The sequence below is a fragment of the Adiantum capillus-veneris genome, chromosome 26 (assembly GCF_014529385.1).
Source record: "Adiantum capillus-veneris isolate H3 chromosome 26, ASM1452938v2, whole genome shotgun sequence".
NCBI classification, from domain to species: domain Eukaryota; kingdom Viridiplantae; phylum Streptophyta; class Polypodiopsida; order Polypodiales; family Pteridaceae; genus Adiantum; species Adiantum capillus-veneris.
In genome coordinates, this window is record NC_140956.1 from 78,706,209 (window position 1) to 78,850,387 (window position 144,179).

At 43.3% G+C, this 144,179-nt stretch overlaps 3 protein-coding genes across 3 annotated transcripts; 1 reads left to right on the top strand and 2 right to left on the bottom strand.

The window, feature by feature from the left end:
- The first annotated feature begins 27,384 nt into the window (after positions 1 to 27,384).
- Positions 27,385 to 93,056, top strand: NPQ1 (non-photochemical quenching 1). Its single transcript, XM_086502301.1, has 5 exons — positions 27,385 to 27,540; positions 27,683 to 27,962; positions 51,473 to 51,569; positions 91,775 to 92,166; positions 92,459 to 93,056. Exons 1-5 carry the CDS (start codon positions 27,525 to 27,527, stop codon positions 92,958 to 92,960), a joined length of 1,287 nt encoding a protein of 428 aa, XP_086358427.1. The 5' UTR covers positions 27,385 to 27,524; the 3' UTR covers positions 92,961 to 93,056.
- A 4,065-nt stretch (positions 93,057 to 97,121) lies between these two features.
- Positions 97,122 to 102,601, bottom strand: LOC147423706 (uncharacterized). Its single transcript, XM_086500924.1, has 2 exons — positions 101,568 to 102,601; positions 97,122 to 101,473 (listed from the first exon to the last, which is right to left on the bottom strand). The coding sequence occupies exon 2, from the start codon at positions 98,274 to 98,276 to the stop codon at positions 97,122 to 97,124; it is 1,155 nt and encodes a 384-aa protein (XP_086357050.1). The 5' UTR covers positions 98,277 to 101,473; positions 101,568 to 102,601.
- Positions 102,602 to 102,741: 140 nt separating this feature from the next.
- On the bottom strand, positions 102,742 to 104,102 carry PSAO (photosystem I subunit O). The gene is made up of 4 exons (XM_086500925.1): positions 103,913 to 104,102; positions 103,758 to 103,833; positions 103,132 to 103,311; positions 102,742 to 102,988 (listed from the first exon to the last, which is right to left on the bottom strand). Exons 1-4 carry the CDS (start codon positions 104,022 to 104,024, stop codon positions 102,898 to 102,900), a joined length of 459 nt encoding a protein of 152 aa, XP_086357051.1. The 5' UTR covers positions 104,025 to 104,102; the 3' UTR covers positions 102,742 to 102,897.
- Between the last annotated feature and the right edge of the window lie 40,077 nt (positions 104,103 to 144,179).

Genomic DNA, 144,179 nt, shown 5'->3' on the forward strand with positions numbered 1-144,179 from the left:
TAACTCTATTTAAAAACACACTCTCTCTATTTGTGAAATGCTATTCATAGTAATAAGTACGTTTGGATGGGTTAATTGAGGGATGTGGGAGATTGTAGCTTGACCTGAGTCTCGTCTCCTTCTTCTTCTCCTCTACTCACATTCTCTCATCTTCTCTATGTCTTTTGCATGCATAACACTCCGATTTAGGAGGTTGCACATATTCACATGTGACCCAAACATCGTGTCCTTTGATCTTCTTCTACTCTCCTCACATTCTCTCATTTTCTCTATGTCTTGCGCATGTGTAGCACTCCAGTTTAGGAGGTGCATAGGTATGCACTCATTGAGTTCAAGAATTACAAACACAAGGAAGCAATCTAAAACTTCTACTTCTTCTCTGAACACCACAACAACAATGAGTTATCACTTTGTTGTAAATTGAGCTCTTGTGAGTCTTTGATGAGTTTGTTTGTTTTTATCTTTAATTCCCAAAGATACGCAAAGTGGATTGTAGTCAAAGATGTAGGATCTACCCCAAAGGTTGAGTCTAGCCTCCCATGGATGTTAATATGACTTTCTTTATTTCTTAATTTCTTTTTTTCTCGCACTCTCTTTGGAAAGACTCTACTATGGAACGACCGTCATAAAATTATGATGTGTGGTCTTTTGCTCTTGTATATAATACTTTGTATATGCTTGCAAAGATGCCACACTTTATTTGTAGCAAACTCATAAGTGTCTTCTCATGCCACATGGCGACAATGATATGATGCCATGCTAGCAATGTAGCACATCTGAACACTCTGTTTGCAGCTTTTTTTTTTGTTTACACATCCTTTTAGCATAATTCTCAACATGGATGCTTTTAAATATTACAATACATTTTTGTGATTTTAAATAAGCCATTTTGGCAACAAAGACCATATAAAAGTATATCAATACTACCACTTGACGTTAATGGGTAAGTAAATGCTTAAAATGCATATCAGTTGTTGTAGGTGGAAGTGTCATCATGGTTGATAGTGCCTTCAAAAACAAGGATTTTATAATTTCTTTAAAAGGGGCGGTCCTCAATTCTAGGGAATATAGGCCAAGCATCTTCAAAAGGATGAAGAAGAATAACATAAATGCACAATGACATTGAGTAGTGAAGTAACAAAAAAAGTGAATCCTCATTAATCTATTGAGTGGCTTTAAAGGGACCATAATGCCTAAGTGCTAGCTAGACTACTAGATTGGTATGTGCTTTCTAAATATCTCATTTTAATGTGTAAAATGAAAAAAACATTTCCCTTTAAATACAACCTCTTCTCTTTTTGTGGCCCGCTTGACTTAAAACAATTCTGTACTATAAATTTTTTGTTTTCTCATTTGGGTATGTTGCTGGGCAATTTATTATGCATTTGGTGCTTCATTACAAAGGAGTGGGCAACAAGTATCCCCATAGAAAATGTGAAATTGAGGTTTTCCTTGGATGAATGAGGACTTCTATGGAAATTGAAGCAAATGAACACATCCTAAGTTCTTTCTCTTTCATAAGTATAAGTCCTTAAAATATCTTTTCATAACCTGGTTGATATTGAATAAGTGCATATAAACTTTAAGTCATTAATGTGCAAGTAATATGTTGATTAAGAAAATTGATTATGAAGGTAATGGCAAATGCTTATTTATTAAGTTTTAACCAAACATTCTAAGCCCCATTGAATAACGTGTCAAAATTTTTATGCCATTTATTGCAATTAACCATTTTCTATCATACTTTTGTATATGACTTCATTCGGTTTCCACTCTATTTGCCAAAGGGAAATCCAACAACATCATCCAAGGTCTTCTTACACACAATTATTTTCACCTTGCACCATCTCTCTCTCTCTCTCTCTCTCTCTCTCTCTCTCTCTCACACACACACACACACACACACACACACACACATAGAGTCAAGATGTGGATGCTTCCTTGCTACACACACAAACACACACAATTGGTCACTTTACTTAGTTGTGATTGCTTCATAAGGCTACAATCTACTAGTTGACACACTATTGCTATTTGCTAAACCTAGATTGTGAATTAGAAAAAACTTTTCTCCTTCCTTTTATAGAAAAGAGGGGGATTTCGTTGTTGTATATGATTGCTATTACTCCCCCTCATGTGATATTTTTTCTTTGGAAATATCTAGTTGTATGCACTGTGTATGTCTCTTGATATCTGCATACTCTAGACCTTTTTGGACATGAGGTAACTCTAATGTAACTTTTTGGACATGGGGTAACTCTAGTGTAGCTTTGTTACCATTGGCAAGTGTTCTTTGTTTGCCTTGAGATAGTGGGATCCTTCTCCTACCCTCCCCCCCCCCCCCCCCCCCCCCCCAAACCCGCAGGGGTTTCTTCTTGTAGAAGCACCTACTAGAGGACTCTCAAGCTTGGTGTACCTTTGGGATCCTTTCCCTTCAGGGTTGCTAAATGCTAGTCTATAGTTTTTGATATTTTTTCTCTCACAATAGGTGGATTTTTGTAGACCCTGTGCACTCTTTCTTTCCCCTTCTGGGTCGACATCGTGCTTCTAACGTACATCTCCCTACACACATCATTATCACTTCCGCCCCTTCTTACTTTGCTTTGTTGTCTCCCGCTCCCTCTAAAGCGTAGGTTGGCTCTCCATCCATAGGTCTGCTCTTCATGATGCCTTCAATGTGTCTCTGCATCCTTACTTATATTGAGCAAGCCACCATTTATTTTCTTGTGCTTTTAATAGTAATTTTTGCAGGGCTATACCTACCTTTGTATTATAGGGCCTTAAATTGGCAGTTCCGTAGCTATGGTACCTCAATATCCTTAGACTTTTGCTTTAGAAGTGGAGGCCAGCTTGCATTGACTCTTTCTACTATTTAGCCGAGGGTTACCCAACCCTCACTTATACTTGGTTCCTTCTTCCCCACTACCTTGGATCCATGTCCTCATTTAGTTTGACTGGTTGGTTGATTCTAGTATCTGACACAGAATAGCCGATTTGTTAAGTTTCAAATTTCTAAAAATCTTTTTTTTTTGTTGTGTTAGATTATAGTTTTTCACTAAACTTTGTATTTGTGCTAATCTTTTTACTTGTGAGAGCAGGGAGTCTGTGTAAGCTTCAATTCCTTGACTAGCTTATAGTTTAGGAAGTTATGAGCTGCACCATCATCCACTAAAAAACGAACACATTGTCCGTTAATAGTGCCATGCATGCAAATCAAATCATGGGGACCAAAGGTGGGTTGCCACATTGAAGCAGACACACAACACTTGCGCTTTTCTTTCATATGAAGAACCTCTACAACACAATAGTTAGGAGATGAATCTAATGTGAGGTGTTGCACCATGTGCATGGCATTTTCTTTGCCTTGCAAAAGAGGACAATCCTTCTTGTTATGTTGGTCCGAAAGACATCTGAAACACAAATTGTGTTTCTTTGCACGCTTAAAATCAGCAGTGCTAAGAGACCCACGTGGAGTATCTCGTGATTGCTTAGGCTTCTTAGCCTCTTGTGGGCGTAGAGAGGTAGATTTTCTCTTATTCCTCTTGGAACATGTGGGAGATCTACCTCACCATTGGCTCTTAGGCCACATTGCTCTTAGCAAAATTATTCTTAGAGTAGGGAACGTTTCCCTTCCTCTCTTGGTCATCATCATATCTTTGGGCATGACTGATGGCTTCTTCCAAAGTTTTTGGGCCTTGACACATGAAAACGATAGTCTTTGTCAAGACCCCTATTAAACCCCGTTACTCTTTTGGAATTCATCTAGACCTTCTAGTTTTAATATGATTTTTTGATACTTCGAAAGGTACTGTGTGAGAGAGAGGCCAGACATGCTAACAATTCTTATCTTCTTCATTGGAGTCCAAAAACTCTTTGGAGAAAGAAACTTGAAACACAGCCCAAGACGGAGGACGAGCATCTATTGGAAATGTCATCCATCACTTATAGGCCTTGCCTTTAACAGATAGACTTGTTTCCACAGTCGTCTTTATATCCGAGGTGTGTCTCAACCTATGAATATCACTCCATTTGTGTAAGAACGTATTGACCACATCCTTGTTGCGATCACACTCTTCCCCGTGAAACTCAGGAATGGTGGCATTCTTAAGCAATTCATTGCTACCTTCTGCATCTTCTGAAGCACTTGTCTCTTGGACTCCTTGAGTCATGCGAATTTGATTTCCTTGAACGGTGCCACTTGTGGCTCCTTGAGCCGTCTGTGAATTCATAAATTTCACAAGTAGCTCAGTAAGATTTGTAACATTTGCAATGAATGCAGAGAGGTTGTGTTAAAGTTCGTTTTGGCAATTTTCCAAAGTCTTGAAAGCAGCCATATCTACAAGGCCATGATCTCCTAGATCATCATCATGATGCATATTAGTGTGAGCAGCACTTGTGGTGCCCTGATTTTGATCTACGTGCTCAAAATCAAAAGTGTGCGTAGGTGGGATATCCTCACTGGCCGTGGTAAACACACACTAATGTAAAGAGAGAGAAAAAAACGTCAACTTGTACCTTGTAAAGCTTGAAGTCTTTGTGTTTTTTATGCTCGATGATTTATGTTGCATATGTGAACCTCGCCTTGCAAAAATTGTAGCACTTCATGTGTTGTTCGTCGTAAGAACACCTTTGTTGATTTTTCATAAAAATGCGTCGTTTTTGTGAATACTTTTGTTCACTTTGAAGCTACCTCCTTGAGGAAAAAAGAACTTTTGGAGGAAAACTTGCCTTCCTCCAAGAAGTGAAAAGGAAGGGTGAAACTACTTCCTTGAAGTTTCAAGCTTTCCCTTTCCTTTTAGCTTTCTTGTCACCACAAGTATGCTATCTTTCCTTGTTATACACAATAAGGCTCAATAGCTTGATGGTAAAGTGTTGGCCTCTTACCTTCATGGGGTGGGTTCAACCCTCCTTCATGCAACAGTTAAGCGGGCCTTCCTATGCGTGCAGTCAATGGAGCCTTCGGAGCCTCGGTGCCGTAGAGTTTTCCTTGGTCGCCCGTTGTGCAGGGCGTTGGTGGGGCGGTTGTGGCCGGCTATCGCTGTCTGTCTTCTTTCGTGCGCTACGCACAAAAAGATGTACCTGTCTTCTTTTTGCTGCACAGTGGAGATGTTTTTGTCTGCGGATCGTGGGAGAGAAGCAGCGTGTCGCATGCACATGCAACACGCTTTTCCCCTTTCCCAAGAATAGCTCGGATACCAGTGAAAGGACGGTGGTGATGCGTGTGCTAGTCTCCACCCAACCGTGCTATCTTATAGCCTCCCCCTAGAGTACACACCGTTCGACCGTGCCGATGGCCTTGCCCGTAGGACCCATGTCCTTATAGCTCTAAATGACTTGCTAGATTTTCAAGTATTCTACACTTGTTGGGTCACTGCTTGATTTTTTTCATTTATTTTTTCTAGGAGTAGCTGCCTTTGACTGAACTTATGAAATGTGCATGTCTTCTTTTTGCTACATAGCGGAGACGTCGCTGTCTGCAGATTGTGGGGAGAGAAGCATCACGTTGCATGCACATGCAACCCGCTTTTTTCCTTTCCCAAGAATAGCTCAGATACCAGTAAAAGGGCGATGGTGATGCGTGTGCTAGTCTCCACCCATCCGTGCTATCTTATAACCTCCCCCTAGCGTACACACTATCTGGTCGTGCCGATGGCCTGGCCCGTAGGACCCATGTCGTCATTTACAGCTCTAAATGAGTTGCTAGATTTTCAAGTAATCTACACTTTTTGGGTTGCTTTAATCTAATCTCACCGCTTGATTTTGTTGCTTTTATTTTTTCTCGGATTAGCTGCCTTTGACTGGGCTTGAAGTAATATTGTAGACACTTGCTAGCTTCTATCCTAAGCACTCTCATTTTTATAAAAAATTGAATGCCAAGGGCTTATAATTATGGGTTGCCTCTTTTTTCCAACAACTGAGTATGTAGCAATGACAGAGGCAAGCAAAGAAATTTTGAGTCTTCAGAGATTCTTAGAAGAGCTTGGATTCAAACAAGACAATTGTGTCTTGTACAGTGATAGCCAAAGCCCTTTCCATCTTGGGAAGAGCTCAGCCTTTCATTCAAGGACAAAGCACATTGAGGTGAAATATCACTTCATATGCACACTTTTGGAAGAGGGACAACCAAAGCTAAGAAAGATGCATACAAGTGAAAATCATGCAGACATGTTTACAAAGGTGGTCAACAAAGAGAAGTTGAACTTTTGCTCATCTTTGATCGGCATTCAAGGATAAGAATCGAGGATGGAAAGCAGTCAACAGGTTTGGTGTAGAGACCAGTCTCCAAGTAGGAGATTGTTAAGTATGGAGCGTGATTTACCCCTTGTAAATTTTTATATAAAAAACGCACATTTGTAAGGTCCCCATTATGAGGAGAAGCCATCGTGTGCGACGAAAAATCAATCACCGAAAACCTAAATTTTCACTCTGGAATATTCCTTTTTGTTGGAATATTATGGCCAGTCGATAGCCGAAATGTTGTCGAAAAACGTCCAATCGGTTGGCTGGTTGGTCGATGGCCGGTAGTCAATGGGGCTGGTGGCCCATTTGAAAGGTGGACTTGTCTTCTCAAGGACGGCCACACATGGGCGGATTTGAGGTCCAATCTGGACTTGTCAACACAAGGGTGGCTACACACGGCTGTATTTCATGAGAGAGGACAACCCTTTTGGCCTATAAAGGAGGCCTCTTCTACACACAAAAACGGATTACGAAGCATTGTGGTGCATTGTGAAGTTGATGTGAGGTGGTGAGAGTGAAGCAATGTGGGAGCTCTAAAAGGGTATAATCCCTTTGTGACTTACTTCGTGTTGGAAGTACTAAAAAGCCATTGAGTGGCTACTTTCCCGTGGACATAGCCCACATTGGGTGAACCACGTATATTGTGCGTGCTCTCTCTCTCTCTCTCTCTCTACTCTTTGATCTCTTGTGTGTGAAAATTTGTCTCTCTCCATTAAGTAAGATACTCAAATACCTATTTAGTTACATCCTATTTCCTAACAATTGGTATCAAAGAAAGGTTTGCTCGTAGCTAAAGTATCTCAAGGAAAGAATTCCTTGAAATTGAGTGGGAGTAATGGCAGAGGAAGGAAGCTTTAAGATCGAGATGTTCAACGGCAAGAACTACCAACATTGGAAGATGCAGATTGAAGACTATCTCTACTAGAAGGACCTTTATTTGCCACTAGACGGTCTTGCAAAACTACCAACGGCAAGAACTACCAACATTGGAAGATGCAGATTGAAGACTATCTCTACTAGAAGGACCTTTATTTTCCACTAGACGGTCTTGCAAAGAAGCCCGCAATGATGGCAGATGAAGCATGGACTATCCTTGACTGAAAGGCACTCCGAACAATCCGATTAAGCTTGGCATCAATGGTGGCCTTCAATGTTTTGGAGATGAAGACCACAAAGGATTGGATGAAGTCACTTGACGGCCTATACAAGAAACCATCGGCATCCAATAAGGTATTTCTCATGAAGTGCTTGTTCAATCTAAAGATGGCTCAATTGCAGAACACTTAAATGACTTTAACACCAACATAAGTCAACTTCAATCGGTGAAAATCAATTTTGATGACGAAGTGCGAGCTCTTCTTATACTATCATCTCTACCAAATAGTTGGGACAGCCTTGTGATGGCTGTAAGTAATTGTATCTCTGGCACAAATACTCTTAAGTTTGATGATGTTGTGGGTGTTCTCCTAAGCAAGGAAATGCAAAGGAGAAGCACTGAAGAATCATCAAGTGATGCACTATCAATGGAAACAAGAGGAAGGCCTAAGGAGAGGTTCAAAAACCAAAAGGGTCGTGATCGCTCAAGGCGGAGCAAGTCACACACAAAGTCAGTTCTTGAATGTTGGAACTGTCGGCAAGAAGGGCCACGTCAAGAAGGATTAATGTTGGTCCAAGAAGAAGAAAGAGTCGGAGTCTCAAGACAACAAGCCAACATTGGAGGCCAATGTGGCAGGTAAAGTAGAGCAAGATGCTCTAAATTCTCTCATTAGACAATGTGTTTAATTCTTGGATAGTAGATTTCGGGGCTTCATTCCATGCGACACCGCACAAGCAGCATTTCCAAGATTACACTAAAGGTAATTATAGGTATGTATACTTGGGAGATGATGAAGCTTGTGAAATTGTTGGCAAAGATACAGTTTGTGCCAAAACTGCTAACAAAAATGAATGGAAGCTTAAAGATGTTAGACATGTTTCTTCTCTTCGCAAAAATTTGATTTCTACAGGACAATTGTTTGACAAAGGTCACAACATTGCATTCAAAAACAAACGGTGGAAGATCTCAAAGCGATCTTTTGTGGTTTCCAAGGGAGAAAAGGTCGGTACACTTTACTTGTGTACTATCAGCACACAATCTTCAACTTGTGCAATAGCTACAGAAGTCGACAGTGCGATGTGGCACTATCGGCTTGGACATATGAGTGCCAAAGGAATGCAAATACTTCAATCAAAGAAGCTTCTACCAGGTTTGAAAGAAGTGGACTTAGAGTTATGTGAAGATTGTGTTTATGGTAAACAAAGAGGGTAAAATTCCTAAAACCAGGAAATGAAAGACAAAAAAATATTGAATTGGTTCATTCTCATATTTGAGATCCTGCAAGTGCACCATCCCTTGGTGGCTCATTGTACTATATAACATTCATAAACGATGCAATTAGAAAAACATGGTTTTATGTCATGAAGAATATGAGAATGAAGTAGATACCAAGGTTAAATGCCTCAGATCTAACAATGGAGGCGAATATTGCAGCAAACCTTTTGAAAGCTTTTGTGCTAGCAATGGCATTAGGACGCAAAGGAAAACCCCAAGGATACCTCAACAAAATGGAAATTTTGAAAGGATAAACAGAATAATCATGGAGCGAGCAACGAAGCATGCAGCTACATGCAGGCTTATCGCTTGAGCTTTGGGTGGAAGTAGTAAGTACGTTTGTGTATATTTGATCAACCGCTCACCCTCAACGACAATGGATAGGGGAGTTTCAAAGGAGGCATGGATATGTAAACTGGTGAACTATTCATTTCTCAAAGTATTTGGGTGCGAGGCTTTTATGCACATAGATAGAAGCCTAAGATATAAGCTAGATGCAAAGTCCAAAACATGCTTCTTCATTGGCTATAGAGAAGGTGACTTTGGTTATCGCTTATGGAATCCTGAAGATGGTAAAATCTTTAGAAGTAGGGATGTAATTTTCAATGAGCAGAATATGTACAAAGATTACTTGGAAAGAAAACAAACAAAAGAAACAAGTGATGAGTACATCACAACCAAATATGGGAGTTGGTTGAGTTGCCTAAAGGTAAGTGGACACTTCAGAACGAATGGTTGTACAAGCTGAAGGAAGAAGAAGGTGGGAAGAAAAGGTACAACTCTAGGCTTGTGGTAAACGGGTTTTCTCAAAAGAAAGATATTGATTTCAATGAAATATTTTCTCCTATTGTAAAAATGAACTCAATTAGGCTTGTCTTAAGCCTTGTGGGGCTACTCATGATTCAAATCTTGAGCAAATGGATGTAAATACGACATTCCCACGGTGGCTTAGAGGAGGAAACATGCTTCAACCAAAGGGGTATGAAGTAAAAGGTAAGGAGAAAATGGTTTGCAGATTAAAGAAAAGCTTGTATGATTTAAAGCAAACATCAAGATAATGGTACTTGAAGTTCAATTGATGGATGTTGGATCATGGATTCACAAGATGCAACTCAAATCACTGCATCTACACAAAGAATTTGGGAGATGAGAAACTCATCATCCTAATGTTGTATGTTGATGACATGTTGATTGCAAGTGCTAACATGCAGGACATCAAAGACCTAAAAGAGGAGTTATCTAAATCTTTTTCAATGAAAGATTTAGGTGCTGCAAAGAGGATACTTGGTATGAAGATATCAAGGGACAGGACGAAGAAGATTATAAATCTATCTCAAGAGGATTACATCAAGAAGGTACTAGAAAGGTTTGCAATGCAAAATGCAATAATGGTTTCTACACCTTTGGCTGGCCACTTTAAACTAACCAAGGATATGTGTCCAAAGACACAAGAGGAGATAGCCTATATGTCTAAAGTTTCATATGTTGCAGCGGTAGGTTCTCTTATGTATGCTATGGCTTGGATAAGGCCAGACATTGCACATGCAGTGGGAGCAGTGGGAGTTCTCTTATGTATGTTATGGTCTGGATAAGGCCAGACATTGCACATGCAGTGGAGTTGTAAGTAGATTCATGGACAACCCAGGTAAAGAGAACTGGCAAGCTGTGAAGTGGATACTTAGGTATTTGAAAGGGACAACAACAAATGCTTTGTTTTTTGGAGGATCTGATATTTTTCTTCAAGGGTATGCTGATGCAGATATGGCAAGTGACAAAGATACTCGAAGGAGAACTACTGGCTATGTCTTCATGGGTGGAGGCACAACGGTAAGCTGGGCTTCAAAGTTGCAGAAAGTGGTCTCACTTTCTACCACGGAAGCAGAGTATGTAGCAATGACAGAGGCAAGCAAAGAAATTCTATGGCTTCACAGATTCTTAGAAGATCTTGGATTCAAACAAGACAATTATGTCTTGTACAATGATAGCCAAAGGGCTATCCATCTTGCGAAGAACTCGGCCTTTCATTCAAGGACAAAGCACATTGAGGTGAGATATCACTTCATATGCACACTTTTGGAAAAGGGACAGCTAAAGCTAGGAAAGATGCTCACAAGTGAAAATCCTGCCGACATGTTTACAAAGGTGGTCAACAAGGAGAAGTTGATTCTGCTCATCTTCAATTGGCATTCAAGAATAAGAATCCAGAATGGAAAGTAGTCACAGGTTTGGTATAGGGATCAGTCTCCAAGTGGGATATTGTTAAGTAGGAGCGTGATTTACCCCTTGTAATGTTCTGTATTAAAAATGCACATTTGTAAGGCCCCCCTTATGAGTAGAAGCCATCGTGCTTGAAGAAAAATCACTCGCCGAAAACCAAGATTTTCATACCGAAATATTCCTTTTCACCGAAATATTATGGCCGGACGGTGACCAAAAAGTGGTCGGCAAACGGTCGGTCGGTTGGCCGGTGGCCAGTAGTTAATGGCTGATGGCCGGTGGTCGATTTCAAAGGCGGACTTGTCTTCGCAAGGGTGGCCACACACGGGCGGATTGGAGGGTCCAATTTGGACTTGTCAACACAAGGGCGGCTAGACACAGCTACCTCTCATGAGAGAGGGCATCCCTTTTGGCCTATAAAAGGAGACCTCTTCTACACACAAAAACGGATTGTGAAGCATTGTGGTGCATTGTGAAGTTGATGTGAGGTGGTGAGGGTGAAGTAAGGCGGGAGCTCCAAAAGGGTATAATCCCTTCGTAACTTACTTCTTGTTTGAAGTACTAAAGCCATTGAGTGGCTGCTTTCCCGTGGACGTAGCCCACATTGGGTGAACCACGTATATCATGTGCTCTCTCTCTCTCTCTCTCTCTCTCTCTCTCTACTCTCTACTCTATAATCTCTCATGTGTGAAAATTGTATCTCTCCATTAAGTAAGCTACTCAAATACCTATTTAGCTACATCCTATTTCCTAACACTTTTAAGCTGGATTGATCCTTTTCTCTGTCTGATTCGTGTCTCTACTTTTTGACTAAGTAAACTATAACTTTCAAAAGCTTTACTGTTTTGTTTGGCTGAGTATGCTCTAATTTTGAGCTCATACTAATTAGAAAAATTGGCTAAACAGGGGTTTATTCAGGGTGTAGTTATCGCCTTGGAATAGGGTTGCTTTACTAAAGTTTTAGTTGTTGCTTCACTTACTATGATTTGTCAAATGTCTCTGATAGGATATGTTGCTACATTACAAAATAGGTCTATCTAAATTATGCTAGATCCATACAATATGGATCTAGTTGCAAACATGGCTTCTAAAATTTCTTTGAAAATTTATATACAGGTTGTGGATGACTTTTGGATGGTTAGACTAATTTGAACTCTTTGATAAAGCAAAAGGTTACCTTAAAGTGACTCCTTCAAAATCATGTGGATTCTACTCTAAGCATGTAGTTTTGGCTTAGAAAGTACAAGAAAATGGGAATAACTTGAGATTTTTATATACTTTTTAAGTACAATTTAGGACAGTATCAAGTCTAATAATTTTTGAGAATGACATGGATAACAACTGATAGGTTCTTTTACAATTGCCATATTTGTAGCCAAGCAAATTTGTTGTCTTGTTTGATGTCTATATGGATGCAAGTGAGAATTATATCTTAGGTTCAACGTTGTTGCAATCCCGACCTTGGACATGGATGTATTTCATCCTCATTTACCGATTTATTCCTGATGTTTAGAATTACTGTGATGTTATTTCATTTTTATTTTTCTACAAAAATGAGTCGAATGCAGAATCGTTTTTGTGCAAATGACCTTCCTAATGTCTAAAGCCAACCGTCTTTTGAATAAAATGCTTTTTTGTGTATGAGAAATATTTGAATACAACAACACACATAGAAACACCTAGATGTAGACATATGGAGATGGTGCAAATTTTGCACACACAGAATAAGTTGGAGAAGGAGAGAGGATAATCACACAACAATTGGCCTAAATCTAGCCCTAAGGTACTTGACACACTGTATATTTTCAGTATTTGATATTTGTTTTACATCTAATACAAGTGCCAAAAATTGAAGACAACTTTCATAGCTATGGTTGAGTGTGTTTGGCTCGGATTGCTTTTCAGTAACTTGGGTTATGGATTGCACTCAGTCATTACCATCCTTATTTGTAGTCAGAGTGCTTTGGCAATTGCAGGGACCCAACCAGTATTCCATGCTCGCATAATGCACATGGAGGTGCATTATGAGATTGTCTATAGAAGAGCTTTGGCTGACTATGTGCCTATGCAAAACAACCTTGCTGATATTTTTTGCAAGGCTTTGCCTCATGAGAAGTTTGAAGCTTTTTGCAAAGCTTTGGACTTACTCCTCTTTTCGGATTGGTCACATAGGTTATAGAACTTCCCTATACATGAGCTCATGTGCACCACATCACTCCTAGGGAGGATTTGCTACCATATTATGATAGTGATGTGTGTGAACACATGTAGAATCACAGGGCCAGTTTTAGGAACTTTTTTTCCCCTTTGGCTTCTATATACACCTATCACTCTAGGGAAAATCTTATCTTTGAATAGGTACATTCAGTAATACTACTTCTTGTGTTGTGTGCTCTTGAGATTCTCCTTCATCTTCTCCGTCTTCATGTGCATTCTCACAATTGTATTTTCAACACTCAATACTTAAAATATTTCACCTGTTCAGAGGCATTGGAAACTTGATTTGAATGTTTCACTTGATACGGGTTGGTATTTGCATGTTGTGAATTGTTGTGGTTGTTGTTGTGCTGAGGAGATGAGAGGAATTATCAATTTTTATGTATTGAACAATATATGGCTTTGGTTCTTATTCTTGTTAAAGTTAGAAGAAAAGGTAGGCTTGTTGCGCTTGACCTCCAATTTTCTTCTCAACATCCAGGCATGCTAAACCATAAATGAATTCACACTTCAATTTTCTCCAGTTGAAATGTTTCATGGCTTGTAATCGAATCAAACAATTCCAAAATCTATCAACATGAGCTTGTACACCTTCATTTTTTACCCTATCGCACTGAGTCCCATTGCTTGTGTGCCTTTGATTTATACTATGCACAAAGCAATTGTGGCAAATATAGGTTTTGAAATGCAGACCAAGTTATGGATGTTCACCATGTTGCTTGATAGTAGTACTACTGATAAGATGATTGGATGCTCATTTGACTTTATTACGCCTATAAAATTGTTCATCATGAAAAATAATCATCTCACTAACATGTAAACATTGTGCTTGCATCTTTGGTACCATCAACATCCTTGAAATTGAATGCTTTAGTGCTAAGTTTACTCTTTTTGGGCATTGCTGTAATTTCAATGGTGTAGAATGCAATAATTTTATCTTCCAATTCAATGCATCCGATGCGCTCGTATGAAAGTCTTTGTTACAAATTTACCAAGTGCTTAGATCGTGGGTGCTTGTAGTAAGTGCACCTTGAGTGTGTATAAAAATTAATAAAATATGTAGGCAAGCATAGTCTTATAGAACAACAAAAGCTGTAACATTTAATGCACTAATAACTTGTGTGTAGCGGAAATTGATAACATAGTGAGCATTTCATTAAGAACAAGTTCCTTATGAGCATAGAGAGAGTACTTAATTGAGAAAGCAACACAACAATTTACACCTAGCTAATTTGGCATTGACAATACTTGAAAAGAGAGAGAAAAAGAACAATTGACAACAGTTGAAAACCGGATTTACATGGAGCCGGTCTCCCCCCATAAAGGCTTTGTATTATAGCTTCTCCCATCAAAGGAGACTTTTGTACAATACAATCTTTGTGTTCCTTGATAAAACTAGTTGCTGTAATGAAGATGGAAGCTTCATACACCAAATTATGCTTGAAAAACACACCTAGTGTCCCTAGCCTCACTCCCAAGACCTCACACACCTTAAAAAATGGAGCTAGTAGGGAATGAGGATAGATTGAGAAGAAGAAGAGGTATCTTACGAGAAAGAAGTATTCTCCTCACATAATTACTCTAATAGCATAGCTTAGCTTAGTAATTAGCATGGGAGAGGAGATGAGCATGCCATTGAAGCTTGGCTCTTGGTTGGATTTGCATTCCATAGCAAAGAGTTGTTGGTGTAGGCCTCTACTTCTCAATGCTTGGAGAAGGAGATGGAGTTATTCTTGCACACATAAGTTGTGTGTGTGTGTGTGTGTGTGTGTGTAGCAATGAGTTAGAGTAAAAAACAACCTTCTCTCTCATCTTGGTCGACCCCTCTTGCTAATTGCTCATGCTGGCATCCCATTGGCCCCTGTAAAGCTTAGCCAATCATAAATTGGAAGCATAATTGCTAACCTTGTGACATGTGTCCCCCTTTTCACTTTTGTGAGAGCTTTAGGTATTTAAATAATTCAATTAAACTCTCATTGGACCTCTTAGTCTTTTGGCCAATAGGAATTGTGCAAGCCATTGGGCTGTTGAATGCTCATTGGACCCCTTGGTAGACTGTCCTCTAGGGAGCTTGATTTCTATTGGTTCTTTTATCAAGAATTTTTAAATTGATTAGACTAAATTTACTCTAGCCTAATTCTCATCGGTCCACCTCTATGGCCATCCGATAGGATTTGAGGGAAGGTTGGGGGCAACTGGCCTAGGAGCTTGACATGTGTCCAATATTCTCTTTGTGTAAAGGGGAACCCTTGGAGTGTGTCTGTGTTTCTCTCTCATGCCCTACAAAATGGGCTCGCCCCCCCCTCCTTCCTAGGCATGTGGGAAGACACTTTTAGTCTTCTCATGACCATCCAATTCCCCTATGCTTTTGCCATTGATAAAAGGTTTAATTTTTGCAACCTTAGCCTATGGAAGTCCTGATGGAGCTAAACCTTAGGTCTTTTAAGCCCCATTGCAGCACGTTGCTCTTTTGCATGTTGTTCGCCTTTGGATCCCCATTTTCCCTCCTTTGGATCCCTAACAAAGACCGGTCTGGCCGGGTCTGGCAGCCTTACCAATATTCTAGCTTTTACTCCCCTGGTACTTCTCCATATTAAATGATCAGTTTAACATGAGAAAATAATTTGGGAGTAGTATATATTAGTTTTTATGACAAAAGCACTCAGTTGTGGTGTAGTAAATATGTCGTCAAAAGCACTCAATCATGGTGTAGTAAATATGTCGTCAAATTTTTTAAGGAAAAAGTGATAATTGAAAAACTCAAAAATAGCCATGTGAAAAATCTTGGAACGTATATGTTTTCACGCTTTCAACTGGTACCAAAGTTTAAGTTTATCTACAGTTATGCAATTGCTCATAAAATCCACCAAAAATAAGGTGTATTGTGACAAAAACCTTTGCTTTTTAGAAAGCCGATTGTGGCTTCAAAAATTCCTGCGTTCTTTTGCAAATGCCTTTTATTTATGGAGAGGGACCATAGTACCTTTTTGCTAACTTAGTATGGCACTTTTGGTGCCCCATAGGATTCTTGCCCGTTGTGTGCCTTAATCGAGCCTTGGGAAACTTAAGCAAGACCCAATCATTTTATTTAAAGGTTAGGGCTCTACTGCGCTTATCAGCAACAGCCTTTTGCCTTTGCTAAGAGATGGATATAGCATCCTTAATCTTTTGGAAAGATTCTTGTAGGTCTCGGCTATATTCATCTACAAGAAAGATCTTCCCATGTACCTTGAGTAGCAAGGGACTTTTTGATCTTCCCTCTATCATTTCAAAAGGTGCTTTCCCGTGGAAGTATGTATAGTGTTATTGTAAGCATGCTCCACTAAGGGTAAGTACTTTTCCCATTCGGACTTTTGATCTACTTCTATGACATAAGCTTTTAGTAGATCAAGAATGGTTAGGTTAGCTTTTTCACTTTGTCCATCCGCTTGGGGATGATAGACCAAAGAGAAGTTTAGCCTTGTACCTAAATTCTCAAAGAGACCCTTCTAGAAATTACTGGTCATTCTAGGATCTCTATCCGACACTATGGACATTGGCAAGCCGTGGTGCTTGAAGATTTGTGATATAAAGAGAGGGTTTCCATTTGATGGGTTCTGATAGTATTTTTGACAGGTATGAAATGTGCTTGTTTGCTAAACCTGTCTACTATCGTCCATATTCCTGTGTTCCTATGGATAGACTTGGGCAATCCAAAGATAAAATCCATGGATATGCTCTCCCATGGTGAATTAGGGATTGGCAAAGGTTGAAGCAATCCAGGTTGCATTCCTCTATCAAACTTTGTCTTTTGGCATACCACACATTTTGAAACATACTCTTAATGTATAATTGCTTTCATGGCAGGCCAATAGAAATATGTTTCTATCCCTTTTACGGTAGACTGAACCCCTCTATGCCACGCATAAGGAGGAGAATGAGATACATACATTACTTTCTCATGTAGTGAGTTAGTAACACATAGTCTATTGCCATAGAGAAGATAACCATCTTGTAGGGTGTTAACCCTCACGGCACACGGACACCCTATGATCTATAAACGTTGTATTATTTAGAGTCAGGTACCGGGCTTGTCGGACCAATAGGAACAGGGTAAGGGTGATCGCCGATGACAGGCGCACTCTAACTGGAATATTCAAGGAGTTAGTTGGCTAAGAATGGGCGCCCAAGTTTGAATGGGGTGAGCTCATATAAAAGCCAACTAAACCTAATTTTTACTCATTCTCTCATTTGTGCAATAGAAGAGCGCTCTTGCTCCATCTCCATCTCCATCTTCTTCTTCTTCACCTCCTTGTGTGTGTGTGTGTGTGTGTGTGTGAGAGAGAGAGAGAGAGAGAGGGAGAGTGTGTGTGCGATCGAGCATTACGAAGGCACGATGGCGGCGAAGCGGTTGAGCGCGGCACGACTACAGCTTCTTCTTCATCGCGGCGAGGAATCCACCACGAAGGCGAGCGTAGAGCGGTGAGTGACACACCCTTTGCTTTCTTGAGCTTCCTAGTTTAGGCTTGTTGTGTGCTTGGAGCCATTTGTGGCTCGCACACGGTGTATCGGCAAATCCCTTGCTTCGATAGTGTGGCAAGGAGCGCACATTTTTGGCGCCGCTGCCGGGGAAATGCCCTACACTAAGCTCGGTTAAACACTTTACGCTTTCTTGTGGTGCAATTTCTATCATAGGAAAGGCAGGGAATGAGTGTGTGTAGTTGTGTGGAGATTTCTGTTTTTTGCGTTTTCTGGTTTGCACTGCAGCATTTCTTGCGTTTTTTGCATTTTCTGGTTCTGTCAAGTTTCAATTTCTGCATTTTCTGTGTTAAATTTTCAGCATTTTCAATTTCTGCAATTTCTTTTAAAAAATCCGAAAAATAAAAAACGTGAGTTATAAAAACGGACGGGTTGGTTTGTATAAAAGTTAGATCGGGATCATTTGCCCAGGCCCAGGCCCAGGCCCAGGCCCAGGCCTCAGTCCTCAGTCTTATGATGTATACTAGACTCACTCTTATATATATACCCTACTCCCTCAAGAGAGAATGAGAGCATGTGGGGCAAGTCCTCCACTCTCCTCCCTTCTCTTCCCACTTGCACCCTTAGACTTTCTAGTTTGGGCTTAGTTCCCTATTGGAAATTGACAGTTTTAGGGATTCCGAGGGCATAGAGTGACCAAACGGAGGGCTGTAAAGCACGGCACGACCCTCTGACCGAGACGCTCGTTTTGAGCTATCATACGCTCTATTCTATAGCCGGGTCAAAAAAAAAGGACCAAAAAGTCAAATTAAGGACACACCCCCAAAGAGTGTCCATATGGATATCCTACCTGGGATGACTGAGTCGGACAATGTGGATTGGGTCCACCTAGAAACAACCATAGACACTTGGGGAAATAGGGGGACAACCTGGGTAACACCTGAGGGGGATGAAATGCATGTACCCTTAAATATGCTACAAGCAATGCATATCGCTTCCGACAAGACTCATCCTAATGTAACGAAGAAAACATACAAGTGGGTCCCTAAAGCTTCTTTAGTGACCATAGCTAGTGCTAAAAAATAGAAGCCTTGTAAGAAACGTACCACTCGCTCCAAGAAAAGTAAGAAAATGTTGCGATGGATCCCTAAACGACTATTGGAAGCCCAAGGCTACTATCAAGGAAATGATCAAATCTGGGTGCCAAAACGTAGATTGTGCTCTTACCTATCACCTGACCCAAGTGAGCCCAATCCCGTAGCTCCAAAACGAATCAATGATCGTGGAAAGAAAAAAATCACAGAATGCTACACACCCGCTCCCGAGCTAGTTTGGGTACCAAAGAAAGAACGATTTGTTCCACCTGGCTCAGGAAGGGGGGAGTCCCATGAAGCTTCTAGCTCCTCATGTAATACATCCATAGAGGTAAAAGCTTCTACACAGCCTCCATCTATAGTAGTGGACCTCCATGAAGCTACAAAAGAATCCACACCTCCCAGTGTTCAAGAATCACCTGATGAACCACTTCAAGTTCGATCCTGGGAGAGTACCTTACCACCCTTGCAGCTTGACGAGGCACCTAGGGTAATAGAAAACTACTGGCAAAAATCCTCACCTATTACCAACTGGAACAATTGGTTTCAAAGGGTGACAAGCTCATTTCAAACGGTATGATCTACCCAAGGAAGGGGGGAGTGTTTGTGGACATCCATTATTCACTTGCTTCCCTCTTAACCTTTCTCCCTGACCTCTATATCTCCCAATCTTAGGGAATGTACATATAAAGCTTTATACTCACAAAAAAAAAAAAGAGCAAGAGCAATTAGCAAACGAGTATGCACCTTAAAAGTCAAAACATTGACTCAGACCTACACATGTCACATCTGGTACAGTGAAACAGAAACCTATGTCATGAAACACCTTTGATCCTCATCACTTGAGTGATGGAGGGTAGGTAAGATTAGTATGATAGGAGTGTTTCTGTTTTAGAGTTGAGTGATTAGCAAAGTTCTCTTTTTCCACTAATGTGCCTCCTGGAGGTATTCCTTTTGTTTCCTAGTGTGTATAGGAGCGTGTTGCTATTGATAGGATTTGGACCTTCATGGAACCTTTCTCTCGTTCACACTTCAAATCAAGCGCGACCATCAACACAAACAGGTGTTTCTTGTCCATTAGCATTGCCCTTATCTTTTTGCATCCATGTTTGTCTGCTTTAATTGTGATTGGTAGGATAATATTCAGCGCATTTGCTTAGTATCAAACATTTAATTCAATGTAATGTTTTGTCATAATCACTTGTCTAGGTTTAAAAATCAAGCAGTCCGACTAAGCTAGTTTGACCAAGCTGGGTGTTAGAGATCTTCTCTTAATACCATGGGGAATGCCTTCCTAATAAGCAATGGTTACTTAGGTTCTTAATCCGATTTAGGCAGCATTGTGTGAAACGTACTAGGGCTTTCTAGTGGGCTTAACCCTATCGACCTTTAGCTTAAGTATTATAAAGGGAGTTTACTAATGTGATGAGCCTGGGGAGGGTAACAGTGTTATATGACCCCCCAAAGTTACAAAATTAAAATGCTGAAAATGAACAAACAAAAAATCAAAGTGCCACAATGTAAAATTTTAAGCTGGAAGAGAAATCCCTGCTTAAATTGGTACTTCACTCACATGTATCGCCTATGGTACTAGAGCCCTAGAGGTTCCCAGTGTGGGCGCTTTTCCTTGAAAAGCAAAAAACCCAAGGCATACAAAATAAGCGCACACATCAAAATTGAATCAATGTGAAAAGACTTTGGGGGTCAAAGAAAAAGTAATCAGTCAGGCGATGATTTCATGAGAAATTCCTTTTATGGTAGCTTAACTACAAGGTTTTCTAGATATAGCCTCTAGTCAGCCCTCGAACATGAATACTTGGCTCTCGCGATTAAACAACTTAATTGACCACTGAAAATTAAGAAGCTTACCCATGGTATTAATATTCGATCTCTAGTGCCTTTCGACCGTCAAATTAGCGACCCCAGACTTGTTTAATTTTTTACCTTCACATCTGTTTATGCATTTGATTACATTGCAATTTAATGTTCATTGCTAACAAATTGTTTGAAATTCTTTTACCAATCAATTTGTCTACCTAAAACTGCATATGCTTTTTAAGAGAATGCCATTACTGTGCCAATGTTGTTTGATTTTGCAGTGACTGAAGAAGGCTAAGGACATTCATCTCAAATGCTTTTCCACCTCGACGAACCAGCTTCAACTCAATAGCTTCCGAGGACGGAATCTACATCAGGAAGGGGGGCATGTTAACCCTCACGGCACACGGACACCCTATGATCTATAAACGTTGTATTATTTAGAGTCAGGTACCGGGCTTGTCGGACCAATAGGAAGAGGGTAAGGGTGATCGCCGATGACAGGCGCACTCTAACTGGAATATTCAAGGAGTTAGTTGGCTAAGAATGGGCGCCCAAGTGTGAATGGGGTGAGCTCATATAAAAGCCAACTAAACCTAATTTTTACTCATTCTCTCATTTGTGCAATAGAAGAGTGCTCTTGCTCCATCTCCATCTCCATCTTCTTCTTCTTCACCTCCTTGTGTGTGTGTGTGTGTGTGTGTGTGTGTGTGTGTGTGTGTGTGAGAGAGAGAGAGAGAGAGAGAGAGAGGGAGAGTGTGTGTGCGATCGAGCATTACGAAGTCACGACGGCGGCGAAGCGGTTGAGCGCGGCACGACTGCAGCTTCTTCTTCATCGCGGCGAGGAATCCACCACGTAGGCGAGCGTAGAGCGGTGAGTGACACACCCTTTGCTTTCTTGAGCTTGCTAGTTTAGGCTTGTTGTGTGCTTGGAGCCATTTGTGGCTCGCACACGGTGTATCGGCAAGTCCCTTGCTTCGACAGTGCGGCAAGGAGCGCACATAGGGTAAATGGTTCTTCCTTCTTCCCTAGTGCAAGGGCTGAAATCACATCTCTAAAATCGGGATCAATAGCGTACTCATCTATCATAGAAGATAGATCATTGTGAGTTGCTATGAAAACTGCATTCACTCTCGGTCGTCTTGAAAGTGCATTGGCTACTTGATTATGCTTGCCAACAATGTGAGCAATATGAAAATGAAATTGCGAAAGGAAATTTGCCCACCTCATTTGTTTGTCGAAGAGCTTGGTCTGCGTCATGAAGTACTTAAGGCTTTGGTGATCCGTCCGTAGAATGAAAGGAGTCTCCAATAAATAGTGCTTCGTGTCTAGAGCATGTAGAACTGCTAAGAGTTCCTTCTCATATATGCCTAGAGCTTGCTCAATAGGGTCGAGCCTTTGCCTTTCATAGGCTATGGCATGCCCTTCTTGGAGAAAAACAGCTCCAAGGCAATCACCACAAGTGTTGCATTGGACCTCAAATGGCTTTGAGAGATCCGGTAGTGTAAGCACAAGTTGAGAGATAAGCTTTTCTTTAAGCTTTTTGAAAGCATCCTTCTCCTTGGTGAACCATATATACCTAACGTTTTTCTTTGTTAGGTCATGTAATGGTCCCGCGATTTGTGAGAACTTTCCTATGAAGCGTCTATAGTATGCACACATACCTATAAAGCTTCTTAGTTCATGTAGATTCCTTGGATTAGGCCATCCTTCTATTACCTCTAGCTTTGATGGATCCGTTTGGATGCCATCTTGAGAGATAATGTGACCTAAATATTGAATCTCTTGTAAGAAAAACTCACTTCTATTTCGATTAATATAAAGTTTATTCTCTTGTAAAACTTGAAATATTACCTGGAGGTGTTGCTTGTGTTCGTCTAGTGAATTATAGTAGATGATTATATCATCAAAGAACACTCCAGTAAAGGTTCGGTGAGGCTTGAATAGCTTCTCCATCAAGTAGTTAAATGTGGCGGGTGCATTGGTCAAGCCAAAAGGCATGACAATGTACGTGTAAAGACCAAACGTAGTGCGAAATGCGGTCTTTACAATGTCTTGATCAACTATCCTTATTTGATGGTAGCCACTTTTTAGGTCAATCCTTCTGAAGTAGGTCGACCCTTGTAGCTATCAAATAGGCCTTCTACCAGTGGAATTGGAAACCTATCTTTGATAGTGATCCTATTTAGTGCTCTATAGTTGACACACATATGATATGTGCTGTCTTTCTTTTGCACTAATAACATTGAACAAAATGGAGATGAGCTAGGCCTAACCATGCCCTTATCAACTAACAGTTATGCAATTTCTCATGAAATCCACCAAAATTAAGGTGTATTGTGACAAAAAACTTTGCTTTTTAGAAAGCCGATTGTGGCTTCAAATTTCCTGCGTTCTTTTGCAAATGGGTTTAATTTATGGAGAGGTTGCCAAAGCTGAATGTTTTTAGGATTTGAAAGCCTTTGTTGGAGAGACCGGGGTGGAGATCAATCCTTAATAGGGTAGAAGGATATTTTAAAATCCCAACTTTAGGTCAAAAGTATAACTTCAATGAAAATGTGAAAATATAAAGTAGCTCTGGACGAGCAAAGAAGGGATGGCAGCTTCTTGTAGTTTTGCTTGTGTTGGCCTTTAGAAAGACCTCTTGGTTGGAGCAATAGAATGATAATTGGTCCTCAGACCAAATGACCCCTTTTGGTGGAATTGGAAGCAAATTTAAAGAGGTCAATAGCTCAACTATGCGTGTGTAAGAACTCTTTCCCACACATGCTCGATCAACTCTTGAATTTTCCTTTTACAAGATCTTGATCTTTTGTAAATTCCATATTCTTCCCTCTTGCAATAGCTATAGGTATTCCTACAAAAGCTCAAAGTCTTTGAGATTTTTCAGCAAGTGTTTCCCAAGATTCTCAAAATACAAGCTTTTGCAAATCGATTAAATTTTTGTGCGTAGGTAATTATAATCAAACTAATGGATTCAAAAAGATTAAAAGCTATTCCTAATTCAAAGACTCTTGTCAACAAAAAGAAAAACGATGAGTTGGTTTATAGCACATAACAACAGGCCATGACAAAGCACATAGATTTGCAACAATACTAGCTCGAAAGGACGGATACAACATTGAGAGAGAGAGAGAGAGAGAGAGAGAGAGAGAGAGAGAGAGAGAGAGAGAGAGCAAAGAAAATGCTAAAGGAAACATGAGAGAGAAAAAAAACACCTATTTATATGGGCAGAAAAGGTCTTTTGACTTTCCACCTTCATCTGCCTTTTCATTTCCCGAACTCACCCTTCACTTATGCACTTAATATGTTTTAAAAGAATTTTTATTTTTCTAAGATTGGGGAGGCCTAATCAAACTAATTTGATTTGATTGCTTGCAATTGATGTGAGAGAATGTCTTTCTGCAACTCCTTGATAAATTTGAATAATTATCCATCGCTTAATCACAAAGCCAATTATTGTAAAATCCAATGACTCTTCTCGAATTTGAAGCTTTGAGAAGAGTGATTTTTTCTTGGTCAAATTCAAGCGAATCAATGCCAAACCACCATGTGAAATCTTTGATCCCTGGGGGATTCACTCTATATTTAAAATGGGACGCCACCTGAGCGGACAACGTTGATAAAACCCTTTTATACAACTCATATTAGGGAATATGACCCCCCTTTCTACGCTTATATGATAACGAATACAGAAAGCTATCATACCCCTATCTTACATATAAAATTTAGGTCTCACATGATTTAACTGAGTAAAACTAGTCAAAGAGCATGTAGCATAGTGATCGGAAACGTACAAAGGAACCACTTCTATTGATACCTAAATGTAACCTCAATGTGTGTTAGTTTGACTTTCAAACTATGTGCCCATTCAGCCTGCACTCTAGCTACTCATCCAGTTTGAACCCATCTAAATTACTCAAAAAACATGGTTATAAAGTTGTGTTAGGTATCTGTGTAAATTTGCATCTATACAAGATCTTTATGTCTTTCATCCCTCAACAAATGAACTATAATTGATACAAAGTAGTGTTAGTTCTAAATTACTCAAAAAACATGGTTATAAAGTTGTGTTAGATTCTCTGTGTAAATTTGCATCTATACAAGATCTTTATGGCTTTCATCCCTCAACAAATGAACTATAATTGATACAAAGTAGTGTTAGTTCTTGCATGTATCTTTGTAGCTATTGACTCACAAGTTTGAGGGAAGACTCTTTTGGGAAGCCATGATTTTGAAACACAAAAACTTCCTCTCATTCCCCCCCCCATAAATATGATACGCCCTCCCTTATATTTAAGCTTGAGAGATAAATTATGTGGGGCCTTCCCCTAACTTATACACTTATGTAACTTGTAAAAAACCCCCCTCCCCTCTGAAATTACGTGGTGCGGTAAGTTTTCCATGGTGAATCCCCCAGGCTTTGATCCCACTGTTTGCGTAAGTGGCCATGGAAGATAGGAATCTTCTTCAAGCTCTTCTTACATACAATTCCTTTACCTCTCTCTCTCTCTCTCTCTCTCTCTCTCTCAAAAACACTTACACAATCAAGATTAAGGCACTTACGTGTTACACACATACACACAAACATAGATGTAGACATAAAACTCTAGGAATGTGTAAGAGATAAAGATGTGGAGATGAAGTGCACGGTACAAGCCTCTTTGCACTTGGTATTTGATTCTATGAAAAAGTAAGCTTGTGCCAATTTTAGACCCCTCTTTACAAACTTGTCATTCTCATCTGTATAAGAATGGCCTAGTCCTAACCCCCGAAGTGCACAGTATAAGCCTCTTTGCACTTGAGTATTTGATTTTATTACAAAGTAAGCTTGTGCCAATTTTAGGCCCCTCTTGACAAACGTGTCATTCTCAACCACATATTTACAAGAGATGCTTCACATGAAGATTATTTCTAAACTACTTTATTCAAAGCTAAGTTATGTACAACTAAATTATTTGGCGGTGGCCTCCAATCTACAACTCAATCATCCACATGTTAGTAAAACCACTAAACAATAACAAAGTGTAATAAGTCTAGCTATCCCCCTCTTCATGATGATGCTAAACCACACCATTGCAGTGGTTTTCTAAGCCTCCCAAGTCAATTACTGTAGATGACAAACAAAATCATAACATTTTTCTCTTACTACATATAATCATGATATGATTTGGACAATGATTGATCGTTTCAATAAACAAACAAATTTTATTCCATGTAATAAAACTCTCACTACACATCAAGCTATACTCTTGTATCTGACAACTATTTTTCCACACCATGGTTTATCAAAAGCTACAAATTTTGATCAAGATTCGAAGTTTTGTAGTGCATTTTGGACCACTCATTTTGGACCACTCATTTTGAAAATCTTTTCACATCATCTTTTTGTCCTAAGTATAATGGACAAAATTGGTTTGATTTCATTCCATTTATGCTAATGTTCGTGCTGCCATAAAACACGCATACGAAGAATACACTAAACATGCAAACAAACACTGTAGGAATCATAATGTCAAGGAAGAAAATTAGTTATCTCGAGAATTGAAAAGGGTAGGATTCAAAGTGTTGATACTCTCTCTTTTGTTAAAATTCTTCATGGCTTTTATAGACCATTTTGCATTTTATAAGTCATCAAGAATGCTTCATTTGGACTTGAGTTGCCTTCACTAGCACATACACCATACATTTCACACTAGTTTATTGAGACCATTTAAAGAACCCTTGCCATTGTGTGATCAACCACCATTGCTTGTTGACTTAAAAGAAAGACTTGTTCCTTACACCATAGTAGATAATGAGGGCCACCACTGCTCACATTAGCATAGTATATAATAAGTATCTTTTAATATTCAAAAGTACCCTCGAGAAAATGCCCCTTGGATGCCTATTTTTTGATCTTCTCTCCACTTCTCATCATTTAGTGGCTAGTTGATTTCTCTTATGAGCAACTGAGGTGATATCCTTGACGGGAGGGATGTTATGATTTTGTCCGCCTTCTGGATGCTTAGAAAATCATCATGATGGTGATTTTCAAGCTTTCCAAATCTAAACTCAAACTTACACACACACAATCAATCAACCATGACAATATACTAAGATAACAATTATTAGAAAGACGTTGACCAAATAAATAGCTTAAACACATAGGATCGAGAAAGAAGAAGATTGTGTACAAGAATGGCCTAAGCATAGTCCCCAAAGTGCACGGCACAAGTCTCTTTGCACTTGGGTATTTGGTTTTATTAAAAAGTAAACTTGTGTCAATTTTAAGCTCCTTATTACAAGCATGACATTCCCATCCACAAATTTACAAGAGGTGCTTTCCAAGAGCATTATTTCTAAATTAACTTATTCAAAGCTAAGATATTTCCAAACTAAATTATTGGGTGGCATGTGACTTGCAAGCCTAGACAAACATGAATGTGGTCTCATGATCGCTTGGACATTTTAGAACATGTTACGCGTGGGAGTTGTCCATGTGTGGATTGGGGCTCAGTGTAGTTGGAGTTGAATCTTTGAGGTCATGAGGGCTCCCCCCATAGTGGAGGGTCCTTAACGAGGTCCTTTCCAATGGAACGCACAACCCAAAGTTCTTGCATCAGCAAATCACAGAGTGAGCTACCATCAACAACAACAATGAAAGATCTAGCTCAGTTTAGCTTTAGCGAGCGAGTAGTAGTTGATTAAAAGGCAATCAATCGTCTAGGGTGGGTGGTTGGAGGACCCCCTAGCGAAGTTGCTGTAGAGAAATCCGGCGTGAAACGTTATAGCTGTGGAGAAACCTGGCATGAAATATTGCAGTGTGAGGGAGAGTATCGAGCTGCTTCAAAGGGTCCTGTGAAGGCACCCTTAGTGGGTCCTTTGGGGGCGCGGGCGCCGTCTAAAAAGATTTGGTTGGCATTAGGCTAGGTGGCATGTTTTCCCGCCCAACAAAGATGGATCGACGGCAAGAACACGTGCCACTTCGGACTCAAAAAGTGCGATGACACATCAGTGGAGAGGAGAAGGTGTGCACGTGGACCTCATCTATGGAAAGCTCTCGAACCTTTACAACCATGTCCTGCTAGGCTAATGCTATTGCACTCAGTTGCCATCCTGGTAGAACAATGGCGACTCTCTCGGGTGAATCTTTCTCTCTCTCTCTCACACACACACACACACACACACAACGGAATGCACCCACAATGAATTCGAAAGAAAGTGGAAGAGAGAGAGAGAGAGAGAGAGAGAGAGAGAGAGAGAGAGAGAGCTTGTCTTGCTGCAGGCAGCTCAACCTTAGAGGTGCGAGGTGGTTGTTTCTATCAACATCATCAACATGGGAAGTACAGTGCCGGAGGCACAAAGACAAGACCACTGCATTGCATTAGACCCCTGAGAGCGACAGTGTCCTATGAATCAACCGGGTCATCGTCGTCAAGATGGGCTGATTCTGCTCTTCCGTCACTAGTGGCAGGTGCTGTGCTTGGACTTCAGTTGTGGATTGCACCCCCGATCCAAGCTGTGGACGCCCTCAAAACTTGCACTTGCCTTCTCAAAGAATGCAGGTGTTGCTTTGTATTTTTTATTTCTTTTCAGTGTAGTTCAGGCTCCATGGTTAAGGATGTCATGTTTAGATTAATAAGCTGTGTGCGTGTAACTCTGTGTGTGTGTGTGTGTGTGTACATATAAATAAATAAATATAGTAAGTAAATAAATAAATGAATATTATCCATATATCCATATATTGTGTTTATGTAATTAAAAAAAAAAGATTGTATGAACATCTTGTAGAGGCGTAAGAAAATGGCCTATAAGACAAGGTCTTATATAGAAGTCAATAAATTGCAAAGTATCCAAATCTGCGTGTGTGTGTGTGTGTGTGTGTGTGTGTGTGTGTGTGTGCACGCACGCACGCGTGCTGGGTAGCCGATGTATTGGAAGGTTGCTTGGGTTAACATGATAGATGCAAAAAAAAAAAAGCTTCATCCAGATTCTAGTGGAAATGTTTGGTTGTAATGTAAGATACATTGGGAGGCCTCTGTAATAAGGACCCATTGAATCACCTCTAGATTGGTAATTTCCTGCCACTCCTGAAGATGTCTTTGTAATATGCCCTTTTGTCTTGGTTTATGGAGCAGTCAGTCATATAGACTTTGGCGTGCCTGCTGGGCAGAGTAGTAGTAGAGACTTGTCGGCTCACTGACGGACCCCCAAGAGTTCAAATCTTTACCCTCATAGGGACAAACATTCCTGATATTATTGATTTTATCTTCCTTTGCTCGATACACACACACACAGGATCTCAGTCACAGGGCGTCCTGGACAGTGTAATCGTTGCCACGAGATGGTGCACCTAACCACAGCATGTCCTATACAGTCTCGCCACAGACAGCACCAGTAGAGATCCTATCATCTCTACAGCAGCAGTAACACAGGCTGACCAGCGTGGTCCTTACCGTCACGAGAGACAGACCCTAGGCCTAGAGTCGTACATAGTGAGGTGGAGCTCCTACTAGACAAGGAGTGGCAGCCAATTGGCAGCACGCATTCGTTCCCGAGAGCCCTCCCCACAGCCCTCATAGGTGGATCGTAGCCATCCCGAGAGCTGTCTCAAGTTTTAGCTACACAACCTGCACCTTCACCTCTTCAATCCATTCCTTCACCTCCTAGCTCACCTCCACATGTTTGCCAAGGTATCCTCTTAGGCACATACAGAGCAGCTGTTACTAGACGATCAGGCATATTCTTATCAGGCACGTGCTTTTTTGATTGCTCCTTAGGTTTTGGTTCTGCCTTCTCTAGTCTCCCCCTTGAATGGGCTGAAAAAAATGCTGACAGAGGCATAGCCATACTTTCACCTCCTCCTCCAGTCGATTCTCCTCCATCCAGTGTTCTTCGTCCTATCCCCCCTGGATGGACAGTTTCTTGGGACATTGCCCCCCCCCGTCTTGGGGTATTGATAGAGCAGAGAGCAGTTAGAACAGTCAAGGACCTTTGCAGATTAGAGTGTATCTATCACACAGGCCTTAGGGAGCCACATCTCTAGGTAGCTAGATTCTTCTCATGCTGTCTTGCTTTGTCCTCTTCACAGGAGAGAAGCAATGTTTGTATCTTTCATACAGGCCTGAGGGAGCCACGCCTCTAGGTAGCTAAATTCTTCCCATGCTGTCTTGCTTTGTCCTCTTCATAGGAGAGAAGCAATGTTTGTACATCACCCCACACTATCACACATGACATAGTGGCTGTTAGACTCCAAGGCTGCTGAAATTCACACCGAGCAATTTCCTGCCTGCGCTGGAGCTGTGGAGTGGATTGATGTAGACAATTGCTATTGTGTTCCAACGATTCTGAAACTCTGGACCTCGTTACACCGCAAGCTTAGTATTGCTACTGCCATTTAACGCTTTGCACATAGGATAAATACCAATCTCCCGTTAGAGCATGACAGAGAGAGACATATATGTTTAGAGATATAGATAATTTGAAAAGACTAAGAGAGTCAGATTAGCTAATGAGAGAAGATTGAAAGAGTGACACGCTGGTGACCCAAAACGGCCAGGCCCCTTCATAGGAATTATTTATTCCTCTAGAAATTTACAACTGTATAGGCCGAAAATTCAGCATGGAATCATCGTGCATTTTGCTTCATGCAATCACTTCGGCAACACCTCCTTCGATGCCTTCCTTCCTCATCATAAGCTTGCATGAGAGAGAGAGAGAGAGAGAGAGAGAGAGAGAGAGAGAGTAGGAGAGAGTAGGACTTACGGGAGAGAGAAGTAACATGTAGAGCTTAATGGAAAGGAGAAGCAGTAGGTAGAGGGTAATGGTGTAAAGGCTTCTTGGAGTGACGTTGGGCTGAACGCTGGGGCTTCTGCTTCTTGCTATCGCTAGGAATCTGCAAGATAAAAAACGCTGGCTTATCTGGTCCAAAAACTCTAGGTGTTGCAGTCTCTTGCAAAACGCTAGGCCTTTGTGGAGTTCTGCTAAGAAGTTGCCTGTTGAGCAAGGTGCTTCTGCTGCCTCTTCTGCCAGAAAGTGCTAGCTTTGGTGTCCTTATATATTTCATTAGCAAAATTGCCCTACCTACTTTCCAACAAAAGTCACTTAAAAATAATAAGTAAAAAATGTCAAAAAATAGGGAAAGTAGGTCTATGCACTGTAAAAATGCTACTGATTGTTTTTGATTGGAGTTTGATGGTCATGCTGTGTGCAATCGGAGGATATGCATCTATTTTAAGTGTCTGGACATGCACGGTCTACGAACAGACTCACAAAAGTGCCATATCACTTCCTATTCTAGACTGACTTGATTGAACTGAAGCCTCGTCATGCTGTAGCTTGTCCACGGACACATAGGGTTGGATGTATCACGTGACAAACACATTCCATTTTGACGATCATGGTGGTGAGCTCAAGCTCTTGATAGGAGCTCATCTTTCAATTGAAATTTGGAGTTATCTGAACATTCACAATGCCACCTAGACGATCAGGAAGAGCGAGGAGACCTACCACATTATTCGTGGAGGAACAAGACCATATTAGCATAGTGGCTGAAAAAAGCAGTAACAAGACCATCAAGACCATTTTGACCAAGATTGTGCAAAAGGAATTTCATAACTGGAATGAGAAGCTTGAGACGACGCTGTGGGCTTATAAAACAGCTCACAAGATCACGACCGGGATGACTCCATTTCAAATGGTATATGGTACAAAGGCAATAGTGTCGATGGAGTTCGTTGTTTCCAGCCTCAGGATGGCCATTGAACATGACATGGATTTTAACTCAACACTGAAGAATAGGCTGGATAGGTTGCTTAAGCTGGATGAGATTTGAAACTGGCCCATAGGGCAGTAGACTTTAGCTTTCACCCGAATCCTTACTTGATAAACTTTACTTTAACTTTACGACACAGAGAAACTTCACGAGTAAACCTGTGACTAGAATTAACACTTCAAACAAAGCATGACTTGGGAGCTAGAGTGCTTCCAAGTAGACAACGACACCCTGTAGGCCCCAAAGATTGACGCCCCTTTGGTATACCTTTATTCTTATTAAATTTGGGAGAAAACCTGCAAATTCCTACGAGCTGTCCCGCTTTAACCGGGCTGAAAATGACCTACTCTAGCATGATTTCGGCAGCATAACCGCAGTAGGAGGCTTCATAGACAAAATCCCCATGCAAAAGGTGACTTTCTTGGCGCATTCGAGCTCTTTCCCAAACCTGTCGAGAATCTGCAGCACGCTGAATTCTCTGTTTACTGTCGTGAAAATGCACCAGAACACCTTTACGGTGATCCTCTAGCTTCGCGGAAGCTCTCGGGGTTATTAGGGATCAATTAGGGTCAAAACCTAAACTTGCAAAATACACGACAGACTGTACTTTACTGTTTCGGGCTCCGTTTTGCATGCCGGTTGCATCTGTAGCAAGCCCTCGAGCTCCCGCACCTATAGGGCTACTTGCCCTTTGAATCGGACGAGACTCCTCGCGTGAAAATCTCTCCGAGTTCACCTGTACTTGCGGGGGATTGACAATTAGCTAATCCAGTACCAAGAGGCTTTTGCCTTGGCAATCACGCATGAACCCACACAACTGTACATCCATATGAAAAGCCCTCGAGCGGGCATCACGTTTTTGTATTCAAAGGGGGGGAGGTGTGCACGAGAGCGGAATCATCGTGCTACATAAGACAAGGGAGAAGGCAAGCTTTCCATTAAAGCTATGATCACCTGTACCCACTACTCACACACACAATAGGCTCTGAATGAAGAAAATCAGCCTCTTCTCTCAATTTGGGCACCCCCTCTTCATGGTAGACTGGCAAATCGATCTGGTGCCTCTAAGTGTCCACTTTTGCCTCTTTTGAGTTAATTTTCCTAGTACCCACCAACTTGTAAGTGTCGCGTGGGGCCTAAATGACTTTGAACTGAGCCTAGACACCCTTTTACTGCTTGGATTTTAGTGCGGATTGGCCCGACCATCTTGTGGCGACTTGCCCTTCACTGTTGTGGGTGAAACTCAGCCGTCGGCCGTTTCACACTGGCCGTACAATGTTTGGCCATTCGTGATCTCAAAAAGAGGGTCCCAAAAATTAAAGGAAACAAACCAACAACGAAGGTTAGTGGTTGCCACAGCCTCTTGACAAGATTAGACAGAGGGCAAGACTGGAACAGGAAGTGGTTCAACAGGGAAGGAAGTATTGGCATGACAACAAGCTGAAGGTGAGGGAGTTTAAGAAAGGGGACTTGGTCTTGCTATAGTTAGGCTGACAGAAACCTAATCTAAAAATAACATGGTTAGGATCGTATGAGATAAATTGAGCATCCTCAAATGGCACTACTACTGCTTGGGGTCGATAATGGGGCCAAGATTAAGTTATATTGCTCTAGATCTGATGAACCTCCAACACCAGAAGAATAGGACAAGCAAGAGTCTCGAGTCTGAAGATCAGCCATTGGATCTGTTATTATCAGACCAGAAGTAGTTGGGACATATGAAGGGCAAGATGCTGGTGATGACATGAAGAATACCAGACATTAGAATCAGATTGGGGAGAATCTGAAGACATTTGAACCTTAAAGCGGTTACTGACAACGGTGCATTACAAAACAAATATTTTCAAGTATCCGGCCACTAATCATTAGGGGCAGGGACCAATGCATGGGGGACACATCATTCGTGGTGGGATTAACTTCAAGGCAGGAAAGGAGTGGAGCATTCACGGCTGGAATTAGGATTACGATGAGGAGAGTATGTGACCCTGCATTCATTCCTTCGACTCTTGCGCACATGGAGCCTTCACCTGCAGAGCTTCCTCCTGCATCCCCTTCACCTTCTCCATCTGCTGTCGCATCACCTTTTGCCTTCCCCAGCTGTTGCTGCGCATCCTGATACGCCTACTTACTGGTGGTTTGCATCATTGTCTTCATCAAGCTAATTCTCATTTTCGACATAGAGTTTGTCATAGAGCTCTGCCATGGGTAAATGAGGACAAGTGCTCTCTCAAGCCACGAAGGCCAGCATCGATGAGAAGGCAAGAGAACTTGAAGAGTTGCTCCAAGCAGTAGAAGAACAATATCTTGTGCTTCATCATAACATCAATAAGTATGTATTTCCGTAGAATGAGAGAGCTTTATTGAAGATATGGGGCATGGATGTGTGTTATGTCCCGCTCTTAGGAGAGGGGATCTAGCCCAGACACCGTCGGAATGGGCGTCCAGTGTTCGTGTGGACGTAGTGTGAACACGGCCAGTGTGGCCGGCCATTATTATAAAAGGGAGGCCAAGGCCTCATTTGCAGTTATGGACCCCCACTCGTAGAGTGTCAGTGGTTAGCCTGCGAGGCTCGGAGTGCGCGAGGTCACCTCGAGGAGGTGAGGCCGGGTGGTATGGGACGCTCGGTCTTACAGGTGCACACCTACGTCCTCGGACGCTGGCCTCAACACGGGGGAGCTGTCGGATGGTGGCTATGGTCGGGTGGTTCGTCTGACGCATGTCTGTAGGCGGTCCGTGTAGTCGGGAGATCCACTCCCTGCTTTTGTTTCATGGTATTGGAGCCGGCTTGGCTGCACGAAGGACCGTGTGAACACCTAGTTTAAGTCGGATAATCTTTATTTCATGAAATTTTTGATGAATTGGTTATTTAATTAATTGTTTTTCTTCTCATTAGCGTGGGTGCAGGTGGAATTTAATGTGTTTTTTGGCCGTGTTTTGATAAAAATCAGCAACTTGAATGGTGGGATCATTGATTTTCGATGAAAAGTCAGAGGACTGAACATCTTGCCTATCAAATTTTCAGAATATTTATGAAATTCATCATACTCTGTCTCTTATGTTTTTCTGTATGCAATAGCAACAGGAGAGAGAGAGAGAGAGGGAGAGAGAGAGTAACTCTCAACAACGCGAAGAGAGCGGGTCTCTCTGCAGGTAGCGAAGAGAGGGTGTGATCGAAGAGAGAGAGGGAGAGAGCCAGTGGCCCATGCGCAACAAAGGGGGGCTCCTTCTTGCGCAACAACAGCTAAACGTTGACGTGGAGCCTTGGTTCCACCCTGGCGGAGGCCTACGTGTGCTGGCCACGAGTGAGCACACGCTCTGCCTTTCGATTTCTCTCTCCACGCGTCAGTTGAAGCTTTCGCTGGCCCTCGATTTTTTCTTGCGCTACCTCTCCCTTTGCGTTGAGATTTATTTTGACGCTTTATTTTTTAAGTGTGGCCAAGACACCTTGAGTTTTTTAAAAGGGTGTGAAACTTGCACAATAAAAGAATCCACTTACAGAGACTTGAAAGTTTGCAGAGAGTGAAAAGTTTTAGTCTCCTGCTTCTCTCCCACCGCTTCTCGCTCTCATCTGTTCGCGCTCAAGCGCCCTTGCTGTCTGCACGCCTCTGTATGCTCCCGTTGATGCGGTCGAGCATGGAATTTCATCTTTTCGCGACGCAAAGAATTCTGAGTTCAGTCGAATTCTGATATTCCTCTTGGTTTTCCGCGATGGAGTCCTCGAGTTTTGATTTACTAGACGAGGGCACTCTAGGTAAGAAATTATTTTCTGTATTTTTACGTCATTTTCATGGAATATAAGCATTAATATTTGTCATCTCGAGAGCCTCAGCGTGGCCTTTTGATACTTGTATTTTACTCCCGAAAACACAGCTCAGTCGACGACTGTGATGTTTTCAGTGAGTAAATTTGAAAGATGACAATTGCCGATGCAAATTGCCGTTAATGTACGTCCACAGGTTGGACGAATCACTCAATTCTCTGGTGAGGAGAGAGAGTGTACACAGGTTGCAGTTAATAATTGGCTTCGCCAATGGAGAACTATGTTGATTTCCATGAAGAATCAGATGCACAAAGAATGCAGATGCTTCCTCGGTACTTGAAGGGTGCCGCACTCATCTGGTGGTGTAACATGACAGAAGAACCCACGACGTGGGTCGATTTTTGTGCGAAGTTCTTTGATCACTTCGCCAGAAGGGATCTGTTGAAGGCATATGCTAGGCTTCAGAGCTTGTCGCGATGAAAACAATGTCATTCGACCAATATACTACCGCTTTCAAGGAATATACTCCGAATATGCTGTCCACATGTATATCCTCCGACAGATGTCGAAGTTGTTGTGGCTAAGGCCACGATGCTTTACAAGATAAGAGAAGAAAGTAATATTGTACCCACCCATCCACTGGCATCCTTCTAGCAGTTAATATCCAAATTTTGGTGAGCTCATTTCAATTTGAAATCCATCATTTTGCGCATAGTTCATGCACTAACTGTATATTTGGAACCAAGGTGTTTGATAAGCACGATCTTCTCCGTTTCCCCGAGAAGATCCATGGTCACGACGTGACCGTAGACTATGTTCATTACTCTCTTGTTTTTGTTAAGCACGACATACCTCATGTATTCTGTGTCGCTTTGTAATCAGAATTCTGTAAATAATGGTTTTGCAATGCCAATTGTTATTGCTTTGGAAATGTATAAAGATACAAAGTCTTATGATGTTGACTTTTGTGTACCATTTGCTTGGTTTTATTTTTTAGTGCTTGGTACTTCTGTCATTGAATTTCGTAAAAATGCTTCATGTTCTTCTATTGAACTTGGGGATTCTGACGAATCCGACCTTATCCAAGAAATCATGACTGATTTCAAGGATGTTTTTCTTGATGATCTACCTTCTGGCTTGCCGCCTTCGAGAGGAGTAGATCATGGCATTGAGTTGGTGGTTGGTAGTCAGCCCTTCTCAAAGCAACCCTATCGGTTTAGTAAAACCGAGGAGGACGAGATTCAGTGGCAGAGCTGAAAGATTACCTTGATAGGGGTTTTGTTCGGCCAAGTAAATCCCCGTGGGGAGCGCGAGTGTTACTTTCTCGAAAGAAGAATAACACTATGCGCTTCTGCGTGGATTACAAAGGGTTGACTGTTAAGAATAAGTATCCGCTCCCGCACATGGACGATCTGATAGATCGGCTCCACGGAGTGTTGTATTTTACGAAGATAGACCTGCGATCAGGCTATCACCATATATGGATCAAACTGGAAGAGATTCCTAAGACAGGTTTCCATACGCGTTATGGTCACTATGAGTTTTTGGTCTTACCTTTAAATTTGACCAACTCTCCAGCTACGTTTCAGCAGATGATGAATGATCTATTGAGACCATTTTTAGGCAGCTTCGTTGTTGTACTTTTCGATGATATCTTGATCTACAACCGAAGTTTGTCTGAGCACCTAGCGCGTATACGTGCTGTTCTCGAAGTACTGAGAACTGAGAAGCTTTATGCTAAGGCTTCCAAGTGTGAATTTTTCAAGAAAGAGCTTTTGTACTTGGGTCACATCATTACTCGCGATGGAATTCGCGTTGACCCTGAAAAGTTGGATAAAGTGCGAAATTGACCCATTCTGAAGAATGTGCGCCAAGTAAAGTCCTTTTTAGGCTTTACTGGATTCTTTCACAAGTTTATGAAGGATTACTCTAAAGTTGCTGCTCCGCTTATGCAACTTCTAAAAGGAGGGGTGAAAGGGCCGAAGACTTCGGGTCCTCAGCGTAAAGGTAATCCCCCTATTGTCTGGAATGAGCGTCTCGACGAGAGCTTTCGGACACTTAAGTACTTGGTGACTACTGCGCCAATATTGCACATTGTGGATCCTAGCAAACCGTTTGTGGTTGAAATGGATGCTAGCGATTATGCCATTAGTGCGGCGTTATACCAGGATGGACATCCTGTTGCGTTTGAAAGTAAGAAACTTTCTGACGCTGAGATGCGTTATCCAACGTATGAGAAGGAGCTTTATGCTGTAGTCCACGCCTTGAGGAAATGGCGACACTACTTGTACGGCTCTCCGTAGTCTACGCCTTGAGGAAACGGCGACACTACTTGTACGGCTCTACGTTTGTTGCATGGACAGGTCATCACTCCTTGCGCTATATCTGTGATCAGGGTGATCTCAGAGGCCAAAGGCTAGATGGGTTGAGCTTATGCAAGAGTTTGACTTTGAGATCCGTTATAGAAAAGGATCCAGCAATCGAGTTGCCGATGCACTTAGCAGGATTCTTGAGGTTAATGCCTTGTCTATGGCTGAAATCTCGACGGATTTCTCTCTCCCTCCCCGAGGGTTATGCCGTTCCAATGGCCACTTTGGCAAGATATGGAACGCGATCGAAGCGTGGCATGACTCGCGTACCGGCTTGGGTGATCCGGAGACCCAAGTGAGTCTTGCTAGAGAGACGAGATAGCGACAATATTCCATTGAAGGTGGACTATTGTTCATAAATGAAAAAGTCTACATGCCGGAAATCGATGAGGTTCGACAAAGGATTTTGTGCGAATGCCACGATGTTCCTAGCACTAGGCACCCAAGCATTCAAAGAACTTTGGCTTTGGTCAAGTGATATTTCTATTGGCCAAGAATGCGCTCTTACATAGAGAGCTATGTGAAGAGATACGCTCGGTGTCAGGTCAATAAGGCAGAGCGCCTTAGGAAAGCTGGCCTGCTACATCCATTGGAAATCCCAGATACGAAGTGGCAGAGTATTTCCACGGACTTCATCGTTGGTTTGCCAAATACTAGTCGGGGCAATGACGCCATTTGGATTGTGGTCGATAGACTCACAAAAATGGTGAAGTTTATACCAACGAAGTCGACAATAAAAAGCCATGAGTTGGCGGTTTTATTTGTCGATCAGCTTTATAAGCTGTATGGTTTGCCAAAAGATATCGTCAGTGATCGAGATACTAAGTTCACTAGCCGATGGCGAGATGTGTTTGCTCATCTTCAGACGAAGTTGAGTATGTCGTCTTCTGACCATCCTGAGTCTGATGGACAAACTGAGAGGATGAATCAGACGTTAGAGGACATGTTGAGAGCCCATGTCTCTCAAAGGCAGTCTGATTGGGAAAGGTATCTTCCACATTTAGAGTTTGCCTATAACAGTAGCAAGCATTCTGCTACTAGATTTAGCCCGTTCATGCTGATGTATGGGGTTGAGCCTAAATCCCCGATATCTATTGGCTTAGAAAAAGTCAAGGAACGCCAGGCTTGTGATTTCTTGTATGACATGCAAGAAATGCTCGAATTGGCTAAGGATAGTATAAGAACGGCTCGTGATCGAGTCACTACTTATGCTAATCAAAAGAGTTCTCCAAGGACTCTAGATGTGGGACAATGGGTCTATCTGAAGATACCCAAGGATTCCAAGACTATGCGAACAATAAAGCATTATAAGCTTTCAACTAGATATTGTGATCCGTTCTTGATCACAAAGAAAATTGGCCAAGTTGCCTATAAACTGGCTCTTCCTTCGGATGTTAGTGTACATCCATAGTTTCATGTCAGCCGCCTTAAAGTAAAATTGGGCGAAGCTGATGTTGTTGTGCCCATTGAGGCAAATGTATGGCAAGATATGCAAACTGAGTATATTCCTCGAGAACCAGAGGCAGTTTTAGATCATCGTACCCGTCATTCGCGCCAAAAGGCTTATGAGAGTATTTAATTAAATGGAAGGGTCAATATGAAAGGTTTGCTACTTGGGAACTAATTAGAGCTCTGAAAGCTTAGTATCCCCACTTGATTGATGAGGACATCAATGGTTCTGAAGGGGGGAAGTATGTTATGTCCCGCTCTTAGGAGAGGGGATCTAGTCGAGACGGGTGTTCAGTGTCCGGGCGGACGTAGCGTGAACACGGCCAGTGTGGTTGGCCATTATTATAAAAGGGAGGCCAAGGCCTCATTTGCAGTTATCGACCCCCAGAGTGCCAGTGGTTAGCCCGCGAGGCTAGGAGTGTGCGGGTCACCTCGAGGAGGTGAGGCCGGGTGGTATGGGACGCTCGGTCTTACAGGTGCATGCCTACGTCCTCGGACGCTGGCCCCAACACGGGGGAGCTGCCGGGTGGTGGCTATGGTCGGGTGGTTCGTCCGACCTTTGTCTGCAAGCGGTCCGTGTAGCCGGGAGATCCACTCCCTGCTTTCGTTTCAATGTGGTTGTGGGAGCCACGAGAATTGCATTTGATGCTACTCCTGATCCTACAGGTCATATACACGATTGACTCTGACACAGGGATAGTTGCTATTAATGGCAGAACCCTTCAAATAACTGCTGCAACGCCAGCCCATGTGTTTGGTTTGCCTTTTGATTCAAAACCCCAACCTTGCTCAGTTGATGTGATTAGCAGTTTCCTGAAGGAAACCCCTAAGGCCAGAAAGAAGCGGAAAGATGGGGGCAAGAGCATTCTAGTTTCGGCTCTTGAACACAAAGCAGTATACAAGTTTGCTGCTGAAGCGATCAGCGTGAAGAATGACCCCACTTATGTCTCTAAGTAGCTCTTCAGCATGTTATTAGCTAAAACAATGAACAGGAAGGCAACAATCAATTTGAGGTCAATCATGTTTATTTAACAATTTAATGACTTAAACAGCCAAAGTGCAGACCCAACGTCTGTTCAAGGCATGGTATGTCTGTAATTTTTCTATTGGGCAACCAACATACCGTGCATGTGAATGTTCAGAATGCCTTGGCAAAGATTACTGGAGGAGCAGCACCCAAGGACCAGACTACCGGTCAGGAATCTAAGGAAGAACAGACTGCTGTGGTGACAGTGGGAACCAAGAGGGATCAAGCTCAGACAGAGGCGACAACATCCAAACCAGCATTGAAGACAATTTTTTTTGGGACCAAGGTTCAACTCAAAGCTCGGACTAAGCAAGTTGTTCTAACAGCAATTGTTCAGACAACCACAACGTGAGTTGCTGCAAAGGCCCCTGGAATTTCAGCTGACAAAGCAATCGTATTGTTAGGAACACCACTAGAAACTACAATTTATGAAGAAGTCTGATCAGACAACCACAACGTCAGTCGCCGCTGGGGCCCTGGGAACTTCGGCCAACAAAACATTCGTGCTACTAGGAACCTTATCAGAAACTACAACTGAAGTGTCAAAGAAGTCTGATCAAGACACAACATTTGAACAAACTATTGTAGTGACTTCTTCGATAGTGGCGACATCAGTAGATAGGTTGTAGGCTTTGCAAAGAAACCCAAGTGTGGGTAATTTAGTCGTAAATACATCTGGAAAGTTACTTATTCCCTATTGGTTGCCTGTACTCACCTATGAGACTGATGGGACAGACACAGAAACAGGGACTGATGGATGCGTCACCACAATCGAGACGGGGTGAAACACCATTGTTAATGCAGTAGGTCAAATGATGGAAGCCCAGAGCTCTATCAAACAATCTGATGCTACTTGTCTGGAGGCAGAGCTTGAAAAAGAAATCATCAGGTCTGAAGAACTATGAAAAGAGAATATGCATATCAAAGATCTTCTGATCAATCCTGGCAGAGAGCAAGAAGGCTATTAAAGCACTTCAACAATAAGTTTAGCTCGTGAAAAACCAAAACTCAACTCTCAGTGCAGACAAATGGAAGTTGACCAAGGATAGCAATGCTCAGAGGACACAGAAGACAACGATGCTTAACAGTTTAAAGGATGTGCATGTCACAAGACGGGCACCATGTGCCAATAGAAAAGAACAGACTGAACAGACTTTTAGCACTTCAATAACAACTGAAACTGAAAGAGAGAGAGAGCACACTCGACACGGAGTGGCGGAATTCCACCCTAGAGAGTATTTGCCCCAAACCTTGGCGCCCCTTTTGATATTTCTTTATATTACTTGAACTCAGTACAATGCTGGTACCTGCGCTGTGCACCTTTTCACTGAAGCGTGCCAGAGACTGAGCCCTCTGTACTTATCTAAAGGCCCTTGGCCTTGAAAAGCAGTTTACATGAAAAGCTTGAAACTCAAAAGCAACTGGTTCAAAAGCTGGCGCTGAAAATCAGCCAGCATAAATCACGGAAATCCGTATAGGCTGCCACGTCAGCAAGTCAGCGCAAAATCCGGGTGTCCATACATACCTTGCAGGTATCTTGTAATGATCTCCACTGCTCCACGATGCATTATACTAGTGTCAGTCATCGTGTGACTGATAATCCCAACTGCAAATGCTCCTACTGTAGTTGCTATGTTGGGTCTCAACACTAAGAGGTCGTACATGAGAGTCCCGAAGGCTGATGACAAACATGTAATCTGTGCTAGCATATCTGTGGCAATCGTATCAACGCCATGTGTAGTGACCTCTGCCAATCTATCCAAAACAAGAATCTCAACGATCATTGCATCACCACCAAAACTAGTCACTCATGGACGTGTCAATCTTGACTTCAGGGTAGTCGTCACTCCCTCGTCGTCCATAGGGACTGTATCCACGTGTCCAGGCATCACCATACCAACCTGTAGCATGAGCATGTCGAAAAACCCCATATTAGTCATCTCCGTGGTAGGAGCATCTCTGTCCTAAGAGGGTCAAGCTGCTGTGTCTCGCTAGAGCATGGCTGCTCTTAACTCTGTAGCAACAGACATGTCATGCACAAAAATCTGGAGATCTGCGAGAGAGACTCGTCTCATCTTTCGTTGACACGTTTGCAACACATTCGAGACTATGTCGTCTCCTACCTTAGATACATGCATAGGGTAGACCAAGCCAATCTTGGCTCCTCTCGCAATGACTAACGAACTGCATTGCATTTGGAAAGAGTGCTCTCTAAGCAGTATTCGACATCCACTGTCTCTCAACTGTCTCATCGAGATCAAACTTTGTCTCAGTTGAGGAAGGTATTACACATGAAGTGTGTATGATGCACTGCTGGGCAGTGACAAACATACGTCTCGTACGCCCTCTATGTCACTCGTTGAACCATCAGCAAGTCGCACACAACCAATTTTCCCGCTAGAAAAACTACTAAACCACTCACGACATAGTGTGACATGGAAAGCAACGACGCCATCCAGTAACCACTGTGGAGAAAGTGTGCTATTCATAAGACATATCTACAAGAGATATACTCGAGGCAAGCGTGACATCACCGTCACTGGCATATACCACCACTACAATTGGATCTCTAATGTGTGTTAAAGCGGCATTTGCATATCGCTCACACCCCCTCTGCTGTCTCATGCGTCTAAAGCAATGTTATCTAATGTGTCATGTGTGACCACTATGCCAACATCTCAAGTGTCGACACGAACGAGAACATTGTCTCACATGAGGAATTGTCGTGGACTCAGAACTGTGACACATATCGACTGCCATAAGTGACTAACAATGGTGAATCTTGGGCAAAAACCGACAGAGTTTCCTCTTTATCTGGAGCAAAATCTCTACAACAGCTATGGCTTTACAACAATACAAGGCCAATGTGCATAAACCAATGTTGAAGAAAGTGCACAGATCCTGGAACGGAAGAAGCTCCTTGCAGGAAGAAAATGCTCTCAAATTCTCTCGTAGTAGCGTAACCACACTGTGCTTTGCAATCATCACACTGATGCAAGTTTCAATTGCCAAATGTACTTGGAACCTCCAGAGACTATAACCAGTGACCACCTCTAAACTGTATGCAACTCATGATCGGAAGTTTGTCGATTAAAAACAGTGCATACCACGAATCTACCTGTAGCCAGTACGAGCATACCACAAATCTCACTCTTGCGAGAGTGGGTACAAGAACACCAATCTGTGTGGAGAGTATAATCTCGATCAATGTCAAAGTGGGAGTAAATCTTGACCACTAAAGCATCAGAGAGTAAGCTGCATATACGTAGAAAACATGGCGAGAATTTGGGGAGAAACGGATAGAGTTTCCCTTGAAATTCAAGCAAAATCTCACCAAAACCTCATAGATCATAAAGAGACACTCATTGTCTTAGCAGAAAATCCTCATATGGTATACATAAAGTTGCCAAAAGTTCGGTAATCTAGCTCAGTTGTGAATGAGCAGCTCTATGAACAACTATGTCTATCCAAATTCCTTGTAAACCTATGAATCTGCACTTGCGAGCTGTAACTAGCTCACTTGGTATCCGCATATTTATACATAGCAAAACCTGCACAAAATCGTGTTGGAAATACTCTCTGAAGTACCCCACACTGCCACACATGAGCACAATGGCTGTGTCGCATAATCTGCAGGTGAAAGGGCAACCAGCGAGTTGAAAACCTCAGCCAAAATTTTCTCCGTCTGTCGGAATGAAAAATACACACAAAAGTGGACTACCTGTAAGCATACTAAACAGAAGAACGTGCAAAGCTATATTACCTTGCAGAGTGATGCAAAAAACTCCTAAATTTGCTCGGAGTTTGCAGAAAATTTCTTCTGCAAAGTTGAAGGGCATGAAAAATTGGTGGTTAGCGCGGAAATGAGCGTAAAAGGCCGCTTCTAAGTTGGTGAAATAGATGTGCAAAAATGTAATGTTGTATACCCTCGATCAACAAAAAGTCGAATCAATCTACATAAAAATTGATGACGAATTTGGGAAAACTTTCTTTTGCAAAGTTGTAGACTGTGTTGAAAGGGAGGGCTATTGTGGACAAAATTTGTAGATTTGCAATCTATAAGGAGAAAAACGACTTGCAAAATAATGCTGCTACACACACAATTTTTAGGGCACCTTCACCTACACACTGTCTTCCACACTCTTTTTTGAGCTTCCACAAGAGCATACGTCACTCTCAACAGAGCTCACAAGCTCCCATTGTGTCCTCAAAAAGCTTCCAAGCTTCCTTGATCTCTCCACCGCCGAGAGCGAGCAAGCTATCGCCTTGGAGCTCTCGACGTCGCCATACTTTCCGTCATTTCCATGCACTCTAATACCAGTTGAAGGGTGCGCGAATGTGGTGCGTGTGCGGAGAGGAAGAAGGAGAGAGGAGCAGGAGACACAGGATGTGGGTGGAGCTACTCACCACAATATGTGAGAGAGCTCCTTATTCTTCTATCTAGTAAAGAATAAGGTGTGTGTACAAATGATGGGCGACCGTACGTCTTTAGCACATTTGGCTGAGGTAAGAGGCACACCGCCTTTACCCCAACTCAGAAAAAGCACCGTATTAGTTAGCAAGAGGTCAATAGCATACTAGGGCTCTCACTAGAGCAGATAAAGGCAAAGATGTGCTGATTGATCTGGATTGAGAAGAGGACCAAGATCACTCTACCGAGTGCCCTCAACCTGAACAAGAAGTTACGAGGGGAGAAGGCCCTTAATTTCAGAACTTTCTACACGATGAGTACGCATATTCAGACTAGAGAGGTTCCAAATGTTGCATGTAGGGGCAAAAAGAATGATCGACTAGTGGAAGATAGTCAGCAATCATGAACAGGTAGCTCCCCTCTTATGTCACCGGTTTGCTTGAGATGGTTTCTTTCCTTACATTTTGTTTGTTGCTCTCATAGGGGTACTTTTCATTTTATCATAGAGGTACTTTTCTTTTTTTCTCATGGTTTCTGTTTGTTTAGATTGCTTGCTTGTATGCGCCTTGTGTCTTTTGTGTGTGATGCTTGTGCTTGTGGATTTGCATGTGCTTGGGGTGAGTGTGTTCTACATGACTGCTTGTGGTCGAGGTGTGCGCGCGTGTATGTGCCTATTCAGCTTGTTTATTGCTTGTTCTTTTGTGGTTTTTCTCTTGTTTGATGGGTGATGTAGGTATAGAATTGGTTTGGTGGGTGTGTTGGGCTGTTTTTGCCTCGCCTTTAGATTTGCACCGTACAGGTTGAAGAATGTCATAGCCTTGTTGATCATTGCTAGGGATGACTAGGGGCTATCTCTCTCCCGGATCTTTGGTGCAGACTCTTCTTGCAGTGGTGATGTCTCTCTTGCTAGGATGCGTTGTTGTATATGGCCTTGGAGATCTGGAGTTGGCTATTGGAGATTCTTTGGTGGAGTTTTCAGCCTCCTCTCGATTCACTCGGGACCATGGTCATATCACATGGGATTATACTCTGCCCCAATAATTCATTCTACATTCATCATACATATCACCTTGATGTTTACATAGCCCTCACTTTGTTATCCTGCTTTTGTACTTCCTTTGGATGATAGGCCATTAGGCATCTCCAAAGTCCTCTTTTGTACATAGAATACCTCCTTTCTTGGGCCCCCCCCCCCCCCCCCCCCCCCCCCCCCCCCCACACACACACACACACACACACAAATGAAATGAAATGTTATATTAACGTCTTCAAAAGGCCAGAGTGACCTATGAGACCAAACTGATACAAAAGTGGTGAGTTTGTTACAATGTCTGAAAAGTGTGAAAATGTGAAAATAAATGCGAAAAAACTAAATACAAAGTATTAGATAAACTTCTTAGGAGCATTTTGGGTGTCTGGCTAGAATGCTTCTAATCCTTTGTTGTAGTCTCCTCCGGTGAAGTGTGCTTCTGCATCTCGGTCGTGGTCGTCTCGATTGAGCTCAATGAGGGTGCCTTTGGTATGAATGTGGGTACTCCTTTGTGCTCGCTGCTAGCCTCTCGCTTCTCCTTCCATTCCTGCTTCTCTCTCTCTCTCTCTCTCTCGATGATGATGATGATGATGATGATGATGAAATGAAATGAAATGGTATGATATATTAACGTCTACAAAAGGCGAACATGACCTATGAGACCAACAAATCACAAATTGGTGAATCTAATACAAAGTCTGTGTGTTGAAAGAAAGACTAACATCCTAAACAAAATGTTGTAGTGAAAGTGAAAGTGGGGAAAAGACTAGAGACTCTCCAGTCAATACAAAGGTACAAAATAATGAGGGATGAAAGAAACTTAAGCTACTAAGAAGGGGATAATCCTTTTGCTCATAGTAAATCCAGCATCGGTTGGTGTTGGATCTCCTTGATGTCCTCCATGGTCAAAAACGTGACTGGGTGTTGTGCTAGCGCGCTAAAATAATCCAAATCCTCCTCTGTAATCTTCGTCTATGTTGAGAGAGAGAGAGAGAGAGAGAGAAGAAAGAAAGAAAGAAAGATTTTTAACGTCTATGTCAGGCCGAAATCGGCCTATGAGACAAATCAAATGTACATTGTGTGTATGTCATCCGTCTATCGGAAAGACAAATGAAACAAAATTGATACAAAACTGAACTGAATGTAGGTAGTGGAGTATCTGAGGAGGGATGGAGCTCTATCTCTAGGGGTATATGCATGTCTGTATGCTCAAGGTAGTACAATCATGAGAATGCATCAAGCTATCTAGCTCCATCCTGTACTAATGGGGGGATGTAAGATGTGGTACATGGGTGGGTCTGGTGCCAAGGCTACCCGGATGAAAGCTGTCGGGTCAGCCCTCATCTGAGCCACTTGCTCCTCAGTGGCACGGCGCTCCCGGGTCGGATCTCCTCGATCTGTCGGTGGTGGGAGCTCGCGCCCCTGTAGCCTGTGACTCGTGGTCGTCGTCTAGCTCGGTTCACCTCCGCCTGTGGGAGTGTCACTCCCCTGTGAGTGTCTGGTGAGGGGGGGGGCAGAAATCCTCTGAAAGAAGTCTGTGAGCTGCGACTGTCTCCCCTCTGTCTGTGTAGCTGTGTGTGGCTGTAGTAGTGTGTCCCGATGGCTCTGTATCTCTAGTAAGAAACGTCCGAGCTGTCTCTGATCTCGAGATTCCATGATCTCTCGGAGAGTGGGCTGTCCTCTAAATAGGGCCTCATACCTGCCTCTGATCTCAGTGTATGCTCTGCATCTACATGCAAAGTGCTCCTCACTCTCCACCTCCTCTGTGCAGGCTCTGCAGATTCGCTCCCCCCTGGGAACACCAGTATGTCTCCCGATCTCAATCTCTAACCTGTGTGAAGCCACTCTCAGCTGACCAATCGCCACCCGTGAGCTATGTGGCATATATGTGTCCATGTAGCGTGGTCTTTGTATGAACCCCCCAGACAATATGGTGAGAAACTGGTCTCTGTAATCTGACATCCTCGTCCCCAAGCTAGGTGCCTCCCAGACTCTCCTAGTGTATAGCTGCCACAGATCCTGTCTCAATACCAAGTTCCTCTCACTGCGAGAGAGGTGAACATATGGTGAGTGGGGGTCGTACTGGAATGGTGGTAGGCTCTCCATGTCAAGACCGTGTCCCTCAAACCATGCTCTGACCTGTGAGTACCATGCTCTCTCATGCCCGCTCTCTGATAGCTGTATAGCTGCCTCAAATGCTCTACGGGTAAGTCTGTCAGGAGGTAGCTCTCTCATCCTCTGGATGAAGCAAACTGTCTGGAATAGTGCCTCTACAACCATAGGTGGTGTGGCGAGCTCGGCTCTAATAATGTCGTGTGGCACTGTCTTCTTGCTGCGGAGCAAGCGTGAGATCATATATACCTGTGGTCTCTCAAGTTGTGTCCACTGGTCAGCTGTCAATCCTGGTGCCCATACTGCCGCCGAGTACATCAAGGCCGGGGTGACTAAGGTGTCGAAAAGCCACCCCTTCGTGCGGGGCTCCTGAAAGTGTGCCTGGTGGCACCTCCGCTCTAGCATGGCCAGAGCTGCATATCCTCGGGTGAGCCTGTCAACAGCAGCCTGCCTCATAGTGAAGGGTCTTGGTAGGCTGGTGAATGTGATGCCAAGGTAGACATAGGAGGTGACTACATCAACCTGTCCTCCTGCTGCTGTGAAGGTGGCGGCGCTCCTCACTGCACTGGATGTGTGAAAGATCATAACCTTGGTTTTGCCAAGGTTCACAATCAACCCCCTGTGTGTGCTGAATTCGTCCAAGGCCTCAAGATGGCGTTGCAAGCCCTCGGGTGACTCTGAAATCAACACAATATCATCAGCATATAACATGATGTGGACCGGAGTACCTGCCAAGTCGCTCCCCTCTCCCCCTGCTCGCAGTATGTAGTCGGAGATCTCGTCGATGTATAGCCCAAAGAGTGTCGGGGAGAGTGGGCATCCTTGCTTAACACCAATGGTGCTAGCAATGGTCTCTGAAAAACCGCCTGGGCAACGAACCCGACCCGTCACCCTCTCATAGAGAGCATATATGGCCCAAATCATCTCTGTTGGTACCCCAATGCTGTGAAGGCGCTGGAAGAGTCTCTCGCGTGGGACTGTGTCAAAGGCCTTGCGGAAGTCCACAAAGCAGCAGTAAAGCCTCTTCTTCCGCGCCTTTGCCCCATCAATGAGGCAGCGCAGAACGAAGATGTGGTCAATGGTGGAGAAGGCTCGTCTGAAACCTGCCTGGCCCGGAGCTCGTAAACCCTCGATCTCTGCGTAGCAGCTGAGCTGTGCCTCAAGTATTGCTCCATATAGCTTGGCCATCGTGTGGCCAATCATGATAGTCCTGTAGTTCCCTGGGTCCAGGGTGTCGCCAGATTTGTGGATAGGCACTATGGTGTGCTGTGTCCACTCCTCTGGGAAGCCCTCCCCTAAAGCCCGGTTGAAGACATGTGCAATCAACGGGGCTATAGTGGAGGCCGCATAAATGATGTGCTCACTCTGTAATCCAGTATGGTCAGCTGATCGTCTGTGCTGCATGCGGCGTATGGCCCTCTCTACCATCTCTGCTGTAAAGAAGGAGGAGCACGTGGGGCGAGGCTCGTGTGGTTGTGGAATAGGAGGCTGCCCTGGCACTTCATAAAGTCGCTCTGCATAATCATGCCATATCTGTGGATCCTCAATAGCTGTAGTCGGACGTGGCTCGCGCAGGGTGCGCCATGCCGTCGCGCTATCCATGCTCATGAATAGGCGGTATAGCTCAAGCTCCTGTGCCTCTTCGAATGCTCGCCGCTTTTGGCGTGTCAGCATCTTCATATGCCGTCTGGCCTCTCTCTCTGTGATCTCTCCTAAGGCTCGCCGTGCATGGAGGCGTCTGTATAGCTCTCTGCACTCATCATCATACCAGCGGTTCTGAGGCATAGCCCCGGGGGGGGGAGTGCGTCCTGTGTGAGTGGTGTGTGGAAAAGAGCTAATAGCTGAAGTGTGGAGAACGGAAGAGATATGTGATGTGAGAACTGAGAGTGGTGTGGATGGGTGGAGGAGACATAGGCCATGTTCGACCTTGGCCGAGTAAATAGGGGCTAGCTCATGTGTGAAATGGATGGTGGTGTGTGGAGTGTGTGTTGTGGAGCTGTGTGTGATGGTATCTCCGGTAATGGAGAAAGAGAGGTATGTGTGGTCGGCTCCGATGGGTATGGGTGGAATGGTGAAGGATGTGATAAGGTGTGTAGCCTCCCTGGGTCCCAGAATATAGTCGACTGTACTCCCCCCTCCTCCTGCAACTCCATGTGGCATACAAGTCAGGCCCCCTGAGGTGGGCCACTGGACCATCCCGTTATAAATAACGAGACGGTGCTGGGAGCCAAGTCGAAGTAGATGTCGTCCGTAAGCTGTGACTGGAGCTCTGTCTGCTGTGTCTCTCATAGTAGCCTCCTCATCTAGAGTGTGTAGTGTCTCTGGGTCCTCATGGTCATATGTCTCACACTGCTCACTGCGTGTACGAGCATTGAAGTCTCCCATAAGGAAGACTTCACCCAGTGTGGAGTACTCCATAATCTCCTCCGTGAGGCATGCGTACGGTGACTCCTGCTCAATAGGGGCGAATCTGGAGCCTGTGGGAGCAAAGTAGCAAAGGGCAATGTAGACGATCCTGTCTCGTGAGAGCTCGAGGCGAATCCACATGTAGCGGGCCTGTGGGTCCCGGGCAACAATCTGTAGTCTGCTGTGAAGCCCCTGTCTAAAGAGTATGGCCACTCCTCCTGAGCCGCGAGTGGTGCGCTGGCGCATACATCCTCGATGTAGAGACTCCCACTGGAATCCATGTATCCGTGGTAACCCTCTCTCCGGGCTCTCGTGTGTCTCTGTAAGTAGAATGATGTCTCGACCTCTCATCACCTCCTCAAGTTTCTCTGGGTGTGTCCATAGGTCTCCATTGCAATTCCAAACCGTGACATGAATCTCCTCGTGTGTCCCACAGGCCGCGAGTCCCTATGCGATGGTCTTGCCATCAATGATAACCCTACCATCCCGATATACTGCCTTCTTCCCTTCTTTGCGGGCTTGGTGGACTCGAGGCATGCACGCGCGACGGTGATCTTGTTGCATCTTTGTGAGGTCATCATCAAGATAAATCGGGGGGCCGTCTATCCCTCTCAAGATGATCCTCTTTCGGAGGAAGGAAGTTCGAGACTCCTCGGAGGCGAATTGGGGATGAGAGCTCTTTTCTTTGGATCTTTGCCGGCTCTCCAAACTTTGGAGAAAGGGATCTCTTCTTCCTTGTATCCCACTTTCTTGCATAAAGCTTTCCCATCGCTTTCGGGTGTAGACCCTTCTTCTTCTTTGATGCCGGTCACTCGCACATTGAGACGGCGAGCTTGTCGCATCTTCTCCTCTTCGATGGTTGTGTGTACGATGAGTACCTCATCTTTTTGGGCTTCCTCTCTTGCTACCTTCTTGATGTTCTTTTTGACCACTTCGACCCATCCTTCTTTGGTGGCCTCTAATTTGTCCTCAATGCTTGCGGTGAGGGCTTTGGTGATCTCCTCCTTGAGGGCTTCCTTAGCCTCCCCTTTAATCTCTCCTTCCTCGGGGGTGAGGGATGTGAGGGAAGCATGAAGGAGATCGATTTGTGCCTTCATCTCTTCTTGCTCTTTCCTCCATCTCTCCCTCTCCTTCTCGTTCTCCCGTTCCCTTCTCTCCTTCTCCTCTTTGAGATTTTGGATTTCCGCTCTCATGTCCTCCTCCTCTTCGTTCCATAGCTTGATGAAGTTGGCTTTCTCCTCCTTCCATATTTCTCTCTCCATCCGCCATTCCTTCATGTCCTTCTCCAATTGTGCAAGCCTCTTATTCGTGAGCATGAAGGACGACGTCTTCGTTGTCGGTGTCGGCGTCTTGATGATGGGGGAAGACATGGTTGGCTTCGTAGCTACCCTCTCTTCATATTGTGAAGAAGAGGGGAGAAGGGGAAGAGAACACTCAGCTTGTGTGTATGCAGCGGGCAGGGGATGGGGATGGGGTGTGTGTGTTCAGTGGATGGGCTGGTCGTCTTGGCGTGCAGGGAGCAGCGCACAGGGAGGGGGGCAGCGCGCAGGAGGGAGCAGCACACAGGGGTGGGGCAGCGCGCAGGGGAGGCAGCGCGCAGGAGGGAGCCACGCGCAGGGAGCAGCGCGCAGGGGTGGGGCAGCGCGCAGGGGAGCCACGCGCAGAGAGAGAGAGAGAGAGAGAGAGAGAGAGAGAGAGAGAGAGAGAGAGAGAGGGATTTTCATGATTTTTAAACAGAGTAGAGTTGGCACGCTGCATTGCTGATCCTAAATGTGCTGCAAATGTTGCTTGTTTGCAAACGTGCAACAACAAGCCTGACGAGACCGAATGCCAGGTATTTTGACTTCCATATTTTGGTTGAACACCTTAGGTGTCTTGTAATTCATGGCTGGAAGGTAGAATTGGGAATTAGTGTGAAATTGAAACAAAAGAAAATTTGCAACTGTTTAGTTGAGAAACAGCATAGTACACAGCATGCTTTGCTCTCTTTTGTGTCTCGAGGGAATATGTTTCTGATAGAAGGTGTTGGCTTGAGATCTGATGTAGGCAGCTTGTCAAATTTAGTTTGCATGCTGGCTGATTTGCAGGATTTCTGGCCTTTTCATACCTTCAGTTTTATGATAAGTTTTCCATAAAAGAAAATATAGTCAGTGTTTGGATGCCCTATCGCACGACTTAATGGGTTGCTTGGCCGTCAAAGTCTGAGAAATGTTCCTTAATAATAAAAGGTTTCTTGAAGTAGCAGTGTAAAGGTGTAAAGATAAAAAAGCTAGTTCATTTGATTGCCAATATTTTTGACAAAAACTCAAACTGGTGGTCTCAGGTTATGTTTCAGTGCAAATTGTTCAATGGTAGTACCGCATGTCGGTCGTCACTTGGTAGATGTAGCTCCACGTGGTGGGCCTTAGGCACAGAGTATTGATTTTCCATTGTGATAAACAGCTCCCGCTCCCCACCTTAAGCAACCACCGTACTTCTGATTATGGTGTCTACTAAAGGTCTACAACGCTCTACTTAGCGGCCTTCACCAGATGTCTTCCATCTTGGTTGGAAACCTTTACCCGCAACACATGCTCCTGGTTGCTGCCCAAACATGTGAGCGTTAGGTTGCTCGTCAGCCTCCCCCGTGCAATGTAGAGGAAACCCCTTGGAGGGGCTCCCCGGTCTTGCTTCTGCCAGGCCTACAGCGAGCTCTGCAAGCCTAGGGCCCTACATCGAGTTGCGGTGGTTGGTATCCGTGGAGGAGTGGAAGTTTCTTGCCCTCGCGGAACCATGGTAAAAGTTGGTAAGCAGGTCTACTTTGTTTTTCTTCTAGCTTGTAAGTGTAGGTGTGAATGAAGTTTATGTTTCTTTCATTTGATTTCGTCGGTTTCTTATGTGTTGCTATCTTCTCCTTTGTTCTTGCCTTCTTTTTTTCCTTGTGTTTAGCACATTGTGTTTATTTGGGTTTACGTTTGCTGGCTTGCCACTCTGTTCTCGGCTCGTGCTATTAGGTTTCTACATCAGGTTTTCAAAGCTGTTGTCCCCCGAGTCTCCTTCATTGTCTTTTCGTGGAGTTCCCTCCTAGCTGGCTTTCAGTAGCCACCTTCAGCAAGTGGATAGGTTTCTACCCTGGGTAATAGCTCCTTGTTAGCTCTAATGCAGTGATGTGTTACGCATCTTATGGCATTCTCTTGCAGTTTCTTGGTGATGTCAATTGCCTCTTCTCTCTCATCTACATCACTGTCAGCTCTCTTCCTTTTGTCTTTCCATTACCTGTTGCTATCAGGTTCCATTTCTACCCTGGCTAATAGGCTAATAGCTCCTTGTTAGCTGTAGTGCAGTGTTGTGTTACGTATCTTATGGCATTCTCTTGCAGTTCCTTGGTGATGTGAGTTGCCTCTTCTCTCTCATCTTCTCACCGTTAGCTCTCTTCCTTTTGTCTTTCCATTGCCTGTTGCTATCATGTTCCACCAGTTGGTGGGTAATGCCCGACGTTTAGCTCTTGCCATTAAAGATGCTCCTTGTCCTTTTCAGTGCTGGTGGCTTCTGATGGTTCCGGTTTCAATTAGAGGAGTTTGCTCTTGGTGGAAGTGCCTATCTTTTAAGGCTGCTGTCATCCTCATCCTCTCTCACTTAGCTTGTGAGGGCACTTTTTACTCTCTTTAGGAGATCTGTGTTTTCTGAGAGAGAGAGAAATGAAATGAAATGTTATATGAACGTCTTCAAAAGGCCAGAATGACCTATGAGACCAAACTGATATAAAAGTGGTGAATCTGTTACAATGTCTGGGTACCTTAGTACTAAAGTACTAAGTGTGAAAAGTGTGAAAGTAAAGTGAAAAAACTAAATACAAAGTATTAAATAAACTTCTTAGGAGCATTCTGGGTGTCTGGCTAGAATGCTTCGAATCCTTTGTTGTAGTCTCCTCCGGTGAAGTGTGCTTCTGCATCTTGGTCGTGGTCGTCTCGATTTCCTAAGCTCAATCGCTCTGTCAATTAGGGTGCCTTTGGTATGAATGTGGGTACTCCTTTGTGTTGGCTGCTGGCCTCTTGCTTCCCCTTCCACTCCTGCTTCTCTCGATCCGAAGAAGTCTGTGATCTGCCTCTGAGGCCGTAGTGCTCTTTGTCTTCTGATTAGATTATCCCTGTGCCGATGTAGTTCCAGTAGGTACAAGCCTAAGCATCTTTGATCTTGGTATTGCACGATTCTATCTAGAGGTCCAAAGCCTTCTTTAAAGAGGCAATGAAAACGCCCACGTATCTCATAGTATACTGTGCAGTGGCATATATAGTGTAAATCTGTCTCCGGCTCCATTCCACATAACTTGCAAATTCTACTCTCAGGTGGGATTCCCCTAAATCTGCCAAATTCAATTTCCAACTGGTGTGAGGATGTACGAATCTGACCAATAGCACATCTCAAACCATGAGACAGGTGGGTATCCATGTAACTCGGGCAAATCACAAATCCATCTTCAGATAGTTGTAGGAAGTTTTCTTTGTAGTCGGCCATCTTCGTGCCCAATTCTTGTGTAGGGTCTACCCATGTCCTCTTAGTATCCAACTGTATAAGATCCTGTCGGATGATTTTATTAATCTCCGTTCGTGTAATTGCCAGTGACGGAGCCTCAAGAGAGTATTGGAAGGGGGGTAATCTTTCCATACTGAACCCGTGTCTCTGAAACCACGAGGACAGTTGCGGATACCAGCATGATGTATCCCCTTTTATTGCCAATTGGAGAGAGGATTCGAGGGCCAGTCTAGTATATCGGCCATTATTTGTATCCCACAAACCATGTATAAAGGACACTGATCTGGTAAGAGCTTCAATTTCTATCGGAGGGGCCGCTAGTTCCGCTCGGGTAATCGCGTGTGGTACGGAGGCCTTGGCTCTAATCATTCGGGAAATCATAGATACCAAAGGTCTCTCCATTGACTTCCAATTATCCTGATCCACAGATGGTCCCCAAATCTGGACCCCATAAAGCATAGCCGAAGCCACCACAGTATCAAAGAGCCAAAGTTTTGTTCGTGGTTCCTGAAACTGCACTTGTGAACACATCCTCTCCAACCCTCCCAGGGCTGCAGAGGCTCTGGATAATCTAGCATCCGCTGCTTTCTTAAGAGTAAACTTCGGTCCTGCAAATACCACCCCAAGGTATGTGTATGCATCTGTGTACTCTACTGTATCCTGGCCATATGCAAATGTAGGTGCCGATCTCCTAACCCACTGCGGTGTGGTGTTAAACACCATAACTTTGGTTTTACCCAAGTTTACCGACAGTCCACTGTCCTCCGTGAATTTATGTAATGCATCTAGCTGCCTCTGCATTCCATCTGCTGATTCTGCTATCAATACAATATCATCTGCATACAACAACAAAGGGATCCATGACCCTGCAAGTTGAGCACCTCTGTCACCTTCTCTATCAATGTAATCTGATACCTCATCTATGTACATACCAAATAAAGTAGGGGACAGTGGGCATCCCTGCTTTACTCCAGCGGTGGAGTGAACAATGTTGGAATCCCCTTCTGGAGTACGTACATAACCAGTTACTGACCCGTATAAGGCCATGATCCCCCAAATAATCTCTTTGGGGACCCCTAACTCTTGCATCCTACGCATCAATGTGGCCCTTGGTATTGTATCAAAAGCTTTCCGAAAATCCACAAAGCAACAATACATCCTTCTCCTGTTTGCTCTTCCTTCCTCAATAATGGCTGTGAGCGTAAGAATATGATCTAAAGTGGAATAACCCCTTCTGAATCTAGCTTGTCCAGTTGCCCTTATGCCCTCATTCTCTGCCCATCTACTCAATTTTTGTTCCAGAATGGATGCGTACAGTCGGGTCAAAGTGTGACCTACCATAATGGTACGGTAGTTCCCGGGTATCATAGGATCCCCTGACTTGAAAATAGGTACGATAGTAGATAATTTCCAAGATTCAGGTAATCCTTCACACATGACCCGATTAAACAGACGAGCAAGGACTTCTGAAAGTAGATCCCTGGCATGGATCAGATGTTCTGCTACTAAACCATCATGATCATATGCTCTTCTTGTCTTCATCTTATCAATGGCTTTTTCCACCATTTCCGTAGTAAAGAAAGTACTAGTAGCAGGGCATGGCTCTAGCGGATCTGGTAATGGAGGCTGTCCAGATACCATATATAACGATGTTACATATTGACCCCAGATCTCAGGAGAAGTAATCGTCGGAGGCGGTGAGTGCTCGTGAAATAAGCCCCAGGCCTCATGTGAGTCCTGACTCAAGAAGAGCTGATATAAATCCTTCTCCAGTTTGGCTAAAAATGCCCTTTTCTTGTGACGTACTATACGCCGAAGAGCAATCTGAGACTGCTTATATGTGATGATCCCAAGTGTAAGCTCTTTCTGGACCTGGGTTCTCGTCTCTCTGCATTCCTCGTCATACCAACTGTTTTGAGGCATGTTCCCAGATCCTCTCTTCTGATCAGGTTGAGTATGTGGGTATGCCTCTTGTGCTGCTCCATGTAGTATCTCTGTTAATTGAGAAGTAATCTCCTCTACAGTATATACTGGCTCGGCTGTCCACATCCTATTATAGATCTTTTCCACATAGACTGAATCAGTTTCTGGCGTGAAAGTATATCTTGTGTGTGTCTTCTTCCTTTGTACTTGAGAGGCATTGTATTGGAAGGAGATTGATAAGGTCAATAGAGCATGATCCACTGCAATCCCAACCGGTCTGGGTCCCACCTTAAATTCCTTGATACCAGAAATAAAGCTTGGTGAAGTCATGACATAATCCACTGTACTGGCCCCATGCCTGTGCGGGAAGCATGTGAATCCCCCAGATAACGGGAAATTCTCTAGACCATTAAGTATGGCCAAACCATGTATAGTTGCCATCTCCATGAGATGTCTCCCATATTCAGTGTGTTCTTTATCCTGTGAGTTTCTAGTAAGCCCCCTTTGTGATAAATCCACTTCTCTGAGCATTTCCTCAGAAGTATCATAGAATACTGCTTGAGAGTTGGCCGTTCTAGCATTAAAGTCTCCTAAGAGAACGATGTCTCCATCTCTAGAGAACTCCCATATATCATTATTCAATATGGAGAAAGGGGATTGTCCTTTAGGTGAGGAGTAGACTGAGGTACTCGGAGGGAAGTAGCATATAGCGATATATAGAAATCTACCTGTCTCGGCTCTCATTCTCACCCACATATACCTTGCTTGCTCATCTTTCCTGATAATCTGTAGTAGTGGTTTCAGCTCCTCCTTAAATAAGACTGCTACTCCTCCTGAACCCCGGCTACCCTGTAGAGATCTCTTGTCTGGTCGACCAACTGTTTCCCATAAATAACCCTTCACATGTGGCATACGTTGTCCCGGTATCTGGCGTGTCTCTGAGTAGAAAACTATGTCTCTGTCCCTAAAGCTGTCTTCAAAGGCACCTACATCTAGCCTATATGATCCATTACAATTCCACACCGCTATCCGGAGCGTCGCCCCATAGGTCTCGCACTGTCATGTTGAGTTCCAGAACCACTACTTTCCCTCCTCTATAAAAGGCGATTTTCCCCTTTTCTCTTGCTGCCCTGATCTCTGGCATCAACTCTTGCATGTGTGTCACTTGTGCCAATGTAAGGTCATCTCCTAGGAAAATACCGGTTTTCTTAAGAGTTGGCCTCTTTTTTAGAAATTCTTTCCTTATTTCTATATTCGGGAATCGGAGAATAAGTGCCCTATCCTTTACATTTCCCTTCTCATCGATTCCTTTCTTGCCCACTCTCCATGCACTTGTGTGAGTAGGCTCTGTGATGCCCATGCGTTGTAGCAGTTCCTTCACTTCTTCATCTACATTCTCTTTGTCTTTGACTCCTATGACCCGCACATGCAGAGCCCGAGTCTTCCTTTTCTGCTCTTCCTCAATGGTCATATTAATAATGGTAGAAGTAGGTGTGGTCTCGAGCATCTAGGCCTTCCCTTTCTTCGCATCCTCAATCCATTTCTCTGCTTCATCAACCTTTTCTTGTGTCTTCACAAGACGTTCCGCCCACGAAGATGCTGCTTTCGATTTTTGTTCATCTCCTTCTCGTAGAGTTTTCATCTGATCCTTCATGTCCTTGAGCTCCTTCAGCACCGAAGGTTGGTCATCTCCCTTCTCCTTAGTTGCAGATTTGCAAGCTGCAAGTTCTCCTTTTAGCTCCTCGATTATTGCATCCTTTTCCCCCATGTGTTTTTCCATATTTGTTCTCCATGCTTCAAAACTTGCTATTGCCTCATCGAGTTTCTTTTGCATAACGCATTCTGCTACATTTACTTCGGTCTTGATTAGGTCTCGTAATTCCGTTTTCAAGCTCTGAATCTCCTCATTCTGTATCCCCCGGATCTCTCTCCTTAGTTCTCTCATCATGTCTCCATACATGGAGTTCGTGTAGCTCTCAGCGCTCGCGTGCATTTCCTTCCTGATGTCATCTCTCATGTAGTTTAGCTCTGATTTGAGCATCACTTGGACCTTCTCCATCATTAGTTCATCATGTATCTTGGACATTTTCCCCACTCGTAATGATCCTGGTGATAGTACAGTATCTCTGTTTCTCCGCTTAAATGTAGCTGTTGTCTTTTCTGGGGTGGTGTAGCTATCTACACCCGGCCCTTCCCCTTCGGTAGACGGATCCATCGAACCCGACCCGCAAATGTGGCGACCCCTGCTACAAGATGATGGAGAATGGAGATCGTATTAAGACTTTTCAGGCTGACGTGCTCGTGAAGGAGCAGCACAACTGACGTGCGCGTGAACCAAACTCCGGCAACTGACGCGCCTTTTGTGGAATTTCTCGCGCGTGAAGGAGCAGTAACCGGCAGCCTTAGGCGATAGAGAGATGGGCAGCCTTAGGCGATAGGCTAACTCAATAACACGCGATAAGCAACCTTAGGCGATAGGCTAACTCAACAGCTTGCGATAGGCAGCCGTAGGCGATAGGCGATATGCAGCCTTACGCGATGAAGCTCACGATAGACAGCCTTAGGCGATAGAGAGAGAGGAGCTGACTGCGTGTGCCTCCAGGCCACCTGCGTATTGCTCTCCCGTTCGCCCTCGCTGCCCAAGGCAGGTGCGCTACCTCCTCCAGCTCACCCGCGGACCAGTCCAGGTGCAGGTCCGCGCAGCCTAACTGTTTGCCTGAGTTGCCCTGGCCTCACCTCTGCTGTGCGTCGTCCCCTGCGCAACCTGGGGTACAGAGAGTCCACCCACGACCTGGGGTTCAGGGCTTGTGCAACGCGAACCTACCTAGAGAGAGAGAGAGAGAGAGAGAGAGAGAGAGAGAGAGAGAGAGTACTGGAAGGTCAAATATGACCTACTGGCCCAAAGAAACATATTATATGGGGTGTGCAGAGCTGATAAGTGACTCGCGATGCTCAACAATTGTGGAAATGAGTGTCATAATAGAGCGTCCACATTGCGGTTGGGAGAGGAATGTGTGTAGGAAAAACTCCTCTCTGAAAATGTGGGGAAAGCAAGCTCTAATGTGATCAACAGCTGAGCACTCAAGTAGGATATGATGCCTTGGAAAGGTGCAAGTGGACATTGCATGGCTAGTGTGAAACGGTTGCGGCCGAACAGGCCAATTAGCATTGAATTTTGATGAGGATGGAAGCCTAGGTGTGCCAAATGGAAGTTGGGCCACTCGCAAGTCACTTACAACTGTATAAGTTGTAAGTGGGAACCAGGTAAGTTGGTGGGAACTAGGGAATTAACTCAAAAGAGGCAAACTAGACACTTGGTGGCTCCGGAGGGTTTTTGCCAGATCCATCAGCAAGAGGGGGCACCCAATTGTGAGAGGAGGCTGATTGGGAGTTATTGTGAATTACAGAGTGTGTGAGTAGTGGGTGCAGGTTCACAGCTTTAATGGAAAGCTTGCCTTCTCCTTTGTCTCATGTAGCGCGATGATTTGCTCTCGTGCATCTCTCTCTCTCCCCTTTGCGCATATGGTAATGCCCCACTAGTTGGGCTTCTCAGTTGAATATGTACAGTTTGGGGGTTTTATGCGCGTTTGCCAAGGCAAGAGCCTTCTGATAATTGCTAATCCTCCACAAGTACGCACAGTTCCATCGCGATAGATTGCCAATTTGGAGTGTTTCCTCACGTGAGAACTCATCCAAATTACAAGGGAAGTGTCCCATTGCGTGCGGGAACCCTTGGGACACACATAGACATGTTCGCTCCGCTAAAAACGATCCAAAACAAAGAATTACAGCCTGCTGTGTTTTTCTGCAGGTTTAGGGTTTCACACCTAAACTGCAAGAGAACGCCACGGGAGCCTCGGGAAGGCCTTGGGATGCTTAGATAGGTACGGCTTTGGGCACCTGGCAGTGACAAAACAGGGAATTACAGCACGCTGAAATTCTGTTACAGCTCACCAGAAAGCTTCTAAATTGTGAGGGAATCTGTCCTAGATAGGTACTTTTGACCTACAGGGGATTTGGCGTTGTTATGTTGTCGAAATTGGGTAAAAAATCTGCAATTTCAGCCCTTGCCAGGTTCTAACAGCTTTGTGAGACTATGATCTACGTGTTCGGGTCGTCTATTTTCAATTGAATACCGAAAGGGGCGTCAGTTTTTGGGGCCTACAAGGTGTCGGTCTCGTGTGCGCAGTGACATTCTAGTTGTTGGACGCATCTGTGCTCTCTTTTCTTCTTAGTTCTTTGTGTAAAGTAAACAGTAATTGAGATAGTACTGCCCTCTACTGTGTACAAGCCGGTTATACAAGGTGGAAGCACAGTTAGTAGCGCAAGAATGTTGCGCATGCCGGTGCAGCAGAGGCCACGCAAACACGCGAGCAATATCAGCAAAGTTAGGGTTTTGGCAACAGGGTACCCGCGTGACGCAGATGAGCAGAGAAGCTGCGCTTTAGGGTTCATGATTCGGAGCGTCCGTTTAGGGTTCTTGTCCCTCCAACAGAAGCTCTCTCTCTCTCTCTCTCTCTCTCTCTCTCTCTCTCTCTCTCTCCCTCCCAAGTGTGGTAGATTGGTTATGCCATTTCCCTCTTGAATAACAGGTCTTGAGTTCAACTCCTCGTCGGCTAGATCTTTAAGGTCTCTTGGGATAGTTTCCTACGACGTTAAAACTCTCTGCTTCTTCTTCTTCTCTCTCTCTCTCTCTCTCTCTCTCTCTCTCTCTCTCTCTCTCTCTCTCTCTCAGAGAAGATACCCGCCAGCCCATGAAGATACCCACCATGATTCAGCTGAAGTGAAGGACACAAGGAAGTGAAACAAACAAGCAAGAAAGATGGCGGTGCACTTCACGGTCACAAGCAAGAGGATGACAACCATTGAAAGAGAGTTGAAAGAATGCAAAGTTCACATGGAAGAGTGGAAGAAAGAGAAGAGCTCACTTCTTGAATGGAAAAAGAGGGAGGAAAAGGCGAGGGAACTAGAGCGCAAAGAGTTCCGGGTTGAAATTCAAGCTCTAAAAGGTAACATCTAAGCCCTTTGGAAGGAACTTGCCGAAACTAAAGAGAGAGGACGCCTTGAAGATGGAGAAATTCAGCCATCAATGATAGATGAGCTGAATATTATACGAGCTCAAGTGAAAGAGATAAAGGAGGAAGGAGAAAAGAAGACCTCATGGGTGGAGGTTCTCTCCAAAACGCAAAAGAAGGTGGAAGAGGCTGAAAAGTGGATTAAAGTTGTCAAGAAGGGGAAGGGCAAGGACACTTTGGCTACATTGGACATCATCAACAAGACACTTGAAGAGGAACAACGAAAAAGGGTACGTGCTCTACACGTGAGAGTGACCGGCCTAAAAGATTCAAATAGGTGGACCAAGAGGTGAAGAGCCTCATGTCAATGATGGGGGTGGAGAAGCCCTCGCACACACAAGCTTGGAGAGTGGGCAAGAAGAATGAAGGTAATGGGGAGAGTTCAAAAGAACGGGCTCTCATTTTGCGCTTTCCCTCCATGGAAGAAAAGAAAGACTTTTTAAAGAAGAGGCCAACCCTCAAGAAAACAGGTATCTTTTTAGGAGATGACCTTACCCTCTCACAGCTTGCACATATGAGAGAGGTCATGCTGGAGATTAGAGCAACAAGGGAAAAGGAAAAGTTAGCCTTTTACAGAGATGGGCGAGTAGTGATTACTGAGCGCCGCTCTACATGACGGTGCGAAACCTATGGGACCACTCTCAGGATGGCGGTTTGGAACTGTAATGGTTCGTATAGACTTGATGTGGGGGCCTTTGAGGACAGCTTTAGAAAAAGAGAAATTGTTTTCTATTTAGAGACTCATCAGGCTCCAGGACAGTTGATGCCGCATATATCAAGATACAGATGGGAGACAGCTTGCCGGACATGCACCAGATTTGAGCATGGGACTAGAGGATTAGGAGGTGTAGCAGTTCTTTTCAGAGAGGAGCTCAAGCCCCTCCTGCACATAGTTTGGAGAGATGATCAGGCCAGATACATGTGGGTGAGGCTGAGGGTAGAGACTGGACGTTTCTTGTACATCGCCATATGCTATTTTCCTCCCAGCACTTCAGTATATGCTTCACCCAGACGACAATCTCCTTATTTTGTACTTGATGATGATATTTGGGAGTTCTTTAGGGATGGAGACATCATACTATTGGGGGATTTCAATGCCCGTACATGCAGTTCACAGACGGTTTTCTATGACACCTCAGAGGAGATTCTTTGAGAGCTAGAGCCAGAGGAGATGGGGCTTGAGAGATGCTCACACGACAGAGTGCATACAGAGTATGGGAGATACCTCAGGGAGATGACGACTACTAATAGTTTAGCCATACTAAATGGCTTACCGACCTTCCCATCATCTACAGGTTTTACTTGTTTTCCACATAGACATGGGGCCAGTATTGTAGACTATGTTCTGACAAATCCGAGCTTTATCTCTCACATTTAGGATTTTACAATGGGGCCAAGGCCTGTTGGGATAGCAGTAGATCATGCACTTTTGACATTATCAGTCTCCTTTGATTACAATACATCTCAGGCCTCACGGGGTGGTAGACATCCACGCTATACTTTTACACCAGAGACTGACTCAGTCTATGCAGAGGAGATACGTAGACTTTTATGCACATCAGAGCCAGTATACACAGTGGAGGAGATCACGTCTATGTTGACAGTGACATTACATGGGGTAGCGACAGAGGCATACCCACACACTCAGCCTGGTCAGAGACGTCGTTTTGGGCACAGAACAGCTGGTATGATGAGGAGTGTCGACAGAGGTGAGCTCAAATCCAGCGGGAGCTTGCATTGGGAGTGATCACCTATAGACAGTCTCGTATTGCTACCCAACGACTAGTACGACGGAAGAAGCGAGCTTTCTTCGTCGAGATGGAGCAGGATTTATATGAGCTCTTCCTTAGTAGAGATTCAGAAGAGGCTTGACGTCTATTCCATGAGCAGTCTCCCCCACTAGTGATTACTTCTACGGAGATATGGGGGCAGTATGCAACATCATTATACATTGTACCTGGACAGCCACCACTACCGGATCCGCCACTGAGATGGTAAAGGAGGTCGTTGACAGGATGAAGACCAGACGGACGGAGCGGAGCTGGCTGCCCCACCTATGGAGATTGAGGCACTTACCAGATCAATATCATTTGTACACAGCTTATGGGACACCACCGGGGACAAATATGCTAGGCTTGCTCTTGAGTCCTCCAGACAACTGGCATTACAAGGAGATACATCATGTTGGTATACACAGATGAGCTCATAATTTCGAGCATCTTCTCCAACTCACGATAGACGGATCTGTCACACGGCCAAGCTACATGGACACACATGGGTTACAATGTGCCATAGGCCAGATATGCACATCTTCACACCAGCTTGGGATTGAGACAGGTAGATTCAGAGGCATACCAGCAGACAGTAGGATGTTAGTTATGCCATGCAGAGCCAGAGACAGAGCTTCACTACATATGTCACTGCACAGTCTACTATGAGATACGGGGACGCTTTCATTGCTTATTCAGAGATGGTTTTGACTCGTTAGATAGTCATGAGATATTAGGATCAGAGATGTCTCGGATTATTTCTACTTGAGATACAAAGACATAGAGACTCTCTGTTGAGAGGGCATAGACAGAGATAGTCCCAGAGACACATCTCAGATTTCTTCAGTCCAAGTACCACAGAGGCAGAGGGGCCACCACCACCACAAAGCTCGGTTCCCACCCATACACACACGAGTGGTACTCTCATTGACCGAGCTATAGAGTTGGGGAGATTGAGACGACCACGACTGAGGAGGGGAGCCACGTAGCACCGACGGAGATTGCGGCAGAGGATCCACAGGATTCTAGCACGACACCCAGAGTGTCGATCAGGATAGACTTCATGCTACTGCTATATTGTATCATAGTGACAGTTATCCCCATTTTCTACCTTTGTGGCATTATACCATTGCTCAGCTTACCAGCCACCCATAGGAGTCGGTAGCACTCCTATCTAAGATTCTAGTTTGTAGTTTTCTTTGTTTGTACCCAAACTTGATACTAGACTCACCATTGTAATCAATTTGGTCTCATAGGTCATTTTGGCCTTTTGTAGACGTTAATATATCATTTCAATTCATTTCTCTCTCTCTCTCTCTCTCTCTCTCTCTCTCTCTCTCTCTCTCTCTCTCTCTCTCTCTCTCTCGCGGATCGCGTCCTTGCAGCAGCAGGACATTCGGGACAGTAGTACTTAGCACCTATGGCACATCTTCACAAGCCTAGGCGATCCCATCGCAAGGAATTGTTCAGGTGCTTGAGGATACACCAACCAATTTATGTCGGGGATGACAGCATTTACGAAACCCCGCCTAAATCAAAAGCGACATTTAGGCGGAGGTTTTGAGAGAGCACACTATCACCAAGTTCTGTGAGAGCAGAGAAACTGTCTAGAGTCAAAGATGACTTAATGTATGAGAAGGTACAGGTGATGATTAAGGCGGAGCTGAGCCTAACATTGAAAAAGAGATGTATGCAAATGTGGAAACTTACAAAAAAGCTATGTATGCAGATATGAGGAAAGAATTGGACAAAGTGATGTTTAGTAAGCGTGACGAGATGTACAGATCATTGCAGGACGAAATGCAGACGACTGTGAGGGCAGAAGTGAATGTAATGGAATGTATGAGGCAGAAAAGATTAGAGGATGCACTTGCTATGTTTGAATCCTGGAAATAAAAATGGAAGGATGCATGAATGAAAAGGATGCAGCGATTGAAGCACTTAAGGGAGACCTTGCAGCTTGCAAAAATACCCCCGCAAAGGAGGCTGAAAATCAACTCTCAATGATCAAGGAGCTCGAAAGCATTAAGGAGCAGGTGAAAACTCTACGAGAAGAGGAAGAGCAAAAGGCACGAACAACACACAAGAGAAGGTTGATAAAGCTGAAAAGTGGATCGAGGATACAAAGAAAGGAAAAGATAAGATGCATGAAGCCATACCGACATCGACTATCATCAATATGACAATTGAGGTGGAGCAAAAGAGAAAGACTAGAGCTCTTCATGTGCGTGTTACAGGTCTCAAAGACACTGGAAAAGTAGAAGAAGAAGTGCATGAGCTCTTGAATCGCATGGGTATTCTGAACCCACACACACAGGTGCTTGGAGAGCTGGCAAGAAGGGAAGTGATGAGAAAGGAAGGCCCAAGGAAAGAGCACTCATTATATGTTTCCCTACATTGGAAGCTAGGAAGGATCTCTTGAAGAAGAGACCAGCACTCAAGCAAACTAGGATATTTTTGGGTGATGACCTCACTCTAACATAGGTAGCACACATGCAAGAGCTGATGCCAGAGATCAAGGCGGCGAGGGAGAAAGGGAAAATTGCTTTCTACAGGGGAGGGAGAGTAGTGTTGTTGGAAAAACGCACTCATGACGGTGCAAGACTTATGGGACCAACCTTAAAATGGCAGCATGGAATTGTAACGAATCAATGAAGCTAGATATAGGCGCATTTGAGGATACCTTAAAGGGAAGAGACATTATTTTTAGCTCGGAAACACATCAGACTCCTGGAGACCAAGAAGTGAGATCAACACATAGACGACAAGGGTTAGGAGGTGGTAGTCCTATTCAGGGAGGAGATGCGACCCTTCATTGGTATTGTTCGGAAGGATGAGCAAACCAGATATTTGTGGGTTCAAAGTGAGAGTGGAGACATGGAGGCCACTCTACATTGCAATATGCTATTTTTCCCCCAGCACATCTCATTATGCATCGCCCAAGGGGGAGCCACCCTACATGATATTGGATGAGGACATATGGGAGTTCTCTAGGAATGGAGATGTGATTCTTTTGGGAGACTTCAATGCCAGGACGGGTGAGTCTCAGACAACTTTCTACGATACCTCAAAGGAATGTTGGGAGAATTGGATGTCAGTGATATGGGATTGGCTTGCATATGGATTGGCCATTTTGAATGGTCTTCAGAGATTTCCAGTTTTGAGTGGGTTCACTTGTTTTCCTCATAGACATGGGGCCAGCACAGTGGATTATGTTTTGGCTCAACCCAGTTTCCTACCCTCTATCCAGGACTTTACAATCGAGCCCAGGCCTATTGGGGTAGAAGTAGATCTTGCTCTCCTCACGTTTACCGTCTCATTCGAGTTCAGCACAACTCGACTGACTCAGACACCTATGCATACCCGATACACTTTTACTTCAGAGATTGATTTCGTCTACATAGATGGTATCTACAACCGATTATGCACAGAGGATCCGGGGAGACCTTTAGGGGAGCTCACTCATATATTGACAGAGACATTACAGGACGCAGCAGCAGAGGCATATACCCACATACTAAGCCTGGGCAGCGACGACATTTTGCAAGCACACCCCACAATAGCTGGTATAATGAGGAGTGCAGAGAGAGCGGAGCGTGACTTCAGAGCGAAGTACTTCTAGGAGTCATTACTCACAGGTAGTCAGGGATTGCTTCTCGGCGTTTGGTACGACGGAAGAAGAGGGCGTTTCTAGCTCGGCTAGAGCAGGATTTATATCAGTTGAAGGGAAGTGGCACCAAGATTCATGCGAGGCATGGAAGAGCACTCCCCCCCACCGGTCATCACTTCTACGGAGGTATGGGGTCAATATGCATCATCTCTCTACACAGTCTCGGGGCAGCCACCTCTTCCAGATCCCCCAGATCCATGCCCACACACATGTGCTTTCTTTACCACCAAGATGGTAAAGAAAGCGATTGATAGGATGAAGACTAGGAGAGCATATGATCACGATGGCTTGGTAGTAGAGCATTTTATACATGTCAGAGATTTGCTAGCAGAGCTTCTGAAACCGGCCTGTTCAATCCAAAAAGGGCGGTAGACTTTACTTTAAACCTTGATTTAGCTTTCACCCATTATTAGTCGTCTATTTTACCTGTACTTTCAAGACACAACAAAGGGGAGAGGGATACAGGCTGCTAGATTGCACCTGTATGAGTAGACCGACACCAGATTGGCCCCTAACTTAGGCGCCCCTTTCGGTATTTCTTTATTGTTCAAAAGAGGGAATAAACGCTGTGGTTTCCTACAAGCTGCCCCGCGCAAACTCGGCTGAATTTCCACTGTTCCAGCCCGATTTCGGCAGCATAACTGTACTAGAACCCTTCACAGTCAGTATTCCCACGCATTGACTGACTTTCCCGACGCATACGGGCACTTTGCAAAACCTGGCGAGAATCTGCAGCACGCTAAATTCTCTGTTTTCAGCCCTGAAAATGCGCCATATCACCTGTACAGCGGTCCCCTTGCGTCCCCGAACCTCCTGGGGGTATTAGGGTCCGTTGAGGGCCAAAACCCTAAACCTGCAAAAATACACAGCAGGCTGTAATTTACTGTTTCGGGCTCCGTTTCGCGTGCCGGTCGCATCCGTAGCAAGTCCTCGAGCTCCCGCACCTGTAGGGCTACTTGCCCTTTGAATCGGACGAGATTTCTGGCGTGAAACCTCTCCGAATTCACCTGTACCTGCGGGGGGATTAGCCGCTAGCTAATCCAGTACCTGTGCAAGAGGCTCTTGCCTCGACAATCGCGCATGAACCCACACAACTGTACATTGGTCAAATGAAGAGCCCACTAGAGGGGCATAACATACTGCCAAAGGGGAGAGAGAGGGCAGTGCGTAGCGTGCAGGGCATCACTCCTGGCACCGCACTGTGCATAAGAGGGAAAGCAAGCACTCCATAGCTCTTAACCTGTGACAAATCTGAAAATGAGGCTCTCCCCCTCCTAAATTCAGCGCCACTTCTTGATGCATGAGGCAAGTGCACCAGAAGGTGCCACTTGGCACATTTATAAGCATTTTCCCGTTTCGGGGTTGCCGTCTAAAAATATCCCAACCGGTTGCCCAGTTGACTTCACGGCAGAGTAAGAAAATGTTCCCCTTGTCATTCCGGAGGTAATGACGCCAACACATTTTCAGGTCCCAAAATAGCAGTTCCCTAAATTTTAGGAGATGCTGCCATTGTATCTTTCTAGGTCATCCGACCCTCTTTGTACACTGTGGCCACATCCAGAACTGAAATGTAGCCTCTGTAGCAAAGCATTCCACTTTGGCTAGTCAATGACCCCACTTGGCTAACCATAGTCCTTGTCCAACCTTAGTGCTCTATTGCCCTCAGGCCTGGACTCCCTCTGGACAGTTCCACACTAGCTATGCAATGCAGGGCAGTTAGATTTCCCGAGGGGTGTTTCCAAAAAGTGAAAGTAAATAGATAATAAGAAAGAAATCAACAAAAAGGATAGATAGTAGTCACATGCTGGTGACAGCTTCTAGCAGTGATGCTCAACCGTCCATGTGCGAGGGCCTGCTTGATACTTGAAGTTTGTCCACAATCATACCTACCTTCACGTCAGGGGACCCTATGGAGCCTGGGAACTACCGCACTATTATGATTGGACACACACTGGCACGGTTGTAGGCATCCATCCTTGACAGCAGTTGAGTAGATGGGCAGAGAGAGAGAGGGTGACGGGCAGTAGGATAGGCGGGTTTCAGGAGAGGTTTCTCTACTCTTGATCATATTCTAACACTCAAAGCCATTGTTGAGGAGGGGAGATCACGTGGGAGACGGCTCTATTGTTGCTTTGTGGACTTCCACAAAGCCTTCGATACAGTGCCTAGAGCTAGATTGATGCGCAGACTGCAAGAGATGGGGGTACCCAAAGAGTTGATTTGGGGGATCATGGCTCTATACAAGTCAGTAGTGGGGCATGTACGCATTACAGAGGGGATTTTTGATTTGGTTAACTCCCCTATTGGGGTGAAACATGGTTGCCCGCTTTCTCCTACACTATTTGGCATGCATGTGGATGAGGTTGCTGACTACATTGAGAGGGATGGTGATAGAGGAGCACAGTTGGCAGGGACATGGATCCCACTATTGTTATATGGTGATGATATTGTGTTGATCTCGGACTCCCCGGAGGGGATGCAGCGTCATTTAGATGCTTTGTACACATTTGCCCACGATAGTGGATTGTCTTTTAAACTGGGGAAAACCAAGGTTATGGTGTTTAACACCACACCACAGTGGGTCAGGAGGTCAGCACCTACTTTTACATATGGCCAGGAGACGGTGGAGTATAAAGATGCATACACCTATCTTGGGTAGTCTTCAGTGGACCGGCATTTTCATGAGGAGAGCAACAGAGGCTAGATTGACGAGAGCTTATGCAGCCTTGGGAGGTTTGGAAAATGTGTTCGCAAGTTCAGTTTCAGGAACCTCGAACAAAGTTGTGGCTTTTTGACACTCTAGTGGCTTCAGTTATGCTATACGGGGTTCAGATTTAGGGGCTCTCAGTGGACCACCAAAGCAGATGTGGTAGCACTGATGGATGGAGATGTATGGAGAGGCCTCTAGTTTCTATGATCTCTCGGATGATTCGGGCTAAGGTCTTACTGCCACATGAGAATATTCGACTTGAGCTAGCTGCCCCCCCTCTCGTAGTTGAGGTCCTTAGTCCTTCATGCATAATTTATGGGACCTTCCCAGAGACGGATATACTCTGCTAGCCCTTAAGTCATCCCGACAGCTAGCACTACAAGGGGACACAACATGTTGGTATGGGCAGATGAGTCATGACATCATGGTTTCAGTCACATGGCTTCAACATGGATCAATAGCCTCCATTCTAGTACTCCTTGGATGCACCCTCCCTTTCTCTCACACGGACAAAGAACACTAGACTTATCCATCAGGATTTCTCTCACACGGACAGAGACCACTAGACTTGTACATTAGGATTTGATTCAACAAGATACCAGAAGCACATGGATACAGTTGGTACAAGAGTGGGGAACGAAGATGGCATCTCTTCCAACTAACAGAGGATGGATATGTGATTAGACCAGCCTATATGGACACTCATTTATCCTATGGGATACAATGTGCTATTGGTCAGATGCGCACATCATCGCATCAGCTAGAGATTGAGACTGAGACTGGCAGATTTAGGAGGGTACCAGCAGAAGCCAGGATGCCAATTATGTCATATGGAGCCAGAGATGGAGTTACATCACATTTGTCATTGTTCGGTATACTATGAGATATGACGCCGCTTTCATTGTCTATTCAGAGAGGGGTTTGGAACATTGGCTAGAGTCATGAGATATCAGGATCAGAGATGCCTAGGGTTTCTTCTGTTAGAGCTGCGCAGACACAGGGAGAGTCTCTTGAGGAGACCAGGTAATGGGAGACATTTACAGAGGGAGATGACTGACTTTTGTAGAGCAGGGACTCAGCAGCCGGTTGAGCATGCTTCACAACAGACTTCAGAGCCTACTTCTACCAGAGGTATATTAGTGGACAGAGCCACTGAGCTCGAGATGTGATGAAGCAAGAGATCGACGTGCTCAAGGCGGAGATTACCTCCCTTAGGGACCACTCACCATGTGAAGAAAGAGAGATTGTTGAAGTGAAGGAAGCAATGAAAGAGGAGCTCACAAAAGCCATTGCCGAGACCATCGAGATGAAGACAAAAGCCATGGCCGACTCCATACAAGAGAAGATGGAAGCCAAGGAGGAGGGATGGGTGGAGGTAGTACGTAAAAACCTCCGCAAGGAAGTCAAAGAGGAAACCCAAAAAGGTGAGCACCTCTCCTAATATTAACCACAATAGAGGAGGAGAAGATGAGACAAGCACGACGTCTTAATGTGCGAGTGGCGGGAATCATGGAGACACCCACCTCCACCCCCGAAGAAGAGGCCAAAGAGCTTTGCCTCAAGCACGGATACACAAACGACTCCAATTCGCCAAGACATGGAGAGCCGAGAAGGACACCTCCAAAAAGAGAGCTCTCAATCCTCCACTTTCCTAATCAGGTGTAGAGGACTACCTTCATGAGGAAGAGGGTGGCATTGCATGTACTACAAGGGCTACCCATATACCTTGAGGATGATCTTACACGCATGGAGATGGAGCATTGATGGGCATGTATGCCTCGAGTACTACATGCCCGCAAAGAGGGCAAGAGGGCCGTCTACAGAGACGGTCGGGTCATCATTGATTCCAAGGCTATTGACTAGGGACTCACGGCCTATGAAAGACCTCACTCAGAGATACACATTGCGATATGGAATTGTAATGGTTGCTTGTGGACACATCCAGAGAGACTAGAGGAAGTGATGCATGATCGAGACCTCATTCTACTTACAGAAACACACGAGAGCCCAGAGAGAGGTCTACCTAGACTACAGGACTACCAATGGGAGTCTCTACATAGAGAGAGGTCTACCTAGAGTATAGGATTACAAATGGGAGTCTCTACATAGGAAGTGTACTCGACTCGACTCCCAGAGGCTCTGGTGGAGTAGCGGTCCTCTATCGTCGCTCACTCCAGAACAGGATAACGCCAGCAAGACGCACGTTACATCTGGATGCGGCGTGACCTTTCTGAGGAGCACATTCTTTACTTTGCCATTTTCTACTTTGCACCCAACAGATCTAGATTTGCACAGACCGGAGGAGAAGAGACAGAGAAGTCCCACACACGTGGTGGGGAAGAGGAGGATAACACATACTCATTGTATGTATGCCTCAGGGAGGAGATCATGGAGTACTCCAGACTGGGGGGAAGTCTTTCTTACGGGAGATTGCAACGCTAGGACATAGAGCATACAATGTGATATTTATGACTTTGACGACCCAGAGCTACTCTCCACCATGGAGCACACAGGGCCAGAGGACCTCCATAGATACCACTACACCCACACCATAGGGACGACACCTGATTCGTTTAGGATCACAACACTGTCTCATTATTTATAACGGGATGGCGCAATGGCCATCATCTGGGGGCTTGACATGTATACCGTCACGAGACTGTGAAAACCACTATATATATTTCCTGGTTTCTTTCCCTTGATTTTTATTTAATTTTTGGGACCCTCGTTAAAATCACAAATGCTCGGACATTGCATGGCCAGTGTGAAATGGCCGTTGGTCGAGAGTTTCACCCGCAGCAATCAAGGCCAAGCAGCCACGAGATGGCTGATCGGCATTGGAATTTGACTAGTAAAGAAGTGGCCAGGCTCAGGTAAAGTCATTTAGGCCCCTCGGCAGGACTTCAGAAGTTGGTGGGTAGTAGGAATTAATCCAAAAGGAGCTAGAGGACACATGGCAGTAGGAGAGCAACCTGCAAGCCAACTCAAGTTCTAGAATGTCTCATCCCAAGAGGGGGCGCCCAAAAATTGGAAGGGGCTGATTTTTGGATCATAAGTGAACATAGTGTGTGTGTGAGTAGTGGGTGCAGGTGATCACAACTTTAATGGAAAGCTTGCCTTCTCCTTTGTCTCATGTAGCGCGATTATTTTTTCTCGTGCATCTCCCCCCCCCGCCCCCCCCCCCCCCCCCCCCCCCTTTCCTTTGCGCATATGGTGATGCCCCTCTAGTTGGGCCTCTCATATGACCATGTACAGTTTTGGGGGTTTTATGCGCGTTTGCCAAGGCAAGAGCCTTCTGTACAGGAATCGGATGAGCTAATTGCTAATCCTCCACAGGTACGCACAATTCCATTGCGAAGGAATGCGAAAACGGGGAATTGTCTCTCCTGAAAACTCGTCCGATTTACAACGGAATTGTCCCATTGCGTGCGGGAGCTTCTGAGGCACGTGTAGCGTGTTTGCTCTGCTCAAAATGATGTGAAACAGAAAAATATAGCCTACTGTGTTTTCCTGCAGATTTAGGGTTTCGCACCTAAACTGCAAGGTAATGCCAGGGGAGCCTCGAGAAAGCCTTGGATGCTTATACATGACAATTTAGAGAGATTTCCCGCGAGGAATCTCGTCTAATTCAAAGGCAAGTGAGCCTATAGGTGTGGGAGCTCGAGAGCTACCACAGAAGTGATCGGCATGCGAATCGGAGCGCAAAACAGAGAATTACAGCTTGCTGTAACTTTTTGCAGGGTTAGGGTTTTGGTCAGTTTTGATGCCTACAGGTTCCAGAATCTCGAGGGAAGCTAGGGAATCACCGAATAGGTGTTTTGGGGCAAATTGGAGGTAAAAAACAGAGAATTCAGCATGCTGTAATTTCTTGCCAGGTTTTGTAAAGTGCTCTAAAGTGTGTGGAAAGGCACCGTTTACTTGGGATTTTGGCCGTGGAGATTTCTAGTGTGGTTATGCTACCAAAATTGGGATAGAGTAGGGGAAGTTCAACCCGATAAAAGTGGGATAGCTTGTACAAGTTTACAGGTTTTTCTCAAGTGTAATAGGAATAAAGAAATACCGAAAGGGGCACCAGTCTCTGGGGCCAATAGGCTGTCGCTTTTTGCTTGGTAGCACTCTAGCCGCCAAGCTGTTGTTTGTTTGAAGTGTTAATTCTAGTCATCACAGGTTTATTCGTGAAGTTTCTTTGTGTCTTAAAGTTCAGGAAAAGTTTATCAAGTAAAGATTTGGGTGAAAGCTAAAGTCTACCGCCCTACGGGTGGGTGTCATATACCACCATCACTGCCAGGAGGTGGCAGTACTGTCAGAAAGTGATGACGTGGCATGAAGTAAAGGACAGACTCCGGACAGAGAGGGGTCGGAGCCCTACTAAAAGATGCAGAAGAAGTTGTATCAACTTGCACAATCAATCCGAGAGGCCTAAAATGAAAGGACACCAATTTTTATACATTGTTCCAACTTATTGTCACGTGACACATCCAACCCTATGTGTCCGTGACAAGCTACAGCATGATCAGGGTTCAGTCAGTCGAGTCAGTCTAGATTAGAAGTGATCTGGCACTTTTGTGAGTCTATTTGTAGACCGTGCATGCCCTGTCAATTAGTGTAGATGCATATCCTCTGGTTGCACACAGCATGATCATAAGAATTCCCATCAGGATCCTTCAGGGGAATTTTCTTTAGCCTATTTTACCTATTTTTGACATTTTTCACTTTTTATTTTTAAGTGACTTTTGTTGGAAAGTAGGTAGGGCAATTTTGCTAAGTTTGTATATAAGCAAACTAAAGCTAGCACTATTTGGCAGAAGAGGCAACAGGAGCCAAGCTCAGCAGGCAACTTCTCAGCAAGACAAAGACCTTTGCGGTTCCCCTCTAAGCAGCGAGACCCCCATGCTAGTGTTTTCTCCATCAGATATCTCTAGCGTTTTTATCCCAGCCTGGCGTTTTTGCATCAGCTTGTCAACGCCGTACCTCCCAGATCCTAGCGAGTTGCATCAGCTTGCTATCGCTAGGAGATCCCAACCACTAGCGTTTTTGTTTCTCTCAAGCATTGGCGTTTTTGCAGAGGATAATCTTGGCGTTTTTCCTATCCATCAGCCTAGCGTTTTCAACAAGGAACATCACCAGCCATCCTCTGTCACTAGCGCGTGCATTAGCATTGTCTTTCATCGCCGGAAGTCATAGAGAAGCTAGCGTTTCTGGAAAGACCAGCGCGTTTTTGGATTACAACATCCCTAGCGTTTTTGGTTTACAACAGCCCAACTTTTTTGGTTTCAGCCTCAGCCTTGCAGATCCGGCACATGCAATGATTTGCAACCCTAAAGACCAACAAGAACCAGCCCTAAAAAGGTAGCAAATTCAGCTTCAGAAAGACCTCAGTTTTCAGCTTTGAAGATCATCAGTTTTCAGCCTTAAACCTGCAGATTTTCAGCGACAAAGACCCACAGAAAACAGCCCCAAAATCAGCGTTTTTGGCTCAGTCGCAGATTTCAGCCCATAGCGTTTTTGGACAGCAGTAGGAAGATTGCAGATTTCAACCCTTAGGTCAGTGTCGCCAGTTTTGTCGTCGTCACCGACATAGCCTCGAGTTGCATCAGTCCATGCATCATCATTGTATCCATTTGTGCAATCATAAGTAGACCACTCTCGCCGACAAGAGTGGGGCCTTCGGAGGAGGGTTTTACGTCTCTGGTGGCGTATCTCTCTTCTCTCTCTATCTCTGAGTCTCATACACTTGCAGGCACAATGTCCATTCACTTTGTTGTGATCATAGCATACTCTCATTAGGAACGGAAGGCTCTCCCTTCCATAAGAACTAAAAGGAACCTTGAGCACAGTTCGGAGCACTCATCTTGAGCAAAGCGCAAACATTCATTCCGCTGCGCCTTACATTGGTATCAAAGCTTTGGCAGTGTTCTTTATCACCCAAGGAAAGAACCACAAGAATCACAAGAATTTTTTGCTTGTTGAGGTCGCACGAACCCAAGTTCACTTGGGCATGTCGATTCCTAATCGTGTTTTTGAAGAGTGACAGGATACCCAAGAAAGAAGGGCTTGTCCAGTCTCCCCTTGTGTCTCTTTTCACTAATTGAGAGCGGACCGTGCACTTAGTGGCTAGCCAATCGACGTGAGGTGGAAAAAAGCAACCTTGGTGTGAGCGCAAGGCCGCCAAGGGGTGCGCCCACAGAAAAGAGAAGAACTCGGGTGAAGAGAAGATTCTTCTCAAACACAGATTGCAAGCGAAAGAAGAACCCAAGCACCTCAAGACCCGCAAGAACCTCAAGAACTCAAGAACCCCAAGAACCAAGATCCCTAAGAACCCAAGTTCCTCGTGAACTTAAGAACCCAAGACCACAAGAACCCACAAGAACCTAAGACTTCAGTGGATGGTCATCACTCGAAGCGGAATGGATACTTCGCTTGGAAGTGATGAGCATGAGAGAGGCGAAGAAGAATTTTTCCCACCAGGAGGTTTTCCTGACCCTCCCCCTTCCCCATCTACGCCAAGGATTGCACCAGATCCTATGGAGGATTTGTGCAAGACGATGATGGACATGATGACAACGTGGCACGAAGCAAGAATGGCAGCCATGGAGCGTGAGCAATTACGCTTGGAGGCCAAAGAATTTGATCGCAAGTACGTAGAAAGAAAAACAGAATTGGATCGCAAGAACGTTGTTCATTCTTCCTCTCTCATTGCTAATATGCAGGACAAGATTGAACGGATTCATGAGAAGGAGACTCTCTCAGTCTCTTTTTCTCCAAAGCATGACACACGGGATTTACATGATGATAAGCATGATGATTTGGATGACAATGAGAAGCATGATGATGTGCATGATGATCAAGATGCGATTTCTCACAAGCATGATGAGTTGCATGAAGATGATGTGATTGTTCACAAGGATGATGTGTTAGTGGATGCTTTTTCTAGCGAAGCTAACCTCGTAGATTCAATCAATCACGAAGAACCGATCTTGGCTCTCGAGCCTAGGTCCAAAGAACTCCTTCAGGAAGAATCGATCTTGGCTCTCGAGCCTAGGTCCAAAGAACTCTCACAGGAAGTATTATGTGTTCGCATGATTGATATGCACGCATTGATCGAGCGTTTCATTCGTGATCGTTTCCTGTATTTTAGTCAGCGTCTTTATGTGATCCCTTTTCCTAGGCATGACATATTGTACGTTGAGCACGTTTCACTCATGAATGAGCATGAATGTATGCGGATTGTTCATGAAAAGCTGAAAAGTATGCATTCAAGGAAGTCACATTCCGTGTCTCTTCCTTGGCACGACACATTTGTAGAAAGAGCACATGAAAGTATGAGCACCAAGCATGGGCATTTCCGTTGTGAATTGCCACAGTTGATTACTCTAGATCAGAAGAGAAAGATTCGATCCATTGTTTGTGTGTCTGTGGTGAACGGTTTGGCATTCCGTCTCTTTGTTCATCTACATTGCATGCTCAATCTTTGAGGAGGACGAGATTTTTTCCACTCACTTTACATGGAATAGGTACATTCACCGTTTTGTGTTGGAAATGGTTTCAAGAATTTTCAGCCATGGAGATTCTTGAAGAAGAAAGAAGCACGATTAAAGACGAAGTTGAAGCATCTAAGGAGCCACATAAGATTTTGTGTCACTTTCGGCGCGGCCCAAAGAAGCAAGCGTTGCAGACCTTTATGAAGTTCAAGTACCGCATGACCCACACATCAAAGTGGGCCAGCGAAGAGTCCCTTCCAGGATTTGAGATGCTATTGGCGATCTCCCTCGACGCCATACAGTTTGGTACCAGTACCTCACTTTGAAAAGGAGGGGATGTCACGTGACACATCCAACCCTATGTGTCCGTGACGAGCTACAATATGATCAGGGTTCAATCAATCCAGTCAGTCTAGATTAGAAGTGATCTGGCACTTTTGTGAGTCTATTCGTAGACCGTGCATGCCCAGTCACTTAGTGTAGATGCATATCCTCTGGTTGCACACAACATGATCATAAGAATTCCCATCAGAATCCTTCAGGGGAATTTTCCAGTGCATTTAGCCTATTTTACCTATTTTTGACATTTTTCACTTTAATCTTGCTAAGTTTGTATATAAGCAAACTAAAGCTAGCACTATTTGGCAGAAGAGGCAACAGGAGCCAAGCTCAGCAGGCAACTTCTTAGCAAGACAAAGACCTGGCGGTTTCCCTCCAAGTAGCAAGACCCCCATGCTAGCGTTTTCTTCATTAGATATCTCTAGCATTTTTATCCCAGCCTGGCGTTTTCGCATCAGCCTTGTCAATGCCGTACCTCCCAGATCCTAGCGAGTTGCATCAGCTTGCCATCGCCAAGAGATCCCAGCCACTAGCGTTTTTGTTTCTCTCAAGCACTGGCGTTTTTGCAGAGGCTAATTTTGGCGTTTTTCCTAGCCATCAGCCTAGCGTTTTCAACAAGGAACATCGCCAGCCATCCTCAGTCACTAGCGCTTGCATCAGCATCGTCTTTCATCGCCGGAAGTCATAGAGAAGCTAGCGTTTTTGGAAAGACCAGCATCCCTAGCGTTTTTGGATTACTGCATCCCTAGCGTTTTTGGTTTACAACAGCCCAGCGTTTTTGGTTTCAGCCTCAGCCTTGCAGATCCGGCACATGCAGTGATTTGCAGCCCTAAAGACCAACAAGAACCGTCCCTAAAAAGGTAGCATATTCAGCCCCAGAAAGACCTCAGTTTTCAGCCTTGAAGATCATCAGTTTTCAGCCCTAAACCTGCAGGTTTTCAGCTACAAAGACCCACAGAAAACAGCCCCAAAATCAGCGTTTTTGGCTCAGTCGCAGATTTCAGCCCATAGCTTTTTTGGACAGCAGTAGGAAGATTGCAGATTTCAGCCCTTAGGTCAATGTCTCCATTTCCGTCGTCGTCACCGACATAGCCTCGAGTTGCATCAGTCCATGCATCATCATTGTACCCATTTGTGCAATCATAAGTAGACCATTCTCGTCGACGAGAGTGGGGCCTTCGGAGGAGGGTTTTACGTCTCTGGTGTCGTATCTCTCTTCTCTCTCTATCTCTCAGTCTCATACACTTGCACGCACAGTGTCCATTCACTTTGTTGTGATCATAGCATTCTCTCATTAAGAACGGAAGGCTCTTCCTTCCATAAGAACTAAAAGGAACCTTGAGCATAGTTCGGAGCACTCATCTTGAGCAAAGCGCAAACATTCATTCCGCTGCACCTTTACACTTATGGGGTACTGTCTGATGGGGCCCAAGGGGACAAAAGACCTTGCGTGAAGGCTGATGACTTGGTAGCTGCAGGGACGTCCGTAAATCGCGTTGATGACATGGCAGCTGTACGGATGCCTGCGTATTACGCGTTGGTGCTATTGGGCCAAGATGCTTTTTGAAGCTGATGCTTATAGGGCTCTGCTTTTGGTCATCCCTTGTATTATTTATAAGAGCCCTTGGGGTCTCACTCTATAGGGAAGGCAAAGAAAAGTTGAAATCCGGCGTGGGAACTGAAGAAAAGAATGAAGAATTGGGCAAATTCTCGGCGGGGAAGTTTGCTAGAGTGGAGTACAAACGTCTACTGCAGGTTGACACGTGTGTGAAAAGATTGATGAAGTACTCCAGCGACCCGAGATTTGTGAAACACCTGAAGAATTACCCGATTGATGGGATTCACTGGAGATGGCGTGAGGCCATTGAATCTCCTCTTAGGTCGGGAAGAAAGTTGAAAGAATAGATGAGTGGAGAAAAGCAGAAACTGTACACGCAGAAAGAGCTAGATAGAGCTCTTGAAAATAAGATGAACTAGATAAAGAAAATCTTGAAGCACTCTCGGAAGAAGAGGAAATTGGTGGATTTCCCCGGTTATTTGAGCCGGAAATCGAGTTTCCAGGTGGCAAGCAGATCCAAGAAGTGTGCCTATTTTGAGGATGACTTTAGAGAATTCCGGCAGTTCGTTGTCCTCTAGTTCCAGAGAGGATGAAAGAAGGCGGAAGAATTGGAGAAAAAGCAGGAAATGTATATCTATGAAAAAGGTCTAGAAGGCATGGGAGGCTATCTAGCAGTTGGAGGAGGAGAGATCGTCCTTTTCTGACAATAGATAGATGAGCAAGAAGACTAAGGAGTCCAAGGAAGGGAGTCAGGCTGTCAGATGTTTCAGGCTAGGAGGACACCCATCGAGCCCTTGAGTTTGTACAGCAGTTTGACGTGGCCTTCTGTGGAGATTGGTTCACACAACACTCCAAGGTGCGAAGGGCGGCATCTTACTTGAAAGTAATTTCATAGACATGGTGGTCTACTTTGTTGTTACACAGAGAAGCACCTGCGACGTGGGTGAAATTCAAGAGAATTTTCACGTCAACTTGGATATCAGACGAATATGAAAGAGATGTCATCACGGATTGGGATCCTTTGAGAATGACTGAGAAAGATACATTGGATGACTTATTTGCTAGTATCTTTGTTTCGAAAGATTATTGTGAGAAACCAGATTGAGCGGTTTTTGCTGAGGTTTGCCAAAAAGAGTTTGAGAGTATTGTTTGAAACAAAAGTCAGACTTTATTTAAAGACTTATGGGACGTACTTAGCAAGGATTTGGAATGCATGCCGGCTCATTGACTTATCCTACGGAAAGGATAGCTATCCACCTGACTAGGGCAAGAGTCTTCTAGTGAGAGAATGAATTAGGGGAACCGGATGATAGACCATGACAGGATTCCGGAACAGTATGAGAATCAGATTGTAGCGCATTCGAGGGTTTCAACGAACTAAGGAAACCTAATGCAAGTTCATCAGAGGATTCTGGAGAAGAAAGAGCAAATTATGAACCTAGTGAAAGAGTTTCTTGAGAAGGGTCTCAATTAGCCCAATACACCTTATTATTTGCCAGTGTTGCTGGTTTTAAAGAAAGATGGATCTTGGATGTGCATTGACTACAGGGCTCTCAATAAAATCACCATGAAGAACAAATTTCCTATACCCAAGATCGACGATATACTAGACATACTTCAGGTTTCTATTAGTGTCAACAGATTGACTTGAAGAGTGGTTATCTTCAGATCTAAATTGCTCCTAGGGATGACTATTAAGACAACATTCAGGACGTCTTTTTGTTTGTCAGAGTATTTGGTGATGCCTTTTGGTCTCACGAATGCTCCTGCAACGTTCAACGGATGATGGAGAGGAGTTTTAGAGAGTAGGTCATTTGTGGACACCTTTTTCGATGACATCATTGTATTCTCCAAGAGTGAGGTAGAGCACAGACACCATTTGTTACAAGTTTTCCAGGCAACTGAGGCAACATCAAGTGGTGGTAAATGGGAAGAAGAGCGTGTTTTTCTTGCAGGCGTAATCAAGGGCGATTACATTTTTTTCAAGTGGAGAGTATGTCACAAAGTGATGACGTGGCATGACCTAAAGGACAGACTCCGGACAGAGAGGGGTCGGAGCCCTACTAAAAGATGCAAAAGAAATTGTATCAACTTGCAGAATCAATCCGAGAGGCCTAAAATGAAAGGACACCAATTTTTATAAGTTGTTCCAACTTATGGGGTCTTGTTCGATGGGGCCGAAGGGGACAAAAGACCTTGCGTGAAGGATGATGACGTGGCAGTTGTACGGACGTCCACATCGCTCTGATGATGTGGAAGCTGTACAGATGCCCGCATTTTACGTTGCTGATGTGGCAGGCCGTACGGATCTCCACAAATTGTGCTGGTGCTTTTGGGGTTCTGCTTTTGGGCATCCCTTGTAATATTTATAAGAGCCCTTGGGGCCTCACTCTGCAGAGCATCTGGGCGTAGAGTCTGAGAGTAGAGGACCCTCGGGAGTTGTACCTTGATGTGATTAATAATAAAGAAATATTGAAAGGGGTGCCAGTCTTTGGGGACAATGCTTCTGGGTGCGGAACTCCGCCGTGTTGTGTTGACTCTCTCTCTCTCTCTCTTAAAGTTCAATGATTTTGAAGCTTAAGTTCGTGTGTTGCTATTGATTTCTCGCTTGGAGTGCCCAAGCCTGTTACAAGTACAGTGGATTACATCATCGGCTCTCACAAGGCAGCCCGTTTTCTCACATCCTTCACCATACCACCATTACCTATTGGGGCTGACCACGCATATCTCACTCTTTTTCACTGGTTCACCTATCTCCTACACACCACCTATATATACACCACACACCACCATACATTTCACATACGAGCTAGCTAGAATTTACTCATCCCACATATATGAGGGGATATACACTCTTGATTCAGAGACACCACTAGCCACACTCACTAGCCAGCTCTGCGCTGTCCTACACACTTCAGCCCTGAGCTGCTTTCCACACACCACTCACAACGGCCGATCTCCACCTCCTCGGATGATGCCCCAGAACCGATGGTACGATGGGGAGTGCAAAGACCTATACAGACATCTACATGCTCAACGAGCATTGGGGGAGGTCATAGAGAGTACGAGTAGATGATAGATGAAGGCCATCACATGCCGTAAACGGCAGGCCTTAGAGGGGGCACAACAACTTGAGCTATACCACCTCCTCATGAGTACAGACTGTGCCATAGCATGGAGGATTCTCAAAGAGCCATGTCCTACCACCCCCTAGGAGGACCTTCGCATGTGGCACGACTATGCAGAGCGCCTATACCAGATCCTGTATAACCATTGATTCCGGAGCCATCAGACCCTTGCCCCACCACCTCACATCTAGTATGGTGGAGAGAGCTATCCGACGCCTACAACATGGCCATTCAGCTGAACACACCGGCCTACAGAGTGAGCACCTGATCTATGCCACAGACACCCTCTCCACCGTGATAGTACGTCTCTTCAAACGAGCCTTGATTGAGGGACTACGAGAGGAGTGGACTATGCACACCATCGTGTGAAACCGCCCCGTAGGGCGGTAGACTTTAGCTTTCACTCGAATCTTTACTTGACAAACTTTACGACACAAAGGAACTGCATGAATAAGACTGTGACTGGAATTCAACACTTCAAAACAAAACATGGCTTGGTAGCTAGAGGCGCTCCTAAGCAGATAGCGTCACCCTTTAGGCCCCAAAGATTGGCACCCCTTTCGGTATTTCTTTATTCTTATAAAACTTGGAAGAGAACCTATAAGTTCCTACGAGCTGTCCCTCTTTTACCGGGCTGAAAATGCCCTACTCTTTCGATAGCATAACCGCAATAGATAGCTTCATAGATAAAATCCCCATGCAAAAGGTGACTTCCCCTGCGCATACGAGCACTTTCCCAAACTTGGCGAGAATATGCAGCACGCCGAATTCCCTGTTTTCTGCCCTGAAAATGCACCAGATCACCTGTACAACGATCCCATTACTTCCCCGAAGCTCCTGGGGGTATTTGTAAGGTGCAGCGGAATGAATGTTGTATTTTCTCAAGATTAGTGATCTATATGCTCAAGGTTCCTTTTAGTTCTTAGGAAAGGAGAGAGACTTCCGTCTTATGGAGAGTGCTATGATCACGAACAAGTGAGTGGATATTGTGCGTGCAAGTGAATGAGACTGAGAGAAGGAGAGAAGAGAGATACGACACCCGAGAGGTTGTAAAACCCTCCTCCGAAGGCCCCACTCGTCGGCGAGAGTGGTCTACTTTGATTGCACAAAGGTGCACAATGCGTATGCAATGGACTGATGCAACTTGGACTATGCCGATGACGACGACGGTGGTGATGACGACGACTTAGGCTGAAATATGTGATCTTCTATTGGCTGAATTTCGTGGACTGTTTTGGGGCTGAAATTGACTGTTTTACTGCTGTCTTAAGGACTGAGAATGGTGGAGTTGTCGGGGGGATCATGCTTATGGCAAAACGTTGAGGATCTGTACCTGTGAGGCTGCGTTTTTAGGCTGTTTGCACCTGCTGAAAACGCTGATATTTGCAGTTTCCTCAATGCTGAAAAATGCTGAAAATGCTGGTTGGCTAGCGTTAGTGAAAACGCTAATGGCTGGGCTGTGCTGGTCGCGGGAAAACGCCAGGCAAGAGAGCTTGAAGGCGATGCTTAGCTGTGGGGGGAAAACGCCAAAGTCTGGAAGAGGATGGCGATGGTAATTTGCTGGGTGGGGGGGGGGGGGGGGGGGGGGGGGGTTTACTGCTGAGAAGTTGCCTATTGAGCGGGAAGCTCCTGCAGCCTCTTCTGTCAGAAAGTGCTAACTTGGGTTTGCTTATATATTAACTTAGCAAAATTGCCCTACCTAGGTACTTTTGTTGGGAAGCCACTTAAAAATAATAAGAAAAATACCAAAAATAGGGAAAATAGGCTAAATGCATTGGAAAATTCCTCTAACCGATTCTAATGGATTCTGATGATCATGCTGTGTGCAACCAGAGGATATGCATCTACACTAAGTGACTGGGCATGCACGGTCTACGAATAGACTCACAAAAGTGCCAGATCACTTCTAATCTAGACTTGACTGAACTGACTGAACTCTGATCATGCTGTAGCTTGTCCACGGACACATAGGGTTGGATGTGTCACGTGACATCCCCTCCTTTTCAAAGTGAGGTACTGGTACCAAACTGTATGGCGTCGAGGGAGATCGCCAATAGCATGGAAGGGACTCTTCGCCGGCCCACTCTGATGTGTGGGTCGTGCGGTACTTGAACTTCCTAAAGGTTTGCAACGCTTGCTTCTTTGGGCCGTGCTGAAAGCGACACAAAGTTTTCTGAATCTCCTTCCTTGCTTCAACTTCGTCTAGAGTCTTGCTTCCTCCGTCTTCAAGAATCTCCATGGCTGAAAATTCCTGAAACCATCTCCAACACAAAACCATGAACATACCCATTCCATGTAAAGTGAAGGAAAAAAATATTGTCTTCTCTAAAGACTGTGTATGCAATGTAGATGAACATAGAGACGGAGTGACAACCCGTTCATCAAACACATGCAAACAATGCGCTCGAATCTTTTCTGTGTGATCGAAATCAATCAACTGTGGCAATTCACAACGGAAATGCCCAGCCTGGTGCTCATACTTTCATGTGCTTGTTTGGAAACTGTGTCATTCCAAGGAAGAGACATGGAATGTGATTCCTTACATACATACTTTTCAGCTTTTCATGAAAAATCCGCATACATGCGTGCTCATCCATGAGAGAAACGTGCTCAACATACAATATGTCATGCCTAGGAAAAGGGATCACATAATGATGCTGACTAAAATACAGGAAACGATCACGAGTGAAACACTTGAACAATGCGTGTGTATCAATCATGTGAACACATAATACTTGCTGTGAGGGTTCCTTGGACCTAGGCTCGAGAGCCAAGATCGGTTCTTCGGGATCTATCGAATCGTCTTGTGGGGGATCTGTGGACCTTGACTCGAAAGCCAAGACTGATTCTATGTGATTGATCAAATCTACAACGAGGTTAGCTTCGCTAGAAAAAGCATCCACTAATACATCATCCTTGTGAACAATCACATTATCTTCATGCAACTCATCATGCTTGTGAGAAATCACATCTTGATCATGCAATTCATCATGCTTGTGAGAAATCACATCTTGATCCTGCAAATCATCATGCTTATCTTTGTCATCCAAATCATCATGCTTATCATTCAAATCATCATGCTTATCATCATGCAAATCATTGTCAATCAAATCATCATCATGCGTCACACAATCATGCAAATCCTGTGTATCATGCTTTGGAGAAGAAGAGACTGAGAGAGTCTCCTTTTCCCGATCTTGTTGAATTTGTGCCTGCATTTGAGAAAAGAGTCGCAACATCGCTTGCATTCTTGTTGTGGTCTCGCGGTCATATTCTGCTTGTCTTGCTTTGGCTTCCAAGCGTGCTTGCTCGCTCTCACGCACTATGGCTGCCATTCTTTCTTGGTACTGGTGCTCTATGGCTGCCATGTCTTCTTCGTAGGCTTTTCTTTCTGCTTCTTGTTCGGCATCTCTTACTTTGTCTACTAACTTCTTGTCCATCATCCTCTTGTCGAAAGCCTCCATAGGAGTTAGTGCAATCCTTGTCGTAGATGGAAAAGGGGGAGGGTCGGAAAAACCTCCTGGTGGGGAAAATTCTTCTTCGCCTCTCTCATGCTCATCACCTCCAAGCGAAGTATCCATTCTGCTTCGAGTGATGACCATTTTGAAGTCGTGGGTTCTTGTGGTCTTGGGTTCTTAAGTTCACGAGGAAATTGGTCTCTTGAGGGTCTTGGTTCTTGGGTTCTTGGGTTCTTGAGGTGTTCTTTCGCTTGCAAATCGCGTTGGAGAAGGATCTTCTCTTCACCCGAGTTCTACTCTTTTCTGCGGGCGCACCCCTTGGCGGCCTTGCGCTCACACCAAGGTTGCTTTTTCCCACCTCACGTCGATTGGCCGGCCGCTAAGTGCACGGTCTGCTCAATGAGTGAAAAGAGACACAAGGGGAGGCTGGACAAGCCCTTCTTTCCTGGGATTCGTGTCACTCTTCAACAAAACACGATTAGGAATCGACACGCCGAAGCGAACTTGGGTTCGTGCGACCTCAACAAGCAAAAAAATTCTTGTGGTTCTTTCCTTGAGTGATACAGAACACTATCAAAGCTCTGATACCAATGTTAGGTGCAACGGAATAAATGTTGTATTTTCTCAAGATTAGTGATCTATATTGCTCAAGGTTCCTTTTAGTTCCTAGGAAAGGAGAGAGCCTTCCGTCTTATGGAGAGTGCTATGATCACGAACAAGTGAGTGGATATTGTGTGTGCAAGTGAATGAGACTGAGAGAAGGAGAGAAGAGAGATACGACACCCGAGAGGTTGTAAAACCCTCCTCCGAAGGCCCCACTCTCGTCGGCGAGAGTGGTCTACTTTGATTGCACAAAGGTGTACAATGCGTATGCAATGGACTGATGCAACTTGGACTATGCCGATGACGATGACGGTGGTGATGACGACGACTTAGGCTGAAATCTGTGATCTTCTATTGGCTGAATTTCGTGGACTGTTTTGGGGCTGAAATTGACTGTTTTACTGCTGTCTTAAGGGCTGAAAATGGTGGAGTTGTCGGGGGGATCATGCTTATGGCAAAACGCTGAGGATCTGTACCTGTGAGGCTGCGTTTTTAGGCTGTTTGCACCTGCTGAAAATGCTGATATTTGCAGTTTCCTCAATGCTGAAAAACGCTGCAAAAAACGCTGAAAATGCTGGTTGGCTAGCGTTAGTGAAAACACTAATGGCTGGGCTGTGTTGGTCGCGGGAAAACGCCAGGCAAGAGAGCTTGAAGGCGATGCTTAGCTGTGGGGGGAAAACGCCAAAGTCTGGAAGAGGATGGCGATGGTAATTTGCTGGGGGTGTTGAGGGGGGGGGGTACTGTTGAGAAGTTGCCTGTTGAGCGGGAAGCTCTTGCTGCCTCTTCTGCCAAAAAGTGCTAACTTGGGTTTGCTTATATATTAACTTAGCAAAATTGCCCTACCTACTTTTATTGGGAAGTCACTTGAAAATAATAAGTGAAAAATACCAAAAATAGGGAAAATAGGTAAATGCACTGGAAAATTCCCCTAACTGATTCTAATGGATTCTGATGGGAATTTTGATGATCATGCTGTGTGCAACCAGAGGATATGCATCTGCCATCTACACTAAGTGACTGGGCATGCACGGTCTACGAATAGACTCACAAAAGTGCTAGATCACTTCTAATCTAGACTTGACTGAACTGACTGAACCCTAATCATGCTGTAGCTTGTCCACGGACACATAGGGTTGGATGTGTCACGTGACAGTATTAGGGATCAGTTAGGGTCAAAACCCTAAACCTGCAAAAATACATAGCATGCTGTATTTTACTGTTTTGGGCTCTGTTTTGCATTCCAATCGCATCCGTAGCAAGCCCTCGGAATCATCGCGTTACATAAGACAAGGGAGAAGGCAAGCTTTCCATTAAAGTTGTGATCACCTTCACCCACTACTCACACACACCTGTGTTCACTTATGAAGTCAGATCAGCCTCCTCTCTCAATTTGGGCGCCCCCTCTTCATGTAGACTTGGAAAAATCACCTCGAGCCGCCATGTTCACTTTGCCTCTTTTGAGTTTATTTCCTAGTACACACCGACCTACCATCTTGTGGCGAACTGCCCTTTCAGACTGGGGGTGAAACTCTCGGCCGTCGGCTGTTTCACACTGGCCACACAATGTCCGTCCATTTGTGAATTCAAAAAGAGGGTCCCAAAAATTTTAAAAAAATCAAGGGAAAGAAACCAACAACTAAGGTTAGTGGTTGCCACAGCCTTGTGACATATCCCCCTCTTGAAATCGCAAACGTCCTCGATTGCATGCTAGACACACATGCCATTAATTAGCACCCTTTGGTCATCACATGTATCCGCAGGAAAGGTCATGAAACATAGATACAAATGACTTAATGAAACCTTCATACTTTTGTCATTTCATCTAGGATAGAAGTGAGCATAATACCTTAAGCATTTGTAGAGCAGTGTCCAGTTCTATTGCACTGAATCCGTATGTACATTTGATGTGCTAGCTCCATCATTACCCCTCTTTCGAACACGTTGGGTTGGGGCATACGTAGGTTGTAACCCAAAGGCCTCAAGGTAAAGATGTATACATTCGGTAACTCACAATTCACTCTCACTGTGCATCTATGTATGGATAGTTTCCGAACTTCACTAAATACCGTCGTTCAACTTTTCCCTTAACTTTTCTTTCCGTATGTGCCAAGATTTGCTCAGGTACCAAGATTTCATCAAGTTTTTCAATTTCTGGTGGATCCTTATCTGACATATCTTCTGGCACATCTCCCACGAAGGGTCTTAGAAGACTCACGTGAAACACATTATGAATCTTCCAAGTATCATGCAATTTTAGCCTATAAGCAACATCGTTGATCTTCTCAAGTACTTGAAAAGGCCCATAGTAACGCATGCTGAGCTTCGGAAACAACCTTTTCTTGCCGTTTATCTTCTTTAACCTTGCCTTTTCAAACCGTATAAGTACCCAATCTCTAGGTGAAAACAACAGTGAAAACAACAATTCACGACGGCCACAATCAACAACCCGTTTTTGCTTTGCCTAAGTTTTCTCCAAAGCAAGCTTGATCTTCTTATACATTTCATCCATGTTTTCTACATATGGATCTGCCTCAAATAGGAGAACCCTTTTGCCACCCTCAACAATTTTTTCAAATGGTGCCTTGCCTATTGACGAATGCTCCGTATTGTTATACGCGTACTCAAACATGGGTAGATGAAATGAGGGGGAAAACTTGAGCGTAGTGCCCATGTTTTCAAACAAGCCTTTCCAAAATAGGCTCGTCATACGAGGATCACGATCACCGACAATAGATTGTGGCATTCCATGGTACTCGAAAACACTTGTACATAAAAAACCGTGCCAGTTGAGGTCAACTGTTTAGAACCAAGAGGGATGTGACAATATCAATCCTAAGGCCTTCATTAGTTTTAATCCGGACAAGTGTGAACAGGTAATGCAAGAGAAGTGCCGGTGCGGCATTGTGTTGGGAACCTTTAATGTTCTCATGGGTAGAATTAATGTTAATATTTGTGAGTTAGGTGCACATTATTTAAATGACTTGTGAATATATAAAACTTAAAAGTTGAAGGATTTTAAAGTAAATGTGCCAAGTAGCACACTTACCCATGCAAGCTCTCTCTCTCTCTCTCTCTCTCTCTCTCTCTCTCTCTCATCTCGTAGCGCCCCTCCTCTTCCTCCTGTCTATTTAAGAGCAGCACCCCTCCCTTTTGGGAGGTTGGCAGTGCTCCTACCCCCCCTATTGTGAGCGTGCTCTATGCAATGGAGCTCTCCATTGGAGCGTGAGAGGAACGCCTTGTGACATATGTGGTAGCTCTGAGCTCCCATTGTCTAGAACAAGGACTCTCATAGTCGTAGCCACCTTCTTGAGAAGTTTCGTCGCGAGAAGTTGTAGCAGATGCTCGCGCCCCAGAGCGTAGTGGCTATAATTTCTCTGTTTTCAGCCCCTAATCATCTCAATTAGGGCCAGTTTCAGCAGAGCACTCATAGAATTTCAATCTTCTCTTCTTATCCTAGGCATGCACAAAGGTTGGTGCAATTCCATCACGAAAAAAGCCTCCCTTTTGGCATTAGAATGCCCATAGGTAAGAATTTCAGGTTATGTGCAGAAAATTACAGCAAGCGTTTGTGTGTGCGTTTTGCGTGTTTCTCTCTTGTGTTGAGTGCACGAATGATTAAGTACGAAGTGAATCAGTTATCGGAAGATAGAATTCTTCGTTGAGAGCTTCCGAGAAGGTTTGTGGAAAATAGACTCTCGTTTAAGAGAGCTTCCAATTTTTTGGTCCCCAATGATGTGTCAAACTTTTCTCTCAGTTCTCAGTTCTCTTGAGTATATGAATTTCCTTTAAAAGTTAGTTTACGCTTCCGCCTTTGTGACAGTGATTCCCGCTGTCCCAATATATTATTTGGTTTTGTTCTTTGCTGAGGCTATGCCACTTTTCTTGAGAGGCCAGACTCCGCAGATGTGTGGTTCACGTGCTATGAGGTAGTTAGAGTGGACGGGACAGTTAGGACAACCAGTGGCTATTATGCTTCGCCAGTTTGAGAAGGCATATGTCGGGTGGATTGGGGATTTTTGAAGGGCATTTTATAGAGGATGGCTTTCTTCATAGTGGATCACAGGAGATGCGACTCTCTGTCGCTCTGCTTCTAGTGTTGTTACTATTAGAGGTCACATTGGGCAACGATTTCATCTATCTCGTTCTGTACGTTAGGGATGCGTGCTGGCCCCATATTTTATTTGGTTCTGTTCTTTGTTGAGGCTATGCCCCCACTTTTCCCGAGAGGCTAGACTCCACAGCTGTGTGGTCTTGCTATGCCCTTGGCCAGGTCGCCTAACTTGTTGGAGCAGGAGTATGCAAATGATACTTCGTTATTTACTCAGTATGACTGTCCACGTATCTTGGACAGTCTACAGGCACTTAGTCACATTCTCTCTCATCGTGGCCTCCTTGGTTGGATGATTGGATGGTCATATTCTTGGAGGGCTGTTAGAGATTGCCTGTAGTCCTTTGATCATCAAAGATGGGCTTCTAAAGGACATCTTTCTTCTTGGCAGAGGCACTTTCATCATACATTTTTAGCTGCAGAAAAGTGTGCCTCTGGGCTCTAATGGCACTCTCTCTTGTCTTGATTCAAGAGGCATTGGTGTTTTTGGTCTCATGGTATGAGGATTTTGATATTGTTGGCTGCTAAGACAGATGTCAGGTACCTCGCTACTAAATGAAAATTGCTTCTTCAGAGCTGCCATTGCAATTGAGGGTTCGTAGTATGTTGGAGCAGATTACATCTATCTTTGGCACTCCTTTCACATGTTCGATACAGCTAGAGATGTCTGTTTAATTTCCTCTATAAAACTGGCTGTAGCTCCATCCATGGATTTTCCGGATTGCGGAAGGAAGAGATTTGCATTTATGGAATTGTGTTCATACGGGTAAGTGCAACCAGCGTTGAGGTGCTATATGATGTGTTACCTTGCGAAGGATTGTCCCAAGGTTCGGCCTTACAGAGGCAGTTTTGGTCATAGGAGAGCCTGATCCTCACAGCCTTCTCAAACCAAGCAACCTTCAGCGCAGCATCTTGACAGAGATGGCAGGGTTCAGAGTCAACAACATTCACCTTGTAGTAGTCACTAGAGACGAGAGACAAAGGCAGCCAGGTGGACAACAGGTACAGCCTGTTCTTGTTTAGAGGAGGATGATAGAGACATGAGTACATATTGAGGAGCAGCCTTCTGATGAACCGATAGATGGGAGTGAGCCTAGGCAAGAGCTGATAGTCTCAGCCACCTCTGGGTCAGCAGTCTCAGCCTCAGTGACCTTTGGAGCAGCCAGAGATTTCTGTAGATGAGCTAGCAAGTTGATAGAGCCTACAGAGGCACAGTCAGAGGTCCCTCTCATGACGGATCCCCTAACGGGGGGACAACAGGAGCTAGTACAGTCGTCCTTCAGAGAAGAAGGCTTTGATTACTCAACGGGTTTTACTTCTCCTTTAGACGTTCCCCTCTTGATGTGGTTGACCAGTCATTTTCTTTGAGACCCCCTGGAGATATCTAGCAAAGCTTGTGGATGGATGGCTTGTATTAACTGAGAGGGTCCCTACCTTCCTTGTTCCAGAGAGCACACCAATGTCACTCTACAGATTTCAGCCCCTACATTATCGACAATGGATGGAGGTTCCCTGCTATGACATATTGCCTTATGGCATTGCTTGAAGCAACAAAAGCTGAGCTGAACCGAGGGCATGCACAACTCGTCATGCATTTACTGAGCATAAATTTTGTGCACTATTGTTGCAGTGCTTTGTGCGAAGGTTGTAAATTTTCGTAAAGTGGTCGAAAAGGCTGAGTAATCTTCCGTTTGGTCTGGTACAGATAGGCTGTGGAGACCTTTTCGAAAACAGTGTGGTGGACCAATTCAACGAGTGTGCCGTTTCAAGGAAGAAATGTGTGCCTCAAAAACCAGATGAAGGAATCTTCCCTGTCCCACAACCGTCAGCACTAGTTCAAAACTTCAACACTACTGATTTTACAGGGAAGTGGTATATCAGTAGTGGGCTCAACCCCACCTTCGACATCTTCGACTGCCAACTGCATGAATTTTCAGCATCCCCAAAGAATCTCACTGGGAAGCTTTCATGGAGAATAAAAACTCCTGACGGGGGTTTTTTTACACGCTCTGCATTGCAGAATTTCGTGCAAGATCCACAGCGGCCAGGGATACTCTACAACCATGGCAACGAGTTTTTACATTACCAAGATGACTGGTATTGTCCTATTGCTATCACAAAAGATCATCAAATGCCAATATTGTGCTTATTCTACAGAAACCACCACGGTTAAATTTTTGCAAACCAAATGAGAAATTTTCAGAGCTTTTAGATTTAGGTTCCTTGCTTCAAGAGTGATATATAATATGATTACAATATAGCCCATCATCGAACACTTTTAGCATATCTCAAATTTATGCTGACTAACATTGTGCACGAACATGGCTTTTGGTAAAAGTTTAACATGCTTTCACCCTCATTTATTTATTAATTTGATCTAAATGTTCAGGTACATCTTGTCTGCAAAGACCAAGAACGAAGATGATGATTATGTCTTTGTGTATTACAAAGGTAGAAATGATGCATGGGATGGTTATGGAGGGGCGGTGGTCTACACACGCAGCAAAGTGCTTCCTCCAAGCATAGTTCCTGAACTCACAGAAGCAGCTAAGAGGGTTGGATTGGACTTCAGGAAGTTCCAAAGTACAGACAATACGTGCGGGCCTGAGCCTCCTCTCTTTGCAAGGCTAGAGAAGAAAGTTGAAGAGGGGGAGCAAGCGCTTGTGCGAGAAGTAAAAGAAATAGAGGAGGAGGTTGTGCAGGTTGGGAAAACTGAGATGTCATTGTTTGATAAGCTGAAAAAAGGACTTTTAGAACTTAAAAAGGATGAAGACTACCTCCTTCGAGAGCTTGGTGAGGAAGAGAGAGCGCTCTTAGGTGACCTAAAGATGGAAGCTACAGAGGTGGAAAAGCTCTTTGGAAAGGCACTGCCCATAAGGAAACTGAGGTAAAAATAACACACAGCTAACACTCACAAACTTTCCATTGAGAAGAACTGTTTCATGGATTGTCATTAATTCAATAATCAAAGGAAAAGCTTTCAAATATTTCTTCTTGGATCGACTTTTAAAAAAAAAAACATTCTTGGATTGTCGAGCCGACCAACCATTAATTTAAGGAGCCTGTGAATTTTGCTTAGTAGTTAAGTTTGTGAATTTTTATTAGTGCTCGAAGCGGTTGTAATTGATTACATTGTGAAGGTTCACTTTGGCATTCTAAAACAAGGGTTTGGAGATAAGACGGAGGCACTGCCTTTCACTGTTGGAGAGAGAGAGAGAGAGAGAGAGAGAGAGAGAGAGAGAGAAATGAAATGAAATGATATGATATATTAACGTCTTCAAAAGGCCAAAATGACCTATGAGACCATCAGATACAAAGTGGTGAATCTAATACAATGTCTGAAGTACAAGTACAAAAAGTACTGAAAGTAAAAATAAAAATGAAAACTGAAATGAAGTGTGAAATGTGAAATGTGAAAATGTAGAATAGGCCCTCAATGACAATCTGGGTGTCGTGCTAGAATGCCTCTAATCCTCTGCTGGAGTCTTCGTCGATGTAGTGTGCTCCTGTGTCTCGGTCGTGGTCGTCTCGATCTCCCGAGCTCAATTGCCCTGTCAATGAGGGTGCCTCTGGTATGAATGCGGGTACAACCTTGTGCTGGTGGTTGGTCTCTTGGCTCCCTCGATCCAAAGAAATCTGTGATCTGTCTCTGCGACTGTCGTACTCCATGTCTCCCCAACAGACTGTCTCTATGTCAGTGTAGCTCAAGTAGATATAAGCCAAGGCATCTCTGGTCCTGATATCTCATGACTCTATCTAGGGGTCCAAAACCCTCCTTGAATAAGCAATGGAAGCGCCCTCGTATCTCATAATACACAGTGCAGTGGCATATGTAGTGTAGCTCTGTCTCTGGCTCTCTACCGCATAGTTGACATATCCTAGACTCTGGTGGTATCCCTCTGAATCTACCCGTCTCAATCTCCAGCTGGTGTGAGGATGTGCGAATCTGACCAATAGCACATCGCAGACCATGAGATAAATGAGTGTCCATGTAGTTCGGACGAGTCACAAACCCATCCCCTGAAAGTTGGAGAAGGTGCTCTTTGTAGAAATCCATCTTCGTGCCCAACTCCTGTATCGGCTCTACCCATGTCCTCCTGGTGTCCAACTGTATAAGATCCTGACGAATGAGTCTAGTGATCTCCGTCCGTGTGACTGGCAGGGAGGGTGCGTCCTGGGAATACCGAAAGGGAGGCGATCTATCCATGCTGAAACCATGTCTGTGAAACCATGAGGTCATCTGTGCATACCAACATGATGCATCTCCCTGCATCGCTAACTGTCTAGAGGACTCAAGAGCCAGTCTAGTATATCTGCCTCTATGTGTATCCCATAGACTGTGCATAAAGGATACTGACCTGGTAAGAGCCTCAATCTCTATAGGAGGGGCGGCTACCTCCGCTCGAATAATCGCATGTGGTACAGAAGCCTTGGCTCTAATCATCCGGGATATCATAAATACCAAGGGTCTCTCCATGTTCCTCCAACTGTCATGATTCACATATGGTCCCCAAACTTGGACCCCATAAAGCATAGCTGAAGCAACCAAAGTATCAAAGAGCCATAGTTTTGTTCGTGGTTCTTGAAAGTGAACCTGCGAACACATCCTCTCTAGCCCTCCTAATGCCGCATAGGCTTTGGATAGTCTAGTCTCTGCTGCTCTCCTCAGGGAAAAACTCGGTCCTGTGAATACCACCCCCAGATATGTATATTCATCTGTGTACTCCACAGTGTCCTGGCCATATACGAGTGTAGGTGCCGATCTCTAGACCCACTGTGGTGTGGTGTTAAACACCATAACCTTGGTTTTACCAAGGTTCACAGACAGTCCACTATCCTCTGTAAAGTTGTGCAATGCATCCAAATGTCTTTGCATGCCCTCTGGCGACTCTGACATTAACACAATATCATCAGCATATAATAATAAAGGGATCCATGTCCCTGCCAGCTGAGCGCCTCTGTCACCCTCTCTGTCAATGTAGTCAGAGACCTCATCTACATACATACCAAAAAGTGTAGGGGACAAAGGACACCTCTGTTTCACTCCAATAGTGGAATGAACAATGTCAGAAATCCCCTCAGGAGTGCGTACCTGGCCAGTCACTGAGCCGTATAAAGCCATGATCCCCATATGATCTCTGTGGGTACTCCCAACTTCAGTAGCCTGTGCATCAATCTGGCCCTTGGCACTGTGTCAAATGCCTCGCGGAAGTCCACAAAGCAACAATACATCCGTCTCCCATGTGCCCGACCCTCCTCAATAATGGCTCTGAGTGTAAGAATATGGTCCAAAGTGGAGAAACCCCTCCTGAACCCAGCCTGTCCTGCTGCTCGTATGCCCTCATTTTCTGCCCATTTACTCAGTTGCTGTTCAAGAATGGATGCATACAACCGTGCCAATGTGTGCCCTATCATAATAGTACGGTAGTTCCCTGGTACCGTGGGGTCCCCTGCCTTGAAAAGAGGTACAATAGTAGATAATCTCCAGGACTCAGGTAGTCCCTCACACATGACACGGTTAAACAACCGCGCAAGAACCTCTGACAGTAAATCTCTAGCATGTATCAAGTGCTCTGCCACCAAACCATCATGATCATATGCTCTCCTAGTCCTCATCCTGTCAATGGCGTTCTTCACCATCTCAGTGGTAAAGAAGGTACTAGTGGCTGGACATGGCTCTAGAGGGTCTGGTAATGGTGGTTGCCCAGGTACTGTATATAATGATGCTGCATATTGACCCCAAATCTCGGGAGAGGTAATCACTGGAGGAGGTGAGGGCTCATGGAAGAGATGCTAGGCCTCACCTGAATCTCGGCTCAAAAAGAGCTGATACAAATCACGTTCCATTTGGGCTAAACCCGCTTCTTCCGTCGCACTAAACGCCGAAGGGCAATCCGAGACTGTCTATATGTAATGACTCCAAGTATAAGCTCGCTCTGAATCTGAACTCTCATCTCTCTGTACTCCTCATCATACCAACTATTCTGAGGCATGTTCCCAGAACGTCTTCTCTGATCTGGTTGAGTGTGTGGGTATGCCTCTGCTGCTGCCCCATGCAAGATCTCCGTCAATAAAGTGGTGATCTCCTCCACTGTATATACAGGCTCGGCTGCCCCCATCCGTCTGTAAATCTCTTCCACATAAACTGAATCCGTCTCTGGTGTAAAAGTATACCGTGTGTGTGCAATCCTCCGTGGTGTCTGAGAGACACTATACTGGAAAGAGACTGAAAAAGTCAAGAGAGCATGGTCCACTGCTACTCCAACAGGCCTAGGGCCCACACTGAGATCTTGAATATGAGAGATGAAGCTCGGTGAAGTCATGACATAGTTCACTATACTGGCCCCATGTTTGTGTGGAAAGCATGCGAATCCCCCATATGAAGGAAAAATCTCTAGACCATTAAGTATGGCCAGACCATGCGTAGTTGTCATCTCCATGAGATATCTCCCATACTCTGTGTGCTCTTTATCCTGTGAGTGTCTGTCAAGTCCCATCTCCGATATATCCATCTCTCTAAGCATCTCCTCCGAGGTATCATAAAATACCGTTTGGGAGTTGGCCGTCCTGGCATTAAAGTCTCCCAAGAGAATGATATCTCCATCTATAGAGAACTCCCATATGTCATCATCAAGTATAGAGAAAGGGGATTGCCCTCTAGGTGAGGTATAGATTGATGTGCTAGGGGGAAAGTAACATATAGCAATGTATAAGAATCTACCTGTCTCAGCTCTCAGTCTCACCCACATGTATCTCGCCTGGTCATCTCTCCGGACAATCTGTAATAGCGGCTGCAACTCTTCCTTGAATAAGACTGCTACCCCTCCTGAACCTCGACTTCCATGCTGGGATCTAGCGTCTGGCCGACAAGCTGTCTCCCATAAATAGCCAGTCACACTTGGCATCAACTGTCCAGATTTTTGATGTGTCTCCGAGTAAAAGACAATGTCTCTATCTCTGAAGCTATCTTCAAAGGCACCCACATCCAGCCTATATGATCCATTACAATTCCATGCCGCCATCCGGAGTGTGGTCCCATATGTCTCGCACCGTCATGCTGTGCGTTTTTCCAAAACCACTACTTTCCCTCCCCTGTAAAAGGCAATTTTTCCCTTCTCCCTTGCTGCCTTGATCTCTGGCATCAACTCTTGCATATGTGCTATTTGTGCTAAAGTAAGGTCATCCCCCATAAATATTCCAGTTTTCTTAAGTGCTGGTCTCTTCTTCAGGAATTCCTTCCTTGTTTCCAAAGTCGGGAAACGCAAAATAAGTGCTTTCTCTTTGACGTTTCCCTTCTCATCCACTCCCTTCTTTCCTACTCTCCAAGCACCTGTGTGCATAGGTTCCGGGATGCCCATGCGCTGCAAGAGTTCCTTCACTTCGTCTTCTACATTTTCGGTGTCTTTGATACCAGTAATACGCACATGGAGGGCTCTAGTCCTCCTCTTCTGTTCCTCCTCAATGGTCATACTGATGATGGTAGAAATGTGTGCGGCTTCTGGCATCCGGGCCTTTCCTTTCTTTGCACCTTCAATCCATTTTTCTGCTTCATCAACTTTATCCTGTGTTTTAGAAAGGCGCTCCGCCCATGAGGAAGCCTCTTTCGAGTTTAGTTCTTCTCCTTCGCGCAGAGTTTTCACCTGCTCCTTAATATCTTCGAGCTCCTTTAACATCGAGGGCTGATTTCCCCCTTCCGTTTTGGGCATAATTTTGCACGCTGCAAGTTCCCCTTTAAGTTCTTCAATCACTGCATCTTTTTCCTTCATGCACTTTTCCACATTGGTTTTCCAAGATTCAAAGCTTGCAATTGCCTCATCCAACTTTTTCTGCATAATACATTCCATTACATTCACTTCTGCCCGCATTAGAGCCTGCATCTCCCCTTTCACAGATAGATACATCTCATCATGCTTATCCAGCATCGCTTTATCGAATTCTTTCCTCATATCTGCATACATAGAATTCTTATAACTCTCTGCGTTTGCGTACATCTCTTTCCTGATGTCATCTCTCATAAAGCTGAGCTCAGATTTAATCATCACTTGAACCCTCTCCATCATTAAATCATCTTGGATTCTGACGGTTTTCCCTGCCCGCAATGAGCTTGGCGAGAGTATGCTATCTCTGTTCCTCCGCTTGAATGTCGCTTTCATTTTTTGTTGCGTGGTGAAGCCACTTGCTTCACCATCCTCGACTGGTTGGTCCATCCGAGAGAGAAGAACAAAGCGAGCACTGAGTCAAGGCCCTCACCAGCTGAGGTCTGGCCTCCGTCCTGGTTGGCCTTGCCCTCGTCACCAAGTCCTAGCCCTCGTCCTGGCTGACTTGACTGCTCTCGTCCTCGCCCTGGCACTGGTCTCGTCTGGTCGCCCTTGGCTCTTCTAGCCCTCTCCCTTGGTAGGCAGCTAGCTCTCGCCCTTGGCACAGCTCGCCCTCGTCCTTCAGAGGTTAGGGCCCTCGTCCTCGCCCTTGGCAAGCTGCTCGCCCTCTTGACACAGGACCAGCAGCTCGACCAGGTCCACCTGTTCGCCCTCGACCAGGTCCAGCAGCTCGCCCTCGTCCCTCGTCCTCGTCCAGGAGAGAGAGAGCTCGTCCCTCGTCCTTCGACCAGCAAGTTGGCAGCGCGACGAGCTCGTCCTTCGTCCAGCAAGGCAGTGCGAGAGGGTTTGACTCAGCCTGCTCGCCTTCGCCTCAGTCTCCTCCCCTCAGACATCTCGTCCTCGTCAGCCTGCTCGCCACATAATGCTCGCCCTCGTCAGGCTGCTCGCCCTCGTCAGTCTGCTCGCCCTGGTCCAGCTGCTTGCCCTCGCCCTCGTCCAGCTGCTCGTTCCTCAGGCTGCTCGCCCTCGCCCTCAGCACAGAGAGAGAGAGATCTGTTTCTTGTCTGTTTCGCTAATCGCTGGAAACGCCCTCAGCACAGAGAGAGAGAGAGAGATGAAATGAAATGAACTGTTATATTAAACATGTTCAAAAGGCCAAAATGACCTATGAGACCAAACTGGTACAATCCTGATGAATCTGATACAATGTCAGGGTACAGAATATAAATAAAATGAAGTAAAATATAGACTAAATGGCTATTGTCATGAATCTAAGCAACTCAGAGCTGTGTAGCACTATACAGTGTGATGGTGAAACAGTGGGTTGTACAATCCAAGTGTATGAACATCAATGTCCAAGGATGTACTGCATCAGTTGTTGTAGCGTATTGTTGATGTTCGCCATGCTAAGTACTTGTACTGGGCCTCTCGCATGTAGAGCTAAAGGCTGTATCCTCCGTCATAGTCTCCGTCGATGTTGTGAGGTGACCCCAGTCGCGGGCCTCTGGATCTCCCTAGCTCAGTAGCCCTATCAATCAATGTACCTCTGGTGTGGGTGATATCTGGGCTCTGCTGAGTGGTCTGCCTCTCTGTCTACCTAGTAGGTGGTTAGAGAAATCTATAATCTGCCTCAGACTGTTTCTTTGCTGGTCTCTGCAACGAGCACTCTGTGTTTGCGTAGCTCTGAGTAAAAATAACCCAAGACATCTTTGATCCTTACTATCTCATGACCTTGGATAGTGGTCCGAAACCCTCTCTATAGGACAATAAAATTGCCCCCGTATCTCGTAGTACATGGGACAGTGACATATGTAACGCAGCTTTGTCTCACGCTCCATGTGGCATAGCTGGCATATCTTAGCCTCTGTAGATATCCCCTAAATTTGTCTGTCTCGACCTCAAGCTGATGTGAAGGGGTGTGTAATTGACCAATAGCGCACCATATCCCCCAAGATAAATGTGATCCATGTAATTTGGAGAACTAGACACAGCTGGAGAAGATGCTCTCTATCGAAAGCCATCTTGGTGCCCAACTATCGTGTCGACTGAATCCAACTTCTCCGAGTATCAAGTTAAGATAGGTCCTGACAAATGAGCTTGGTGATCTCTGTGCCCGTAATAGACAAAGAGGGTGCATCCAAGGAGTATAGGAAAGGAGGCAATCTATCCATACTGAAATCGTGTAACTGAAACCATGATGTCATTTGTCCATACCAGCAAGTAGTATCTCTCTGCATTGCTAGCTGTGGGGAAGACTCAAGAGCTAAGCAAACATACTTGTGTCTAGGGAGGTCCAATAAAGTGTGCATAAAGGGGACTGATCTAGTGAATGCGTCGACCACGAGTGGAGATGTAGCCAGCTCTGCTCTAATAATCTCATGTGGTACCGAAGCCTTAGCTCTAATCATCCGAGAGTCATAGAAACCAAAGGCCTCTCCATGTATCTCCACCCGTCATTGCTACGAGATTTGTTGTGGTGGTCCATTGTAAGGTTCCCATATTTGGACTCCATAAAGCATAGCTGATGTCACTAAAGTATCAAAGAGCCATAGCTTTGTTCGAGGTTCTTGGAATTGAACCTCTCTAATCTGCCTAGGGCAGCATAAAGCTCTGGTCAATCTAGTATCAACTGCTCTCCTCAATGAAAACATTGGCCCATCGAAGACTATCCCAAGGTAATTGTATGCATCTGTATACTCCACTGACTCTTGGCCATAAGAAAATGTGGCTGTTGATCTCTTAACCCACTGTGGTGTGGTATTAAATACCATAACCTTGGCTTTGCCAAGGTTGACAGACAATCCACTATTGTGGACAAACACATGTAAGCATCTAAGTGACGCCGCAACCCCTCCCTCTCGGGAGTCAGAAATCAACACAATATCATCAGCATCTAACAACGGGGGAATCCACGTCCCAACAAACTGAGCTCCTCTGTCACCTCCCCTCTCAATGTAATTAGAAACCTCATCTTCATGCATGCCAAAGAGCATTGGAGATAGTGGGCATCCCTGCTTCACCCCAATAGTGGAGTGAACTACATCAAATAACCCCTCCAAGGTGCGAACCTGTCCTCTCACTGACTTGTAGAGTGCCATAATCCCCCAAATCAACTATGTGGGTACCCCCATCTCCTGTTAAGTGTGCAACAACCTGTCCCTAGGCACTATGTCAATTGCTTTGCAAAAATTCACAAAGCTACAATAAATCCTCCCCCATGTGATCTAACCTCCTCAATAATAGCTCCAAGTGTTAGAATGTGATCAAGAGTGGAAAATCCCCATATCAAAACTTCATGTCACACTACTCGCATGCAGGCTCTCTCTGACCAGCTGCTCAATTGCTGCTCAAGAATGGATGCATACAACCGTACCAATGTGCAGGCTCCATAGGGTCCCTTGCCTTGAAGATAGGCACTATAGTAGACAAGCTCCAAGTGTCAGGTGGACTTTGACACATTGCACGGTTCAACATCACTGCTAGAAGCTGTGGAAGGATATCCCTTGCATGTATAAAATGCTCTGCTAAGCCCGTCTGATCATAATATCTCCCAGTCCTCATCTTGTCAATGGCTTTCCTTACCATCTCTGTAGAAAAGAAAGCACAAGTAAATGGGCATGGCTCTAGGGGGTGGAAGCGGTGGCTGTCAAAGGACGGTGTATAAAGATGTTGCATACTGACCCCAAATCCCCGTATTTTGAGTATATCTTCACATGTATCTTCTCTTACACCACTTTCAATTCTTTAGAAATCAGGAGGATGCTTCGTGCAAATACTTCCAAGCTCCACATAGGCAGCAACAGTTTCAAAGTCCAGTTGCTTGCTCCTCTCTTGTCACAGATGTGCTTTAGCTGCCTATTTGGAACTTCGTGCAAATACTTCCAAGCTTGTACAATTAGCTCAAAGGCCATGAGCATTGGTGAAGCTGAGTAGGAGCCATTGTGTAAGAAAATGATAAAAATGAGGCAAGCCAAGGGAATACATGACTGATGCATGGTCATGTAAACCACTTGTTTGTCTCATACACAGATAAGTAAGTCTACATTGAACAATCACTTTTGGCCTATAGTCAAATCAGTAACAAGCTTGTGCATGAATTATCGTACATTTGGACATTCAATACTATGGAACCAATTCAGCAAAGTTATGCAAGGATTGCTACGATTGTCACTTATAGCTAAGAAGCAATGAATAGATTATATTTGTATGGGAGAACATGTGCATATACTGTGAAGAAGGATTTCAATGGCATAATTAGATTTCAATGGACAATATTTGTACATGACAAGTGACAATAGAAAAGCAACTCATGAGATGAGTGCTCTATCCTGCACAATGCCAGCTCTCATGCGACAATTGTAAATGGGTAAAAGCCTACGAGTGTGAAGTGGCGAAGCATGGAAAAGGAGATTGGTAACTGTTTGACAGAATTTAATTAATTTTTCATGTTCTAAGAAATTACTTTAAAGGTGCTATATTTAGAAAATAATCCAAACCAAGTATTTCAAGAAAATAGGAAAAAAACCTTCCATGGAAATATCTGAAAAGAGCTTTCAATTGGTAAAAAGCACGACAAATCCTCCATTTATACTTGTAAATGGAAAGCCTAGCAACCAATTTTCACATCATATGACCATGGAAACTAGTTAAGCGTAAACACAACATTCTTTTGCCTGTTTCTTGCAATTGCTTACTCAGTTTACATTTGGCACAAACAATAACACAGGCACACTGTGGCCATACATAGCCGGCGGATATATTCTGTCTGTCACAGACGGTAGGCATAGAAAGAGAATATTCATGATCAAATGCGATGACCACGTGAAAGGCCCAAACACGGCAAGAACGCTCGACAGAACATTGAAAGTACTACACTGTTATGTTGGGAATAGAAGATCACAGACATGTACAATATTGATTGGAATTCCTTGCTCAACAGAAAGTTACAAAGGTAGCCAAGCCTTCAGGTGTAAGTTGCAGAGAGAGAGAGAGAGAGGCAAGACCCCTGCATTCAGAAGTAGCCGTCCTTGCGGCCCTTGAATCCAATCTGGCCAAGAAGGAGAACAATGAAGAGGCCAATGTGCCAGGTGACCATCCACAACCTATATAACAGAGCATTAAATGAAATTAATTGACATTGACATGGCATTTAATCATCCAGTTTACACGAACCTGGAATTGAATGCTCCTTCTGGCAGATGGGGCATTAAATGACAGCGACATGTCAAGGAAGAAGAAATCTTACCAGAAGGGGGATGAAAGAGCAGGGCCTGTGGGCCAGTGCGCAAGCTCAGGACCAATGCTATTGAAGAAGAGACCAGTCAGGCTCTGGCCATTGATCGCTGGGATGCTGGAGGGTGCGAGCCATCCGATCAACCCAAAACCGATAACCGACAAATCTGTCCGGAGCCAGTCGCGGGCGAAGCTTCCAACAACAAGAAGAAAAGCTTATTAGCAGCAGAGGTCAAATGCATGGCAGATGACAAAGCAGGCAGGTGCTCATCAAGGAAGCAGATGGGTTAAGGCCACATAGCAAAGGCCATTACGATTAACTAGACTGATCAAGCACACCAGCCTAAAAATGCAGAGAAAACCAGGGCATCCATCACCGACCTGCAACATATGGCATGCATTAACAAGTAGAATAAACTTCTATGCTCAAAAATGCAGAGAAAACAAGGCAGACATCACCGAATTCAACATATCGCCCGTGGTGGCAAGCACCAACAAGTAGAATGAAGCAAAGAAAACAGGGTAGCCATCTTCCATGATGGCAAGAGATGGTAGACCCAGAAAAGCCACGCCTTCCACGAGGCAGTCAGTGTTACGCAAATGGAAAGCACATCAGAGAATAGGCCAAATGTAACTCACCAAGTAACGCGGGCCTCGCTTCGCACGTTGCTCAAAGTCAAGGAGGAGGCGGCAGCAGACGATCCGCGCAGAAACGCTGTACAACAAGGGGAAGCTTAGCAAGAGGGCGAGGGCGACGACCCACATTTGCATGGACAATGCTTGGTTCTACTTACGGGTTGTGAGGCTGACAGAGGAGGCAGCGGCAGCGCGGGCGCCTCGAGGAGCGCAGGTAAGGCTGGGAAGCCCAGCCGCCACACCGCACTTCATCCCCGCAACAGCTGCCATCTTTCCACTCTTCTTCTTTCTGAGAACTCTCCTCTTCACCAAGATTGCACTACACTACACACAGACGAGACCTCTACTGCTCTCCTCAGCCTCCTAGACCTGCTCCTGCGTCCAATGGGTATCCTCCTTTATCCCTCCACGTGGACCTCCCTCATTGGCATACCACAGATAAGAGCACTTTTTACCTGCCCTTTTCTCTGGAGGCTGTTCACATTTATCCTGTCGTATTTCATTTGGCTGGGTTCATGCGGAGGTGGATTTAGCGCGCACATGAGACGGTCAAAGGCGCGTTCGTTGGCATTAGGAACGCAGCTCACCAATCACCTATTTGCCTATATGTGCTGTGAAACGAAGCAGCCGTTGCTGCTAATGCCCTGTTGAAAATTTGTGTGCAGATTAAAAGGTAATGCAATGAGCACTACCTCAACCTGCTGCTGCAGCTTTTGTAGACCTTGTGCGCACTGTAGCATTCTTTAAGCCACCTGAACGTCCCAGCATTCACGTGGACGAGGTGAGGGGGGGTGTTCATTGCGGTGAGACCGATGGAGGAGCCGTTTGGTTGATACAGGGGCATGGCAGGCCTCACTTGTATGGCAACCCCTTTTTGACCGAATGTCCAGCTGAATGTCTCCATGTGCGTAGCACAAGAGTTGGAGGCAATTGATTGGTTCCAACTTTCCACTGCACCCTAGAGTTTATATGAAGTGGAGTCAGTCTGTGGAGGAAGTAGCTAATTGGATGTAGACCATGGTGAAACCCATTGACAAAATTTTCAATTACAAAAGTGAGTAGCTATGGGGGAGACGTTTGCTGCCACTATGTCTAAACGTGTTACCATATACATGTGGTAGTGATGTGTGTGAACACACTAGGACCGTCGGGGCATTTTTTCCCTCTTTAGGAGGTTTTTTTCCCTGTGCATTGTATATACGCCCATCACTCTAGGGCTATCTATCTTTCCATTTCACACTAAGTAATACACTCTCTATTGTGTGCCTTGAGCTTCCTTCGTCTTCTCCAAGCTGTGTGCGTTTCTCTGCAACCCTAATTCCAACAATTGGTATCAGAGCAAGTCACGTCCTCCCGAGCTTAGTCGCCAGCTGCTCCAGCACACGCCTCCTCACTTTCTCCGATTTCAGTGAGCAGGCAGTACTGCACAGGCTATTTCGTCATTTTGTGCAGAATTTTTGTCAGTGTCGTTTTCTGCATAACAGGTGCCTTATAGTCTTCTACGGTTCGTGTTATATAGCACAGGTTGTTCCCGCTCCGTTTCTCCTATTTTCAGGTAGTTTTCACATCAGGTGTAGCATTTACCATGGCTGACAACAACAACACAGATGTGTTCAAGATGTTTGCTGCTGAGGACAAGTTGGATGGGGACAACTACCCTATGTGGGCTTATATGATGCAACATGTTCTTGTGTCAAAGGGTGTCTGGAACATTGTGCAGGGCATTGATGTACATCCTAGTTCTGAGGATGTAGGCGATGTTGAGGATGTTGCAGGTCTTGCTGCAAGGATTGCAGCTGTTAGAGTTGTTTTGCCTACGGCAGAACAAGCTCGTTGGGATGTTAAGGATGCACAGGCTCATGCATTGATTGCGTTGTGTGTCAAGCGCACCATTGTTCCTCACATCCGTTCAACAAAATCTGCAAAACAGGCTTGGGATATTCTAGCAGGTCTTTATGCAAGCCGCAATGAGACTAAAATTGCTTTGCTGCGTAAAGAGCTGGAGTCGAAGATTATGCATGAGGAAGATGATATAGACACTTTCCTTGCTAGTGTCAAGGATATCAATGAGCAACTTATTTTTGTAGGTGAAGTTATTTCAGACAGTTCCCTTGTGCAGACTGTTCTTGATGCCTTACCAGATTCTTACAAGACTTTTGCTAGTACTTGGAGACTTATGACCCAAGGAAATCCAAAAGTTGTCAAGTTTGATGCATTATGCACATTGCTGTTGCAAGAGTCACTTTCCAGAAAAAATAGGACTAGATAGCGTGCAGTTGAATAGGCTTTTATTGCTTCTCAAAGAAAGGGTGGTAACAGCAATGCAGCCACTTCTTATGGTTCTGCTGCGAGTGGCAAAAATTCTGTTCCTAATGCTTCTACTGGCAGCAATTTGTCTGGAAATTCTGGTGATAAGGGCAAAAAGAAGATGCGTTGCCATTATTGTAAAGCCAATGATCACTTGATCAAGTCGTGTCCTAAGTTGAAGGCCAAAGAGGCTAAGAAGAAAGAGGGTGGTTCCACTGCAAATGTTTGTTCCACTACAAATGCAGCCATTGTTGAGTCTTCTGTGAAAGGAGACTGTGATGCTGATGTTGATGCAGAATGGGATTTTAGCGCAGAGTGCACTTACAATCCTGCTGTCCACGATGCATGCTTATCAGTTGTTGCAGATTCACATGTGTGGTATTTCGACAGTGGTGCTACAAAGCACATTACCTCACATCGTGAATTGTTTACCTCTCTTGAGTCTGTCCCTCATGGGAATTCAGTCACTTGTGCCAACAACGCCTCTTATCCAGTTCAAGGAGTTGGAAAGATTGTGCTCATTGCTGCTAATGGCAGTTCCTTCACATTTGTTGATGCACTTTATATACCTGGGATCAAGAAGAATCTCTTGTCTGTATCCCACTTGCTAGACTTGGACTTATAGTCAAATTTGTGGATGACAGATGTACATTTCATGATCTCAATTTTGGTGATGAAATTGTTGCATCTGGGCTTTTTTGCCGTGGGCTGTATAAGCTCACTTTGTATGACAAGTTTGGACAAAATTTTGCAAATGCTGTTGCAGATTCAAGGGCTATTTCAGATGCAAAACTTTGGCATGCACGTTTTGGTCATTCTGAATTTTGCCAGTTTGCTGCGTTTGCAGAAATCTGATACGGTTGCTTCTTTGCCACCTCTTGAAGCACATGTCAAACATGTTTGTGAAGGCTGTATTTTGGGTAAAATGCAGCCTTCTAAGTTTCCAAAGGATGGTTCAGTTCGGGCCACATGCAGGTTGCAGCTTGTGCATAGTGATGTTTGTGGGCCCATGCAAACTCCGTCTTTGGGCAATTACCTGTACTTCGTGACTTTCATTGATGATTACTCCAGGCATGCATGGGTATTTCCGCTTAAAGCGAAGTCCGAAGATTTATGTGCTTCAAACAATTTCTTGCTATGGCTGAAAATGTCTCGAAATGTACTATGGGCACCCTCTGTTCCGATCGAGGGGGGGAGTATATATCTCATGAATTTAATGCATTTCTGGCTAGTTGTGGGATAAAACACCAATGTACAGTGCCTTATACACCTCAGCAAAATGGTGTTGCTGAGAGGAAAAACAGGTCACTGACGGAAATGGCACGATGTATGGTCAAAAGTCAAGCTTTGCCGCATTCTTTTTGGCTTGAGGCCATCATGTGTGCCACTTATGTACTTAACAGGTGTCCTACGAAAGCTTTGCAGTCTATTACTCCATATGAAGCATGGTATGATAGAAAGCCTTCTATTGAGCACATGCATGTTTTTGGTTGTTTGGCATATGCTTTGGTATCACAAGTGCAGCGCAGAAAATTGGATGATAAGGCTGTCAAATGTATTTTTGCTGGTTATAGTGCTGAAAGCAAAGGTTACAGGTTGTATCATCCGCAAAAAAAACGTATTCTGGTTTCTCGGGATGTAGTGTTTGTGGAAGATTCTGTTCAGCCCTTGCTGTCATGTACTAGAGACAATAATGTAAGCTCACAAGACATTTATGACACTTTGTTGCCTCTTTTCAGTGGTGGAAATACGAATGTAAGTTCCAATGAGGCAAATGTACAGCCTATGGGGGTTTCTGAATTTTTTTTAGATCAGCCTATTACGGATGCAAATGTACATGATGTACTTGATGAGGAAAGGGCTAAAAATGAGCAGGCTAGAGGTATGCCAAAATGGTTGGTGCACACTTTGCGTGACAGTAAATTGGATGCACCTTTGTCTAGTCGTACTCGTTGAGGCTCTCGCCATGCATCTTATGCATCAGATTGTTATGCTTTGGTTGTGTCTAGCTTACATGATGTTGAGGAGCCTTTGTCTTTTGATGAAGCACAGAATTCAGAAAATTGGATGGATGCCATGCAATCAGAATATGATGCACTTATAGAAAATGACACATGGACTTTATGTGATTTGCCTCCTGGCAAAAAGGCCATTGGTACGAAATGGGTTTACAAGTTGAAACGTAAGCCGGATGGTGAAATCGCTCGACTTGTTGCAAAAGGTTATGCACAGCAAAAAGGCATAGATAATGAAGAGACTTTTGCTCCCACTTGTCGTATGACTACTGTACATTTTCTATGAGCGTTGGCAGTGAGGGCGAGCTTTTTGAAATGGGGCCTCTAAACCCAAACCAATGGGCCTACCCTCACAAAATGTTCGTAAAGAGGTACGCACACTACTTGAGGCACCACCTTCTTTTGGGAGTGGAGAAGGAAACCAATCAAAATAACACTTGCACTCACCCACTCAAGCAACACACTTTGAAAACCCCCTTACTCTATATACACTTTGGACACTTGAATACCATCAATGATTATGCAACCCAATGCCCTGCATCAAAATGAAATATGCAATTTGTGGAATAGCATTCACCTTCTCCCATAAGAATACCCATAATACATCCAAACTCTTCCTCTCTCAAGCACTCATAAAAAAATCATGCGCACAAGACTTGCCTCTCAAACACACAAGAGAATCACTTACATCAAACTAACACACTTTGCATAGAGAGCTCATCTCCATCTATGCAATGCCGTGATACAAATAAAATCACCATGAGAGGTAGCCACATGCATATGTAATGAAGCAAACGAGAGTTGGAGTGAGAAATTTCTTTAGACCAATTGAATAAGAGTGGAGAAACAAACCAATGGTAAATTGAGAATAGAACACTTACTTGATTTCTCGCACACATTTTAAGGGGAGGACAGACGCTGGCTAACCATCACGAATTGCGACACTTGAAAGTTTTGAAGATAATTTCATGATCATTAACATAACCATGACAGAGATCATGATGTATTTACAAGTTATTGAGGTGCTACAAATGATTTATTGGGTTGATGGAGTAAGAGATTGTAGAATGGAAAGAGTGGAGAATAGAGTTGCACTTCATCCAAAGAGGAGGGTTAGGAGGGAGGATGTGAAAGAGGGAGAGTTGGGGTTTTCTCTACTATTGATCAAGAAACAACATGAAGTTGAAAATATAGGTGTGTGTCCTTGAGTCTCTCCAAGGGGGGCTATTTATAGTTGTGTAGGAGTGGGATTATGCTACACTTAATTAGAGTAAGTGATTAGACCTAATTAAGTGTCCTTTGACCACTCATTGAATATTGGACATAAAAGGGATTATTTATTCACCAAAAATATCATTTTAGACCGTGAAGGCTCCATAGGGGTGCATAATGTAGGTGGGCCCCACCATGAGGCCCTACGGGTGGCTCCTGCGGGGTATCTCAACTTGTCTGTCTTGGCATTTAGAAAGCATCTTTAGGTTGGTCCCATCACATGCAAGTGACCTTGAACACTCATTGCTCTTCTAGAAGATGAGTGGGGGAAAAATAAGATCTCACCCTCTTGATTTACTTGATTTACAGTTCCCTTTTGCTGCGAATCTGACAAATTTACACTATTTTGACCATAACTTTTTACCTGTAGCTCGGAATGACATGCTTCAAAAGGCAAAATTGACTTTCTCAACATGTTTGATATGAATTTGGACTATTCTTCACGCCCATGCACGAAGGAATTCGGTTTGGAAGGTCCACACCAGGCTAGGGAACCTTTTGCTTCCAAGTCTTCTTGTATGGGCCCTTTGCTTGTATACATCCAAGGGGAATCATGTTTTTTCAAAAGACTATGATGCTTAAACAAATAGAGGAGGGCCCAATATTATTTTCTTGTGAAAAGAATATACAATTGGAGTCTTTTTGAAAGGAGAGAAACTATATGTATATTCTTAAGAGATATTGGGCCACCTATGTAGGGGGCATAGAAGACTTGTAGAGAGGGACCATAATCTTTGGTAAAGACAAGTGGAGAGTTGATTTCCATGGGAATTTATCTATATGGGGTGGAAGATGGATATATTATTTTTCTACTACTAATTCACAAGAGGTAAGAAAGTTTGGGGGTATATAGTTGGTTATTGTATGCTTATTCTATTTACAAAGCAAAAAAGAAAAGGGTGGTAATATAAATATATGACTAAGGTGACATTTTTGGGAAGAGTATAATGTATGTGTCGCCACAAAGGTTAAACGAAGAGGGGGAATTTACTCTAGATAACTTAATAGCGTAGAAAAATATATACACATATGAGGAAGAGGACGTTGAGTAGGCTGACAAATGTTGCAAAAAGATGGTTACCATTTTATGCCACTCATATTAGCCCTCCCCTAAGCCTAGAGATATTCATATCTTTAGGAGGACGGTGTTGCTTCTTTTTCTTCTTTTTTTTTCTCTTTTTTTTGTCATTTTTCTTTTTCCACTTTTTTTTTTTCAATAGGAGGAGTGTCATGCACTCTTTTACTCCATTAGACCTACTTTTCATTACCTCAATCCCATAAATCGGAGATGGGAGGGTTGCCTTGGGTATGTTTAGATTCCAAGGCTGGTTCTTCTTTGCACATCAAAGCTTTAAAAATAGGTGGAGCATATGCCAAGCCGAAGGGAGCCATGTCAATTTGGAGCTTAGACGATGTAGGCAGATGACTGCCTATCAACGGATTGATACGTTGAAAGTAGGGCTTTAATCTCCATCCATTGACTCTGGTCTTGTGGAGTTTTCCTGATAAATCTGCTAATCTGTAACTACCGTTCCCAAACTTTGTTTTTATCATGAAAGGTGTCTCCCATCTTTGCAAAAACTTTTTGTCAAGTCGGTTATCATAGCGAAGAACCAACATACCTTCCTTCAATCCTTTCCCCTTGAGCTTCTTATTGATTTTATCCCTTTGGCTTGTCGCTTTGATGATGTAGTGATCAATGGACTCTTCTCTATCTAGCTCAAGTCGTTGGAGATCTAAGATCCTTTCATGTAGAACCTCTTTTGGTTTTTTTTCCACTCTTGCAAGAACGCGCAAGCTTGAGAGCTCTACCTCAATGGGGAGAAGTGCCTCCTGTCCATAAACTAGATGAAATGGGGTGAATTGGGTAGATACCTTGAAAGATGTCCTATACGCCCAAAGATCAGCCGTCAAATGGCGATCCCAATCATTAGGCCGGTTCACAACCTGCTTAGAAATGATCTTACATATCATTCCATTCACTTTTTCCACCAATCCATTGCATTGAGGATAGTAGGGTGTGGAATGCAGGTGTTTCACTTTTAACCTCCTCAAGAGATCATTCAGAAGGTCAGCCCTAAAACCCGGGCCTCGATCTGATAAGATTTCTAGGGGTGTTCCAAACCTACTACAAATATGATCAAAAATAAACTTTGATACCTCTTCAGCTGTGATTCGGGTTGTGCTTGTTGCTTCCGCCCATCGTGTCATGTAATCAACACCCATGATGATGAAAACCTTCCCTGTAGAAGTACTAGGTAGGGGACCTATTGCATCCACACCCCACTTTTCAAAAGGGCCATAAGATATTATTGGGACTCGAGGCTCATATTTTAGTCGTCCATCCCCAGCAATTTGGCATGGCTTACATGCCTTACACCAATATTGGACATCACGATGTAAGCTCGGCCAAATAAACCCCGCTTGTAAAATCTTCCTACTTGTAATATCTTGAGAAAAGTGACCACCACAGACATCATCATGACATGAAAGAAGAATTTTCTCTATCTCTTGCACACCTGGTACTCTCCTCAAGACCAAATCTTTCCCTTTGTGATATAAATCATCCCCGATCAATTGGTAAGGTGTGGCCTTCTTAACTAGTCTATGTCTTTGCACCTTGTCTAAGTGTTTGGGACACTCACCTGCTTGTAGAAAGAAGATAATGTCTTTTAGCTCCTCTTGACCTTGATATTTGGGTTCATATAGTTTCACACCTCCTACCGCCATTTGAAGCTTTTCATTTGCGAGTAAGTCTGCTTCCTTGTTATGAGTTCTCACAATGTGTTGTACCTGTGTTGCTTTAAAACCCTTCATCAAAGCTCTTACACTACTAAGCCACTCAAACAATGTACGATTCTTGCACCTCCAAGTCCCTTGGATTTGCCTGACCACTAGCAAAGAATCACCTTTTATAATAAGTCTTTGTATGCCTAATTCTTTGCATTCTTCTAACCCAAGGGTTAGAGCAGCATACTCAGCCTCATTGTTAGAGTGAACACTGGGTAGAGTGATACCTTTTCTAACCATTACCTCCTTTTGTGGGTTCAAAATGATGATTCTCCCTGCTGCTTTGTCTTGTTGGCGTTGATAAGCTCCGTCAAAGCATAAAGTATGGGCATTATCAATCTCCTTCACTTTGAACTTTTTTGAGCCTTCCTCTCTTTGTAGTCGTGATCCTTCCCTTTCTCTCACTTTGTAGGTGAGAATGTCTGCAAGTCCTGCTCTTGTGCTATCTTCTACAAGGAAAGTGTATTCAAATTCTTGGAGTTCAAGCACCCACTTTGCTATTCTAGATGAGAGGCTCATGTGTTGTACTACATATGGTAGATTGTGCTCTAAGGTGAGAAAAACAAATGGCACAGGGAGAAGATACGATCGAAACTTCCTTACTGCAAACAAAATTGCAAAGACCACTTTCTCCATTTTAGTGTATCCCTTCTCGGCCGGAGTCATCACCTTGCTTGCAAAATAGATCGGCCTCATGTATGATGTTTTAGGATCTTTTTGCATCAAAACAACACCAATTGCTTCGAAACCTACACTTGGAGTGACATAGTAGGTCTCCTTTGGATCTGGTGGCATTAGGATTGGGAGAGAGCTAAGAATGCCCTTCACTTCCTCAAAACATTTTGCATGTTCCCTCCCCCATTCAAATGTAGATTGGCTTGCAAACCTATGCAAAGGGGCGATGGCGTCTGCTAGGAGATGGATGAAGCGAGACATGTACCTCACTTTGTGGTTGAAGGTCATTAGCTCCTTAGTTGTTGTTGGTGGAGATAATGACAAAAGGGCCTCTACTTTAGAGGGATCCACTTAAATTCCTTGTGAAGAAACCACATGGCCTAGCAAAACCACCTGAGATTCACCGATATGACACTTCTCTGGGTTGAGTTGTCCCCCAAATGATGGAGCCTCTTAAGCCCCTCTTCAACCTTTTGGCAATGAAGTGATCTTCAACTATAAATACAGAAATTATCCATAAAGACTCTTATAGATTTTCCAAAGAATGGCTGAAATACAAATATTGTGAATCTCATGAAGGTGCTAGGAGCATTGGTGAGCCCAAAAGGCATTACTCTGAATGCAAAACATCCCCAAGGTGTGATGAAGGTGGTTTTTGGTTGGTCCTCTTCTGCTATTCTAATTTGAAAATATCCTGAATACCCATCACACACAGTGTAGCATTCGTGACCTGCTACTTCATTCAAAATTTCATCTTGGAAAGGGAGAGGGAAGTGGTCCCTCTTTGTCGCAGCGTTGAGGGGTTTGTAATCCATGCAGACCCTCCACTTACCATTCTTCTTGGGAGTGACTACAATAGGTGATACCCATTCGGAGTTGGATACTGAATAGATGAAGCCAGCCTTCAAGAGTCGATTCACTTCTTGTAGGAGAGACTTTTGTTGCACAGATCCTAGTCGCCTTAACTTTTGAGCCACGGGTTTGGTCCCTGGTTTCAATTCAATTCGATGCTCTATTACATATACACCTCTTATTTGTGAGTAGTCAGTGATAAACAAATTGGGATACCTCCTTAACATATTGATGTAGGACCTCTTCTCCTCACAAGTAAGATCTTTTGCAAGCATCTTCTCAAATCCTTTTTCAAGGTGGTGGCATCTTTCATCCCCTCGTGTGTGATTTTCTGTTGGCTTTTCTTCTACAGGAACATCTTGAGTGTTGGCGTTGAATACAATTCCCATTACCTCCAAAGAAGACTCCTCTTCACTGGTTGATGCACTGGTTGATGCTTCCTCATCACTTGAGTAAGGACTCTCCTCCTCGCTCTCTTCATCTGCCGTGGTTTCATAGTTGATATCTAGTTGCTTTGCTTCTTGCCAATCATACACCACCGGTTGACCCTTCTTAAGAATCAAACGACCACTTCCCCATTTTTGATCTGCATTCACAGCAATGAGCCAAGGCCTCCCTAGGATGATGGGATAGCCCTCCCCCTTAGCTGGCATGACATACATATCCACTCGTGCATCTATGTTACATACAGAGACTTTTACATTTTCAATGATCCCCAAACACTTCACACTTGAGTTGTTGGCTAGCCTAGCTTGACAATTAGAGGACTTTGTAATTTCAAGCCCTAACCTGCTCATTGATTTTTCCGTGATCACACACATTTGAGCTCCACCATCAACATATACATTAGACACCTTTTTACCCCTTATGTAAGCATCCACAATGGGTTCCACATCTTTTTGTAGCTTTGAGGCCACAACCTTAATGGAAATATTTGCTTTCTTTTTTGGAATTCTTGTACTTACCAACTTTGGCCATTGCCTTCTTACTTTGGCTGATAGGTGTAGAAGTTGAGGCCATGAAATGTTTGGCTTTTGGGTTTGTAAATCCTCCAGGATGTTGTAGGGCTCTAGCTCCTTTCCCAATGGGAAGTCGTTGATACCAATTTCCCTTCGCCTTGATCTTTTCTTCCTGCTACTTTCAGCTTCTTTCATCTTTGACTTCTTCTTCTTGTCCCTTCTGGCTGAATTTGTTTCTTCACTTCTCATGTCTTCATCCTTATCATGTGCTCTTGTGCGTTTTTCTGCCGGCATAACATCAAAGTTTAGAGTATGCTCATCTATTACCTCTTCTAGCTTGATGATGTTGACTCCTCTTTCTTCCTCCTCATGTGGGACGGGAGGTATATTTGCTGGTGGTGGTGGTCGACGAAGGATTTGTGGGCCTTGAGCTAGTTCTTGCTGCACAGTGAGAGGAGGCGGTCTGGGGGGGTATATGTCTCCCCAAGTCGCCTTGGATGTGGACAATTGTACATGCCATGGACCATTTCATTGCAATTCCAACATCGCAACTCTTGAGCTTGTCTTCGTTGATTGCGATTCCCTTCTCTTGGGTGTCGTTGTTGAGATAGGCCTTGTACTAGATTCAGAGTGAGGTTCTCAAGCTGTTGAGTTAGCCTTTGTAAAACCTCTTGTTGAGAGTTATCTCCTATTTGTGAAGATTGTGCAAGAGGGGCGCTAATTGGTGCTTCCATAGTTTGTGAAGACTCCCTCTCACTCACTTCATTCAAACCCCTTGCTCTATGTGCTTGGAAGTGTAGTTTTCTAAACTTGATGATGGCTACCTCACGTGCTTCTTCGAAGGTGGATGGGAATTTTAGCTCTACTTTAGCCTTTAAAAGTGGATACAAGCCAACCATGAATCTCTCTTTTTTTAGAAAGTTAGGTGCACCACCATGATTTTCTAATGTAGCCTCCCACCTACCCCATAGATTGACAAAGGTTGCTTCATAAGAGGGATAGTCTTCAAGTGATACCTGCTTATGTCCAATAAGACATTTCCATAGTCCTTCAGAAGTATCACCTTGCCCGAACTTGGAGAGGAAGCTTGCTCGCAGTCTCTCCCAATTGGACTTGATTTGGAGTTGCAAGGTCTCATACCATGCTTTAGCTTCTGCTTTTAGAACCAACGGGAAGGCTCGTAGCTTTACTTCCTCTTCATCTCTCCCGGATATGAGATGTGCCATCTCCAAGTTGTCAAGAAACTCTTGCGCATCTTCCCCACTTCTTGCATAGAACGTGGGAAAAGAACTTGTCATTTTGTTTAGACTTTTTGAAATTTCTTTTTTTTAAAGAAACTTTTCTCTTACGGGCCGCACAAGATTGTTGAAACTATAAATCTGATTACATTAAAATGAAGATGTACACATCCATTGTTAATTCGTACTTTATCATAGGTTGGATTAATTGAAGCATTGATTTCATTGAGGCGAGTGGATCCAAATATCCTCCTTATGATAGATTGAAACCTAAACTTAGTTGCAATGATTATATGAATGGATTGCCGAGAAATAGGCCTAAAAGGTTCATTGTTTTGATCGTGATTCATGTGCTACTCCTCGTTGTTGGTTTGAAGACCTCGTTCCTTCATATGGCCCTTGAGCACCCCTTCACCACTCCTTGTTCTTGCCTTTAAAACAAAATGAAAACGTGAACATCAAAAGAAGTTTCATAATTGATGATTGGAAGTATAATTGGATTGGGTGATGCCAGTATTTCTCTAAGTCTTTCTGCACCAAACATAAAAACAATGCGTTGCTGGAAAAAGACTTTTCTATCTATGTGAACATTTACTCTAATGTGTTGTGCAAAATGAAATGGATAGATGGGAACTCCATTGTTCATTACTAAAAAATTTGAAGGTAACTTGGAAATATGTTCCTCAATGGGGGCACCACTTTATGAGGGCGAGCTTTTTGAAATGGGGCCTCTAAACCCAAACCAATGGGCCTACCCTCACAAAATGTTCGTAAAGAGGTACGCACACTACATGGGGCACCACCTTCTTTTGGGAGTGGAGAAGGAAACCAATCAAAATAACACTTGCACTCACCCACTCAAGCAACACACTTTGAAAACCCCCTTACTCTATATACACTTTGGACACTTGAACACCATCAACGATTATGCAACCCAATGCCGTGCATCAAAATGAAATATGCAATTTGTGGAATAGCATTCACCTTCTCCCCATAAGAATACACATAATACATCCAAACTCTTCCTCTCTCAAGCACTCATCAAAAAATCATGCGCACAAGACTTGCCTCTCAAACACGCAAGAGAATCACTTACATCAAACTAACACACTTTTCATAGAGAGCTCATCTCCATCTATGCAATGCCGTGATACAAATAAAATCACCATGAGAGGTAGCCACATGCATATGTAATGAAGCAAAAGAGAGTTGGAATGAGAAATTTCTTTAGACCAATTGAATAAGTGTGGAGAAACAAACCAATGGTAAATTGAGAATAGAACACTTACTTGATTTCTCGCACACCTTTTAAGGGGAGGACAGATGCTGGCTAACCATCACGAATTGCCACACTTGAAAGTTTTGAAGATGATTTCATGATCATTAACATAACCATGAGAGAGATCATGATGTATTTACAAGTTGTTGAGGTGCTACAAATGATTTATTGGGTTGATGGAGTAAGAGATTGTAGAATGGAAAGAGTGGAGAATAGAGTTGCACTTCATCCAAAGAGGAGGGTTAGGAGGGAGGATGTGAAAGAGGGAGAGTTGGGGTTTTCTCTACTATTGATCAAGAAACAACATGAAGTTGAAAATATAGGTGTGTGTCCTTGAGTCTCTCCAAGGGGGGCTATTTATAGTTGTGTAGGAGTGGGAATATGCTACACTTAATTAGAGTAAGTGATTAGACCTAATTAAGTGTCCTTTGACCACTCATTGAATATAGGACATAAAAGGGATTATTTATTCACCAAAAATATCATTTTAGACCGTGAAGGCTCCATAGGGGTGCATAATGTAGGTGGGCCCCACCATGAGGCCCTACGGGTGGCTCCTGCGGGGTATCTCAACTTGTCTGTCTTGGCATTTAGAAATCATCTTTAGGTTGGTCCCATCACATGCAAGTGACCTTGAACACTCATTGCTCTTCTAGAAGATGAGTGGGGGAAAAATAAGATCTCACCCTCTTGATTTACTGTTCCCTTTTGCTGCGAATCTGACAGATTTACACTATTTTGACCATAACTTTTTACCTGTAGCTCGGAATGACATGCTTCAAAAGGCAAAACTGACCTTCTCAACATGTTTGATATGAAGTTGGACTATTCTTCACGCCCATGCACCAAGAAATTCGGTTTGGAAGGTCCACACTAGGCTAGGGAACCTTTTGCTTCCAAGTCTTCTTGTATGGGCCCTTTGCTTGTATGCATCCAAGGGGAATCATGTTTTTTCAAAAGGCTATGATGCTTAAACAAATAGAGGAGGGCCCAATATTATTTTCTTGTGAAAAGAATATACAATTGGAGTCTTTTTGAAAGGAGAGAAACTATATGTATATTCTTAAGAGATATTGGGCCACCTATGTAGGGGGCATAGAAGACTTGTAGAGAGGGACCATAATCTTTGGTAAAGACAAGTGGAGAGTTGATTTCCATGGGAATTTATCTATATGGGGTGGAAGATGGATATATTATTTTTCTACTACTAATTCACAAGAGGTAAGAAAGTTTGGGGGTATATAGTTGGTTATTGTATGCTTATTCTATTTACAAAGAAAAAAAGAAAAGGGTGGTAATATAAATATATGACTAAGGTGACATTTTTGGGAAGAGTATAATCTATGTGTCGCCACAAAGGTTAAACGAAGAGGGGGAATTTACTCTAGATAACTTAATAGCGTAGAAAAATATATACACATATGAGGAAGAGGACGTTGAGTAGGCTGACAAATGTTGCAAAAAGATGGTTACCATTTTATGCCACTCAATAGCTCATTTTGGTTGGGATGTACATCAATCAGACATTGTTACTGCTTTCTTGAATGGTGAAATATTTGAGGAAGTTTATGTAACGTAGCCTCGCGGTTTTGTCATAAAAGGACAAGAGGACAAAGTGTGCAGATGTAAGAAGGCTTTGTATGGGTTGAAGCAATCTCCTCGTGCTTGGTACGAGAAAGCTGACACTCATTTGGTTAAACGAGGCTTTCGTAACAGTCCAACAGAAAGCACATTGTATGTAAAGCGTGAGGGTGATGTACTTCTTATTGTGGTTCTTTATGTTGATGATTTGCTGATCACTGGACCAAATGAGAGACACATTGCTGAATTTAAGGCTGATTTGAATGCTACTTTCAAGATGAAAGATTTGGGGCTGTTGCATCATTACTTGGGTATACAGTTTAAGCAGTGTGATGGTGGTATTGCCTCGTGTCAGAAAAGTTACATAGAGACATTGCTATGTAAGTTTGGACTTGAGGATTGCAAACCTATTGCCACTCCCATGGAAACAGGTTTGAAGTTGAGTCTACATGATGCTGGCAATCCTGCTGATGTCACTCTTTACCAAACTGCTGTTGGCTGCCTCATTTATGTATGCAACACGAGGCCGGATATTCAGTTTGCAGTCTCACAGGTCAACAGATTTATGCATAGCCCAGGGTCTAAGCATTGGCAGGCTGTCAAGAGGATTTTCCGCTACCTTAGTGGCACTTTACATCTTGGCTTGTTTTATCCCAAGGGGGGATCATTGCCACCAGACTTGCATGCTTTTTTCGACTCAGATGGGGCTGGTTGTTTTGACACGCGAGTGTCCACAAGTGGTTTTTATTTCATGCTTGGCAGTTCATGTTTATCATGGCTGAGCAAGAAGCAACCTACTGTGGCCACTTCGAGTTGTGAGGCTGAGTACAAGGCAGTCTTCACAGCTACAGTTGAGTGTGTATGGCTCAGACACCTTATGGCTGATTTGGGTGTTGGACAGGACACTGCCAACACTATCTACACTGACAGTCAGAGCGCATTGGCAGTTGCGAGGAACTTAGTTTTTCATGCTCGCACAAAGCACATTGATGTGCATTACCACTATGTCAGGGAGAGGCTCTCAACAGGAGAGATCAGCTTGGCTTATGTGCCAACACAGGACAACCTTGCAGATCTTTTCACAAAGGCATTGTCTCATGAGAAGCTTGAAGTTTTCCGCAAAGCTTTGGGCTTACTCCCCTTTGTGGACGATCCTGTCCTCAAGGCATGGCACTTCCCTTTACTCATGTGCCAGCTCTCGTTCACCGCATCACTCCAGGGGGGATTTGTTACCATATACATGTGGTAGTGATGTGTGTGAACACACTAGGATCGCCGGGGCATTTTAGGTTTTTTCCCCCGTGCATTGTATATACGCCCATCACTCTAGGGCTATCTATCTTTCCATTGCACACTAAGTAATACACTCTCTATTGTGTACCTTGAGCTTCCTTCGTCTTCTCCAAGCTGTGTGCATTTCTCTGCAACCCTAATTCCAACAAAACGAACCCATAGTAATTATGGGCTCTCGTGGGGCTATTTAAAGTATAATCTATAGTTATGTTCCAAAACAGGTAGGTTCTTGAGACAAGGGGGTAGGGCCCCATGTCCATTAGCTGCCAGATAGTGTTAGTCACACTTTAGCAGACAATAAACATATGGCCGCAACAACAATACTGAGCTTCACGAGTGACAAAAATTGGTTGACATGTAATGCTGTGTGAATAGGTGCTCCTTGAGCACAGAGGGTGATCAAAGGATCCCTCACGTTAGAAACATATCAATTATACAACTTTTACAAGGGAAGTTGAAACCACTTGATGTCGTTGATTTTCCTCCTTAGAATGCCTTCTAAAAGAAACATTATCAAGTGTATGAAGGTGTGTTCTACACACAATCAATTGCCCAAAAGTGGGTGTCCATGACGACTACTCTTACATGGAAAATCTGTATAAAGCAACATTTTATTCACATATTGCCCAATTTTTTGAAGTTGGAGGTGGTTGTGTTTCTCTTTTCTGGCATTAGGGCCAAAAACGACTCAAAAAGGGATGTGTAAGGAATTGGTTAAATTACTAATTAGCAGAGCCGTTTGTGGAATATGCTACTACGCGGAGTGTCTATCAAAGACCAGTTACAACTGCAAATGAAGCACAACAACTTCGCAACGAGGGAAAGAAACACATTGATATATGGACAGATGGGAGCTTGTATCCACCGGATCCTAGCACTGGAAGGTATCCATCTTTTAACACTCCTCATGATTTGATGAGATTTGTTGGTGATGGGGTTGATGGCTTACTAGGATATAGTTATAGGTTATCTCATTTACACATTGATCATACACATTAAATTCAATATCTCAAAATTGTTTTGTCTTCAAATGCAGTAAGAATTTTAGAACTTGAAAACCAAATAGCATCTCTAAAACAAGAAAATCACCAACTTCGGACTTTAAAAGAAACTCCAATAGGATTAAGAGCACGAGTAAAACGAATGAGAGATGTAGTAAACTTAACAGAAGGTTCTGGACAAAGAAAAAAAAGATTAAAGATTACTAGAGAACATGTGACTAGTCTTTTAGGATTTGATATGTCCAATGGTCAAGAAAGGGTGAGATTTTTGAATGAGGTAATGAACAAAAGTGATATTCTTAAACTTTTGAAACTTCCTGAAAATCAAACTCAGAAAAAATTGGTATTTCAAAGTTTACTGAAAGATATGGGTTTATTGGTCCAACCTTCTCAAATGCAAGAAGTTTGTGACACAGTGGGGGTGAGTAGAAAGGGTTACAGGTCCATCTCTAAAACCTAGTTTCAGGTTTTAAAGTATTACAAGATTAAAGCTTTTGGGTTGCCTAGGCCTCATAATGTTGGGAAAGTTAGGACTCTATTAAACGAAGAAATACCCGAACATTTTGGAGAGTACTATCATATAGAAGGAACGATGCCATATGAAAAACAGAAAAAAAAATCTTCTTTGGAGTATAATGTTTTTAATAACATTTGGATGAGTATAAAAAATGTTCAATCTGCTATGGTAAGATACTATAATATGCAAGAAGTAGATTGTGAAGGAAAACTTATATTTGTTCTGAAATTGGATGAAGCTCAAATTCAAAAATGTCAAAAAATGGAAAGAGTATCCATATCCCTTATGAATAGAGCATTGGACTATAGCCAGGGTAAGCTTGATTCCCCATACCACAAAACTCAATCAGAAATGGAACTTTGGTGGATTGGAGCAGCTCAAATACCAGTAGAAAATCACGATACATTGAAATGGCTGTTTTTGCATACCGATATCCCTTCTGTTATACAGGACCAAAATGCAGGTGAAAAACTCTGTGTAGATGGCATGGGTGACTTTTTTGTAGAATGGCACTTGAGTGCCGACCTAAAAGCATTAAAGTGCATGTTTGGTGTATGTGGAGGTGCCAATACCAAGCATCCATGTCTATATTGCATGGCAAGCACTGGAACAAAAGGATGGCTTGCAGAACACGAGGTTAGAAAAGCACCATCGAGGAATAGTGTTAACGTCATCGACTACCCGTCGTCTTCTATGATTTGGGATCCAATTCTAACAATAGATTTAAAAAATGTACATATATGCACAATGCATGCAGAGATTAGAATCTTGGACAAATTGCTTCGACTCCATCTTGACTATGAATATTCTATTAAGCCAACTAAACTTGCAGACGAGTGCATAGAAAAATGCGAGGCTTTGCTCTTTCAAATGGGTTTTCATGGTGGTCAAGTGCATCTAAAAAAAGATCCCACTCTTTCAAAAGGAACCGGTGATGTTTTGCAAGATGTTTCAATGGGTGGAGCAAAAGCCAGAAGATTTTTGAGTAACCATGACAACAAACAAGTTGATGCTATGTGGAACTGCTGGAAGGATCTTTGTGTTATAACAACCAATGTCAAAAGTAGACCAGATGTAGCCAACAAACGCATGGAAGTGTGGAAGAAGCTCCACAGTTTTTTGAAAGTTTTGAGACAACAAGTTAGCTCTGCTACTTATGCAGATGACTTTAAAAAGACAATAAAGCTTTTAATAACTGCTATTACAGATGCTTGGGGAGCAAAAGACATCACATATTACTTGGTGAGTATTCAATTAATTTCTAAAGTTCTGATAGTATTTTACTTTGTATCCTATTGAGTTTAACTAACTTTTTTTTTAATAGCATATTCTGTACCTGCATGGACCATATTTTGCAAAACAAGGACCCCTTGCAACATGGAATACTCAGGGAATGGAAAAATCTCACTATCAAGCGAGGACTTCTTTTTTCAATTGTACGAGAAAGGGAGGTGGACAAAGAAGGAGCAATGCACTAAAGGAATTATTCAATTGGTTCTATAGGAGGCAATTACAACGGATGAGATCAAACAACCATGCTACTCAACCACAGATCTGAGATTAATGCTTCACTTTGAAACTTTGTACTTCTTTCTAAAGAGATCCAAATTCAAAAAAGATATTTTGGTGCAAAAAATTGTCAAATTTACATCAGCTTTTGATTTTTTTTATATCTCCAGGCATGTCACCCCTATATCTCAAAAACTTTCTTCTTTTATAGCCCCCGAGAAGGTTGACATTTGTCTCCTGAGCTGCTGCTGCATAGGTAGAGTAGCAAAGAAAGTATCTTGCTCTTGAGGCATTGAATCCTGCAGCATATCCAAACATTCGAAGTGCTGCTGCTCTCTCAAGTAGCATAATCTTGTTTGCATTGATTTGAAGGAGAGTGTACCCTAAAAACTGTGACAATATCTTCAGTGCAAACATTGGCAACTCAGGATCTTCAGAATACTGCATGTGGAAAGCACAGAAGGTGGCACTATCCAATGTAGGCATGTAGTGCATGAGAGAGGAGGCATCCCTTCTTGAAGAGCCCTCTATTGCTTTCCCTCTAGAGCCTTTAGCTCTCCCAAGAAAATTGTCTTTGTCAAGGAGTTCAATCTGCAAAACAAGACAATGAGTAATTAAAACTAACTTGGAAAAAAAGAAAGATTTCAGTAGGATCACCTTTTGCAATTCATCTTCGGCAATGACTTTTTCTTGAAGGAGATTGCATGATCCGGTCATCTCTCTTATGTCAACTTCCTTTCCAATTTTTTTCAGCTTAAAGTCTCTGCCAAAAGATTGGATGCCAAGCTCAACAAGCCTCTTCTCAAAATCCTCATCTTTGAGGGAAGGTTTTTCCTCTTCCACTCTTCTCATGCATAGAGCAAGAGCATCAGGAGCACGCAAAAAATCTTTATTGGATGTATGAAGATCAAGTGCCAAAAACTCCTCTTTTGACTCTTCTTCTGTGTCAATAAAATCTTTGGCCACCTCAGAAGCTTCAGAAATGGTTGCAATACAATAGTCCTCCCTCATATTAAGCAAACACTGGATATGATGGAGAGGAATATACTCTTTCCCATTGATAAAGAAGTAGGGAAGGTTTGGAATAGTAAGGGAAGCTTCATATACCTCTGCCTCATCTATTGGCTCATCAATGACAGTACTAGCTCTAAATTGAGCAACATCAAAATTTGCACTCTCCTGCTCCTCAGCTGCAACATCAACCTCCTCCTCTTCTAGAATTTCACTTTTCTCAAGCTGCAAAACTGTGGAAACATTTTTATTTGTTGCCTCATCTGTATCTTTCACTTCATCAGCTTTGCCTTGCATGTCAACTTTAAGGAACAAAAAGAAAAGAAAAGCAACTTCTTTTGGAACAAGGTTACAAGGTTTCAAATGTAATTGACAAGAAATGGTAGGTGGACAAACAAAGGAAGTCTTCTTAGAAAATCTTCCAAACCTCCTTGTTACTTTGCTCTTCTTAGTTTGTAGTATATTCGGTTAGATGACAATATGCCTTCCCATCTAAAACCAAACACTTGCCTTCAACTGCTTCTTCAAACTCTTTGAATTCTTCTGCCAAGAAGTCTTTCAAATGGTCTAACAAAGCTGCAAGATCAAACACAGGATTGAATATTTCATATGCTTTGGCGTACACCTCCATGTCACCACCATCCATCACAGCCACCAATAGTTTTTCACTTGGACTCTCCTCCAAAATCTCCTCCCGGCCTTCCATCATAGTAGAGGAAAAGTCGACAGGTGAAGCTAGGTACAAGTGCCAATGTACCACACCAAAACGAAACCGGACCACGCGATAGGCGCTTGATCCAAGCTCCGGAAATGCCTCCCTTCGCGTCGTGCGGGACAAAGTCACACAAACACCAAACGGACCAAACGACGCGATAGACATTGGACCTGGTCTTTGGAATTGCTTCCCTGCGCGTCGTGCGGGACAAAGCCAACCAAAACCGTAAAACAACACCAAACGACGTGATAGGCGTTCGACCCAACCTTTGGAACTTCTTCCCTGCGCGTCGTACGTGACAAGGCAAACAAGAAGCGATAGCGTCCACCAATGTGCAATTTGCAAAGATAAGATTGTGCGAGGCGAAAGGACTACACAAAAATAGATAATATCTCGCGTCGTATGATAAGTGAACGTGGAACATTTTTAAAATTCGAGACCAACCTATATATATATCCGATATATGACCGTTAGTGACACGTGTCAGCCATGCACACGTGCCACGTGGCATGCGTACAACGGTCGTCGTACGGACGGCTTTATGTATATAAACACTTGTCACGTGCTCATTTTGTGCTTTCTCCTATAGTCGACATTCGCGTCATGTCGTCCTCAACTACCCGTACACTTGTCATCCGTCCACTAAGCCAAACCAAGTTTCCTCTCATCGACGCGACCGGAACTGTTGGGCATGTGGGCGCACTTTCTACTTTCTACCGCTTCCTAAGCGTCCCTTACGATGCGATAGGCGCAAGTCCCAGAGTCTCGGTGAACCCCTCATCGCGTCGTGCGGGAGGTCGACACTGCATAAAAATTTGACCTCGCATACGATGCTCTATACTATTTCCAAAGGTATTTGTGTGCCTTCTACAGCGTTGTGGTAGTCTCGACCTCCAAATATTCATGGCTTCCCATACTATGCGATAAGCGTATGTTGCAACTGCTGGGTGGGGCTCTCATCGCTTCGTGCGGGGATTCTCAGCTTAAAGATTTCACCTCGCATACGGCACGATACGGCAATGTTCTAGGGTGTGGTTGCGCCCTCTATCGCGTCGTACAGGCAGTTCTGTGATATTCTTTTCGCACGTTCCGGTGGTCACATATGACGCTTTCCACAGCTTTTGTCAGCCTTCTATCGCATCGTGTTATCCTTCTCTTCACACACGGCGCGATAGAAACATCTTGAAGGTTGTGGCCTACCCCTCTGTCGCGTGGTGTGTTCTTGTACCCAAATGGCCAGTACTAAGCAAACTGCAAGGAAGGTCTACCAAGCCCCAACCGATCCAGAAATAGGTGATGCTGAGAAAGATGCAGAGAAAGCACCCCCTCCACAACCTCGTCAGAGGCCCAATGCCAGAAAGAGATTGAATTATCAGGTGAAGTCCCTAAGAGAAATAAGGAAAGCACAAAAGTCTACTTGTGTACTAATTCCAAAGCTCTCTTTCATGAGGGTTGTGAAAGAGATATCTGATAGACTTGTAAGCATGATGAATATCAAAACTTTTGTCTCGGTGAGGTGGCAGTCTCAAGTTGTGATGTGCCTTCAGGAAGCTGCTGAGGATTTTCTCATAGACTTTATGAATGATAGCTACATTGCAGCTGCATTTGCTCATAGGGTCACACTTATGAGCAAAGATTTTGTGCTTGTGTCAAGGCTAAGGTACAAGTTTGATAAGGCTCTTGAGCTCATTCCTAGTGAGGATCTTAGAGCCTTCCAAATTTTAAACATCCCTCCTTCCAGGCAGCAGAAAGATTCTGGGGTTGTCATTGAGGATGTTACACATGAATACGAGACAAGAAAGTCTCAGGATATTAAAGCAGGAAACGAAGTTGAGAGGGAGCAAGACATGATATCCGAGGACGCTATCCTTAAAGAGCAAGCTGAAATTTTAAGAGCATCCAACTCTCTTCTTTATGAAAAAGTCACAGGCCAAATGGTGGTGGATGTTTCCTTGTTTGGAGATACTGAGGCATATTTGGACATATTCCCTCAAGACACAAGTATGCTTGTAAATCCCAACATTGAGCTTGGTGACACTGTGCTCTATATCTCTCTCAGGTGTGTTGCTTTGCTAATTATTATAATGTGCATGTGCATGGCAGACAGGCACAAGGGGCTCATTGTGGCTTGTGTTTCCTTTTCCAGGTGTCTTATGAGGGATCTTCCAGAGGCTCTAGCTATGCAAATTGCAATACTTGACCCTCTAGTGACATAGTGCCTTTTCAACAAGAAAGGAACCCTTTCAAGTTTTTTTGATGATTTTAACATGCTGACCTGCAATTACATATTATACCCCTATGTTGAAGGGTAATTCTTAACTCCTTACATGTTATTTTTGACATTTTGTGGTATTCTTAGCTAATTTGTTTTTTATTTTGTAGAGGACATTGGAGTCTTATTATCTTCAATCTTTTGGATAAAGATATTATATTTATGAATTCATTGTCAAATATCCATGGGAAAAGTAAACTGTAAGTATGAAGCATAATCTATGCTTGATGATGGCCCATTGTTTTCTATTAGTAGCTTTTTGATTCAATGTCTTCTTGCAGTGCTGCCAAACTTATTGTTGGTCACCTTAGTACCACAAACAAGGATTACAATATAGAAGCTTTCAAGTACTACAATCAAAAAGTGCCTTTACAGACAGACTCAACATCTTGTGGATGGAGGGTGCTTGCAAATGCATGGAGATATCTTGAGTCAAGGTGCCGGATGACTACACTCACTGTAAGTGTGGTTCATGTATTTATTTTGATGTTTTATGTATGTATGTCATGTCCTTTAGTTCCTTTTTCTATTTTTTTCAGCTGCATGACTATCCAGAGTCTTGGGTCACGTGGGTGAGAGAGAAGGCTGTTTCTATGGTTTTGGAAAGATCGATAAATCCAAATGATCCAGATTCTCCTTTGCCACCAAAGAAAGGTAGAGCCACCAAAGGTTTGGATGCAAAGAAAATGGATCAAAAGAAGAAAAGTCCTGCAAAGATCCATACAAAGAAAAAGGATCACAAGAAGAGTCCTACCAAGGTGAAGAGTCCTGCCAAGGGGAAGAGTCCCAAGAAGAAGATTCCTGCCAAGGGGAAGAGTCCCAAGAAGAAGATCCCTGCCAAGGGGAAGAGTCCTACCAAAAAGAAGATCCCTGCCAAGGGGAAGAGTCCCACTCAGAAGACTGCCAAGGGAAAGAGTCCCACTGAGAGCCTTGCAAAAAAAAGAGCAGATACAAAGGGCCATCCATTCCACTCACCATTGAAATTCAAGGTTCAAAAGCGTCGTACACTTAAGAACAATAAGGGGGAGGCACCTAGCTCACCTTTCAAGCTACCATTTATGTTGTCAAAGAAAGCTGCCAAATCACCCAAGACAGCTAGTCCTAAGGAGCCCAAAGCACCAACCCCTGCCAAGTCACCCGTGCCAAGCCCTAAGGGGTCCAAAGCACCAACCCCTGCCAAGTCACCACCACCACCCACTTCTGAACTTTCACCCCCTTCTGAACACAAAAGGAAAAGGGTCTCTGAGGATGCAAAATCCTCTCAGGCAAAAAGAAAAGTGGAATTTCATGATTGAATAGTCCACAAAAGCTATGTACACTTTTGTTCATTTTTTCCATATGAACATATATATATACCCTTTGGTGATTCATAATTTTGTACTTCAAATACTTAATACCAACTGTCGATTCTTAAATGTGTATCATGATGTCATGTAAGTTTAAAACAACATAAGTAGAGAAAAGATAAATATATTTGCAAAATGATTACAATATTGAACTTGTTTTTTCAAGTCCTTGCAAGTGGCTCAAATACAACTCTTTTTGGGGGAAGGCATGTGATGCAAGAGGTTGAATTCTCCATCCTTGTGCTCACCACAATTTCATCCACTTTGAATCTATACTCGAGAGATGTTTCATCAAGAAACTCAAGAGATTTTCTAACATCATTTAGTCTCCAATTTGTTGTTACTATCAGGCTTCTATACTCGGTGTGTGGATGTAGTGTGACCTTTAGTTCAAACTCTGGACAATTTTCCTCAGAGTCGAAAGGAACCCAGCTACCTAATTTGCTTCTCCATCTCCTATAGTCGTAGCCCAGAACTAATGATTGACGACATAGTTGATATGAGATAGACATAGAATTTGGGCTTACTCTACAACTAATATTGTCACCAATATGGAAAGTTTCTTTGGTGCTCCATCCGTCTCCAAGAACATTATCAAGTTCAGTCATAGAAAGTCTTCTATTAAGCCACATCGTCTTTGTCCTAAGCAAATCCATTGTTTTGAAACATGCCACAAAGACATGTATAGGCAAGAACCATTGAACTTTAATCCTTCTTGGTATCCTGCCCGGAGACATAGCTTTAAGGATGTCTTCTTTGATCTTGGATTTGAAGCTTGATATAGTACATGCATGAGGAGCTTCCCAATCAAGTGAACTTATGGTGGGAACGGGTAACTGATGTAGTTCTCCATATGCACCTTCTCGTGATGGAACTTTGTATTCTGCAAAATAGACAAACAAATCCATTGTTTTGTAAAAGGAAGGTGGCTTGTCAGCATACATAGCATCTGCAATCCCTTTATTGCTTTGAACGTCCCACTCAGACTCTCCACAGGCTGTCATTCCACAGCTGTTGAAGGAAATGTATCTGGAATGGAATCAAAAAATGAGAAAAACAATGGGATAATGAAAAAAATTCACTGTATCAAATAATTTTTTTTTGTACTTACAGTAAGAATGCAGTGTCGGATGTTCTTCCCAGTCTAACACCATATCCTTGGCCATGTACACATGTTGAACCTTAGCTAGCCAGCCATTGTCGGTCACTTTGAAAGCAAGAACACGACCTTTCCAATGGTTTTTTACTTTATCGCGTTTAGTTCTCTTCACTCTGTGTACACCTTTGCATGAAGGAAGCATTGTTACCCAGTCATTCACACGAAAAGATATGGACTTCCAAAGACCATCCTCTCTAACATTATGAAAGTCACAAGAAGTTATGTTATGTGAAGGGCGACGTGCAAAAGACGCCATGGAAACTCAGAGATTAGAGAAGAAAGAAAGTATAGACGGAAACTAGAGAAACTAAAACCTCTCACAAACTAGAGAGCGAGAAAGGTATACGTTTGAAAAAAGTAGGTGATTTGTCATTAATGCTCTTGTTTTGAGAGCCTTCTGACATAGATTTCGTATCTTTTGACAACGCTTTTGTGAAATATAAAATAGAATAAAAGACGAAACTTCATTGCTTTGAGCCGCAAATTTAATGAGCTCTCTCGCCGAAAGCACCTAAATATAGCAGTTTCAGCCTTGTGATCAAGACATTTAGCAGTTCTCCGTCAAAATAGGACCACCAAAACCCACAATAGAGGAGACAAGAGTGCCATACTTTTGTATACGTGTCAAATAACTATTGGACTATTCCTTAATCCTTAGATTAACAAACAGCCCTTTTTGAGTCGTTTTTAGCCCTAATGGTGCATAAAAGGGATGCCATTAAAATCCCCTGAGGCTTTGGAAGAATTTTTAACGGTTTGATGTTAATGAGGCCACCGATGTGATTTTTGTGTTGCAACCACATTTGATGGTGTATATTCATGTGAATAATTGTGTAGCCAATGGTACTGTACCACTATGCTATACACACAAGACCAACACAATGAAACGCTAATCCATGGAGCTCAAAACCCCATAAAACAAGGACGAAAAGCTACACACACACACACACACACACACACACTCTTGTAGTTGCCCAATACTTACTCTACTGCTTGCAATTCTAAAGTTTCCTACTGGAACTTACACTTCAAAATATCCCACTTTAAAGCTTTGAAAGATCCCCCTCCAAAACCTAAAACCCTAGCTGATAATGGGATGGAAACTTAAATACATTTAAACCTGTAGCTACCTTGTTCTAGCTATTTCATGCAATTCTAAAAGTTTTTGGTCTAAATTGAAACTCACACCTCAACATTTCCTACTTTAAAAGTTAAAAAGAACCCTTCTCCATTTCTCAAACAACCCTAGCTAGTAATGGGATTAAAAAACCTCAACCAACCCACCCCACCCCACCCCAAACCAAACAACCCCCCCCCCCCCCCCCCCCCCCCCCCCCCCCCCCTCTCTCTCTCTCTCTCTCTCTCTCTCTCTCTCTCTCTCTTGGAAATCTATACCTTTTATGGTGCTAAGTGGTTGAATACTCTTTCGATACAAAACCCTATGGGCACAAGCCCTACTGCCTTGGTAAAAATCGGGTGGTGATCTTTTTAGCTTGACCTTAAATAGTACTAGGGCTTTTAAAGCCTTTATCTCCCCCGGTTGGGCGTGTTTATTATTCTCCCCCCGCTTGCTGTACCACCTGCCTACCCCTTTACTCCTTGTATACAGACTGCGTATTGTATGAATTCTCTCCCTAAGGAGATACACAGCGAGGTGTTCTCGGCATCTAAAACATCTACCTCCTTCACCCACTATGTGTATCTAGCTATCTCGGGCCTTGGACCGATTATGGTGGCTCGTCTTATGGGATTTTTTCCGCTCCTCCCGCTTGTACCTTGGCGGTCTGCATATTGCAGGCAGCTGACATCTATTTGTAAGGTATCATGCATCTTGAAATTTCAACTCTATTCCCCTACTAAACTTGCTCTGCGAGTTGGTAGCTTTGCGTGCTTATCTGATTGTAGAGGCTTGACTGGTGGGATCCTCTCCTCTTTGGATTAAGGATGTCTCATCCCTCAAACACTGTAAATAAAGGTGAGGGATTATTTTCCCCTCACTTAGAATTGGCATATTTTTGTGTGTGTGTTCTCGAAAGAGAGTAGAGTGTTGTGAATACTTGTTGCTGCACTGTCGTTTGTTTCCTTAAACTTAAGCACTATGGATTTGGTTGAAAACAATCCTCCACCGCAGATTGGTACCACACTCACTTTGAAAGCATAAAAATGATGTTTTCTGTTTACAAAAACAAACTACAGTATAATGTCATCTTTTTTTTTTTTTTTGTCGTTCGCAAATGTATATATTATATAAAAAAGACGTGGGTTGCGGGATTGATTGAGCAAGAGCAGCTCCATCCCCTTGGTTTAATGGCGAGCAACTCTTTTAATAGGTAAATAAGGTTTAAACTGTGATCTGTTGGTGTGTTCTTACTCCCATGTTGGGTTTGTCTCAGCCTTGACATTACAGGCGGGCATTGAAAATATTGGTACTGGTCCATAAATAAATCACACTGCTATTGGGGATTTGACAGGGCATAACTTACTGACGCCTGACATTGGTTTGTTTTAAAAAAACTCTCATGAGATCAGTTAGGGGAATTAAGTCAATTTACACATAAATCTTTCTGTTGAGCAGTCGGAGTGGACACAGTCGGAGTGGACACATGTTTTCTTGGAAGCTTGACCAGTATAATGCTTACTTTATTGGTTTGGGAAGACTAATCAATTTGTTGTCAAACATTTACTGTTGCATTTCTTAGAGCGCTCATACTACTGTCTGAGTCTTATATGTGCAAAGACTCTCATGTGATCTTTTAGGGTATATTAGTCTATCACTTCTCATCACACTAAATGATTGGTTTCCTAAAAATGCTAGCATATTAATTATAGATAAAGCATAGAGCACTTAATCATCTTGCATTATGATACAAAAATCAGTTATTTATTTTACCTTTACTTACTTGCCTAAGTACATCTTTTAGACTATCATATTTAGGGGATGAGTCGTTCTAGTTTATACCATACTTTGACTAAAATTCCAAGTGATTTCTTTGACTAATGCTACTTTAAGTGATTCTTCTTAGGCCATACTCTCTCTATTATATTGCTTACGGCTCTAAAAGAAAATTATGATAGATGGTTTGAATTTTTTTAAAAACTTGATGGATTTAAAAGAAAAGAAATACCCGTGGGACAGGGATTTTGGTAAGACATCTGGATTGGAAGGGGTAGTGGCCTCCTGATCAAAATTTACTCTACTTAAATAAATATAAACACTTTTCTAAAAAAAATAGGGTCACTTACTATCTTTATTTATAACCTATGATCTCATTTCAAATAGAAACTGAAGGAGTGATGACCTTCAGTTCATAAAAGGAGAAAAAATAAATGATACCCTCTCAGAAAAAGTCATGTGACAAAAAAACAATATTGATGGTAGGTTTATGGTAAAAAGATTTTAAGTAGGACATGGATGACAATTGATAAGTTCTTTGACGTCCGTAATATATTCAAGGCTAACAAATCTATTAACTTGTTTATATGGATGCAGGGGAGGACTCTATCTTTACTTTGGGTCTTTTTGGCTTAAACCTGCTGTCTGTCAATTGGTGCACCTTAGCCCTTTCTATTATAGACATCACTACTCGTAACTATCCAGTGTACAAAAACATTAGAGTGATACTTCATTCTCATTGTAAAGTGCAAAGATGAATCAAAGATTGAGTCACTTTTGTGCTTCTCTTTGTCCTTTTTTCTAAAGCCGACTGTCTTTTGAAATGATATGTTCTATTGTATATAAGTATTAGTTTAAAACAACAACACACACATACACATAGTACTGATACTAATACTGGTTCTACTACTGACACTGGTAGTACTAGTACTGGTACCACTAGTACGGTTACTGCTATACTGTTATACTAGTATTGGTACAATATATACTAGTACTGATACTGGTAATTACTGGTACTACTAGACGATACTGATACTGATTGGCACTATACACTATTGTTATTGATACTCCTATACTACTACTGGTAGTATGGGTTGTATTGGTACAATATATATTGATACTTATTGGTACTACAAGACTATATTAGTACTGATACTGACTCTATACACTACTGGTAATGATACTCCTATACTGCTACTGGTAATACTAGAGTTGTATTGGTACTGTATACTAGTACTGATACTAATACCTATTTGTACTATTGAATTATACTGGTACTGGTACTGGTACACATACACACACACACATGGCTGTTTTTAGTGTCTTGCTATTTCCCTGGTATATTTTTACTAGGACTATTGGCCTAGGGTACTTTTAGTGAATAACTTGCTTAAATTCTACGTATTTTTTTTAGGGTGGTACCTTAATGGTACCTAACCCTTAGATACTAAATGGGTGATAGATGGGCTAATCGGCTCTGTAAATGATGTCGTCTTCTGCTTAACAGCGAGGTGGCTCCCTCGTGATGGGTCTACGATACTGCGCTCTTAAGTGCTCTTTGTGTGTGTGTGTGTGTGTGTGTGTGTGTGTGTGTGTGTGTGTGTACATGACGGTGTTGCTACACCATCCCCCTATTGAAGCCGGGCCCGCCATACGGCTAAGAAGGAAGGTGGCCATTTGCTCCAAAACCTATAAAAAGGTGAGCTTTACATGCTTACTTAGCATTAGTGATGTGTGTATTTGGGAGAAGTGTTTGTATATTAGGACTGTGAGGATTTTACCTGCAAAGGGGTAGTGTTAAATGTCGGATCTATGGCAAAGGGCAAGGATAAGCAGGCTATTATGGAGTTCGCTGCTCCAACTCACTCTCAAGTGATTTTTGCCATTAAAATGGACTTCTACCCGAACTATTTGATGGTTGTGTGTATTTCGCATGCATATGCCGGTAGAGGCACTTAAATAGCTTCTTCTTCTGAACTTTATCTCATGAGAGCTTGTAAAGTACAAGGGGCTTCACATGGTTTTTCCCTTATAAATGATTTCATCTCTGAATATATGATTAGCTTGACCTTTCTTATTATTTATCTTTGAAAGCAATCTAGTTGGGTGACATCTATAATATGTGGGATACCCATGCATCACGTGTATACGGTACCAATGCTAACTAAGTGTTGTGTTGTTTCCATGGGTGCAGGTGAGGGTTACCTTCTCAACTATGGTTTTCAAAGTTCCTTGTCTTGAAGATGCAGACTATTACATCTTTTGCCTCTTGATTTCAACACTTGTGTATAAGACTGTTCAGTACTATGAATGGGAATTATACCTCCTTTTCATTGACATAGTTTCTAGTGTCTTTCGTAATATGAAAGGATTGTTTGGTGGATATGTTATATTGTTATTGAGAAACAAACACACACACACACACACACACACACACACACACACACACACACACACACACACACACACTAACACTATACTCTAGAAAGCAAAGAGAAAGAGAGAATGGACTCAATGCAAAATAAAGAGAATGTCTATTGACAAGAATCCCTTCACCAAAACCATACCTCAAGCATGCAGAAGCACACAAGCTATGGAAAGCTTGAGATTGAGATCTTGGAGACTCAAGAGCTCTAGGTTGAAGATAGGGAAAAAAGCCCTTCCATATCCTCAAAAATATCTTGTTGTTTGCTTATCCATTGTCTAGAAACTAAAAAAATTAACTTTAGGTAAATTCTATAAGATACAAAATTCATTAGGGAAAGTTTGGACTCAAATTTGGTCCTTTTAGTGTTAGAGAGAGAATGCAACGCGACCAATGGATGGCGGGCTACCGTAACGGTAGCTCGAATTTTCCTTGTTTCTATCTCAAATTTCAACATTTCCAAAAAACAATTTTTAGTTGCATAAAAAACTTTAACACTAATATACGCTGTGATTTGCTCAAATATTTATTGTCAGGATCGAATATAGGACAAATGCACTATAACTCACACTCTATGCAGTTGTGTGCACTTTTTTGATAGGAGACACTTCATAGTATTCGTGCTCATATTACCGAACGTAGCTTAACCTAACCTAACCTAATGTAGCTTAACCTAACCTAATCTAATCTTACCTAATGTAGCTTAATGTAGCGTAGCTTAACTTAACTTAAGCTAACGTATAAGATAATCTAACCTAGCCTAACTTAACGTAGCTTAACCTAACCTAACCTAACTTAACCTGACGTAGCTTAACCTAATGTAGCTTAGCTTAACTTAACCTAACCTAATGTATAAGATAACCTAACCTAACCTAACCTAACGTATAAGATACGTATAACCTAACCTAACGTAGCTTAACTTAACCTAACTTAACGTATAAGATAACCTAACCTAACCTAACTTAACTTATAAGCTAAACTTAATCTAAAACATAGACTCCATCAATTGCATAATTTCAAAAACGACATAATTCAAAACGAAATTTCTTCAAATCAAGATTTTTTCATAAACCAAAACAAAATTTTTTCATGATTCAAAATGAATTTTCACATCACAAACCATAATTTCTTTTAAAGCATTGAAAGTTTAAAGCATGAAATTTTCTTTTATTAATATATAAATTAATTTAAATAAATTTAATATGCATTTAGAGGTTCGAGCACTCACATTCGTTGTATTTGAGCAATAAAAGAAGTTGTAAATATCCTGGAACCTGCAAAAACGCACACACAAACACAAAGTTAAACCCCGAATCCTAAATCTACAAGTAAACATGAAAACAAACTCACCTTAGTGTTATGGGCTAACCCACAAGCAAGATTAGCACTTCCGACAGCTTGTCACCAGATCTGTAAGAGGTGAGGAAGAAGAGAGCTTGAGAAAAGGTGCAAGAAGAAGAGAAATACGCAGAGAAAGCCTGCGGTTTCATTTTTTGCAGGTACTGTCGGTACAAAAATCGGTATAGGCGTCAGAAAACGTGTCGGAGAGAGTGTCAGAAAGTGCATGCGCGCTGACGTCGGAATAGGTGCCAGAACATGCGTCAAAAATTTGAAAATAAAATTTTAAAAAAATTTAGCTTCCTCCATACCTACCTACACATATACCGACACCAGCCAATGACGCCGATAATGTGGCACCGGAATTTAAGTGACCTCTTGTAGTGTTTCGACCTTACATAAAATGTGTCTGTAAATTCCTTGACCCTAAGGCTGCCTGTAAATCTAGCATTATGTGATTTGATCATGCTATTTGGTACATTCTTAATCATTTTGGAAAACCTGTTTTTGCAAAAACCTATAGACTTCCATTTGTTCTTAATTTTCTCTTGGTTTGGTGGGCAAGCTAAATCCCTTGTAGTTGTGTAGATTGCTTTTAATGCCTTTAGATGCTTGATACTACACATTCTCAAGGAACTAAAGTCTGATGAACCTTGTAAGATCCCCAATTTTTGGGTCTCTTCTAAAAAATAAGAAAAATAGCTTTCAATATCTATTTTGCCAAATTTTGACTTTAAATGCTTGACTGACAGTATTGGAAGGTATTAAAGTAAAAAGCAAGGTTGTTTTCATGTTCCAGTAGGTTAGATGGAAACAAGCTTACACATTGGGAAGATGATGAATTGCTATTATCTTCACAACTGATCTCTGCAACTCGAACGTATGGTTCAGTTTTGGAAAAATCCGCTATTTTTAGCTTTTTTATGCTCTTTATGCTTTTAGGTGCTTTTTCCCCCCAAAAAAACAAGGTCGGATCCTTAATCTACGTGTTGCAGGGAAGCTATGGTTCAATTTTGTAAAAATCTACTTTTTGAGTGCTTTTCACACTACTTTTAGCTTTTCGTGATCTTTAGTGCTTTTTAGTGAAAAGCGAGTCCGCTTTCTTATTCCAGTGGACGAGGGGAACCCGTGGTTCAATTTTAAAAAAAATTACTTTTTTAAGCTTTTCGTGCTTTTTGGCATTTTTGAAAAGCAATGTGCTTTTTATGATGACCTAAACATAAAAATATTAATTCTAGTCTCTGTCAGATTTAAAAATAATCACCTGGAGAAAAAACTAGACCAGACGGGATTTTTGCAAGAATTATTTTTATAAAAAGCGGTACCGTATGTGGGGACATTGCGGTGCGGCATAGTCTAGCTACGGTTTCCGTTAGTTGGCTAGACACTGTTCAGATGGCTAATTTTGCTGTAAAAATTGAATGGTAAGTGACCACCAAAAGCTGTGCCATGTTTTTAGAAAAGACTGGAGTCTTTTTCCAAAAGCAGGAGGCTAATCCAGGCTGAGAACTAGCTCTATTTGTAGCTTGAGGCACACTCTAGGCAGCTGAAGAACCTATAAATTGGCATAGAGTGCTCAATTTTCAGTGTTGTCTGCTGCATCTACTACTGCGCCTATTGTTCCTCAACACACCATCATCGATAGAGACATCGATGCTATGCTTCGCAAGTCTCAATCTAGAAATTTTAGCAGGGAAGGTAAAGATGTAGGCAAAGTTCTTGAAGATTGGATTGAGTGCATGGATGACTACTTTGACTTAGCCCATTCAGTGGTAAACAAAGCTATCATTGCTATGTTCAAACTAGAGAAAACATCCAAGCATTAATGGAGAGACCATTGCACAGAAAACAATCTTGGTCGTAATGCTATAACTTGGGATTATCTTAAGACCAAGCTTAAGAAGAACTATCAAAAGAAAATCTATCATTCAGACCGTACGAATGAGTTTCTTGAATGTACTCAAGGAACCAGAGATCTAGAATCATACTATCAACATTTCTTAACCCTTGTCAAGTATGCTCCAGTAGGGATGACTCAAGAGGTCAAGGTAGCTCGATTCGTGTCAGGGCTACATAATCCTATGAAGACTAGACTCCAGACTCTTCGTCTTACCAATTTTAAAGATGTCCTTGATGCAAGAAAACCTATCAAAATAGAGTTATCTACTACCGAAAAGAGGAAACCAGAACCTATTCCCGTTCGTGAAATCAAAAGACCTCGTCTTGAGGAGGAACAAAGATATGGAAATCCACAACAAAGAAGAGAGAACTTATTACGTACGAAAGCCATATAGGATCATTTGTGCTACACTTGTCTTGCTCCTGGTCATCAATCCAAGGGTTGCCCATTTAACAATTCAAGCTTCAGAGGGTTGGTGGACAATTATGAACATAGAAACTTCAATCCGAATTGGACTTTTGGAAATTTTAGACCCTGACCATCGGCAGTTCATATGAAATTTAATCAGCAAAACTTTAACAAAAACCAGAGACAACCTCAAAGCCAAGGGAATTTTAGACTAGGCAATCCACCTTTTGTTCGTAATGGACTGCCTCTCTCAACAATAACAATAACGGGAATGTTAACTGTCAACCTCGTCTAGGAGGAGGAGGAAATCAAAGACCTCAAGGAAGACCTCAAGTTAACAGAGATCAAGGGACTAGAGGTGAAGGAAGTCAAGCAAACGCGTATGTTCATGCTGCAATTGAACATCAGGGAGTGAATGAACAATTTTCAGTAATTCAAACCCCAGCGGAGTACCAAAGTAACCATTTTACCTTATTGGTTGATTCAGGGAGTACACATTCTTTCATATCTCCTAAGTGCATCAGAAACCTCATTTTGCATGAACACTCTGATACATACCTTATAATAGAATTAGCTACGGGTAGGAAGGTTAGATCTTCTACTTCAATGGATAACTTGAATTTTATTTTGGATGGTCATAATACTTCTGCGAACTTCAAAGTATTACCTATAGGTATCTACAGTAGAATTCTAGGAATGGATTAGATTAAAGCTATATAATACTTCTGCGAACTTCAAAGTATTACCTATAGGAATCTACAGTATAATTTTAGGAATGGATTGGCTTAAAGCCAATGATGCTCACATAAATTGTAAATACGCTTAATTGACTTTTGAAAATGATCAAAACTCTAGGGTTACAGTTACTGGGAAACAGGGGAAGCCTAAGCTCAGACTGGTGAACTTTACCAAACTTATGAAGAGTCATAGGAAGAATGAGAGGATTTACGCAGTAAAGCTTAACCCTAAGGAGAAGAAGATAAATTCACATGAACCCGAATTGATAACGGAATTTGATGATGTATTTCTTGAAGAAATTTCACAGTTACCACCCAAGCGTGATGTTGATCATGCAATGGAGCTTACTCCAGGAGCTCAACCAGTTACTCGTAGACGTTACAAAACGTCAGTACCTAAATCTGCCGAACTCAAGGAGCAATTAACTCAACTCCTTGAACAAGTCTTTATTTGACCCAGCGTTTCTCCATGGAGTACTTTTGTTCTCTTCAATCGAAAGAAGGATGGTACTCTATGTCGTTGATTATCATGGATTGAACTAGGTAACAGTCAAGAATAAGTATGCAATACCAAGGTTTGATGAACTACTTGACTGATTACATGGAGCTTCTACCTTCAGAAAGATTGATCATAAGTCAGAATATTACCGAATCTGAATGAAGGAGGAGGACATACCAAAGACAAGATTTAATACTCATTTTGGACATTATGAATTTACAATTATGCCTTTTGGACGAACCAATGCTCTTGCAACTTTTAATCGTCTCATGACCAACGTATTTCGAGAGCATCTTGATGATTTTGTTCTTGTCTTTTTTGATGATATCTTGGTTTACTGAAGAAACAGAGAAAAACATGAACACCATATGTGGTGAGTACTTGAACTTCTCCATCAAAATCAACTTTATGCCAAACGTAGCAAATGCACCTTCTTCATTGACAAGGTGGAATATTTAGGATTTATTGTATCCAAGGACGATGTTTCTACTGATCCAAGTAAGATTGAAGCTGTTATAGCTTGGCCTACACCGAAACCAGTACGAGAAGTACGTGGATTTCTTGGTTTGATAGGATGGTATCATACATTTATTGAAGGTTACGCTAAGATTGCATCTCCATTGACTAATACGCTTAAGAAGGAAAAAGTGTTTACTTGGAATGAATGTGCTCAAGCTAGTTTTGAGAAATTCAAAGAAGATTTGGTGAATGCTCCAATACTACAGCTTCCAGACTTCTCAAAGACATTCACTGTGCTCACTGATACAAGTGGACAAGCAATCAGTGGCGTTCTATCTCAAGAAGGAAAACAGTAGCTTATGAATCTCGTAAGTTATGTATACATGAGTTGAATTGTCCTACACATGACTTGGAATTATTGTCATTGTGCATGCTCTTAAAGTATGGCGACATTATCTTCTTCAAAGGAGATTTGAACTATATACCGACCATAAAATCCTGAAGTGGATCTACACCCAACCTGACCTTAATATGCGGCGACGAATATGGATGGAGTTGTTATGCGAATATGATTATTGAATTGAATAATAAGCCTGGGAAGGAAAATCTTATGGCCAATGCTTTGAGCAGAAGAGTACTGTAGTGAATGTCACAACCTCTACTACTTCTTTAATTGAATTTATTCGAGAAGGTATGACTAATGATCCGTATTACATAAAAATCCATATTTGACGAACTTAAATAATCGTACAAAGAAGCAAGAAAGGCAAATCAAAGGCTTTTGCGTTGAAGGTGATGACCTTTACTTCGGTAATCGTCTTTGTATTCCAAATCAAGGTGAAATCAAACCAGATATTACAGGAAGCTCATGATATACCTATAGCAGGACACCCATGATACATTAAGACTTAGTCTACTGTAAGAAAGAGTTTCTTTTGGCCAGGACTAAAGCGTGATATGTTGAAAAATTTCACAAGATGTTTAACATGCCAACATATTAAAGCTAAATGAATTTGATACCCGGGTAAGCTTCAACCTATTGATGCTCCATAAATAAAATGGGAATGCATATCCATGGATTTCATTACTGGACTTCCTACATCTCTGAGATATGACTCTATTTTTGTGGTTGTTGATATGCTTACAAAAATGACCCATTTATTTCTAGTCAAGACGACATTTACGGCTAAGGATATAGCTCAAGTCTTCATGAAATGTGTTTTCATATATCACGGTTTACCTCGACGGATAATGCGAAGTTCACCTCTAATTTTTGGAAAGTCTTATTCTCAGCTACTAGGAACCCAGTTAGCCTTTAGTACTGCTTGTCATCCTCAAACAGGGCAGTCAGAAAGGAAAAATCAAATCATTGAAGACATGTTGAGAGATTATTGTATGCATGAGCAGAGTAAATGGACTAGATATTTGTATTTGGTTGAATTTGCGTAGAATTCTTCATTACAATTCTCAATTGGAATGTCTCCTTTTCAAGCATTGTATGGACAAGAGTGTCTTACTCCACTCAAATGGATAGAACCTTTCATACGAGTTCAAGCATCCACAGAAATTTTGGATGAAATGCAACTACAAACCGACCTTATACGATAGGATATTAAGACTACTCAAGATAGACAGAAGAGTTATGCTGACCCAAGACGATCTGCCAGACTTTTTGAAGAGGGCGATATGGTATTTTTGATAGTGAAATCCAAACGTAGTTCTTTATCAATGGTTAAGTGTAAGAAGCTAAGTGCTAGATATTGTGAACCTTTTGTAATCACAGAGCGTATTAATGATCAAGCTTACAGACTCTTGTTACCACCACACATAACTTTAGGTACATGATGTTTTTCACGTCAGCTTACTCAAGAAGTATGTACCTGACCCGCAATATATTCTTGATGATTCTCTATTATCTACCTCTATCAATGGAACTTTTGAAGTATATCCCGAGTAATACTTCAGAGCAGAATCAAGCCTCTACGTAATCAGACCATTATTAAACACCTTGTTAAATGGTCAAGGTATCCTCAGGAAGATGCCACTGGAAAACGTGATGATGATATGAGGCTAAATTATCCAGATTTCATGTCGAGGTGAGGACACCTCGAATTTTTCAGGTGTGGGAGGATGTAAGATCCTCAATTTTTGGGTCTCTTCTAAAAATAATAAAAATAGCTTTCAATATCTATTTTGTCAAATTTTGACTTAAGATGCTTGATTGACAGTATTGGAAGGTTCTAAACTAAAAAGCAAGCTCGTTTCCATGTTCTAGTAGGTTAGACAAATGTTTGATTCAGTTTTGGAAAAATCCTCAATTTTTAACTTTTTTTTTTTTTTTTTTTTGCTTTTAAGTGTTTTTTTTGCAAAAAGCAAGGTCGGATCCTTAATCTATGTGTTCCAGGGACGTTATGGTTCAATTTTGGAAAAATCTGCTTTTTGAGTGCTTTTCACACTCTTTTTAGCTTTTCATGATTTGTAGTGTTTTTTAGTGAAGAGCGAGTTCGCTTTTTTCTTCCAGTGGACGAGGGGAACCCGTGGTTCAATTTTAGATTTCCTTTTTGTTTTTTACGCTATTTTAAACTTTCATGGTTTTCAACGTTTTTGAAAAGCAATGTGCTTTTTATGATGACCTAAACATAAAAATATTGATTTTACTCTTCGTCAAATTTAAAAATGATCACGCGGAGCAAAAATGGGACCAAACAGGATATTTACGAGAATTATTTTTATAAAAAAATAGTACCATAAATACGTCGTGCAGTACGGGAAAGTCATAATTATGTCGGGACATTACGGTGCGGCATAGTCTAGCTACGGTTTCCATTAGTTGGCCATATACTGTTCAGATGGCTAATTTTGCTGTAAAAATTGAATGGTAAGTGACCACCAAAAGTTGTGCCATGTCTTTAGAAAAACTGGAGTCTTTTTCCAAAACCAGGAGGTTAATCCAGGCTGAGAACTAGCGCTACCTGTAGCTTGGGACACACTCTGGGCAATTGCAGAACCTATAAATTGGCATAGAGTGCTCAATTTTCAATGCCGTCTATTGCGTCTACTATTGCAAGGCTATACGTATCTCTTATAAGGAGTGGTGCAAGCTCTTCATCACCATCTCCATAAGCTATTCTCTCTCTCTCTCTCTCTCTCTCTCTCTCTCAGGATACTCTCTCTCTACTTGCTTATTATCTTCTCTCTCGTTTCACGGTGTATGCGCTCTTCGGAAGCTTTCGTGGAGGCTACCTCTACATAGCTCTTATCCCCGCTCTCTTACGACAAAGCAAGAAACCTTTTGATAGACCCTAATCGACTCTAAAGCACGGTGAGAATCTCTAAACTCCATAGCCATCATCTCTCTCTATGTTGTTTTTTGAGTAGTCACCCTCTCGGTGATTGTTTTTTTGCTTACAAGTGTGTGTATGGATCAATCGAGTACGTACAAAGTTGCCCCATGATTATTTCATCATGTTTAACACATTGATTTATGCACATGATGCGTTTATGATCACATGCGTGCATAAAAAGTGCTTTTCGTTTCACGTCATAGAGGCGGTAGGAACACTGTTTTGGTAATAAATCACAAACCGTTATGAATCAGCTCGAACCCTATATATTAGAGATAAAACACATCATTTAAAACATTTTCTTTTTTTGGTGTCATATGAAAAACAAGCACGAGCTAAGAGATATGGTCAGAAAACAGTTTGATGTTCACTACAAAACCAATTTTTGACTCTAGGCTCCTTGGAGAACCACTATATAGATTCACATGATGGGCAAACCCACTTAATCAATTTAAGTGGTCAGAAAACAGTTTGATGTCCACTACAGAACAAGTTTTTAACTCTAGGCTCCTTGGAGAACCACTATATAGATTCACATGATGGGCAAACCCACTTAATCAATTTAAAAGCTTGATGAAACTTGATGATAAGGGTACCATATGACGTCGTGTGTTAACCGAGCTGTTTTTAT

Bases quoted from the DNA above. Each gene is read 5' to 3' on its own strand.
- NPQ1 (XM_086502301.1), top strand. The intron at 51,570-91,774 runs GTATTTTGACTT...GGTCTGGTACAG, and splicing joins CTGACGAGACCGAATGCCAG to ATAGGCTGTGGAGACCTTTT. The intron at 92,167-92,458 runs GTATTGTCCTAT...CTAAATGTTCAG, and splicing joins TTACATTACCAAGATGACTG to GTACATCTTGTCTGCAAAGA.
- LOC147423706 (XM_086500924.1), bottom strand. From the start codon at position 98,276: ATGGACCAACCAGTCGAGGATGGTGAAGCAAGTGGCTTCACCACGCAA.
- PSAO (XM_086500925.1), bottom strand. From the start codon at position 104,024: ATGGCAGCTGTTGCGGGGATGAAGTGCGGTGTGGCGGCTGGGCTTCCC. The intron at 103,834-103,912 runs GTAAGTAGAACC...CTTGTTGTACAG, and splicing joins CTCTGTCAGCCTCACAACCC to CGTTTCTGCGCGGATCGTCT. The intron at 102,989-103,131 runs GTAAGATTTCTT...TCTGTTATATAG, and splicing joins GCTCTTTCATCCCCCTTCTG to GTTGTGGATGGTCACCTGGC.